The sequence below is a fragment of the Myotis daubentonii genome, chromosome 14 (genome assembly GCF_963259705.1).
Source record: "Myotis daubentonii chromosome 14, mMyoDau2.1, whole genome shotgun sequence".
NCBI lineage: Eukaryota > Metazoa > Chordata > Mammalia > Chiroptera > Vespertilionidae > Myotis > Myotis daubentonii.
In genome coordinates, this window is record NC_081853.1 from 29,022,721 (window position 1) to 29,166,899 (window position 144,179).

Consider the following 144,179-nt stretch of genomic DNA (forward strand, 5'->3'; position numbering starts at 1 on the left):
GCACAACTCCCTCCAGCAGTCAGCCACTGCTTTCTTTCCCTACAGATTAGTTTGAATTTTCTAGAGTTTTAATTAAAAAGACATCAGCAGTATGTTGGAATCATAAAGTATGTAGCCTTTTAAAACTGGCTTCTTTCACCTAATATTCACTTTTCCACGTCTTCTTGTGACATGATAGCTTATTTCTTTTTATCACTGAAAAATATTCCATCGCATGGATGTACCACTGTTTGTTCATCCATCCAGCTATTGAAAGACATCCTGGTTGCTTCTAATCGTTGGCGATTATGAATAAAGCCGCTATAGACATGCAAATCCAGATTTGTGTGTAGACATAAGTTTCAACTGACTTAAGTAAATGCTTAGAAATACAATTGCTGGATCACAGTCAGAGTATGTAAGTTTTGTAAGAAACTGCCAAACTGTCTTCCAAAGAGGCTGTGCCATTCTGCATTCCCCCCAAATTACCTTTAACATACTTTCAAAAATGTATGCTTTTCCGGGTGCGCTCCACTGGCTGTGAGATGTAGAGTTCCAGCTGGTCCTGAGGAGGTGCTTTGGGTTCCCGGCCAACACCCAACTCTGTGGGGTAGTGGGACATGCATTCTCCCTGGCCGACACTAGGTGGCACTGTGGGACCGCTGCCGGGACCCAGACCTCAGTGTCAGGTCCCACTAAGGCAGCTCAGCCCCGGAGGAGCCCTCCCGGCCTGGCCCTCCTGCCAATGGGGCAGCAGCCTCCGCTTCCAGCTTTTCTCTGTGACAGTGTGTCCTCCCTCTTACGCAGCCTCTTGGATCCTTGTTCACCCGCCTGCGTGGGTAGGGCGGATCTCCACCCTCCCTCCTTCCTGCCAGAGGCATGGCGTCTCCCGAGATACAGGAGGCAGTGGGAGCAGACAGGAGCCCGGCTGGGGAGAGGCCACCATGCTGCAGACCCTGTCTACCTCCTAAAGCCAGCGCCCACACCCAGGCACCCCAACCCCTCTTCCTCATTCTGGAAGCTTGGAGAGAGATCTCTGCCGCCCTGTCTCTGGGAAGACTTGCTTCTCTGCAAGGGTCTGCTTCATAGAGCCAGAGGGCCAGCCCTCCTCCCAGCACCTAGGAGCACCTGCCTGTGCCAGGAGGCTTTGCTGTGAGCCTGTGTGGGGTGGAGGCGAGTGAGAGCCAGGACACGCAGGCCTGCAGAGCCAGCTCAGCCTCCACAGACCGGTGCTGCAGGGCTAGAGTTCACAGGGACTTCTCTCTGCTCATTGCAGCGTGGGGAGCGAGTCCCCGCGGACAGGGCTGCAGCGAGGATGACGTGAGTACGGCTTGTGGACGTGCTTCGTTGGCTGGAAGGCCCGGGCACCTGTGAGATGTGGTTATCACAAAACGATAACAAACCCGACAGCAACATGGCCGGTGTGGGCAGCGCGCCAGAAGGCCAGGAGAGTGGAAGGGAGAGATGGGCCTTGAGCCAGTGGCGAGGATGAAGGGGCCGGGGTTCGCAGGAGGACGGGGACTGGAGAGTGGGGGTGAATGGGCTGGTCCAGAGGCTTCAAGGCAAGGACAGAGCCAGGTGGGGGCACTGAGTGCCTGGCCGCTGCCCAGACTGACATTCCGGCCACTAGGGAACTTCTACCCACGGAGGGCCGCCGTGGAAAGGCCTGGCAGAGTGAGATGAGAGCGCTGGGGAGCCGGCCGGAGGCCATGGGAAGCGTGTGCACGTCACCCGGTTCTTAGCTGTGATTTTGGAAGCATGGTTCCTCCTCTCCCTTTTCCTGACCGTTGCAATGGGCTTGAGCGCGGAGGCTCACGCTGCTGTCCCACCTCTGGAGGACAGCCTGGCCAGGCCACAGCAGGCAGCACTTGGCCAATGACCCGGGGCTGTTCACACACGCGTTTCTGTCTGCACTGACGCCATAAGCGGTGTCCCCAAGGCTTCCCCTCCTGCCCCCCGGCAAGGCAGGCAGCCCAGCTGAGGCCCAAACTGTCTCAAGGAGAAAGGCTGGTTACAGATTCCATGGCAGCGCCACCCCAACACACACACACACACACACCCTTGGGGAACGAAACGGACGGAGGACAAGGACAGGGTCATCTTCCCTCTGGGGGAAGCCATGCACCACTGGGCTTTATCTCCCCTGCCACCCACCAGAGCAGAGGTGCTGCGCCCCACCCCTCCCGCAGTGTGGTGTGACCTGCTTCCCTAGCGGCTCCCTCCACAGCGGCCTTACCACCAAGCCTGGGAACTGGCGGCCAGGAGGCCTGGGCGGGCCAGAGCCCGGGGCAGAGGCTCCTCTGTTGGGGGTGAAGGGGCAGCGGCAATAGCTCCCCTTCCCTTGCCTGCGGCTGGTCATCTGTCTGAAATACCAGCGCTTGCAGCTCCTGTCGTTGCTGGTGGCTTTGGCCGGAACGTCCCTTGAATGTTAACTCTGAACCGGGCAGCAGAACAACCACGGGAGAAGGAGAAGGCAAGACGTCAGGAAGGGGCTGGCCGGCTGGCCTGAAGAGGGACACGGGGCTACCTCCTTGGATGCAAGTTCGAATCCGTTCAATTCCCTGCGCCCTGAGCCTGCCTCCTTCGTGAAGAAGGCACAGAAGGCGGCAGAATCTGCGACGATGGGAGCCCTGGTTGCTGGGTTCTGGCTTAGTGAGATTTATGTTCCGAGATCCAGGAACGACTCCCCATGTCGCATGGTTGTCCCCTCCCCATGGGAGCCTGGCAAGACCTTTGAGCCAGAAAAGCGGCTGAGAAGCCAGCCCCCTCTGTGCCCTGACCAGCCGCCACAGTGCTGCGTGCTGTTTCCATCTGTAATGTGGGAGCAACAGCACACGAAGGCAGGGCATGGCGGTGCCGTGAGAACTAACCAATAGATGTAAAAGCACCGGGAAAAGGGCCGAACTCCACTTGGTGAAGGTGGTATTTCTCCCCAGTGGGAAAGAGGCAACGTCTTCTCACTGCACACAAGTAAAACCTCCGTCCCCAGAGCCGAGTGAGTCCAAGAAATGAAGCCAACAGCAAACCTGGGAGGCTGTGGCTGGGATTCTTGGGACGAGGCCTTTGAAGTGAGGCTCTCCCTCCCTCCAAGGGCTCCGGCAGCCCCCCCCCCCCCGCCCCCGGCCACGCTTGATGAAAGGGAAGTCGGGCTCTGTTGTGGTTTGACACATGCCCCAGATGTCAGGTTGCAACTCCATTTGGCAATTAGCTCTCCGAGGGGGCAGCGTGGGGAGTGGAAAGGGCCGGGCTTGGGGTCAGGTACACCGTGCCAGTGCCAGCCATGCCCCATACACGCCACCTGTGCTCCCACCCTTTGTGGGTAGGATGGGGATGACACCAGCACGGGCCTCTTTCGTAGAGTTGCCAAATTTAGCAAATGAAAATATAGGATACCAGATCAATCTGAATTTCAGATAAATGCAATATGTAGGACATACTTAAATTAAGATTTTTTTGATATTTATCTGAAATTCAAACTAATTATATGTCTTGTATCTTATCTGGCAACCCTACTCCCTCAAGTGACTTTACAAGGGGTCATCTGGGTGGAAGACTTCCACGGTAAATGCTTTGAAAGAACAGGCTGGCTCCGGAGCTCCAGTGGCGCAATCGGTTAGCGCGCGGTACTTATAAGAAAGAACAGGTTGGGAGGAGTTTTGGTAAGATGGTGGACAGTAACTTTAGCAACCAACATGGTCTTCCATTTTGAAATTCCTAAGGTCCCCCACTCATTCCCATCTCTGCCCCCGCTCCAGGGGGGGTCTCTGTGTCTCCAAGGGGCCCCCTTGCTCTTCCAGGCCCTGCTCCCCCTGGCTGTCACACCTGCCCCGCTCACCCCAGGGTCCTGGAGAAGCTCACTTGGGTTCTTGGAGGCTGAAGTCACTCTCTGCTCTGGGTCCTGCCCACCGTGGTCAGTGTTGTATGTTGTGGCTTTGGCCTCAAGGAGTGTGTGGTGCAGTGGGAGGCTTCAAGCCCATTCAACCCCTGGCTGGAGTGTGAGCTCTGGTGCAGAAGCAGAGGCCTTGGACAAGCTGCTTCTCTCTGAGCCTCCGAGTCCCCATCGGTACAATGGGAATGATGCTACCTTAGCTCATCTTTAAGGTGGGAACCTGAGATAAATGCCAGGAAAGCACCTAATATGGTGCCAGGCACACAGTGGGACTAGTCAGTGTACCTGCTAGTGCCTCTACCACCTGTTTACCGCCCTCCGCCATGCCGGCCGGGCCCACTGGCAGTCACCGGTGTGCTCTGTCTGAGGGAGGCTGTCCCTCACCGCTGCCCCCCGCCATACAGTTCCACACTCCCGGGGCTCCAGGCTCCTGACCTTGCTCGCTGCTGTCTCCTATGCCCGTCTGTCAGCCCCTCCCCAGGCCTCACTGGATATGCTCTCGTATGACGGGAATGTGGTCCCTGTCCCCGTTCCCCAAATGCAGCAGAGAATCAGACCAACTCAGCTTACACTGCAGTGGGCCTCAGTCCACCACCAGCCCATCCCCTTCCCTCCCCTAACAAGACCTTCCCGAAGCCCAGCCACCTCAGGGAAGCAGGCAGGTACCTGAGTGCAGCTCTCTGCTCTGGGTCCTGGGGATGTACCTGGGGCTGGGGACAGAGAACAAGGAGCAGTCGAGGCCGAGTGTCCCACTGGAAGGGCAGGGTTAACAGGAGCCCGGGCCCATCCCCTACACCCTCTGGGCTGCAGAAGGAGAGAGTAACTCCCATGAATTATTTACTCATTCATCCAACACACAGTCCTCTGGTGGGATTGGGGGACACAGAGGTAAAGGACACATCCCTGCTTGTGTGGGAACCTCTAGGCCCAAGGGAGGGAGGCAGAAGTGAGGCAGATGCAATGCCGGCAGGGAGAGCCAGGATGGAGAAGGCTCAGGGCTCTCAGGTTAGCATAGGGCAGTGATGGCGAACCTATGACACGCGTGTCAGAGGTGACACGCAAACTCATTTTTTTGGTTGATTTTTCTTTGTTAAATGGCATTTAAATATATAAAATAAATATCAAAAATATAAATCTTTGTTTTACTATGGTTTCAAATATCAAAAAATTTCTATATGTGACACGGCACCAGATTTAAGTTAGGGTTTTTCAAAATGCTGACACGCCGAGCTCCAAAGGTTCGCCATCACTGGCCTAGGGGACAGGCTCCCAGTGTTGTGCGGACAAGTGGGGTCTGGAGAATATGAAATGTAATGTATCAGTTGACAAGATGTTAAAGCTGGCCGTCTCCAAAGTTGGCAAAGATGTGGAACAACGGGAATGTGCGCACCCTGCTGGTGGGAGGCTAATTTAGTACGACTACTCCAGACACAGGGGAAATGCCCATCCCCGCTGCCCCCCAGGGGAATCTTCTCCCAGAGAACACACGCAGGGGCACATGAGGGCGCGCACTGCCCACCACAGCCCCAGACGGGCGGCCCAAGGCCTCGGCGCTGGAATGCATCCTGCTCACAGACAACACTACACGGCGATGAGTGCACGTGAGCTAACTGCACGCTGTAGTCGGGACGAATCCCCCCGACACAGACACAGAGCACATGCGTGACTCCATTTTACCGAGTTCTAGAACAAGCGAAACAAAACTGTGGCTTCAGGGATACCCACACGGTGACAATAAAACGCTGACTGTCACCAAGTGGGAATGGTGGCTTTCCCCGTGACAGGACTCCTTCACTGGGGTGCTTCTGCACACGCATCCGCCCCCAGGGGTGTCTGGCAATGTCTAGAAAGTGCCTGATTGTCAGGACTGGGGAGGAGGGGGAGTGTGCTATTGGCCAGGACACTGCGAAACATCCTACAATGAACAGGACACCCCCCACCCCATTCCACATCCCCCCAAGGAATTATCCTGCCAAATGTCATAGTGCCACTGCTGACACACCCTGATCCAGGAAACAAGGGGGCTGCTCACATGGGGTCTCTAAGACGCTGGCCACAAACAAGGGTGGTCATTTTGTGTCTATCCCGTAAACTCTGCATAGTGTCTTATACTCCAAAAATATTGACAGAGCGCACAATTTGGTGTTTGGGAGATTGTCAAGGAGGCCCATGATATGATGTGAGCCTCGGTCTCTAGCTGCATGGGGAGCCCAGGGACCAGGCTGTTGCTGGGACACCCCCAGATGGCATTTGCAAGACCTGAGCAGCCCAACACATGCACTCAACACCCCTCTAAGAAGTTGGAACATGGAGGGCTCCCCACGCCAAGGACACATGCCCTGCCCAGTGAGATGAGTTCTCTGGGCTCCATTCCATTGCACGTGCAGCAGAGAAAGGGAGGGGCCAGGTGAAGAGATGGCCTGGCCAGCTACCACCCCTTCTCTCTGCTCAGGAGGGCCTAGGGGCCCGGGGCTTCGTTGAGGCATCTAGCAGGTGCCAGGAAACACATCTTTTTCATCCTGGGGTTCCACAGGCGGAGGTACCACCCAGACAAGTTCCAAACTTTTAAGCCCCACGGTTAGTAAGGAAGTGCGGCCGCAAGGTGTGCTGGAATCAGACTGGTACCCAGCTTCGAATCTGGAATTGCCAGTTTTAAGAGGGATGACCTTGGACAAGTTACTTAATTTTGCTGAACTCAGCTTCATCATGAAAAAATGAAAATCGTGGGGTCTCAGTCATGGTATTGGCACGAGGAAAAGGTGAAATAACGTAGATAAGATGGCCAGACCAGCATGAGGACATAGTAGCAGCTGTTAAGTGGTAGCCATGACAGTGGCCACTGGAAACCCCATCACCAGCCATATTGGATCGTGTGGCAGGCAGTGGCTACCATGGGCCCTCCAGCCTGATCTGTGTCACCGGCAGTGGTTCATGCCTCTGGTGTCCTCTATGTTTCCCTCTTAATGTCCCTTGGTATTAACTAATTTTAAAACTATTAACCCCTTTGAGGAACCAAGAGAAGGAATTTGGGTCCCAGGCTAAGCCAAGGCTTTGAAGAACTAGTGCTTTCTTGACTATAGATGTAACAATTCTCAACAAAATAGTAGCAAACCAGATTCAACATTATAGTAACATGATTATATATCTTGACCAAGTGGGATTCACCCCAGGGATGCAAAAATGGTTCAACACCCATAAATCAATCAACATGACATATAACATTAACAAAATAAAGAATAAAAGCCATACAATCATCTCAATAGACACAGAAAAAGCATTTAACAAAATTCAACATCCTTTTATTTAAAAACTCACTTAATAAAGTGGGTATATAGAAAAAACATATCTCAACATAATTAAAGAGTATATATGATGAGCCCACAGTTAGCACCATACTTACTGGTAAAAGGCTGATCTTATTCTTCTAAGATCAGGAATAAGACAAGGATGGCCACTATTACCACTTCTATTCAACAAATTTTTGGAAATCCTAGCCAGAGCAATCAGATAAGACAAAAAATAAAAGGCACCCAAAACAGAAAGGAAGAAGTAAAACTCTCATTATTTGCAGATGGCATGATCCTATACATGGAAAACCCTAAAGATCCCACCAAAAACTATTAGAAGTAATAAATGAATTCAGTAAAGTTGAAGGATATAGAATCAACATACAAAAACCTGTTCATTTTTATACACCAATAATGAATGATCAAAAACAGAAACTAAGGTGGGCTAGAAGGAGTCAATAGGAAATAAAGTGGGACATACATAAAATTTTCAACTTAGAAAAATCTCATTTACAATTACATCAAAAAGCATGAAATATCCAGGAATAAATGTAGCCAAAGAGGTGAAAGACCTGTACTCTGAAAACTATAAGACATTGAAGAAAGAAAGGTGAAGAAGATACAAATAAATGAAAGGCTATACCTTACTTGTGGATTGAAAGGGTTAATATTGTTTAAATGTCCTTATTATCTAAAGCAATATACAATTCAATGCAATCCCTATTAAAATCCCAATGGCATTCTTCTCAGAAAAACAAATCTTAAAATTATATGAAATCACAATAGACCTCAAATGGCCAAAGAAATTTTGAGAAAGAACAAAGTAGAAAGTATCATGCGGAGAACCAAGATGGCGGCATAGGTTAACGCCGGAGTTTGCTGCTTTGAACAACTACTTCAAAAGTGAAACCAAAAAACGGAAGGGACATCACCCAGAACCACAGGAACGCTGGCTGAGTGGAAGTCCTACAACTAGGAGGAAAGAGAAACGCATACGGACACTCAGAGGAGGCGCAGTGCTGAAGTCAAATTCTGAGGTGCGGAGTGCGCGGAGCGGGCTGGCGGCGGAGGGCGCGGTTGTTGTTTTCAATCGGGAGGGAGTTGCAGACACTGAGCACCAGATCCGGGCGAGTCCTTAGGGACCCAGACTCAAACAGGAGAAGCGGGACTGTCTGGCTTCGGTCAGAGCGAGTGCAGCTTTCTCTCCGAGCTTTGCAGCGGGTGCTGGGACTCAGAGAGGCAGAGACCCTGGGGACAGGACTGAGAGCTGCCATAACTGCTCTCTCCGGCCCACCCTGTTGATCCAGTGCGACCCGCCCCGCCCAAGCCCTGCACAGAGGCATTTGCCGGATAGCCTCAGGCAAAGGCTAGATTAGCACCTCCCTAGAGGACAGAAGTTCTCTCACTGCTGACACAGCTGATTCTCATAGCCACTTGGCCTGGAGGTCAAACCCTCCCTGGAATTAGCTACAACAATCAAGATTTATCTATAAGACTGCGAACAAAGACCACTAGGGGGTGCACCAAGGAAGCATAACAAAATGCGGAAACAAAGAAACAGGACAAAATTGTCAATGGAAGAAATAGAGTTCAGAACCACACTTTTAAGGTCTCTCAAGAACTGTTTAGAAGCTGCTGATAAACTTAATGAGATCTACACGAAAACTAATAAGACCCTCGATCTTATATTGGGGAACCAACTAGAAATTAAGCACACACAGACTGAAATAACGAATATTATACAGACGCCCGACAGCAGACCAGAGGAGCGCAAGAATCAAGTCAATGATTTGAAATGCGAGGAAGCAAAAAACATCCAACTGGAAAAGCAGAATGAAAAAAGAATCCAAAAATGCGAGGATAGTGTAAGGAGCCTCTGGGACAGCTTCAAGCGTACCAACATCAGAATTATAGGGGTGCCAGAAGATGAGAGAGAGCAAGATATTGAAAACCTATTTGAAGAAATAATGACAGAAAACTTCCCCCACCTGGTGAAAGAAATGGACTTACAGGTCCAAGAAGCGCGGAGAACCCCAAACAAAAGGAATCCAAAGAGGACCACACCAAGATACATCATAATTAAAATGCCAAGAGCAAAAGATAAAGAGAGAATCTTAAAAACAGCAAGAGAAAGAAACTCAGTTACCTACAAGGGAATACCCATACGACTGTCAGCTGATTTCTCAACAGAAACTTTGCAGGCCAGAAGGGAGTGGCAAGAAATATTCAAAGTGATGAATAGCAAGAACCTACAACCAAGATTACTTTATCCAGCAAAGCTATCATTCAGAATTGAAGGTCAGATAAAGAGCTTCACAGATAAGGAAAAGCTAAAGGAGTTCATCACCACCAAACCAGGATTATATGAAATGCTGAAAGGTATCCTTTAAGAAGAGGAAGAGGAAGAAAAAGGTAAAGATACAAATGCATCTATCAACAAGTGAATCTAAGAATCAAGTGAATAAATAATCTGATGAACAGAATGAACTGTTGATTATAATAGAATCAGGGACATAGAAAGGGAATGGACTGACTATTCTTGGGGGGGAAAGGGGTGTGGGAGATGTGGGAAGAGACTGGACAAAAATCGTGCACCTATGGATGAGGACAGTGGGTGGGGAGTGAGGGCGGAGGGTGGGGCGGGAACTGGGAGGAGGGGAGTTATGGGGGGAAAAAAAAAGGAACAAATGTAATAATCTGAACAATAAAGATTTAATTAAAAAAAAAAAAAGAAAGTATCATGCTCTCTGATATCAAACTGTACTATAAAGCCACAATAATCAAAACAGTATAGTACTGGCATAAAAACAGACATATAGAATAATGGAATAAAATAAAGAGCCCAGGAGTAAATACTCACTTATACAGTCAATTCATCTATGACAAAGGAGGATACACAATGGGGTTAAGACAGTCTCTTCAGTAAGTGGTTTTGTGGAAACTAGACAGATACACGCAAAAAAAAAATTAAACCAGATCACTTTCTTATACTATATACAAAAATAAACTCAAAGGCTTAAATGTAGGACCTGAAACCATAAAACTCCTAAAAGAAAACATTGGTAGTAAACTCTTTGACATCACTCTTAGCAATATCTTTTTGGCTATATCTCCTTGGGCAAGAGAATCTAAAGAAAACAATAAACAAATGGGACTACATCAAACTAAAAAGGTTTTTCACAGTGAAGGAAACCATCAACAAACTGAAGACAACCTACTGTTGTCTTCTGACAACTTAATGAAAGAAGATATTCAACAATGACACCTGATAAGGAGTTGATACCCAAAATATACAAGGAACTCATACAACTTAACACCAAAAATATCCAAACAATCCAATTTAAAAATGGGCAGAGGACCTGAATAGACACATCTCCAAAGAGGATATACAGATGGTCAATATCACTAGTGATCAGGGGAATGCAAATTAAAACCACAATGAGATATCACCTCCCCCCGCCCAGAACGCCCCTCCTCAATAAATCAACAAACAACAAACAACAAGTGTCTGGTGAGGATGTCAAGAAAAGGGCAACCTTGTACACTCTTGGTGGGATTGTAAATCAGTGCAGCCACTATGGAAAGAGTAGGGGGATTCCTCAACAAATTAAAAATAGAGGGTGCCATACGATCCAGGAATTCCACTTCTGGGTATTTATCCAAAGAAAACAAAAACACTAATTCGAATAAATATGCACACACCTATGTTCACTGCAGCATTACTAGAAATAGCCAAGATAAGGAAGCAACCTAGATGTCCACAACAGATGAATGGATGAAGATGTGCTCCAGGCTTCCGGTCAAGATGGTACAGGTATAAATGCTGTACCTGCCTCCTCCCACGACCACATCAAAATTACAAAAAAGTACAGAACAATCGTCATTGAGAATCGCCTGAAGTATAGCTGATCAGCAGTCCTATAACTAAGAATACACTGAAGAAGCCACTGGTTGGAGGGAGGGAGGTGAAGACAGAGCTAGTCCCACACCCATGTGTGGTGATTAAAGATCAGAGGATATCTCGGTTGTAGAGGAGCGAGGAGTCCGAGCCCCACACCAGGCTCCCAGCCCAGAGTTCCAGTGCCAGAAAGAAAAGGCCACACAACTCTGGTTGTGAGACCCAGCAGAGGTTGTGGCTGAGTGATACAAAGGGCCTCTGGAGTCCCAGGAGATCTTCTTTAAGTGCCCGCACATGGACGTACTAGCTCAGACTCACTCACTCTGAGCTCCAGTGCTGAGCAGCAGCTCAAAAGGCTCCAGGGATCAATGGAAGGAATGAATTGTCTAGCTTCAGGGTGAGGCCTGGAGGGGCCGTTTTCTCCAAGACAGAAGTGTTGGCAGAGACCATTGTTTCTTTGTTGAGCCCTCCCCCTGCAGGTGCAGGCACAGGTGGGCACCGTATCTTAGTCTCCATCAACCTGGCTCACACTGTTTGCCCTGCCCTAGTGATTCCCTGAGACCTCCCCGCACCCAACTTGCAGGCTCACCCAAGCTTTTCCATATAAATAGCCTACCTTGGCTCATGCTGCAGACTTTCCTAAATAAGTAGTGTTTGGCCTCAGTGTGCCCCATACCTCTTCCTAAGCCCCAAACCCAGCCCTAGTGACCGCAAGCCTAAGTCTGCAGCTTAGCCTTTCCAGGCACCTGTAAGATCAGAACAAGTGGCGCCCATCTCAGATCACTTTGTAGCTCATACCAAGTGGCCCCAGGGGAGGCACAGGCATCAGCTAACCATGGTCTGCACTTCCCAAGAGGCCTCAGAACAAATACACCCGGTGGCCAGCTTTAGACCACACCAGGGCGCCACCTGAACGCCTCCACAAACAACACACTCAAAAGGCAGACTCAGCAGGCACCAGAACCCTACTAAAGCCATTCCTGCTCCAGAGGGTCAGCCCCTGCACAACAGCTCCCCCACTGTAGTCACTGCCAGTCCTCACAGCCAACCAGCCTGAGGGTCAATCCCTCCCACTGATGTGCCAACAGCAATCAAGGCTCAACTACAACATGAGGGCACACACAACCCACACAAGGGGCACACCTGGAACACCTGGCTCAGGTGACCAGGGAGACTGTGCTTGGGGCCCCACAGAACACCTGCTACATAAGGCCGCGCTACCAAGACCAGGAGACACCGTAGCTCTACATAATACATAGAAACAGGGAAGCAGCCAAAATGAGAAGATAAACATGTCCCAAACAAAAGAACAGAACAAAACTCTAAAAAAAGAACTAAACAAAATCTACCTGATGCAGAGTTCAAAACACTGGTTATAAGGATTTTCAATGATCTCAGTGAGAATTTAACAAAGAGATAGAGAACATAAAAATGGAGATAGAAAATATAAAAAAAGAACCAGTCAGAAATGACGAATACATTAGAGGGAATCAACAGTAGATTAGATGAAATACAAAATCACATCAGCAATTTGGAAGATAAGGAAGCAGAAAACACCCAATCAGAACAACAAAAAGAAAAAAGAATCCCCCTAAAATGAGCATAGTTTAAGGGACCTTTGAGACAACATCAAGCATGCCAACATTTGCATCGTAGGGGTACCAGAAGAAAAAGAGAGAGAGCAAGAAATTAAAAACCTATTTGAAGAAATAATGACTGAAAACTTTCCCAACTTGGTGAAGGAAATAGATATACAAGCCCAGGAAGTGCGGAGTCCACCCTCCCACCCCATAAACCTAAGACCTAGACTTTTGGAGGAGGGGCCCACGAGGCTGGGATGCGGGCCTCTGAGAGGACCCGATGGGGAGGGAGAGTGGAAGGAATGAACAACCAGAACTGGCAGCTGCTGCTCCAGTGCAGGGTCACACTGATGGGATCAGGGAGCACATGTGCAGGCCGCTCTGGTGCTGCTTCTTGTCAGAGCCTAGCAGGGTGCCACGGGCAAGGCATCCACCTGATTTGCAAAGTCCCACAGCACCACCGAGCAGGACGGAAGGGCGGGCTTGGAGCTGAGGCAACAGCTTAAAAAGCAGCACCACAGATCATGTCACTTGCCAAGTGATACAGCTGGTTCGTGATGGAGTTTTCATCCAGGGCCATCTGGCTCTGAAGCCAGTGCCCGGCTGGTGATTGAGAGAAAATACTTGACAAATGCCAGTCCTGGGGGCCATACCAGAACCCCAAAAGTTTGATGTGTTGGGCACTGGGACCAGAGCAGGGGACTGGAGAAGGTCCAGCCCGAGTAGTCACCAGCAGAGTCCCCTCCCAATGGCCCTCCTGTCTGTCAGTCCTCCCCTGCATGTGCAGCCGCTGAGCCTGGGTTCCCACCCGTGGACTTCCTCTGAGCCAGCCTCCCACGGCAGAGCCCCGTGCCCCGAGCTCCCAGGCCCCATCGCCACCTCTCCTCTCTGAGGACACACCCAGTCTCATCTCTGAGCAGTGGTGCAGCCAGGGATTGGGGACCAAGCTTGGGCTCACACAGCCGTGGGCTCAGGTCCTAAACCTGTGCCACAAATTGGGCAGAGCACTCAGTCTCTCTGCCCTTCATTGTGGTCTTTGTCAAACAGGGAAGCACTCGTGTCCCCACGCCCGAGGCCTGTGAGGAGGACCCTCGAGGCCGGGTGTGACAGCTCTGGCAGGGTGCCAGGGCCGTGGCTGGTGCTCCAGCAAGGTAGCTGTTGTAATGAGAGCTGGCTTCAGATTTGGGCTTCTGGGGTCTCCTTCGGTCCTCCCCCCACCTCCCAGGCATAAGCCCCATCCATGCTTCCCAACTTCCCAGCGAGCCTGGCGGGCTGCCCCTCCAGCCTATGGCTGCACCCCACCAGCCCCGCCGGTTAGGGCACCAGACTCCGATTCCCAGGCCCGGCCAGAGCTGCCGTGACCTGGTTTCAGACAAGAGGAGTCACCGACCCACCTCAGACACCTTGGGCCCAGCGCCACCCAGGCGCCTATCTGGCCAGCAGCTCATGGACAGCACCCCAAACCACTGCAGCAGGGCTGTCGGCCTGCACCCCAGCTGGCTCTCCCACGTTCTGCTCCCGCGTCCACAGCCAGTGGGATGCCTGCCTCCTCCGCTTTGATCAGGACAGGGGGGTGCTCGGCAGTGGGTCTGGGACCATCTCTATGATGCATTTTGACAGCCTTGGCCGAGCATATGCTTTAAATCCTCAGGAGAAGGGTCTCTCTGAGGGGAGGGGAGCCCACGGCAGCCTTCAAAGGGCTCCCCGGACCCAGTGGTTGGCCGAAGAAGCGCCTGGCTCTGCATCCCCCTGCTGCCCGGGGCAAGCTCACTGTGGCTCAGGGAGGAGACCCCCAGCCTGTCCTTCAATCCAAACGGTGACAGGGGAGCCGACTCGCAGCCTCGCTCAGTCTCCCCTCCACAGGGTTCGACCTCCTGACACTCTTCTCCCAGGTGGCCTGCCCCCTGCTCCCAACAGTCCCCTGCACTGCCCCCTGGGCTCTCCGTCGTGAACCGCCTGAAGCAGAACCTGCACCTTCTAGTGGCTCCAGAAGGAGCTGGAGAACTGTAACCTTCACAGCTGGGAAAACTGGATGAGATTTTAAACTCAGCGCTTCTGAAAAAGCAACGGCATCCAGCCACGAGGACTTGGAGAGCAGACGATTCCAAACAAAAATGTCCCCCTTTTAGTCTCTTGTTGTTCCTCCCCGTGTCCCAGGCGACAGGGTCATCTGGATGCAGCCGCCCCGTGGGGTCCCAGCTCCGTGGCTGACAGCAGGCTCTGTCTTTCTCCCTGGAGGTGCTCAGAGCCGGACCGGGCCTCCGGGAAGGCAGGGAAGGAACCGGCCCTGGAGCTGGTGTGTCCTTCTGTGTTTAATTTTCCCCTAAGTCAGCTCTGATTAAGGAGGATGGCCTCATGTTTCATGCATTCAGAGCCAAGTTCTGAGAGCACCTTGAGCGGGCGGGGCGGGGGAGCCCCCTGGCTGGCAGGCAGGGGCAGAGGGGTAGCTGCCCACCAGGTCACCCCCAGCGCACACGTCTGCTACCTATCAGACCTCATTGGAGGAATGATCCGCCGAAAGCTGAGGTCACCTGACAGCCTCCTCCTAATGAGGCCCAGGGCTGCTCCCAAGCTCGTGCGGGAGGCGGGTGGAGAGGGGCCCCCACCAAACTGGAGAAGCATCTCCAAGGGCAGAAGTATTTCTCCTGCAAAGATTTCTCTGTGAAAACTTCAGAAGTAGCTGCTTTCCCGCTCCAGTGTTCACCTGGGACAGCGGTGTCTCAGGCCCCTTCAGGCAGAGACAGGAACTTTCAGTATTTACCCATGACAACTGGCATCTCTGCTGCTGGCTCGCTCCAGGCAGGGGCAAGAGGGGTGAGTTCAGTTCTCACCTCCAAGAACTTGCAGTCCCCCTGGGGAGACATGATGGATGCCCACAGAACAGGGGTATCAATGTGCACAGAGGTACCCGTCTGAAAGCATAAATCAGATCCTGCATTCCCCCGCTGACGATGCTCTACGGCAGTGATGGCGAACCTTTTGAGCTCAGCGTGTCAGCATTTTGAAAAACCCTAACTTAACTCTGGTGCCGTGTCACATATAGAAATTTTTTGATATTTGCAACCATAGTAAAACAAAGATTTATATTTTTGATATTTATTTTATATATTTAAATGCCATTTAACAAAGAAAAATCAACCAAAATAATGAGTTTGCGTGTCACCTCTGACACGCGTGTCATAGATTCGACATCACTGCTCTATGGCATCTCCTATCACTTGGAAAAACATCCAGATTCTTCTCCAAGACACTCCAGCCCCTGCCCAGCCAGGCCCCAGCCAGGGTGGTTTTCTTTAGATTTTCAAACGCTACGCTACCTACATCCCCGCCGCCCCCCCTTACCCTACCCCCAGCCTGCATCCTTGCTGTTCCTTTGCCTGGAATTCTCTTCCACCAGATAGTCACACAGCTGTGCCATCTCACCAGTCAGCCCGTGTGCCACTCCTGGGACCTCTTCCCAGCCCAGCCCATGAAAACAAGGCTCTCTACCCAAGCCCTCATGGTGGCACCAACATGTCACAATGTCCTACTTAACCCTCACCATAGTATCTCCCCTATCAATGGATTGCTTTCTGGATGATCCCATACTTCCCACTAGAATGTAGCTGCAGACGAGCAGAGACCTTGTCTATTCTGTCCCCCACTGTACCCTAGAATGCGAGGCTGTTTGATGAGTCTAACAGAGGAGACTTTGTTAAATGTTGTTGACTATGGGATGGAAGAGGGAAGAAGGACTCCACACACAGCAGCTGTTTTGAATGCTCCCCACAACCCAAACCAGCAGCTAGGGTGGTGAAACAATGACCTCAGTGCCACCCCCTGCCAGCAGGTGGGACTGCGTCTCCGTTCCCTTGTAAATAAAATAATAGCATTGTTGTGAGGATTAGGGTTCACTGCTTAGTAAGGATCTGGCGTGGTGCAGAGTAAGTGCCCCATCACTTGTAGCCTCATGGCCACCACCATCACCACCATCTACACTGCAGTTCAGCATCTACCCATTTTAATTTCTTGTCTCCTCTTAGCTTTTGCCACATGAAATTTCCTACCCTGGCTCCCTCTCCTTGCCTGGTCTCACTTGAACCATTGACAAACACTGTTGGTTTCTTGGCCTAAAGTCATCCCAACCTTCCCCTTGCTCACAGAACCCTGAGCACTGGATGATGGATGTCTTGATCTTAGGAAAGGTGGGTGCAGAACCTGGTCTGGAGGGGAGACACATGAGCCCTCCCTGGTCAAGTTTCTGGGAGAAGTTCTCCTTCCAGAAAAGAGAGGCCCATGAGCTGGACCTGGACAGTTGTGTGAGAATGTGAAGTCGGGAGCTGTGGCAGCTATATTGTGACCGTGAGGCAATGTGCATGAGGACAAAAATGCTGGCCTGCTGAGGATAGGGAAACAGAGAACCAGAAGTAGCCTTGCTCCTTGATGACATCCTTGAGCCACTGAGCTGACTCTGCATACACCTTCCTTCAGTCTTCCTGTTAAGTATCTATATTTTCTTAGTCACCCTTAGTTGTGACTTATAGCCAAAAGCTAAGATGGCAAATATCATTGCAGGCTATCTACAACGCTCTACCTGGCACTCCTCGCAGCAATCTGTACTCCCATGGCCATGTACCCTCCCTATGGGACACCAACTCCGCTGGGCCCGCTGGAGAAGCCATCCCTGGCCCGTCCCCTTCCCCACAGAAGGAAGCACACTGGAGGGTACCCTGGAGCTGGAGTGGAAGAATAAGAGAACACGACAAGCATTTCCCACTGGAAGGGAGGAAGGAATGGGGTCCAATTTCTTCAAAGGTCTCTGTTCTGGGTATTTAAAAGGATAAATGATAAAATGACCTTAAATGATAAATGGCAAATTCTCCGAGAGAGTACAGAACAACTTCACAGGTGACTACCATGCTCTCAGCATAACTTTATGGCCAAGCCTCAGATGAATCTTGTTTCATGGTCAAGAACTTAACATGTCACGCACTGAACTATCCCCACAGGGGTAGGGTATAGTCTGCTCTAGCAGGACAGCGAGGGAAGCAGGGGCCACTGCATTTCACAATGACAGGAATCCCAGTCTCTTTCAGATAAATACTCAGTCTTTCTCCCTTTCTCCACTTCTTCCCAAACGGCATCTAAGGGCAAGGGGAAGCTTATGCGTCCTCTTTTGGTGGAGAAAGGGGTCTCCGGAAAGTGAGAGGTAAGCCGTGGGTGTGTTCTCTCAACCCACTCCGGACCCCCTCGGACGGGGGTCAGGGCTGAGAACTCCTGGTCTGCCCTTCAGGATGGTCAGTGCCCATGGGGCTCCCCTACCTCGACCCCTGGTCCCATCCCCGGCGACGCTGCAAGTGTCTCAGCCAGATGCACTACCTGGGCTCGCTCAGCCTCTCCCTGCCTGGCCTCTCCTCTGGGGTCACCGCAACTCCCACAGTGGCAGCCCCTGGCAGCTCTGCCCCCTGCTTCCCACATCTTCAGTGGGAGCTTGGGGACACACCGGATTCTGCTAGGGGCCAAAGGAGACGGTCCACGGCTTGTGTAGCTCCCTGTCCGGTCCCTGCCGACTCTCCCTGGGCAGTGGCGCCAGGGAGCACTTCGCTAAGGGGGACCACACGCTGCTCAGCCCACCTCCCCGGGAACGACACATCGGCCCTGAAGTCAGAGACACTGCCTGTATCTGCCTACACCACAGCTCTCCTTGGTTTCTTGGGGGGAAGGCTGGTGGGGGAAACTGGATGACGTAGTCTGACACGTCCCTGCCTTCCTCCCTTCTCCCTCCTTCTAAAGCAGGAAGAGGCCTTCTTCCCCTGCAGCTGATGGAGTCCTCTAGGCTGGGGGTGGGGGATGGCCGGCCCGCGGGCCGTGAAATCATCTGGTCTGGCCCTGCCAAGGCATTAGGGGTGAGTTTATTAAATGTTTGACCACAAATGGCAGGCTAATTTTTAAGGGGATGGTTTTGTGGGGCCCGAGAATGATGTTATAAACAGCCAAATGGCCCTTGGCAGAAAAATACGGTTCCCCACCCCCGCTCTAGGTGGTTCCTCACTCCCTGCCCCAGGGACCGCCATTGCCTGGGCTGCAGCTGCTCACTCCTCCCCTGGAGCACAGACCTCAGGCTTCAGTGGGCAGGTGGGCTTTCTGAGGAAAAACCCAGCTGACTTGTTTTAGAATATATGTGAAGAGGCACTTTAAAATAGTGTTCTGGTTATAGGCACCAACTGCACACGCTTCCAGGAACCGCTTAGTTGCAGCTCTTCAGCTAGGATTTATTTCAGTGAGAAGCCACCGGCAGCTCCTCCCGCTCAGTAAGTGACAATGGCTCCTTCTCCCTTCCCTCTCCATGTGGGCAGCCAGCCGTATGCAGGGCCTCCAGGCTGTGCTGTTCTGCCCAGTGCAGCACCCAGGGTGGGTCAGAGTCCCCCTGCACACAGCCGGGCAGGGCCACCCTGAGGGTGTGATCCACGTGGCTGGACTAGACCAGAAACGCTTCCTGGGGGGAGGGAAGGGGTGAAGTGGCTAAAGCTCAGCCCGGATAGGCCGGTAAGGATCAGCCTGGGAAGCGGACAGGGACAGCTTTCTCGGTGACACAGAGGCAGGATGCGCTTGGTGAGAACAGGCGCCTGCCTTGGAGTCTCCTTGGTGCACCCCTACTTGACCTCCAAGCCTCAGAGCCAAAGGTCTCCAACGTTCTGTCAACATTGTGACATGTGCTCTGGGCCAATCATGGGAAAACACAGGCCCTCCCTGACCAGACGCACTGCCTACACCCGGCAGCCCCAGGTCCACGCTCCAGTTACACGGATGCCCCGAGTGCAGGCCTGGTCCCTGGGTCCTGGTCAGGAAGGCCTCTCTGTGGCCCCTAAAACTCCTCCCCTGGGTTCGCATGGGCTGACCTTGCACTGCCCAGCGGAGGGCTCTCAGCTCCAGCCACTGGGAGGCACAGCTGTCCTTGCCTGGGCCCAGGTTCCCACAGTCATCAGTCTGCTGTGTGGCCTTGGGAAGTTTCCTCACTCATCATGCATCCCTGGCAAGTGTCTGAGGAGTACATATGTTCATGCATGTAACATTCTTACATGCATGAACATATGAACATGTGTGTAGCACATGACCAGCTAACGGCAGTTATTACTGTATTTCTTCACACCTCGTTAAGGCAGGTCCTTAAGAAATACTTCTTTTTCTTTTCTATGAGTCCACACACGTCTGTGCCGGGCTGCGGCAGCCATGACAAGGATGTCACAGAGGAGTGTGTCTCCCTCTCAGAGACCTCACCCGTCTGGGGGCTCCGGTCTGTCTGGACCCTGCTGGGACCCCTCCTGCTCGCTCCACTTCTGTCCCTTGTGTGGTGCAGCTCAGAGCCCTGTTCTGTCATCACCGTCCATTCCTTCCGGCTCACCTTGTGCTCGTCTCCCATCGCTGCCCCACCACACACTCACACGTATGCCTGTGCGTGCACACACATGCACACCATCATAGTCACACATGCTCTCATACACATGCACAGAGGCACATAACCACAGGCTCACTGATGCATGGTCTGACCTTCCAGAAACCACAGGCTGATTTCTGGCCACACTCAGACGCCCTAAACACAGTGAAAAACGAGCTCACATGGCACTCAGAGATAGAGGGGCCCGGGCCCTCACCTGGGAAGCCAGGATTCATCAGGGGGAACAGAAACAGTGGCAAGACAGGAGGACGGAAGCTGGCCTGGGAGGCAGCCTAGACACAGAAGAGCAGGTCCGAGCGACAGCGGTGCCCCCATCATGCAGATACAGGGGCACACGTCGCTACTCTGTCATTTTCCAGTTGTGGGGCCTCTGGTAAGGTACTCAGCCTCCCTGGGTTTCCATCGCCTCATGTGAGAAATGAAGACAACAGGACCCCCCTCAGAGCAGGGCCGGGAGGCCTCGTGCAGATAATGTATATAAAACTCTGCACGCAGAGCAGGCACATGGCAGGGACTCGATACGCAGACAGCTTTTTTATCAGCATCGGGCCCTCGGAGACTAGGACATAAATGAAGGCCAGAGGAGCCAGGGAGGGCTGCGTGGGGGGCTGGCCGCCAGGAGGGCTCAGGGAGGTGATGAACACAATGTGGGCACAGGAACGGCACTCTCCTGGCTAGCAGAGGGTTTATCCTGTGGGTTGGGGCATTCAGAGGACATTCTAAGCCTGGAGTAAGTCCTATTTTACATCCTCTCGTCCTAAACTCCTGTGGAGCTAGTTTGGGGGTCTTGGAATCAGTGAGCATCTTTGGATATGAGACAGTGAGCAGCAATCTGCACGGTGTGGTGGCTCAGGCCCAGGCCTCAGCCCCACTGTCCAATCCCAGTGGAATCCAGGACAGCAGACTTGCTGGAAACCCAACTTCGATCCCAGTTCCTCACTTACTGGCCACATGACCCTACACAAGGCAACGCGCTGCCGCCGTTGGTGGTGGGCCAACAGCAGGTACTGAGTGGTGGTTGCTGGCAACCACCATTCCAGAAACAGCCCGCCTCCCAGTTCTGTTTCCTGCCCCAGCTTTTAACCCCCGCTCTGAGGCCCTCTGTCCGCGGTGTCCCTCCCCTCCATGTGAATGCTGATGCTCCTCTCCTCTCCGGAAGAATTCAAAGGGCCTGGAAACTTGTTTATTAGGAAAAGCTGTGGGAGTCTGTCCTGCTCGGTGGAGGCGCTGACCTCTCCCATCCTTCCCTGCATATTTCTCCCCAGTGACATCTTTTCATGTTCCCTGGCTCACTTGGGTGAGTCACAGATCTGTAAATCCCGACCACAGAATGCTTGGCAAAGTGTGCTAGGTGTTTATTGGAAAGGGAAGGAGGCAAAGGATCAAAACATTGGCTGTGGCTCTCATCTCTGAAATTTGCAAGAGCAAGTTCTAAAAATCTATGTTTGAAGCATCTCAACGGATTCATGGAGCACTCTTTAAAAAAACACACATAAAACCACAATGAGAATAAGATTGTACGTACTCCTTGTACTCCTCAGATGCAATGAGATCTTTAGGCTGCCTTTGTAGGATGCCAGATATTCAAGAGAAAACCCAGGAATGCAATGTAGGTTCGGGTTTCCCTCTTGATAGAGACATTGTTTAGACACAGCCTCACTGACACAAACACAGGCTGGAGTCCTCTGCACACTCCCATGCTGATCCATGCCTGCCTCTGTAGCTTTGCACATGCTGTTCCCACTGTTTGCAACTCTTTTCCACTCACTTCAGGGAGCACTGGTTGTTACTTTATGCCAGGCCCTGGGCTGGGCACTGGGACGTACAGATGAATCAGACCAGTTTCTGACCTCAAGAATTAGTGAGGAAAAGAGGCTAACAGAGGAGGAGGCCCAAGTGGGTGTTGAAGGATGAGTAGAAGTTCTCCAACCTGACAAATAAGGGAAGGCCCTTCTCATATGAACTTCTCATGTGAGACACAAGGCCCAGCTTATGTTGCCTCCTCTGGGAAGAGGGCCCTTTTGTTGAGTTGGTGACTTCCTCTCTGTGACCACACTGTACACTCTCTCCCCTGCCCACCTCCTGGGTTATTTATCTGCCTGGCAGTCTTGGCTGGGGTTCGGAAGAGTAGACATGATTTCCTCTCTGCGTCTCTGGGGCCCGTTCTGGACTGCTGCATGGCGGGTCCCTTCCGAGTCTGGTGTGGTTTTTAGCTGAGCTTCCCCATGACGTGCAGGTGAGAACTGAAGCAGCCCCAGGCACTGAGAGCGCCGACTGCTGCTGTCAGAGAATCCGTACATGAACCCCCGTTGCTTCAAGCATCTGAGCCCTGAAGGGGTCTGGGTGGGATTAACCCCAGGATCCCAGCCTCATTCCAGCATCCCTGGTTGGGTGGTGGTAGTGGGGGGTGGGGGGGCGGCCTATTCAATCAAGGAAGAAGTATGCTTTGAAATGAAAACACTTCTCTTTCTGATCTGCCTGGCTCTGGGTTCCCCTGCCTTCTTACTATGCATGAATTCAGACCCCATCTCAAGCCTCACCCTTAGCATCTTCTCCACGCGGATGGGGCTGGAGCGGGCTCCCTCCCCCCACCTCCTCCAGTCCTCTCCAAAGACAAATTGCTTACATCTGTCAAGGCTTTTCTGATTAATAGAGGAATACGCCATGGGATGTCATCAGGGGTTCAGAGGCTTTTGATCAAAGGGGGAGGGGGGCCAGGCCACACATCCCAGTTGGTTCATTTATCAGGTCAGTTCAGCACCTTTCCTCCCGAGTGCCCCGGCGAGGGCACACCCACCAGCCCACCACCGGCTCCCATGCCCCCTGAGGGAGGGGGGCAGAGAGGAAATGTGCTCCAATGAGGGGGCAGTGGGGAGCCAGAGGCAGGGAGAGAGGAAGAGACACAGTTCGGGAGCCCAGCCTGGATACTGACCCTCAGGGCAGCAGGCCCCCAAGGTTTTTTCATTTCTGGGCAGCCACTGAGACAAGCATCTACCAGGCAATTCCCCAAAAGCATGGAAATGGAAGGAGGGGGGGAGGGACCAGTAAATGAATAAATCAGAGAGAGGATGAGGGAGTGAGGGAACCTAAGAAAAGGATGAATAGAGGAGGGAGGAATGGTTGAATTAATGAGTCACTAAATGTCTAATGGGTGAAAGAATTAATGATTCACAATAGTCCTTCAAAAAGTTGGATTTATGGTTTATCTCTTATTTCTTCCAGTCACCCATTGGTTGGTGTCAACAAGACACAGCTTGGAGGAGTAACTGTAAGGCAACTCTGGAGGAATCGCGACCTCATTTCCACCCCAGCTCCTCCCCGTCATGCCTCTAATAGGCCCTGTGAGCCAGGCCTGAGCAGATGAGGCCTGGGGCTGCAGGGTGACCTTCCCAGGGGCAGGGCAGCACAAGAGCCAGGCCTGCCTCTCAGCTCAGAGCCGGGTCCCCGAGGCGTGGCTGGTGTCCATCACAGGCCCTGCCTGTCCTTAGGCTGCGAGGTCACTGCCCACCGCGCTGCCCAGAGCTCGCCTCTGCGGGGACTTCGCCGTGGCGCTCGGGAGGGCCATGTAGGGTAAGGCCTCCGCTGGCCTTGGAAGCTGCTAAATTAGGCGCTGAGGACCCAGATTAGCCTTATTTAATGACACGGATGGATGGCTGGATTGAAGTTCCAAGTTTTTGTCTTTCAACTTGCTCAACAATTATTTCCCTCAAGTTGGTTGCAGATGCAGCCTGCCCAGGAATTATAATCCGTTCCTTACTGAGCACAGGGAGAGCAGGGAGGTGCTGGCCACATCCCCACGCATGCCACCCAGGCAGGGGAACCAGAGGGCAGGCAGGGCCAGGGGCTATGTCTGCGCCACCAGTCAGGACTTGGAGGAGACACACAGAGGGTCTCCCTGGGCTGGGCTGGCTGTCCAGAGGCTGGCAGGCAAGACACTCCATGAAGAGGTAGCCGGCTGGCTCCCGTTGGGGTGGTGACGGGCTCTACCCCCTGTTCTCGGCCCGGGGAAGCATCCCCACACAGACATAAAACACACACGCATGCAGTCAGAAAAGACACATCTGGACACATCCAGGAGACGACCCACACGGACCCTCAGTCACAGACACACGTGAGCATGCATACCTATACAGCACACACCCAAACCACCAGAGACAGACACACACATGCACAGTCATGCCCAGCCCACCTACCCTAACATCCCTGATCCTAAGCCGAGCCGGGGAGACATACAGGTGCACGGGCCAGGGCATCACCGCACCGCAGGGCTGTGCGGGAGGAGGCTGTGGAGTCCTGAGGAGCCCTGGGTATCTCTGACGTCTTCCCAGAGAGGGGATGCCTGGAGCCAGGAATTAGATGAAAATGGCAGGAAGGGTATTCCTGGCACAAGGAGGAGCCCAGGCCAAGAGCAAAGCATCCTGGGAGAAGCTATGTTCAGAGCAGGGAGGCTCAGGCAGTGCGGCCAGTTACAAGGAGAGCAGCTGAAGGGAGTCAGAGCCTGGTCTTTCTGCCCCTGCCAACCAGCCTCACCTAAACCCATTGATGCTGCTGTGATCTGTATCATTTCCCAGGCGTGAGCGGGCGAGCAAGAGATCCAAGACAGGTAGTTTCCACTCTCTACCTGGGGCCAGAGATGGGTTTTCCTTCTGAGCAAGAACATCTTACATTAGTTACACCTTTCAAAGAACGCACACCCCCAAATAATCCAATTTTTAAATGGGCAAGGGGCCTAAATAGACATTTTTCTGAAGATACACAAACAGCCAACAGGTACATGAAAAGATGCTCAACATCGCCAATCACCAGGGAAATGCAAATCAAAACCACGATAAGGTATCACCTCACACCTGTCCGAATGGCTAGCCTCAGACAGAGATAACAAGTGCTGGCGAGGATGTGGAGAAAAGGGAACCCTGTGCACTGCTGGTGGGAAGGCAGGTTGGTGCAACCACTACAGAAAACAGTATGGAGGGTCCTCCAAAAATTAAAAATAGAACTATCATGTGATCCAGCAATTCCACTTCTGGGAGTCATCTGAGGGAAATGAAAACACGATGTTAAAGAGCTTTCTGCACCCCCATGTTCACAGCAGCATTATCTACAACTGCCAAGACACAGACGCCACTTAAGTGTCCATCAGCAGATGACTAGATAAAGAAGATGTACACACACACACACACAGACACACGCACACACGCAGCACGCACACACAGAGGAATAGTATTCAGCTACAAAAAAGAAGGAAATCCCGCTATCTGTGATAACATGAGTGAACTTGAGGGCATTATGCCGAGTGAAACAAGTCAGGCAGAGGAAAGCAAGTACTGTAGGATCTCACTTGTACGTAGAATCTTTTTTAAAAGAGGGAAAAAAATACTCAAGAGAAAAAAGAGATCAGCTTTGAGGTTAGCAGAGAAAAGGGGGTGGAGGAAGGGGAAACTGGATGAAAATGGCCAAAAGGCACAAACTTCCAGTGATGACGAAGTACCAGGGATGCGAGGTACAACAGGATGACACGGTTGACATTGCTGTGGTATATTCGAAAGTTGCTAGGAGAGTAAATCTTAACAGTTCTCATCATAAGGAAAATAACATTTTCTCTCTTTTTGTATCTATATGAGATGATGGATGTTAACTAAACTTACTGTGGGAATCACCTCACAATATATATGTAAGTCAAGATATTATGCTGTACACCTTAAACGTATACACTATTGCACATCAATTATCTACACTAATAAAAGAGAAACATGGTAATTGGCGTACGACCGCTACCCTTTTCATTGGCTAATCAGAGAGATATGCAAATTAACTGTCAGCCAAGATGGCGGCCGGCAGCCAGGCAGCTTGAAGCTAACATGAGGCTTGCTTGCCTCAGTGACGGAGGAAACCAACGTTCCCTGCCTGCGGCTGCAGGCCTCTGAGCCTGCAGTTTAAGAAACATTGTAACGAATACCGCCAGACTTCAGCCAGCAGAATCGCAACATTGTAAGCAAAGGCCAGAAACCTACTTTCAGCAGCAGAGGCCTAAGAGCTGGAGCCAAGCCTCAAGCTAAAGCTGGCCCAGAATAAAATAAAAAAAAAGGAAAAAAGGAGCGGTTGGGAGCTTCAGTCACCCCCAGCCTGAAAACAGCCCTCAGCCCCTCACCCAGACTGGCCAGGCACCCCAGTGGGGACCCCCACCCTGAAGGGTGTGTGACCAGCTGCAAACAGCCATCATCCCCTCACCCAGGCTGGCCAGGCACCACAGTGGGGACCCCCACCCTGAAGGGTGTGTGACCAGCTGCAAACAGCCATCATCCCCTCACCCAGGCTGGCCAGGCACCCCAGTGGGGACCCCCACCCTGATCCAGGACACCCTTCAGGGCAAACCAGCTGGCCCTCACCCGTGCACCAGGCCTCTACCCTATATAGTAAAAGGGTAATATGCCTCCCAGCACCGGGATCAGTGGAGCCGTGAGGCCTCCCAGCACCGGGATCAGCGTGACAGGGGGCAGCGCCCAAACCCCCTGATCGCCCTGCGGCTCTGTGTGTGACGGGGGCGGTGCCCCAACACCCCCCCACCTCCCCCCATGGGCCCTGCTCTGTGTGTGACGGGGTAGAGCCATAACCTCCCCATCAGCCCTGCCCTGAGTGTGACAGTGGCGGTGCCCCAACCCCCTGATCGGCCCTGCTCTGTGGGTGATAGAGGGCGGTGCCCCAACACCCCCCCACCTCCCCCCATGGGCCCTGCTCTGTGTGTGACGGGGTAGAGCCATAACCTCCCCATCGGCCCTGCCCTGAGTGTGACATTGGCGGCACCCCAACCCCCTGATTGGCCCTGCTCTGTGGATGAGAGGGGGGAGCTCCCCAACCCCCTGATTGGCCCTGCTCTGTGTGTGACAGGGGGGAGCTCCCCAACCCCCTGATGGGTCCTGCTCTGTGCATGACAGGGTACGGAGCCCCAACCCCCTTGATGGGCCCTGCTGTGTACATGACAGGGGGTGGCGCCGCAACCTCCCCATCGACCCTGCCTTGAGTGTGACAGGGGGCAGTGCCCCAACCCCCCAATCCGCCCTACCCTGAGCGTGACTGAGGGTGGCATTGCAACCTCCCAATCCGCCCTGCTCTGTGCATGACAGGGGGCAGCGCCCCAACTCCCCAATCGGCCCTGCTCTGAGCCCGACCAAGGGCTGCACCTAGGGATTGGGCCTGCCCTCTGCCACCCTGGAGGAGGCCTAAGCCAGCAGGGCATTATCTCCCGAGGGGTCCCAGACTGCGAGAGGGCACAGGCCGGGCTGAGGGACCCCCCTTCCCCCCCGAGTGCACAAATTTTTGTGCACCGGGCCTCTAGTCTATAATAATAAAAGGGTAATATGCTAATTAGACCAGACATCATTCTGGACAAAACTGGGGCAGAGGGAAACCCAGGTCCCAGGTGCCTGCCGGTGGCTGGAGAGAAGCCAGTGCCGACAGCCGGGGGAAGGAAGGCCTACTCTTGCACAAATTTTGTGCATCGGGCCTCTAGTATCTCAATAAAACTGGGGGAGAGGAGAACCCCCACCCTCTTCCACTGCAGCCCAGCCAGGCCCCGGCCTGTAACAACCATGCTCACCACTGCCCTTCCATCCGTCATGCTGAGCCTCCCACGTGGCACAAGAGTGGTGCCCGTCCTAGGCCTGCACCCGCTTCCACCAGCCAGTCCTCCCTCACCTCCCGTCACTCTGCCTCGAGTCCTTAGGCAAGTTCCTTCACCTCTGAGTCTGTCACTGGAACTTAAATAGGAGTGACAATGTGTGGGTACAGCAACAACTCCTTCAAGAGTTGAGGAATGAATGAGTGATTCAAAAACATCTACTTCACAGGGTCGTTTGGAGGATTAGTGGGAATATGAGGAGGGGCAGAGTACCCAGGAAGCGCTCAGTAAACAGTAACTACTGTGTAAAGGAGGGGGAGGTCTGGAACATCGCAGGGACTGGCCTTGCCATCACAGCCAACATGTCTTACCTTTTTTTTTTTTTTTTTTTCGCGTAGCTACATCTCTGTCTGATCTAGGTATTGAGAAACAGTAACAAACAAAACACAAAACCAAAACAACCAGCACCAAGTAACCCCATAACTGCCCCTGTGATCACGCACAGGCCAAGCATAGCTTAGCGGGCCAGTCCAGCACCACAGAGAGGACGAGGTCCTGACAAGGACCAGCAAGAAAACCCGAGACGGCGCCAGGGGTGTGAGTCAGACCCCAGCACGGAGCCCAAGGCAGCCCATGAGCAGGGCCCGCGTGAGGCCATGCACCCCTGCAGCTCTGGCGCTGGACACACCACCTTGGTCCAGGAGTCTGCGGGCGGATGGAGAGGAGGCTCTGGGTGAGCAGCACCCAGGAATCACAGGAACAGAGAGGAGGGCCCGGGGGAGCTCAGGTTCCCCCACAGGGGAGCCTCGCTGCCCACCTTGCCACATGGAGGCGTGGCTCTCTGACTCCTTGGGGTCTTCTCAGCACCTGTGGCTCTCCTGGGGGCCACTCCTCCCCACACTGGCCACTGTTTATGGTTGGGTCCCAGGCTGCTCTGACTGTTCATCCTACTGACATCTGTCGGGCCATCTGGGTAGTTCCAGGGGCGCGGCCCACAGCAAGACAAGCACTCCACGGGTGGGAGTACCGTCACTGCTAACTCAGCCAGGGTTTGTGGAGCCCGTCTAGCGGGAGCCGCAATCTGCTGTGTGCACGCTTGGCCCACTCACTCCCTGAGCCCGTGGCCTGCCTGGGATGCAAGCCACTTGCACCCTTAGCTGCACAGGAGGTGGGCGTGCAGGGGGCGCTGTGGCCTGGATTTGGTGGACCCACAGAGGCCCGGTGCTCTGAACCCTGCAAGGCATCCTGGCCCTGGAGGAGGTTTCCCAGACCCCCCCAGCCATCCTGACGGACATCAAACCAAACCTGAACAGAGACAGCCTCCAGCCCAGAGGCGCTGCTGTTTCCTGCCACTCAAAGCACAGCGCTTTCCAGGCAACACAGGCCTTGTTTGGCTTTGCAAAGGGCATGAAGGGAAGTATCAACTCTCAGTGAGCCTGCTCCTTCCTCCAGGGGTCAACTGTGAGGCCTGGAGGGGCTGGGCCCTCCCTGAGCCATGGGCAAAGTCAGCTCAGCTGGCTGCGTGGAGAAGTGACCTAGACAGCCAAGTATCACCCCATCCCCACCCCATAGTCCTCCCTCCAGTGAGGGCGAGCACAGTGCCAACCACACTGCAGATTGGTGAGCTGTCCAGGCAAGTTCAGAGCACCAGTGCCCAGGTCAGTCCCTGAGCCTTCCCCTCCCCGCAACCTCCCATCCTGTCCCCCCCCCCCCCCCCCGGGGCCCTGGGAGCAGAGAAGGTGGTGCTCCCCCTGCCCTCCCAGTCTGGAGAGGCACCATTTATTGTTGTGGCTGGTTGGTTGGTTGTGTTTTCCAGCTATACAAGTCACCCTAAATCTGTAGAAAATTGTGCAATCAGAAAATTGTAGAGAGGCAATCAAATTTATAAAATTTTTCCTCCCCGCGCCCCCCCCCCCCACACACACACACTAATTGTTGTTCACATAATGGAGATCCTAAAGTATTCAGCGTTCTCCATTCCATGCCCAGTTCCCCCACCCCACTGCACCCTTTGGCTTAACTTTATATGAGCAGGATTTTTCTCATTACATCACACACTCTTTGTAAGCACTATATATATAATTGATTTCAGAGAGGAAGGGAGAAACATCAATGATGAGAATCATTGATCAGCTGCCTCCTGCATGCCCCCTACTGGGGATCAAGTCTGCAACCCAGGCATGTGCCCTGACTGGGAATCTAATCTAACCGCAGCCTCCTGGTTCATGGGTCGATGCTCAACCACTGAGCTGCACCGGCCGAGCTAAACATCCTTTCAGAGCAGTGGTTCTCAACCTGTGGGTCGCGACCCCTTTGGGGGTTTGAACCACCCTTTCACAGGGCTCGTCTAAGACCATCGGAAAACACATATATAATTACATATTGTTTTTGTGATTAATCGCTATGCTTTAATTATGTTCAATTTGTAACAATGAAATTGGGGGTCACCACAACATGAGGAGCTGTATTAAAGGGTCGCGGCATTAGGAAGGTTGAGAACCACTGTTTTAGAGCCTGCAGGGTCTTCCTGCACTGGCCTGAACCGGGGTTGATGGGGGCGTTCCCCTAGTGCAAGCTTCGTTTATTCATTGTGTGGTGTTGCAAAAGTCATGGCATGAAAAGCTTGGCCTGCATTCCAAATGATTTCCTTGGAATTTCTAGAAGCGGCACTATTGGGCAAAGCACAGGAACAGTGTTAGGGTTCTTGGTCTCTGTTACTCAATCAAGACTTCGACACACTGTGCTCAGAGCCAGAGATAGAGGACCCCTCAACCACAGACCTTGCTGCTTAGAGTGCAATTATCTTGCCACCACTATCAACTGTGGGGTTTCCAAGTACCAAATAGTCCCCCTGTTTCCCTACCCTCAAAGGCCACCTTCCCCACAAAATAAAAGAACGTTAAACATCTTTGGAAAGAGTGCTGGGCCCAGGAGATAAGAGAATAGGTTCCACAGCCTCTTGGCCACCAGTGAGCTGGGTGAACTCAGGCTTGAACCGAATGGTCCCCAAGGTCCCCCAGCCTGTGGCACAGGCTGGCCGTGCAAGAGTTAGTGGGCCAGACTGGGGTGTCCAGTTGCCCTGGCTTGTATCCCAACTTTGCCACTTGCCAGTGGCAGCACTCTCTAGGGCAAGTTCTTTAACCATCCTGAGCCTTAATCCTATCATCTGTGAATGGGAACGGGAGAAATTCAATTACCTATCAAGGTATCATAAGAACTGAATGTAACTGTACACTCAGAAACTATATATTAAAAAACAAAACAAAGAAACAGCTCGGCTCGAGTGGCTCAGTTGGTTGAATGTCATTCTGTGCACCAAAAGGTTGCAGGTTCAATTCCTGATCGGGGCACATGCCTGGGTTTTGGGTTCAATCACTGGTCAGGGCAGGTAAGTAAGGCATCGGATCAGCGATGTTTCTCTCTCACATTGATGTTTCTCTTTCTTCCCCCCCTCCTCTTTCCTCTCTCTAAGTATGTCCTCGGGGAAGGATTAGAAAGAGCAAAACAGTGACAGGCACAAAGTAAATACATAAAGGGTTTGATGCTATCGAGTTTGCTTGCTGTGGACTGAAACCATGACACAACGGAAGGGGGTCCTAGCCCACAGTGATATGAGTTACCTAGCAGCTGCCCTACCCACCTCTGTCCACCCAGAGACCCCCAGGCTGGCTGCTCTGCACCAGGACCTTCCGGGGAGGAGCTGAGGCCTCTGCGCCAGGTGGTTATCAAAGCCCAGCTGCCTCAAAGGCTTGGGAACATAATCTCCGGAAGGAGATTGTCTGCACTCGCTGGGCAACAAGGACACTGGACTCAGATAAGCCTGTGGGGCAGCTGCGGGGGATTGTACCTGGGGATGAGGGAGGCCCTGGGGACTCAGCCTCGGACGTTTCCTCGGGGCTTTGGTGAGACAGAACCCTCTCTAGGTGGCTCTAGGTGGTGGAGGGGGGCGGAGAAACCAGGTGAGAACAGAACCCTCTCTGGGCTGAGAATGGAGAGCCACGATCAGAAGCAGGCCTGTTGTCAGGGGCCAGCCCGAGCCTGGCATCCAGCCACCAGGCCGGGACCTCCCAGGATAAGCAGTGGTTGGCTCTGGGGCTCTCGCAAGGAAGGGGTCACAGCTCTGGTCAGTGGGTGTCCTTAGCATCCCGGTCAGTTTGCTCAGCAGCGGTAGGAACCCCTCATTCCAGGACAGGATGTCCTCCCAGGGGAGCTGGGTGGGAGTGACGATCGGCATTTCACAGATCTCAACCGCACGCCGCGGTTGAAAGCGGTCAGAGTATGTGCCTAGAATGACAAAGTGAACCAGGGGCCAGCAGCACGTGAACGCAGTCTCCCACATGTCCTTGTTCTGAGGAGGGCTCACGGTTTCCCCAGCCTGTCCAATGGGGTTAGGAGCCCCTGAACCAGTTACTGATGTTTTAAACAGTCACCGACAGAAACCAAGGGAAATGACCCTGTCATAGGAATTACAGTTCTGCAGGCAGCAAACTCTCTGTGCTTCTCAGTGGCATGAGCAAGTAGCCACTAGAAGGTATTTATTTCTCCTCTCTTAATGGCCTTGAAATGCAACATCCAGGCAACAATCATTAATGTCCGTTCCCATGGCTCCTGTTACTGATCAGGCATCCACTCCTACTCTTTCTCTTGCTGAACAGAAAACCCTTCTTTTGTCCAGGTATTTGCCTCCCTCAGGCCTGGCTCCATGGAGACACAATAATTACTCTAAGAACATAGTTCCCAAACCACGCACCAAGGCACCCCAGGGTGTTGCAGTGAATTCAATGGAGCACCAGGTGATATTTTAAAACTTCAAGGAAAATACAGTGACATCTGTCAGAATCCTGAGGACTATGAGCTCACGGTGCTTCACGGTGTTAACATTAATGACACCGTAACCGTGTAAAGCCAGGTTTTCAGTGGTCGCTGGCATGAAAAGCCAGAACCGCACAAAAATCAACGTAATTAGGAAAAGGGACGCGGCATCAGTCTAACTCCCGGGTCTGAGACGTTGTGCAGTGCCCCACAAGCACACACATCCCGTTAGAAATGACTGCGGTTAATTAGGAATGATAGGAAAAGAATTTTTTTCCATTGATGAGTGGTTTTTACAAATGGCTACTACATTGTTAGGATACAAATACTTACTAAATTGTTTGTGCCCGACTAACTCATAAGGAGAACTGTTAAATATTTCTTTTGGTCTAGAATGCCATGGAAAGTTCCCGAGGCGCTAAGGGTACCAGAACCGAGGAAGTTCGGAAACCTCCGCCTTAAGCTAATGAGAACAAGCATTTGCCCGGCACCTACCTGTCCACGGTCCAGAGTGGGCCGCTGTCCCCACCAGACTCGGGAGAAGGGCACATGTGGCATGGCTGGGAGCGGGTCCTCTCACTCTCCCGCGGGGTGAGAAGAGAGTGGCACACAGACCCAGGGCCACCTTGTGATCTCAGGGAACTACCCTTAGCATGGCACCCGTGCTGAGGACCACAGAGTGGAGGGACAGGGAGCCCTGGGTCCCTGAGCCATCACTAAACCTCTGGCGTCCTACAGTGTGAAACACGACATTCCTTATTGACTGAAATAGCGTGAGTCATGGGTTGTGTTACTTGCAGCCCAAAGCATTCCACGTATACATTTATACTGTGAGTACAAATGCACTTGCTGTGACTCAGGCTGTGCTAGGAGGAGCTGGGGAAGTGGAGAGGGGCAAGCAGGCCTCTGACCTTGAGAAGCCTTGGGGAAGAGGAGGCACCAGGACTCCCTGTGGCCAAAGTCTGCACACAGCTCTCCTGGGACATGACTAGGAGCTCTGGCTCTTCCCTGGTGAGGGTGAGGGCTGTGATGCAGGCATCTTCTAGGGGGGCACCCCCCCCCCATCACCCAGGCACCACCCACGCACTTACTGCACCGGAGTCACCGTTCCCACGTCTCCTTTACTCGCATGAGCTCCTCAAGCGCAAGATCTGAGCTCCCAGGGGGACCAGCCCAGACACACCTAGGATCCCCCACAACAATGAACCACCAAATGGAAAGGACAGTAAGGACAGGGGGGTCGGGAGGCATCGAGGGCTCCCAGGAGGGACCAGCATGGTTAGAGGCGGGAATATTACTGACATGGGTAACATGGGCCCGGCAGCTGCTGGCTCTGGGCATTAGTCCCTTCCCTGGGGAAGCTCCGAGCCCGGGAGCAAGGCAGCCTTAATAGAGGGTATACATCTAATTCCAAATCGTGGGAAAGAAGAGGATGCTCTGAGGGAGAATAGCAGGGAGCCTGCTTTAGACTGGTGGGCACCTTCTCTGAAACCTGAAGGACGAGGAGCAGCCGGCCAGGCAGCGCCGGGGGAGAACATTGCAGGTGGGGGGCAAAGAGCAGCCAAGGCCTGGGGTGGCATCCACTCAGCAGCCAGGGGACAGGGAGAGTGCAAGCGAGAGCTGCCAGGCTTAGTCACACTTTGCATATAGGCGCGCGCACACACACACATTAAATTTGAATTTCAGATAAACAAATACTTGTTTGGTATAAGTATGTCCCAAACATTGCATGGGATATACTTATACCTGCAAAGCATTCCTGCATGGCTTGTCTAAAGTCCAAATTTAACTGAGCGTCCTTATTTTATCCAGCAACCTAGTCCAGCTGACCAGGGCAGAGCAAGAGGGAAATGGCCTGCGAGAGATCAGAGGTGGGGCCCCAGGCACGACCTGCAGGGCCTGACTGGTATTCTAAGCGCAGTGGAAAGCCACAGTTGTGGCATCAAAAGAGCCCACATGGCATGGTGGCTAACCGCATGGTGGCTAACTGCATGGACTCTGGGCCAGGAGATGCTGGCTTCCGGTCCTGGCTCTGCCACTGGCACCTATTAAGCTACTAAGTGAGCTATCGAGCATTCTGTGTCTCCGTTTCCTTCTTTGTAAAGTGGGCCTGACGGAAGCGACAGTGCCACCCCAGCAGGCTGCTGTGTGCAGAGGACCTGGAAGAGCATCTCAGTCAGTCTCTGCTACTAGTGTTGCTCTTTAACTCGCTCACCCTGGCTGCTGCATGGAATGGTGTGGAGTGGGCGGGGGACAGAGAGGAGTCAGGGAGAGCCCTGAGGAGGCTGTGCCAGTCCTCCAGCAGAGATGACGGTGACCTGAGGTGGAGGGAGCGACTGGAGCGTGGTCAGAGGTGCCTGTCAGGGAGGAGTGAAACCAGGCATCCGCATTCCCCATCTTCTCGAGGCTTCTCCAGGGAGGCAGGATGAGGCTGCCCTGCTCTGAGGAAGGGGCCAGGTGGGATGGAGGTGGGCTCTCCCAGAGGCTGGGGCCCTGGCCAGCTGAAGGGTGGGCCCTGCTCTCAGAGGCCTCTATCCCTCTCCCGTTCCTGCAGTCAGGACTCGGCTCTGGGCACTGCCATCTCCGTGGACCAAAATTGACTCCAAATGCAAACCAAGAAGGAAATTACAACAACGTGAAGCCAAGACTTGCGTTCTATTTCTGGCACCTCAGTAACTTTAGAAAGTCCTGAAAGATTTAAATGGTTTGTCATTTCAGGAAAATTCCACCCCCTTTCCAGAGTGAGGCCAAGCCTTCCCAGCTCCTGCCCGAACAGTCAGACCTCGCTGATGTGCACTGTTGCCAAGAGGGTGCAGATGGGAAACCACAAGGCACCGCTTACCGCTGACACCCGGCCGGGGGTCCTGGGCAGGCCTGTCGGCAGCCCAGCCCCTCTCCCTGTGCTGGGGCTGGATTCCAGGTGCACCTGCAGCTGCCAGACTCGGAAACCAACAGGGGGCACCAGAGACTGTGTGGGACAGTGAACAGAGTGGCCTGAAGGTGGAGGGAAGGCTCCAGACCCAGAACCTGGTCTGAGGAGCAGCAAAGATGAAAATCATTGTAGACTCACAGTGAGCCCTTTCCCCCACTGGTCTTAAAATAAAAAGTAGAGAGATACATGCTCTCAAGTATGTGAGACACACAGGGTGCATCATCATCCCCACATACAGAGCATGTTATGACAGCTTCCAATCCTCTCTTGGCCACCAGGCTGAGACTGATTAGCAATGTCTGCCATGGACACAGGATAGGAGGGTGGGGGGCATGTATCTTCCACTCATGGACTGGACTAACCTTCCTGAAATACGAATGTTATTAACATTCGCTAGTTCAAAGAGCAACCACGATCTCTACTACCTCCAGAGAAAGCTAAGCTTGGTATTCAAGGCCCCTCACAATCTGTACCCCACATCCCTGGCAACCTCAACTTCCACCAGTAACCCTGTGCTTCAGCCAGGCTGGCCGCCTCACTGTGGGCCTCTGGCCTGCCTTCAGTGCTCCCAGCGTGCCTTACTCACGGGGTCTGCTTGACTAGAACAAACTTCTTCCCCTTCCCAAACTCTCCTAGCCTCAACTCGAGGCCAATGTAGCCATGATCACCCAGTCCACGTGGCCCAGCTTCCGCTCAGCCTCTACAGCATCTAAGTGTGGCCTTCGTTAGCCACTGCTTTTTTAAGGCCTGGGAGAATCCCTTGTCTTTTGTGCACATGGAGTCCGTCTCGCTGCCTACACTATCCACTCCCTGCCTATACTATCCACTCACTGCCTACACTATCCACTCCCTGCCTACGCTATCCACTCCCTGCCTACGCTATGCACTCCGTGCCTACACTATCCACTCCCTGCCTACACTATGCACTCCGTGCCTACACTATCCACTCCCTGCCTACACTATCCACTCCCTGCCTACACTATCCACTCCGTGCCTACACTATCCACTCCCCCCTGCCTACACTATCCACTCCCTGCCTACACTATCCACTCCGTGCCTACACTATCCACTCCGTGCCTACACTATCCACTCCCTGCCTACGCTATCCACTCCCTGCCTACGCTATCCACTCCCTGCCTACGCTATCCACTCCGTGCCTACACTATCCACTCCCTGCCTACACTATCCACTCCCTGCCTACACTATCCACTCCGTGCCTACACTATCCACTCCGTGCCTACACTATCCACTCCCTGCCTACACTATCCACTCCCTGCCTACACTATCCACTCCCTGCCTACACTATACACTCCCTGCCTACACTATACACTCCCTGAAACAGGGGTGCTGCCTGGTTCTTCCTTGGGAAGGGAAGTGAAACGCCTGTTCCAAGGAACAGACTTGGAATTTTCATCCATTCTCCCACCCAGGGTTGATCATCCCGTGGTGTGAGTATGACCAACCTCATTTATAACATGAGAGCGATAAAGGCTCAGAGGGGTGAAGTGACCTGTCCAAGGTCACACAACTAATACTAGTACATGCCAGGCTAGGATTCAGACTCCCATCCGAATGCAAATCCCATCATTTCCAGGATCCCTTCCCGGAGAATCGCATTTCCACAGAAGACCCCAAAGAGGGTAAAGCTCAACCCCAGAGGACGTGCCTGATGCTTAGCAGACACTCAAAAAATATTTGTGGTCTGATAAAGCTCTAATGGTGAGGCGTGACATGCGAAGGCAGGTGGTGGAGGGATCCAGCTCCCCACCAATCTCACCTCCCAGGTGACTGCTGATCCCACCTGAGGGAGGCTAGCATGGCCAGCAGCCACACAGAGCATGAATTTCCTGTCTTTTTATTTTATATCCGGCCCTTCCCTCTACCCCAAGCTGCGGTTTGCTGACCATCCTGGATGATTCGGCCTTGAGCTGCTGAGGCCGACACACCGACTGCTTGAACCGCAGGAGAAGCCAGAAACGCCTGTCACTTGTGCCCTCGGTTTATCTTTAGAAGAATGACTGAAAGGACCTCCACGGCCCAGGATGATTGTTTTGACAGGTTTTTATTGTGCATAAAATTGCGTCATTGTTTTGTTTAACATTGAAAGGAGTTAAACTGCTATGAACTTAATGCGCCACCCCCAGTAAACCATTAGGTCCCTTTATGTTCCTGACTTTATAAGTCTGTTTCCCTCAGAGGAACATCTGTTGTATACTTAAATGACCTTAGTTCAAAGGCACGATCAACAAAAAATTCTTAACTCCACTAGGAAGCATTTGAGGGTATCCGTTACTCTGCGCTGGTCGCGGTCTGAGGGGCTCCTCCATTAACAGCTGTGCACATCTGCCTGTGCGGGCAGAGGCCCTCTCTTTCTGCACATCATTAAAGATGCTCAGGCCTGCATTTCGGCCGCATTCCCGCTCTGCCCCATGCAAGGGACTCTCGCCAAAGTCTCCATTTTATGGGCACCCATAGCCAGGCTTCTGCCCAAGCAGTTTTTACCCCGCATGCGGAGGGCGTGCGATGAAAGACGAGCAAGGGGTGTGCTGCTAATCCTTGGAAAGGACATGAATGAGCATTAGGAATTCCGAGCAACTTGACCAACGCAGGGAACACAGACTGTCCTTAGCCAAACACGAAGGAATCTGCGGAGAAACACGAGCCTGCTGCAGAGAAAGCTTACAAGAGGCACCATCTTGGAGGCCATAAAAATCATATTGGAAACAGAGATAGCAAGGCAGCGGCTTTCTGGCTTTCGCACTGATGAGCTCATCCTGACGTTATTCCCATTTTCCAGATGAGTCAACAGGCACCGAGAGCCCCTGGCTCCGGCAGAGGAGGGCTCGGTGTCGGCCTCCAGCCGCTCTGTTTATAGGTGGTCCCGGCTCCGGTAACACGGCCCAGGCCAGTCTGTCCAGACGAAGACAATGATGGTGTGGACAGTCGTGCTGAGGTTCTTCAAATGCCTTCCTCCAGCTCCTGTGCTTCAGGCATGGCTCTCAGTGGGTCTTCACCGCATTAGCTGGCAGGCTTCCTTCTCCTTAGAGTTTGGTCAGATTTTCCAGGGAATGTGACTTTCCCAGGATGCTTTGCTGTCAAGTCTACCAAACATCAGGGGATGCAAAACTGAAACTCTCCAGGGGCCTGCGGAGAGGTGGGCTGTCTCAGTGCAGAAAAGCTGGGCCTGCGGACGGGGCCTCAGTGTCCACCGGGCGGGGGGTTGTCCTGGGACGGGACAACTGGGCCCCAACTCAGCTTTCAGGCACTCTGGGGGCCCCTTCCCTCCAAGGGGTCACTGGGACGTCATGCACATGTGCATCTTTATGAGTTGTTGAAACTTTTCTGGAAGTTGGTGGGTTGCTGCAAAGCTGGCTCATGGAGTTGGGCCTCTTTGCAGTTGGAGAAATCATTGCTCGAAATAAAGGAAAGCTGGGTTTTGCCTTATTTTGAGAGGCCTGGCCTGCACTGGCTCCCTCTTCCTATGCTATCTTTTAGAGAAAGCTGAAGAGTTTTGTTCATGAAAAGAAAAAAAGAGTGTTTTTAAAAAGTACAGATCCAATTCCAGTGCCTAGTTTTGGAGACTGCCAGGACTCTCTGTTGGACCACAGTGTGGCAGCACTTCCTCCATGGCGCTGGGAGCATGTGGACCCATCTGGGCCTGAGGAACCTCAAGGGTTTGGTTTGGTTTTGGTCATTAAAGTCTTAGTTGAAATGGGATGTGACCCACAACCCTGTTATTCTTTCGTTTTCCATCCAGTCCGTCAGTCGGCCCAAGATGATCAAAGCCCAGTCTGTCCAGTCCCGTGACGGCCTTTAAAGGACGCGGAGATGAGCAGAGTCAACAATCTGCCCTAAACGAGCAAAGATACGTGACTGGCAGGGGGCGGGGGAGAGACCCTAGGAGGCAAAGGGCTCCCAACCTGTCCGGGATAAGAGAGCGCTGCCAGAGCCGAGGTCTAGAGGAATGTTACAGGTCAGGTGAAGAGCAGAGACGGAAGCCGGGAGGGATTCCAGGCAGAGGGGACAGCACTGCAAGGGCCTGGGTGCTGAGGGCCTCTGTGACTTGGGCCCAAGGGGGTGTGGAGGAGGAGGTGGTTGCGTCCAGATGCAGGGCGGGTGAGGGACGCCCGAATAAAGACCGATCTGACCGTGCACTTGCCTGACTCACCTCACTCCCTGGCCTTAATCCTGGCCCTGTCAGTCCATGCCTGCATTCAAAATGTTGATATTTTGTTTGTCATGGATTCTTTGCATTACTTTTGAACCCACAAAAGACTGCATTAAAACATGATTTGTCTTGGTTGCTGAGTTTTGGGGCCTCCCCTTAAGTTTTGCCCCAGAGTTGACTACCTCACTCTCCCCAACCTAGTCCTGGCTTTCGAGAGAGGAGGCTTGGGAAGGGGGCTGGACAGGAAGCCAGGGCAGCCCTCTCAGCTCAGAACCCTGCCTCCTGCCCTGAAGGGGGCAGGGGGCCTGGGGCCTGGGGCAGGACACAGGTCCCAGGGGCAAGGCTCTCAGCTCAGCGCAGAGGCACGCAGACACACAGGCAGGCAGGTGGGAGGGTGGGAGGAGGTCTGGTCCCCATTAGGGCTATTTGCTTGTGGTATCAGGCCAGTGGGGCTGCGGGCTGGTTAACAGGCATGGCCCCGATGCCTGGGAAGGAGCTGTGCCTTGAAATCGCATTGATTGCCTCTAATTTCCCTGCCCCACGCAGGAGGCCCGAGGGCAGCCTAATGCAGGGTGGCAGCCATGGCAGCCCAAGATGGGACATCTCTCCTGACTGAGAAAACACAAGAGGTTTCTCTTCTCAGCTGGTTCTTATGGATAATGCAATAATCCACTCCCACTGAAGTCCCAGCCGATCCAATTCCACCTCCTCCAAGAAGCCTTCCGGCCCTGTCCTGAGCCCTGGGCTCTGGCATCAGGCACAGCTGGGCCCCTTCCTTCCCCGCCCTGATGCCCCTCTGAAAAGAACTCCCACCCTCTCTCAGACTCAGTTTCTCTAGTTGCAGAATGGACAGACAAGACCCCTGGGGCAGCCGTGTGGTGACGATGGGGTGACGTGAGGAGGGGCACCTTGCTCGGGATAGCACTTCCCTTCTAAGAGCGAGCATGGCTTTCCCATCCGATGGCCACTGTCCTCCACGCCCAGGCCCCCCCTCACCCCACTTCTCTGAAGCTACAGAGGCACCAGCATCTCCCCTCCCCCCCCAAAAGAATCCAGATCTCAGACCAGCCTCCTACTTCTCTCCATCCATCCTCAGGCGACCCACGGCCGAGGGGAAGCAGAGACAAGCCCGCGGGCCCGGTGGCCTTGCTGGTGCTGGCACTGGGTGGGAGTGAGAGTGGGCAATCTCCCCCTCCCTGGCTCACTGCGGGCTGCTTCCTGTACGTCTCCCTCTCTGCCTTCCAGCCTGACCTCCTGGGGGACACCTCCGAGCCAGCGAGCGCCTCCCTTCTCTCTCCAGCCTTTCTCTGGCTGCTGCTTCATCTTTTCCTCTCCAGCCCTGTCCCCAGCTCCCACTTCCTGCCCTCCTCACTCAGTAATACCTATTGCACAGTCATAAGTATTTTCTAACGGCCTGTTGTGTGTCAATGGCTGTGCTAGGCACTGGGCGTGGAAGGGTGGCCGACACGGGGATGTTCTAGTGCCGCAGTCGCCAACCTTTCGGACCTCGCGGACCACCGGTTGGCGACGGCTGTTCCAGTGGCTGTCCTCGCTCTCCGTCTTCCTGTAGCACTATTTTCTGAGCTAAGAGGGAAATGAGGCCTGCCCTGCAACCCCAGAGGAAAGCAGACGAAGCCCATTCTCCCCCCTCCCACACCTGCCCTGGGATGCAGAGGCCTCTTTGGCACTGTCCTCCTCCCCCTCCGTCCTCCAGGGCTGATCCTGCCTCCACCGTACAGACTGAATGGGGAGGACAGGACCTCCTCTCTCAGGCCACTGCATGTCAGGCTGGGATGGTGAATGGCCAGAGAGGAGCAAGAAGCCAGGTCACCACCACATCAGGCCTGGAAAGCACTACTTCCCCCCATGGCCTGGCAGGCAGCCCCCCACCATTTCAAAGGGCTGATAAACAGCTTGGCGGCCTTGTCTCCCCCACACGCTGAGCAGCAGCACAGGCGGGAGAGCAGCCTCCCGGCCGGCAGCACCAGGGTGAGGTGCTCCTCTGCTGGGTCAAGGTGTTCCAGGCTCCTCCGGGGCCCCCAGAACTGGCGCTTTCTGGCAGCCAAACAGCTGTGATCCCTACAGGGCCCTGCAAGGCACATCTGTTCACAGTTAGGGGTCAGTGCCCATCGGGAAGTATAGCGAGGCAACATGCACTCAGGCCCCACAGGTGTGCCTGGGCCTGCTGCATCCAGGCACACGCGACACCACACACGCCCGCAGAAACACAGCCACCCCCAGTGTCCACGGGTCCCTGTGCACACCCAGCTACGCATAGGTACATCCCGTCATTGAGAACAAGCTCAGTCCAGGAATTATAGCCAAATAGATTGGATGAGGCGGGAAGAGCACTTTCAACTGAAAAATAAAATATAGGCTAAGGAGGTTCAGAAACAGCTTTAAAAGGAAAAAAAAAAAATGGCAGGAGCTAAGCCAACATCTTAGCGCTGCTGATGCTATCAGACAGGCCTGAGCTAGCACGGGGGGAGCGGGGGAAGGGGGCTCGGCCCTGTTCTCCAGAGAATTGTCCCCCTGGGGCACTGGCCCTCTCTCCTGGCAGGGCCAACAGTGCAGGATGCAGGGGGCATTCTGTCAGCATCAGGGCCTGGCCTTGGGCCCACTGTGTTCACAGGTGGAGTGGACCCAGCTTCAGGAGGAGGTCCTCGGGGACCATAAACCTACCAGGCCCCAGGAGGCTGCACTCTGTGCAGCCCCATTAGGTATTAGGCCAGGACAGGCCCGCTCCAGCCCCTCGTTCACAAATGCAGAGGCTGGCCCAAGCCCAGCTGGCCAGCAGCAGTCAGGACGGTACCCCAGGCTCCTCCCTGCTCGCCCTCATCCTCGCTGTCTACCCCACAATTCAGGCCAGTTTGGCCGACCTTAGGGAGGCCCTGGCCTGGGCCGACAGCACCAGCGGGCAGAGGTAGGCCTGTTCAAGAAAAGGGTTTCTCTGGGCTCTGAACTGGTCTCGTGGTGGTGGCTATTGGCCTGCCTGTCCTGAGAAGCCAGGGAGTACTGTGCCCAGCAGATGGCCTCTGGGTTCAAATCCTTGTTCTGCTAATGGCCAGTGGGTGACTTGGGGTGACTCAACTTTGTGAGTCTCAGTTCACCCTTCTCTAACATGGGAGTGGAAGCCCCATTCTCCTTGTAAGGATTCCATAGGTAATGCAAAGTGACTGGGACCCAACAAGAGCTCAACATATATGACTACTTCCAAAGCTAGCCCTGCTAAAGTGAATTCCAGGCCCCCTAGCTCCCCTTGGTGTGCTCGCTGCCCCTCCCTGCGCCCCAGAGCATACGGAGGCAAGGACTTCAGGCCGTCATTCTACAATGTGGTCCTAGACCAGTGGTCGGCAAACTGTGGCCCCTCAAGTGTGGCTCTTCCGCAAAATACCACATGCGGGCGCATACATACAGTGCGACTGAAACTTCGTGGCCACACTCAAGGGGCCAAAGAGCCGCATGTGGCTCGCGAGCTGCAGTTTGCTAACCACTGTCCTAGACCACCACCAGCAGCCTCCCTGGGAACTGGTTAAAAAGGCAGATGCTGGGCCCCACCCGAAAACTACTGATTCAGATACTCAGGGGTGGCCCAGTGCTGTGGACTTTACCAAGCCCTCCAGGTCACTGTGGTGCAAGCTCAAGTCTGAGAATCCTGGTGAAGGTCAGTACATGCCACTGAGGTCACAGGTCTGACACTGCCTGGTGTTAGCTTCCTATGGCTGTGCCAGAAATACTCAGCACCAGGGTCTGGGGTTAGGTCTTGAGTCCAGCCTGGCTTCCACATCCTGTGGCTGTGTGACCCCTCCTGGTCACCGCACCTGCCCCGTCCTGCCTGCACCAGCCCTGCTCACCTCCACCAGCCCTGCCCTTTCCTACCCACCTCCACAGCCCACATAACGGGCCTTCCCTGCTCCTGCCTCCAGCCACGTGCACCCCAACCTCTGCCCTGCACTCAGCCCGTGTCCAGCTGGGCTGGGCCCAGCCCCAGAGGGGGAGACTCAGGGGCTTGACTTCAAAGCCTTGTCAGAGTGAGCCTGGTTTGCAGTGGAGGTCAAAGATAAACCAAGAAACAATTCGGCCAGAAAATGTGCGTGGGGGAGGCTGCCCGGAGCGCCGGGGGAGGAGGGGGACGGGGCTGGGCTTGTTTCTGCAGCTGTTTCTGGAGGAATCCGTCCAGTAGCCTGGCCTCACGCTAGGCCCCTTCAGTTAGGCCACCTGAGGGGAATCTTGTCCAGCTGACCCCACCTCCACTCCACCCCCACGTGCCTCTGAATTGCTTTTGTTCTGTCCTGATCCCTTGCATTTCCTCTCACTTGTAATATGGTTAAGACAACACTTGACCCATGAGCAGCTCAGTGGAGGTACCAAGCCAGCTGGGAGCAGAACAGAGTGCAGGTGCCCCACAGGTGCTGTTGTCTCTACTGCGCGGAGCTGCCTGTGCCACTGCTCAGCCTCCTGGCTCAGCAAGTCTGCATGTGCCCTTCCTGAGTGCTCCAGCATCGCCACGCCTGGACACCAAGCACCCCTCCCATGATGCTGCAGGGGTGCCCCTCGGGGCATGTGAGTGAAGGTCTGGGAGCTCCACTCTATGCCAGGAAAGGCATGGTGGCAGCATGGGGAACATGAACCCCACAAAACCAGCACCCATGGCACTTCGTCCTGAGCCACATGACCTGTGAGAACTTTGTCATTTCTCACCCCTCAGAACTGACCGGTGGGCAAAGCAGGGTGCTCAGAGGCTGAGGAAAGCAGAAGACCTGCCCAAAGTCCCAGACCAGCCGGGTCCAGGCACCCAGATCTGCCTGTGCCAGACCTGCCTGCGGTGGGCACCGCCCTTAGACACCCATAACCCAGGGGAGAGATGGCTTCACAGGCTCGTCTCCGGTCCTGGCCGCCGGAGGTGCTGGTGGGACAGCCATTGAGAGTGCATGCCCTGCACTCAGAGCGGCAGCATCTGCCAGCGCTGTGACCTGGCCCACATTCCCCCTGGAGTGAAGCACGGAGAAAGCGGCCCCCGTCCTCTCCCAGAGGGAAATTGCCACCTTCTGCCAGAATCTTGCCCCCTGGAGGCTCCCAGGAGAGGACCCTCCTCCAGGGGATGACTTTCTCTGGCGGAGCCTGCAGGGGAGGGTGTGCCATGCACATCAGAGGCAGAGCTGGTGCTGGCAAGGAGGGGGATGAGCAGACAGCTGCTGCCCCTCTGTTGTGGGGCCGGCGTTGAAGAGCTGTCGCACAGATAATTGGGGCGACGTCCTGGTACACTGACGAGACCCACTTCCAGATGGCACTGAGGGACCACTTAGAACGATTAGCCAGGGGAGATGACTCCACCTGCTATTTTTAGAGGGAACCACATCTGGACATGGTATCTTTGGGCTGGAGACGTTGGCACGAAAAGCCGGGAGATTTGCATCATCTTCCGTGATCGACTCATCAAGATTTCTCCACCATGTTTCCAGGCCTTCAGATGAAAAATCACTCTGGTGTTTTGTGCATGAGGCCTGGTCCTCGAGCAGCCTCCAGAAATATCCTCCAATCAGTGCTCAGAGCTGCCCTGGAAGGGGAGGGACGGGCCCAGGCAGTCTTGCTTCTTGCAGCCAGCTCTGTCCGCAGCCTGTGGTGCTGAGCAGCTGGGGAGCCAGGCCCCAGCGTGGCCAGGGGCACTTCTCTGGGTTCATGGATCTGTTTCCTGGGGATACTGCTGATACACTGCCCGCAGGCTCCCCAAGAAGCAGGCCACAGACAGTGAGACCAAAGGAATAGAGAGGGACTCTGATGCCATACAGATGTGAGCTCAAGGCCCAGCCTGACTATTTGTAGTGGCCTTGGGTGAGCAACTTCACCCCCTGCACCTCAGCTGCCCCCTGTAACAGGAGAGGAGACCTACGTCGGAGGGGAGCTAAGCACAGTGCAGGGGAGGGTGTGCACCCAGATCCCGGGGACAAAGCTATGCCTTTATTTGTCAACCCTGTGTCCACTGCTGGCAGGCAACCATCCAGCCATTGCACAGGAGGCCCAGTCTCTACAAACTTTCTCAATCAACTCCCAGTCAATACAGCACTCCCTCTCTGTCCCTTCTTTGTCCCCAGGGGAGATGGAAGTTGCAAGTATTAGAGGGAGGGACCACTGCCTCTCCCTCCAGCTGTCTCTGCCCAGGGCTGGTCCTGGACATCCCTTGTCTGATCTTGCCTATTGGCCTGTGGCCACGCTGTGACTGCTGCTGCCCAGTCTGCATACTTCCTGTTCTCTGTTCACCAAGTGCACGTCATTACCCAGGGTCCTAGCTGTTTTTTTGAAGAGCATCTCCAGATCTTCTTGCTGGCTCTCAGCCACTCCCTCACCCCTGTGGGGCCCAGAAAATTCATAAAGGTTCCCCTCCATCACCCCAAGTGGTTTCTGGTGTTCCTTGCCAGACATTTCTTCCCTTTCCCCTCACCACCCTGCCAACCCTCACCTCTCAGAGCCTCTCTCCTGGAAGCCTTCCCTGCCTACCAGTTTACTCCAACCAATGTCCCTTCCCTGCAGCACCGCCCGCAACAGAGCCCACTGGGCAGCCCATCCCAGGACTCCAGGCCATGTGTGCGTGTCTTCTTGTCTCACATGGTGCATCCCAGTCCCTACTGGGAAGTCCCCAAGGGTGACCACAGTCCTCTCCTCCAACCTGCTAGAGCTAAGCCCCCAGCTTGGCCTCCCCTATGCCAGCCGTTGCTCCCCTGTGATGAGGTGGGGATCACTTCTATGACCTTCTTCATACCTTCTGGTGTTCTCTAAGGTTTATACAATCAACACAATAACTCTTTGTTTCTCAAATTTTTAAAAATAACTTTCTAGTTTTCTTAAAGATAAGAAAGCAGTCTTTGGTGAATAGCTGTTCCCCCAGCCCCTGGCCAGAAAGGAGGGATTGAGAAGTGATTTTTACCAAAGTTAGCAGAAGAAAGGAAATAAAGATTACAGCAGAAATAAATAAAATAGAGACTAAAAAGATAATATAAATGATCAATAAAACTAAGAACTGTTGTTTCTTGAAAAGGTAAATAAAAAAGACAACCTTTAGACTTATCAAGAAAAAGAGAGAGGACTCAAATACATAAAATTAGAAATGTAAGAGGAGAAGGCATTACAACCAATGCCATAGAAGTAGAGGATCATAAGAGATTTCTGTGAGCAATTACATGCCAACAAATTGGGCAACTTAGAAAAAAATTAATAAATTCCTAGATACACAGAACTTGCCAAGACTGACTCATGAATAGAAAATCTGAACAGACCAATTACTAGTAAGGAGATTGAATCAGTAATCAACCAAGATCAGATGGCTTCACTGGTAAATTCTACCAAATATTTAAAGAGGAATTAATACCAATCCTCCTCAAACTCTTCCAAAAAATAAAAGAGGAGGGACACTTCCAAACTCATTTTTTGAGGTCAGCATTACCCTGACACCAAAACCATGCAAGGACACTACAAGAAAAGAAAATTATGGGCCAATATCCCTGATGAACAAAAATACAAAAAGCCTCCACAAAACAATGGCAAAACAAATTCAGCAGCACATTAGAAGGATCATATCCATGATCAACTGGGATTTATTCTAGGGATACAAGGATGGTTCAACATCTGTAAATCAATCAATGTGATACACCACATTAACAAAATGAAGGATAGAAATCATATAATCATTTCAATAGATGCAGAAAAAGCATCTGACAAAATTCGACATTTATTCGTGATAAAAACTCAACAAAGTGAATATCGAGGAAATGTACCTCAACATAAAAAAGGCTGTATATGACAAACCCACAGCTAACATTATACTCAACAGTAAAAAACGGAAAGCTTATCCTAAGATCAAGAATAAAACTAGCCCATTCTCACCACTTTTATTCAACCTAATATTGGAAATCCTAGCCAGAGTAATTAGGTAAGAAAAATAAATAAAAGGCATCCAAACTGGAAAGGAAGAAGTAAAACTGTCTCAATTTTATATGACATATGATATGTAGAAAACCCTAAAGACTTCACCAAAAAATTATTAGAATGAACAAATTCAGTAAAGTTGCAGGATACAAAACCAATATACAAAAGTCCGTTGCATCTCTATACACTAACAACAAACTATAAGAAAGAGAAATTAAAAATACAATCCCATTTATGATTGCATCAAAAATAATAAAATCCCTAGGAGTACACTCATCGAAGGAGGTAAAAGATTTGTACAGTGAAAATTATAAGACACTGATGAAAGAAAATGAAGAAGACACAAATAAATGGAAAGATATTCCATGTTCATGGACTGGAAGAATTAATATTGCTAAAATGTCCATACTACTCAAAGCAATCTATAGATTCAATGTAATCCATATCAAAATTCCCATGGCATTTTTCATAGAAATAAAACAAACAATCCTAAAATTTGTATGAAACCACAAAAGACCCCAAACTGCCAAAGCAATCTTGAGAAAGAACAAAGCTGGAGGCATCACACACCCGGGTTTCAAGTTATATTACAAAGTTATACTAATCAAAATACTATGGTACTGGTATAAAATACAGACACATGGAATAGAAGAGAGAGCTCAAAAATAAGCCCACACAATTATGGTCAGTTAATTTATGATAAAGGCACCAAGAATATATAATTGAGAAAGGGTAGTCTCCTTAAGAAATGGTTTTGGGAAACTGGAAAGCCACATGCCAAAGAACAAAACTGGACCCCCTATCTTATACCATATTCAAAGTCAACTAAAAACAGACTAGAGATTTGAACATAAGGACTGAAACCATAATGTTCCCAGAAGAAAAAAGTTATGGGTAAGACCCTAGACATTGGAGCTTGACAACAAAAGAAAAAATAAACAACTGGGACTACTAAAAAGCTTCTGCACAGCAAAGGAAATCAACAACAAATGAAAGGGCAACCTACACAATGGGAGAGAATATCTGCAAAGCACATAAAAGGTTAATATCTAAAATATATAAAAAAAAACTCATACAACCTATTAGCAAAAAACAATCTGATTTAAAAATGGGCAGAGGAACCAAATAGACACTTTTCCAAAGAAACATACAAATGGCCAACCAGTATATGAAAAGGTGCTCAACATCACTTAAATCATCAGGAAAATCGAAATCAAAACCACAAAATATCACCTCAAACCTGTTAGGTTGGTTGTCATAAAAAAGACAAGTGTTGGCAAGGATGTGGATGGGCACCGTTGGTAGGAATGTTAATTAGTACAGCCACAATGGAAAACGGTATGGAGGTTCACCAAAAATTAAAAATATAACTACCATATGATCCAGCAATTCCACTTCTGGGTATAACCACTATCTCAAAGAGATATTTGTACCCAAAATCCATTACAGCATTACTCATCATAATCAAGACACTGAACCAACCTAAGTGTCCATCGATGGATGGATGGATGAAGAAAGTGGTGTGTGTGTGTGTGTGTGTGTGTGTGTGTAAGTATATAATGGAATATAACCAGCCAAAATCTACCATTTTTAACAACATGGATAGACCTTGAGGGCATTATGCTAAGTAAAAAAGTCAGACAGAGAAGGACAAATACTCACTTATGATCTCACGTATATGTGGAATATAAAAGAACACCCATGATCACAGAAAAAGAGAACAGAGGCAGTTGGTTGCCAGAGACAGGATGGGGAAATGGGTGAAAGTGGTCAAAAGGTACAAACTTCTAGTTATAATATTAACTAGAGGCCCAGTGCACGAATTTGTGCATAGGTGGGGTCTGGCCGGCCCACCCCAATGGGGGCCGATTGGGCAGTGCCGGCTGCGGGGAGGGGATGTGGGAGGTTGGGGGTGCGATTGAGGTTGGGGCTGGCCAGGGGGAGGGGGCCACGGACAGTTGGCCAGCTGGCCCCACCCCTGATCTGGGTTGGGGGGCAAAGGGGGGCCGGGCCAGTGGAGGGGAGGAGCCGCAGGAGGTTGTGGGGGCCGATTGGGGCTTCCATCAGGGCCCCAATCAGGCCGGTCATTCTAGTCGCTTGGCTTTTATATACATAGATAGGTTCTGGGGATATACTGTACAGCATGGTGAACATAGTTAATAATACTGTAAATCTGAAAGTTGCTAAGAGAGCAGATCTTAAGAGTTCTCATCACACACAAAAAAGTCTGTAACTATGTGTGGTAATGGATGTTAACTAAACTTATTGCAGTGATCATTGCACAATATATACATATATCAAACTATTATGTTGTACACATTAAACTAGTGTACTAGTAATGATATATGCCAGTTACAGCTCAATAAAACTGAGAAAAAAACAGGTCATATAATATTCCCACTTTTATAAAAGAAAAAAATGTACGCACTACTTTGACTCTATGATACTGTCAATGATAAAGTGCACCATTTTATTTACCATTAATTAAAAAGGCCTCCTATTAAACCATTCATGAGCCATAGATTGTAGGATACATCACAAGTTCAGAGATGTTAAAATGAAATATGTACACTAGAATTGATAAAATACTGTGCTCTAGTCCTTTCATGGTAAAATATACTCCCCCTGACCCCAAAAAGTGTGGGCTTTTATTTCAGATCCTGACTCAGGCCCTCATGTTGACCTGGGTGGGTTATTACCCCTCAGGGTCCCCAACTCTAAATGGGAACAATAGCCATGCCTCCCACCCAGGACTGGCAGGAGGGTTACCTCCTCTCCCCTTCTCACCCTGTCAGGAGCAAGTGCTCAGTGACAGAGGAGCACCCGTCACTGTTACCATTGTCGTCTTTGTCCCGCTGACAGAGCCAAGTTGGATGAACTCATTCCCAGGAGATTGCGACTGCTCACACTGCCCCTGGTTGAGCCATCAGCAAGGCCACCCCATAGCAGGGTGAGCACCCACATTTCCTTAAATGCTCTAGGGGCTCCTGGGTCAAGTCAGATCCCTCCACAGCACTAGGACTCACCACTGCTGAGCTCTCTGCTGCCGCACACTCCCACCTTCCAACTTCCCTTCCATCCCCAAACCTCCTTCTACCCCCAAAGTTCCCTCCCACACCCCTACCTTCCTCTACACACCCAGTTTCCATCTACCCCCAGCTCCCTCTCACCTCCCAAACTCCCTTCTGTCTCTTGCAAAGACAAACCCACTGGCCTAAAGTAGTCCAGCGTAGAAAACAGCTGCAAACAAGAGAAAGGGCCATAAGAAAAGCCACAGCCTGGCAAGGGCTATGAGCGGTACAGCTCTGCGTGTGAGGACAGGGCCCAGAACAGCAGCCAGGGCTCCTGAGATTAGGGCCAGCGTCTGCAGGTGTGAGTCCAGGAGTGCCTGCTTCCCAGGCTCGAGGAGCGAGCTGTTCTGGAGGCACACTTCCAGTTGGTCAGAAACAGTTTTGTGGGCCTCAAGCCCAGAGGCTGTGGGCCTCCAGGGTGGTATATGCCAGGGGGTATATGCCAGGCAGAGAGTAGGGATGTTCACCCCACTAGGCTGATACCCATGGCGGGCACACAGCTGAGCTGTCTCTGGGTGCCGGTCCTTGCCCAACCCAGAGCCTGGCAGAACAAAAGGAAAGAAAAACCTGGATTCCCACCCAAACCAAGTGGAGCTATCTACCTTGAAAAAGAAACCCAGAAGCGGGCAGCACAGAGCGAAGGCTCAGACATCAGTCAGCAGCAGGAAGTGCCACACCAGCTCACACTTGGCAATCACACTCGATCTTACAGACATCCTGGGGGTGGGTAGGGGCTTGGGAGCCCTGTAATCAGATGGGGAAGAAATGAGAAGCTCAGAGACACTTAGTGATTTGTCCAATATAACACCACAAGCAGTGGGCGGGGACACTGGAACCCATGGGCACACTGGCCTTGGGGACCAGAATTCTCCCACTGAGAAGCCAGTTGGTAATTTGCTAAGTTGAACCATATGAAACAGCTATTTTTGCCACTCAGCAAGTTCTTATGTTTCAGCCAATATTTAAAGTGATGTGCCTATTCTGGGGCCTCCCCCAGATCTCTCCCTCCTGATAGTCTACCATGAGCAGTTCATTGCTTTGGCATCTCTTCTTTTAGAAAGTACAGGCGCCTAAGAGGCTAAACAGAATGGCAAGTGGGGTCATTCCCACCCTAGTATAAATTAGTTCATCAGGCAATTCAGAGGAACAGACCGAGGGAATGGAAGTTGCTAAGGTAAGAGCCAAAGTGGTGAATTGGAAGGGAAGCAGAAGGCGGGAGCGGCCATGAAGAGAGGGCCCAAGAAGGCTGCTGAGTTGGGTTATCTCACTATGATCCTCCCATAGCAATAAATATCTGACAAGCTACCTAGTCTCTTGGCCTCTGCATTCCTCTTCCACTGGTGAGGACTACCTACCCTGCCCATTTCGCCCACACAGGACAGTGTACAAGGGGGTCACAAAGCCTGAACCCCACGGCTCCTTCCTGCTTGAACCCTGTCCTGTGACAGTTGGGATCTTTGCTCCAAGGGAAGGTGGCGGGCAGTCCAGGCTCCGAGGTTTTCACGGGGGGTCTCTCTGCTACCACCAGGGGGCTTCCTAGCCTTCAATAATCATAACTTTCACTGACTGTGCACCTACAACGTGTGAGATCATTCTCCCCAGTTCACAGACGAGGAACCAGGGTGTGGAGAGGGAAAGCGGCCTCGTGGGTCACAGCCTGGGAGGAGTCAGAGCCAGATTCTAGGCCTCATGTAGCTAATTCCAAAGCTCCTGCTTCTGCCGCACGGGGCTGTGCTAGGGGTGAGAAGAGGGGCTGGGAAGTCCTTCCGGCCTCAGGGTGAGCCAGGCTCTGACCCCCTTGGGTGAGACTCGCCGGGCACCCGGACAGTGGAGAGGAGGCTGTGATTTCTCACAGACCACACTCGCACAGAGCGCTGGGAATGTGGCCCGGCTGGGCCCCATGAGGGCCGAGGGCCCTGGCACACTCCTTCAGGCCTACAGTTCTGGGAGAGGGCTTCCAAGAAGGGGCAGGATGGAGTCCAAATATTGGCTTATCACAGACCTGGGTACAAATTCTGACTCTGCAGCTGCATGATCTGGAGGAAGTGGCTTAACCTCTCCGGCCTCCAGCTTCTCCATTCAAAGCCTCCTGCAAGGCTCTCGTGAGAAAAAGTGACGACATGGACAGCGTTGAGCACAGTGCCTGGCTCCTAGCAGGCAGCAAGTGGATGGCAATACTTTTCGTCAGAGTTCAGAGAAGATACTATTTGGTTTGGCCAAGAAGAGAAAGACAGGCATGGAGCCTCCTGAAGGGGGGAGTGGGGGTTCACAATCCCTTTTCCACAAAAGGACTTAGACTACGTGTCGCTAAGGTCTCCCCTGCCCGAGAATTCTTTGAAATCTATGCCATCTCCCAACCACACCAAAAACTGAACAATATGAGGAAATATATTAAGAGAGGTGAACTAACTTGCTAAGTATCTCATAGTTATGAAGCAATAGAATTGGGCTTTAAAACAAGGTCTGCTTAACTTCGAATCTCAGTCTTTGCCTAGACACCACGCTGCCCTCAGTGTTCAAAACTGACTCGGAGAGACCTTCTAGCCATCTCAATTTAGCCACATCTCTTCTGTTCAGAAGCCAAAGCCAATGAAAAAACTTTTTACTGTGAAATATACATACAAAAGAGTACATTAACATAAGTCTATGACAAAAGGAATAATAAAAATGTATGTGTGTGTGTGTGTGTGTGTGTGTATGTATATATATATATATATATATATATATATATATATATCCTTGCCCTATTTGGTTTGGCTCAGTGGATAGAGCATCCTGTGGACTGAAGGATCCTGGGTTCCATTCCAGTCAAGGGCATGTACCTGGGATACAGGCTCAATCCCTAGCCCCGGTCGGAGCATGTGCTAGAGACAACCAATTAATGTTTCTCTCTCACATCAATGTCTTTCTCTCTAAAAAGATCAATGGAAAAATATCCTCAGGTGAGGATTAACAACAACAACTATACATATATACCCTCAAAAGTAATGTATCTTTTATGTTCTGCCATTTCACCAACATTTACAGAGTTGTGAATTTCTATTTATCTTGTTTGAAATGTGTTGTGCTTCTTAGATCTCAGTGTTGGTGACTTTTAACAACTCTTGGGAAATGTCAGTCATTATTTCTTGGAAGACTGTCTCTCCCCCATTAATTCTACAATCATCTTCTGGAACTACAAGTAAAATATATGTTAGACCTTCACACCCTATCTTCCATGTCTCTTAACCTTGCTTCTTGTTGTCCATATCTTCGTCTCAACTGCATACTGGATAGTTTCTTAAGAATTATCAGTTAATTTGTTTTCTCTTCAGCCGTGTCTATTCTATTTTAAATTCACCCACTGAATTTTCCATTTCAATTATTACAATTTTTTTTTGCCTAGATGTTCTTTCTTGTTCTTTTCTAAATGTGCATTTAAAAAAATTGTGCCTGTGCTCATATTTTCACACCTTTCACTTATTTCTTAAAACACACTGAGGCATAGTTGTTTTCCATGTCTGATTCTTCCAATATCCAAAGCCTCTGTAGGTAAGATTCTGTAGTCTGTTACTTCTGCTGGTTCTCATTCATGGTGCCTGTCTCCTGGTGTGGTTTAATGATTTCTGACTTGGACTGAAATGTTCCTTGGAACTTGCATCTCTGAGAAGCTTTTGAGCTTGAGCTGAACTTGGCTTCCTGCAGAGATAATTTGTTTCTGCCTGTCACCTGTGGGAAGCAACCACTCAGGCCTATTTTATTGTGCTTCACAGACTTTTTTTTTAAAACAAATTGAAGGTCTTTGGCAACTACCAAATTGGCACCATTTTGGTAATTCTCACAATATTTCAAACATTTTCATTATTATTATATTTGTTATGATAATTTGTGGTCAGAGATCTTTGAAGTTACTACTGTAATTGTTTTTGGGGCAAAACACACTACACCCATGTAAAAATGTGAACTTAATCGGCAAATGTTGGGTGTGTTCTGACTGCTCCACCGACCAGGCATCCCCCCATCCCTCCCTGTCCTTGGGCCTCCCTGTTTCCTGAAACACAACCATATTGAAATCAGGCCAATGAATAACCCTACAATGGCCTCTGAGAGTTCAAATGAAAGGAAGAGTCGCACGTCTCTCACTTAAATCAAAAGCAAGAAAAGATAACGCTCAGTGAGGAAGGCATGTTGAAAGCCGAGACAGACTACAAGTTAGGCCTCTTGCCCCGAACAGTTAGCCAAGTTGTGAATGCAAAGGAAAGTGCTTGAAGGACATTGAAAGCGCTCCTCCAGTAAACACACACATGATAAGAAATGAAGCAGCCTTATTGCTGATACAGAAGAAGTTCGAATGGTCTGGAAAGAAGATCAAACCAGCCACAACATTCCTTTAAGTGAAAGCCTAATCTGGCGCAAGGCCCTAACTCTTTTCAGTTCTACAAAGGCTGAGAGGTGAGGAAGCTGCAGAAGAAAAGTCTGAAGCCAGCAGAGGTCGGCTCGTGAGGTTTAAGGAAAGAAGCCGTCTCCAGAACATCAAAGTGCAACGCAAAGCAGCAAGTGCTGATGTAGAAGCTGCCGCCAGTCAGCCAGAAGATCTAGCTGAGACAATGAGTGAAGGTGGCTGCACTAAATAACAGATCTTTATGGCAGATGAAACAGCCTTCCATGGGCAGAAGATGTCATCCAGGACTTTCATCTGTAGAGAGGTCAGTACCTGGCTCCAAAGCCTCAAAGACAAACTGACTCTCTTGTCAGGGTTGATGCAGCTGATGGGCTTAAGTGAAAGACAATTCTCATTGACCATTCTGAAAATCCTAGGGTCCTTAAGAATGATGCTAAGTTTACTCTGCCTGTTCTCCATAAATGGAACCACGAAGCCCGGATGATAGCACATCCATGTACGACATGGTTTACTGAACATTTTCAGCCACTGCTCAGAAAAAGATTCCTTTCAAAACATCACTGCTCTTGGACAAGGCACCTGGTCAGATGGAGATGAGATTAATGTTGTTTTCATGCCTGCTAACACAAATATTCATTCTGCAGCTTATGGATCAAAAAGTAATTGACTTTCAAGCCTTATTATTTAAGATATATATATTTCATCAGGCTATAGTTGCCATTGGCAGTGATTCTTTTGATGGATCTGGGCAAAGTAAATTGAAAACATTCTGGGGGGAAATTCATCATTCTATAAGCCATTAGGAATATTTGTGATTCACGGGAAGAGGTCAAAATATCAACATTAACAGGAATTTGGAAGAAGTTGGTTCCAACCCTCATGGATGATTTGAGGGAATTCAATGGAGGATATAACTTCTGATGTGATGGAAACAGCAAGAGAACCAGCATTAGAGGTGGAGCCTGAGGATGTAACTGAACTGCTGCATCTCAGGTTAAAACTAATGGATGAGGAGCTGCTTCTTACAGACGACAAAAGAAAATGGTGCCCTAACCGGTTTGGCTCTGTGGATAGAGCGTTAGCCTACAGACTGAAAGGTCCCAGGTTCGATTCCGGTCAAAGGCATGAACCTTGGTTGCAGGCACATCACCAGTAGGAGGTGTGCAGGAGGCAGCTGATTGATGTTTCTCTCTCATCGATGTTTCTAACTCTCTATCCCTCTCCCTTCCTCTCTGTAAAAAAATCAATAAAATATATTTTTTTAAAAAGAAAATGGTGTCTTGAGCTGGAATCTACTCTTGGTGAAGATGCTATGAAGATTGTTGAAATGACAGCAAAGGATTTAGAATATTAGATAAACTTAGCTGACAAAGCAGTGGCAGGGTTTAAGAGGACTGACTCCAATTTTGAAAGAATTTCTACTGCGGGTAAAATGCTATCAAACAGCATTGCATGCCACAGAGAAATCCTTCATGAAAGGAAGAGTCAATTGCTGAGACACACATCACTGCTGTCTTATTTTGAGAAACTGCCACAGCCACCCCAACCTTCAGCAAAACCACCTTGGTCAGTCAGCAGCCATCAACATCAAGGCAAGATCGCACCATCAAAAAGAGTACAACTCACGGATGGCTCAGAGAATAGTTAGCAATTTTTAGCAAGAAAGTATTTTTTAATTAAGGTATGTACACTGCTTTTTTAGACATAAGACTATTTTTTAATTAAGGTATGTACACTGCTTTTTTAGACTTAAGACTTTTGTACTTGATAGACTACAGTACAGTGTAAACAACTTTTATATGCACCGGAAAACCAAAATATTCGTGTGATTCGCCTTATTGTGATATTTGCTTGTATTGAGAAGGTCTGGAACCACTCCTGCAATAGCTCTGAGGTACACCTGTACATGTGAACTTGGACGACATAGCCATGTGAGAGCAGCTTTTGGGTAAGTATTCTTGGGAGAGGTCATTGTCTTTCTGTTCACGTGGGGCCAAGTTGTTCTGCCCCCTCTTCTATGCAACAGAGTTCATTTCTCGATTACTCTTGTACCGGAGATGTAGCCGTTGGGGCCTCAGCGTTATGCAGGAGTTTCTTACTCAACTGTTTTCTCCCATTCCCCGTCCAGCATCAACATGGAGGCTTGAGGCCACCAGGGGTGGCAGCTCCTGGAACTGCAAGTTCCAGGTTCTAGGTACTTTCCCCGTAAGCATCTTTGTCACAAGCAGTTTTGCCACATAACTAATTGGCCGTGAGGCCATTTTGCCACACAAAAAATAAAACATGAATAACGGGTTGATGGTATGGTTTTCTGTTTGTTTGTTTCATTTATTTCTGTGATGAATACTCAGCAGACAATATATTTAAGCTAGTTGTCAGCTTAGCTTCATCTGTCTATTGACAAAGTCCTCAACAGTTACTCCCATTCTTTATATGAGTCTTAGGCAGCCCTCATAACAGTCTATACAGTGATGAGTAGACATGGTGCTGGTCTTAAAATAGTCAGCATTTCTTCCAGATGAGGATGATTTGCCTCGAGAGTTGGTTCCTTATTGTGAAACACACTACATTGGGAGGAGAGAGAGCGACCAAGGGCCCTGTTTGAGGGCACAGAGTTGAACCACATTTCCCATAGAATGAAGACAAGTGCTTAGGTACAATCCACAAAATAACACTGGTTGTCTGTGCAGTATTGCCATGAATCTACACACATTTTAAATGAAGTCTTTTTAATTTTGTGGTTTTTTTTCATGCTTCATTATGTCCTTTTTAATGTCCCTCTTTTACTTGCTGTGATTTCATCCTTTTTGTGGCAAGATTGCCTTATGGCCGATTAGTTACGCAGCGAAAATGCTTGTGGCAAAGATGTCGACGGTGAGAGCCCTGGACATGACAACAGCCAGCATCAGGCTCCATGCTCTCCGTTCAGTTTCAGCCTCTGTCAGCCCCTATTTTCTTGTCAATTCAGGAGTAGAATTTCCTAAACATTTTATCTGATATTCACTGTTTTCGTTTGGAAAGTTGTTGAGGGTATTTAAGGCATCATTGCTCCAGAAATGAGAGTCCTCCCATAGACATTTTGGGCAAAAATATAAAGCATTTCCTGTCTTAAAGCTAGTCTTAAGCAAATTTAGAATGCTGGTAAACGTGTTTCTAAAGTAGAGAAACATCCTCCCTTCTCTTTTTGGTAATTCTTCCCATTCTCATAGTTGCTCTCTCCCTCCCCTTGATAGAAATGAATAAACTAATTCATGCTAAGGTATTCATGACTAAAAACAGCTTACCTGTACCATCCCCTGGTATGTTACATTATACTTAGTATGTTACATATCAGGAAGCTTCTTAAATGTTCCTTAAAGATTTATATATTGAAAGGTTCCTGGAGAGTTTGACCCCAGGAGTAACTCTGAGTTTAAATTCCAGGATTCTCGGGCTGGCTTTAGCTCAGCGGTTCCTTCGCATACAGAGCTTTCTAAATTCCAGGATTCTCTGTCAGTCAGGGACTCCCTTCCCATTGTCCTGAGGCCAGACGGCACAGGCACCACTCCCCTGGGAGAGCCCTCTCTATACTCTAGAGACGAGATGTATAAGGTGGGACATGGAGTTAATAGGTTCAGCTGTGAGATGCCAGCCACACCCACAGCCTCCTCGTGCATCCAGACCCCTCACCCAGCAGACCCCGGTAGGAATGTGCATGTTAACACTAGATCTGGCCAAACCCCTTAGAATGGTGGGTGCTGGGCTCACATCAGACAGTCTTTACAAGCCTACACAGCTTTCCTCCCCTGGCTCTCACCAGCATTTCCCATCCTCTTGCTCCCAGCAGAGGTCAGACAGGGTCATGGATGGATGCAGGAAGAAGGGATTCTAGAGGGCTTTTCACTCTAGCCTTTGTGGGTGAGACCCTGGGAGAGTCTGGCCCAGACAGTGATAAGAGCCCCAAACACTTTCTGCCCATCATTGGAGGGTGCTGCCCTCTCTTCCATCCTGGCTGCCTATACCAGGCAAGCTCAGAGTCCTGGACAGCTGCCCTACCTGCTCCCGCCTGTAGAAGAGGGTCCAGGGATGTAATCTGGGGAGACTGCCTGCAGGCCCGGAGCGACCTTAGGTAGCACTTTCTCTCACATGTACGTGTGACTGGATGGTGTTCTAATTGCTGCATAATCACCCCGAGACAGTGGCTTACTATCACAGTCATCATTGATTTTGTTTATGAACATGCAATGTGGGTAGAGCTTGGGGGGCGGCTGATCTTTGCTCATCATCTGGGTCCACGAAACTGGGGCTGGAGGCTCCACTTCCAAGGTAACCTGACGGCTGCAAAGGTGGTGGCATCTGTGCGTTGGGGCTTACTAACGGTGTAGAGCAGCGGTTCTCAACCTGTGGGTCGTGACCCCTTTGGCTGTCGAACGACCCTTTCACAGGGGTCGCCTAAGACCATCCTGCATATCAGATATGTATATTACGATTCATAACAGTAGCAACATTACAGTTATGAAGTAGCCACGAAAATAATGTTATGGTTGGGTCACCACATGAGGAGCTGTATTTAAAGGGCCAGAAGGCTGAGAACCGCTGGTGTAGAGGCTGAATGCCAAGAAGTCCAGGCAGAGGCTGCAAGGCTTCCAGGACCTGGGCTCAGGAGCCAGGGCATCGTTGTTGCTGCGCTGGAAGTCACGAATGCCAGGCCGGAGTAAAGGCAAAGGTACCGGGACATCACGCTCGATTGGATCAGTAAGAAAGATGTGGCCGTCTCTGATTTACTACACATGCACCTGGGTGAACAGGAATGTTCCAGAATCTGTTTCTGTGTGTGTGTGTGTGTGTGTGTGTGCGCGCGCGCACATGTGTACTGGGGATGTAATAATTTAGCACATACTCTTCTGTGTCTGGATTCTTTCACTCAGCATAATGCTTTGGAGAAACATCCACGTTGTTGTATGTCTCAGTGGTTTGTTTCTTTTTATTGCGGAGTAATATTTCATAGTATGGCCATGGTTTATCTCCTTACATGTTGGTAGACATTCACTTATTCCCTCTCCCCCTCCTTTATGAGACTTTCTAGAAGTTCCATGTAACATTTCCTTTGGATGTTAATGGCCCTAAATAGTCCTATGGCCACGCCTTTCTACAAGAAACCTGAGAGATGGGTGGCCATTGGGCTCTTTTCCCAGGAGAAAGGTGAGAATGGATGTTGGGGACAATTGGCGTTCTCATTTGACTGAGAAACCAAGATCCAAAAAGGCAGTGATTTCCCTAAAGTCACAAAGAGATGGGTGCAGGCTCCAGATTTACGGCCTTTTCATCTGTGCCCAGCACCACCAGTGTCCACGGGGCCTGTGGTACCAGGAGAGAGCACTGCGAAGGAGCTGGCTGGCCCCGGGAAGGAGGGATAGTGTCTCCATGAAGCGTTTGACTGAGCATTCATGAAGCACCAGGCCCTTTCCCAACAAGCCAGCTAATCCATAAAGCCATCCAGCATGCCAGTTACTCCCGATAGCCCCGTTTCTTAGATGAGAAAACCAACATTTAAAGAGGTTAAGTAACTTATCTGAGGTCACACAGCGAGCAAATGGTGTCTGTGGGGTTCCAGACCTTCAGTTCTGCTGAAGGCAAGTTCTGACCGCAGAGAGAAACATACTTGATAGAGTGTCTCAACGTCCCTTCCAGCAGGGAGAGAGGGTTCTATGCTGAAACTCATAAATAAACAGTCCCCTCAGAGCCCCTGCCTGCTGACCTCGGGGGCTGCCGCATACCCGCACCCTCCTAATTCATTCAGGACTTTTCCTCATAACTCTCCTTCCTCCATTTCATGCCTATAACATATTAACATAAACAACGGTGCTGACAGCAGCTCAGCTCTCACTGCCTCATGCTGGAATCTGACTGATGATTTTCATCAGGGAAAAAGACTAAACAGGTTAAGATGATTAAATTTTCTTAAACCTACAGCTAAGCCTAATCAAAGCCATTTGTGCAGAGGTGTGTGCGCATGCTTTTCTTTGCTGGAAGGTTGATTGGCAGTTTCGAATAGATGAGTATGGCTTCTGGAGGAACAGAGTTAAAACGCAGCGTTTTCCATAACCTCCAGGCATTCGCGTAGGCCGCTTCCCTGTGTAGGCTGCAACTATTGTTTTACCTGAGGAACGTCTGATGATGAAAATGAAGTTCAGAGCGTCTACATTGCATCCCCTCCCAGTCTGTCCCTCAAGCCGAGTTCTTTTATAATCAGAGCTGTCTGTGCTGAATAAACAGAGACGTGCCCTAGCCTCCCAACTTCCGGGGCTTGAGGGGGTCAGGAGCCTCTGACACAGCCTGACCACATCATCCTGGACACAGCCTTTCCCCGCTCCGGGCCCGTCTGCCCCGACTGTACAGTAGGGAGGCTGGCCCTGAGGATCTCCTGTTCATCTCCCAGTCAGTGGAGCAGAGGCACAAAAATAGGGGAATGGCGGGCGTCAACCCACAGGTGTGATGTTGTCTCAGAGCTCTAAGAGGACTTGCTGGTTATCCCCTACGTGGATACTGAAGGGGCTGAATGTGCTGGGGGCACACATAGGTGACTGGGAGAAGGGAGAGGAAAACTCCCACTTGTAGTTCTAAGACATTACTGGCTGGCTATGTCACCCTCTGTAACAGCAGCCATCAAAATGCTGAAGAGCCTACCACCCACTGGGAATACATGTGTAGGCTCTTACAGACACCTGCCTTCTGCACAGTACAGCTCCCTAATGATGGCTCTTCAACCCCTTTCTAGCAACCGCCTTAAATGGTCCTCCTCAAAGCCTCTTACTGCTCAGTTCCCTCTCCCCAGGAGGCAGGTCCTCTCCAGCACCTCCCATCCTGTCCACACAACCTACAGAAATCTCTCGTGTGAGGCTGCTCTACTGCCATTGCCCTTGCCCCTCCCTCTACCACCATGGGCCACTCCAGGCACCCCTTTGAGTCCCTGGAAAGAAGCAGGCAGCAGTGTCCATGTTCACAATCAGCCCCAAATTGCAGGTGTGTGTGCAACGTCCTCTCCTGCCCTTAGCTCTATTTCATGCAGCAAAATACCCCATAGGTTTCTGCAGCTCAGGAAGTATCCTGTCAGGGGCCCACTCCCAACTTCTGTAAGTACTTTAGAAGCCCTATTAACCTGCGAGCACCACCCTCTTCCCCATGGAGTAGCAGATATGGGATGACACAAAACCTCCTTAATTCCTTTCAAGTCTCTATTTTCTTTCACACAGGCTGTAGATAGATGATGAGGGTAGTAGTCACTGAACCATCTCTGCTACCTTTTGGTTACCTGGATAGGTGTGGCTGGCATCTTATTTTACAGTGTATTTTTTCAGCTTTGGGGTTTCAGCCAATATTCTAAAATATCAATACTGTGTTACATAGTTTTTAGGGTCTTTCCCAGTACTTTCTCCTAGAAAAAGAAGAGCAAACTAAATCAAAATAAAGTGGAAGAAAAACATACAGACTACAGTGAAAATAAATAAGATAGAAAATAGAAAAACAATAGAGAATCGACAAAATAAAAAGAACAGAATTGACAAACTTTTAGCTAGACTGCCCAAGACAAAAAGAGAAGGCTCAAGTAACTAAATTCAGAAATGAGAAAGGAGACATCACTACCAATCTTACAGAAACAAACAAACAAAAAAGGATTACAAGGGAATGCTACAAATTACCATATACCAACAAATTATATATCTTGGTTGAAATGGACAAATTCCTAGAAAGACACAAACTATCCAAACTTACCCAAGAAAAAATAGAAAATCTGAACAGACCTATAACAAGAAAAGAGAATATTAACTTAAAGACTTCCCACAAAGAAAAGTTCAGCCTCAAATGGCTTCACTGCTGAATTCTACCAAATGTTTAAAGAAAAATTGATACCAACCCTTCACAAACTCTTCCAAAGAAAATAGAAGAGGGAACACTTCCCAACTCATTATGTGAAACCAGAATTCCTTGATATGAAAACCAGACAAAGGAATCATGAGAAAAACTACCAATCAATTTCTCTTAGAAATATAGATGCAAAAAATTCCTCAACATAATACTAGCAAACTGAATCCAGCAACATATAAAAATGATTATAAATTATGACCAAGTGGGTTTTATCCACAAATGCAAGGTTGGCTTAACATCTGAAAATCAATTAATGTGATACACAGTATTAATATAACAAAGAACAAAAACCCACATGGTCACCTCAAAGCATTTGGCAAAGTCCAAAAGGGGAGGAAACAGAAAAGGTGCTCCAGGCAGGAGAAATAATCTAAACAAATTTTCAAGGAAAGAAGTTTTATTTGGGGGGATGAAGTGGGGAGTAAAGAAGATACTTTATGAAAGGGTATGGGGTGGTCAATCTGCAGAGAGCCTTAAAGGCCAGTTTAAGAGATCAAGGGGGAGCTATGAAGGCTTTGAGCAGAGAGGTATGATATAATGAAAGTGGCATTCTAGGAAGCTAGTCTGGACCAAATTATCCAGGGAATTTCCATATGCCAATGTGATTCCAAGATAAAGTTACAAACACAAAAATTTTCGGATGAGTTGTAATATAATTTACTCCAAGAGTAGATCAATGCTTTGCACCTGGAGGTATATATACTAGTAGGTTTTGAGGTTCTCTTTAAGAAAAAATAAAATTACAAATCAAAATTAAGTACAAAAATGAATATATATTTAGAATGAAAAAGGAAATCACAACAAATTACACCATGCCCATGGCTACTCCAAGCCATTCAATACAAGATGGAGTAGAAAGAGGCAAAAATATTAACCAAGCAGTTATTACATCTGACTTTTGCAAACCATATGAAAACATATGACCATGTGAATACATTGCATGGGCCTTGGAAGGATCCCTACATATGAGCAGCCCTGAAGCTCAAGCGTCCTCTGCCTTGTGGTCAATCTACCCGCAAGTGTGCTGGAGCCAGTGTATAGGCTCAAGAAAAACAACTTGTAACACCTCTTCCCAACTTAACACTCAGTGATGTCATTCTGCTACTTGAGATCAGCCATGGGAGGAGCATTTATACCACAGAAATTGGCGAATGCTGCACATTAGGGCTTCTCCCCACTTCCAGAAAACCGGTTTTTAAACATTTGCCAGCACAATGCTGAATCCACCTCTATTGATAGCAAAAAGGTAAATCCGGTTCTAGTCCTTGGCACAAAGTTCCCATTATTGGCCACGACAGCTGGACTACTCAGAGGTCAAGGTCATTAGATTCAGCATCAGATCAGGTGAGATCTCTCTAGGGCAGTGATCTCAGAGCCTTCCGTCTGTGCACTGACCACTCTTTGCACTGTACCCCCTTCACTCTCTCATCTCCTCTGCCCCTCACCCACCAAAAACTAAAAACTCAGAGTCAGCATCCATGAGTAGGTGAGATGAAAACATTTCAGATCTGGACTGAATGTGAGCCTTCTTCTAGGCCTAGCAGGTGCAAGGAGGGGGATTACAGGGGAGGGAGACTCTCTAAGCCACTAGGCCTTGGAGCCCACCAGGGTAATGGCCGTAAAAATGAAGCCATGCCCTGACCCATCTCAACAAACCATTGGCCCTATGCGGGAGGTGACCTGAGGTAACATTTCCAGCCTTCACCACTTTCAGAGCAGTGAGGCTCTAAGTCTCCTCCCCAGTGGCCACATCTCTTATTTTCCCTAAATATTCTGACCTCCAGTTTGAAAGAGCCCCTTATTCCAGTACAACGGGCTGGGAGAAGTCGCCCATGCTCCTCGCCCTGTGCTCTCTGGATTTCACAGGCTTTGACCCTCTCCCCGCTCTCCCTCCCCTCTCCAGAGGGAGGGTGCCTCTGGTTTTAGTGGGCCTCCACAGAGCCAGCCTTCTCCACCCTTTCCCTGGACTTGCAGGACCATTTCACAGATAGGGAAACTGAGGTTCAGAAATCAGGAGTCACCCTGAGGCCTATCTGACTACAATGGCCAACCCTCTTCATCCCACTATGTTGCCTCCTATACAGGTGTAGATTCTGTCTCCTGCCAGCAGAATGCATCCCAGTCCTCCACACAGGGTCCAGAATACGTGGAATTCCCTGAGTAACCGGCTCCAGCTTAAGGCTGTGGGATGAACAGGTGGAAGAGCAGGCAGATAAAAACAAGAGAGGGGTTGGGGGAGTCTAGGGCAATGCCCTGGGATTAGAGCCGAGGATTTAAGTCAGGGGTGGGGAACATTTTTTCTGCCAAGGGCCATTTAAATATTTATATCATTCACCGACTACAATTCACGTAAAATAAATGTATGTCGCCATGAAAAAAGCTCCTAGATTCATTGAATTTCAAGTCCCGCCTGCAGTTGCCTTGGCAGGGCCAGACCAGATGATTTTGCGGGTTTTATATGGCCCATGGGCCAGACGTCCCCACCCCTGACTTACTGGTAAGTGAATGGTATTCAGTGGGCTATTCCCGCTTCCCACCCATCTCTGGGGGTGCTCACATGTGTCTGGGTGTGTCCAGCATCCATCAGCCAGTGTCATAACTGCCTGTGAGTACACCCGCCCAGGCTCTACCTGAGGACCCTTTGAGAATAAGCACTGGATATCAGCAGTGGTTTAGGGACTGCACTTTGAGCCAAAAGATGCAGGTCCGAATCCTGGTTCTGTTACTAACTAGCCATGGGATCAAGGGGAAGTCACCTAGCTTCTCTCAGGTTCCGTTTTCCTCCCTGTAAAGTGGAGACAGTAAAGGCACCTACCTACCTACCTCATGGGTTATCAGGGGGATTCCTGGCATATAGGAACCATACACACTGGTTATTACCATTATGCTAAGATTGGACTATATATCACAAATGTGTACTACTGAATGGATTTTGGTCCTTGCCCTAAGTTATCCAGCAAGCCAGAGATGAAAGGCCAGGTCACTCAAAGGATGTAGTGTTGTCTAGTGGTTAGGCACATATACTTACATAGTTTCAAAATCCCACTCAGCCTGGACAAATTAGTTAACCCCTCTGTGCATCAGTTTCCTTATCTGTAAAATGGGGACAATAACAATAGCTACCTAATTAGGTAAATAGTAGATAATAGAGATACATAGGTAAATAGAGGTATAAAGGATATTATAGAGGCCCGGTGCACGAATTTGTGCACGGGTGGGGTCCCTCGGCCTGGCCAGTGATCAGGGCCAATCAGGTTCCCTGCCTCCTCCTTCCCTCGCTCCCTCAGCACCCTGCCACCACTGCTGGTCACCGGCCATGTTCTGCGCCACCCCCTGGTGGTCAGTGCATGTCATAGCGAGCAATCAAACTCCCGTTCTCCTGGTCAAACTCCCGAGGGGACACTTTGCATATTAGCCTTTTATATATATAGACTAGAGGCCCAATGCACAAAATTAGTGTAAGAGTAGATGTTCTCCTGGCTGCTGGCACTGGCTTCCCTCTGGCACCCAGGACCTGAGCTTCCCTCACAGCCCTGGCTTCGTCCTGAAGTACATCCAGTCTAATTAGCATATTATGCTTTTATTATTATAGATATGCACACACATTGTAAGGATTAACCTAATACTTGTAAAGAACTGAGGACAGTGCCTGGTACATTTCGAGTGCTATTCAGTGTGAGCTATTGCCACTGTCCAGGTGTCAGCCTGTGGCTGTCGGCAGAGAGCAGGACACCAGACCCCAGGACTGAATTACTCCCTCCAGGAGCTTTTGTCCCAGCCACATCACCCCATACAGAAGGTCTCCCACAGCTGCCAGACCTCTGTCATCCGTACCACTGGCCCCACCACTCACCCTGCTCAGATTTCCAATTATTTGTCCTGTTTTGAATTCAAGTGGGATATTAGCAGCAAGTCTGGCTTTATTAATGGCGGTGTCTTTAGTGTTATCGACTTTCTCACTCACTCCTCGCTCTCACTCCAAGAAGCTCTGTTTCCTTCAATTAAGCCCCATGCTAAGTGCTGAGCAGGTGACGCGAGTCTGGAAAGGCCTTTGTTCTGGGACTTGGGCGCTTTCTCATGGGCCGGAGATGGAGAGACAGTGCGCCGCTGCCTTTGAAGTCTGACATCCATCCCCACAAACAGAGCCGTGGGACGGAGTAGAGAGCCAGGCCCGAGAGAGAGCAGCCCGGCTCTCTCCCAGTCTGACCCGTCTACCTGTAGAGTGGGGGCAGGGGGCATGGGAGTATCTCCGTCACCACCAGCGTGTGACGCTCAGCAGCTACTGAGGACTGGAAGGTGTCAGCCTAGCAGAGAACAGATTCCATTCTGCGGGCTCAGCAACAGTGACAAAAGCCACGGCTACTCAGAAGGAAGCGAGACACAGAGACAGCATTCCCCGGCCTGGGTTGGAATCCCAGCCCTGCTGTGCCTTGACAAGCACCTTAAGCACAGTGAGCCTCAGCTGCCGCCTCTGTGAAATGGGGTGATGAAAAATCTCCCTCTCGGAGATGACAGATGGGAGCCATCCTCACTGCCAGCCCCGATACTGTGAGATCTTACTGTGCAACAGGCGTGTTCCCAGCCTCCAAGTCCTGCGTGGCCGGCACCTGTGCCTGCTTCTCCCGATCGCCAAAACAGGGTTAGTCCTACTCTTCTGCACGTGTTTCTATGCCGTGTCTCGGAGGGATGCGTGTGCACATCACTGCGTGCATCCCACACTCTGAAATGAGGGTGGGCATATCCGCATTGCCAGCAATGGCCTGCCTGCTTCCTATTCCATCTCTGGCAGCTGAGTGGGGAGGGAGGCAGGCTCAGTAAACAGTAGGTATTGGTGACGGAACCCGTTGGCTTCAGCTGGACTTACTTTACGGTAAGATGCCAAGCAGACCCTCTCACCTGGGCTCTGAGCTTTACACCTTCCTAAGCAACATCAGAAAAGTGGGGGCCAAGGCAGGTGATTCACTGTGAGGTTGGACACAGGGTTGAGTGTAAAGCCCGCAGCACGGTGGCTGCCACATGGAAAAACCCAGCAAATGCCATAAAATTGCAGGTGACGCCACAAAGGCCTTGGATAATGACCTCGTGGTGAACGGGACTGGTTCACACAGTCAAGTGTCAGCACCTGCTCCCCGCCTCATGGTGTGGTTGGAAAGCCCATGACCTTCAGCTGGCCCTGAATGCCCACACGTGCCCTGCTTCAGCCCCCAGCTGAGGGCTGCGAGGACGGGCTGGGAGAGAGACAGCCAGACCCCCATCAGGCACCGAACAGCAGCTTCGGGGCCGCTCTGCCAGAGGTCTGGGGCAAGCGGCCTCAGTGCTTCTCACCCAACAGTCCTGGAAATGCCGCCAACTTCACCATTCACCCTGCACGCTCCCCTGGAGGCCTTTCTCATCTCCCCACGGAGCCCTGCTCGCCCTCCTGATCTTGTGCCCGCCCCTCCATCAAGGACGCCCAGAGCCCTGTGGTGGGAGCGCTTCTCCACAGCACACAGCAGTCTCCCTTAGCCCCTGGCCGAGGTCAGGCCGCGCTCTCTTACCTGCCCTCCAAGGCGTGGGCTCCTCGGGCTGGGTCGGTGCTGATGCTTCTCTGTGTCCCAGCACCTAGGGGAGGAGCCAACACAGACAGCAGTCAGGAAAAAGCTGGCACGCTGGCCTCGGTCACAGAATTACGTCCAGGAATCTGTGATTGTGATGGTCTCCACATTGCACTCAGTTCTAGAAGAACCTACTCATCCCTGCTGCACACCAGTCCTGTGCTTACTGAGTCAGACCCACCGGCCTCTGTGCAAAAGGCTGACACCTGACTCAAACAGGCTGACAGAACTGAAAGGGGGGAAGCACTGGAGTAAAGTGGAGGGATCGCCCCCGGCTGGATTCAGGTGTTTGACCACGGACCTTGGGATCTCTCCACGCTCCTCAGCTCCGTTTCCCACGTGTTGGCTTCGCTATCTGGGGAGCTGCCCCGGGAAGTGAGGAGATGGCCACCAGAGGCTCCAACTCTGCTTCTCCGAGTTGAGCAATCCCAGAGGCAGAAGGTGCCCCCTTCCTGGTCACTCCAGCAGCCCTCCTGAGAAGGCCCAGGGTGGGTCACAGGCCCATCCCTAAATAAATGCTGCGGCCCTGGGGGGAGGGTGTTACTCTGATTGGCCAGGTCTGGGTCATGTGCCCCACACTGGCGCCCAAGGCTGGGAGGAGTCTGCTCAGCCCTGCGCAGACCACTGGGACTGCGCCTAGGTGGTGGGTAAGTCCCCCACGGGAAATCAGGGGCTCTTTCCAGAAGGAGAATGGACACTGGGCTGATGACAGCCATGGATACTCACCAGAGTGCCCGTTAAATAAGACCAAAAAGAAAAGAAAAGTAACAAGCCAGATTACAAAGGAACATCTAACACCCTGCACGAGGTGGCGCACCAAACAATGACAATCCAAGTTCATGATGTCTGAATAAGAGCCAGCTCTGCCCCTGGAAGCCCAGCTGTGTGCCCAGACTCCCAGCTATCGGAGATATAAAGAGAGCAGACTGGCCCGGCCGGTGTGGCTCAGCCAGTTGGAGCATAGTCCCACATACAGAAAGGTTGTGGGTTCGATCCCTGGTTGGGGTGTGTGCAGAAAGCAACCAATTGGTGTTCTCTCTCCCATTAATGTTTCTTTTTTTTTTTCTCAATATATTTTTATTGATTTCAGAGAGGAAGGGAGAGGGAGAGAGAGCTAGAAACATCAATAATGAGAATCATTGATCGGCTGCCTCCTGCATGCCCCCTACTGGGGATCAAGCCCACAACCCAGGCAAGAGCCCTTGGCTGGAATTGAACCCGGAACCCTTTAGTCCTCAGGCCAATGCTTTATCCACTGAGCCAAACCAGCTAGGGCCCATCACTGTTTCTTTCTCTCCCCGCCCCCTTCCTTCCTTCCCCTCTCTCTAAAATCAGTAAGCATATCCTTGGGTTAGGATTAAGGAGAGAGTAGACTGGAGCAGTCAGGAAGGCTTCCTGGAGGGGGAGGAGGACGAGGGGCTTAAAGGGCTAGCTGACCCAAGAAAATAGGGGGATACGGGGCTGCTATGACAAGGCATCAGGGGAGTGGTGCTGGTCTCAGATGTCATACCACAGCAGAGCAGTCACAGGACCATGCCAGCTGAGGGAGGGGTGGGGAGGAAAGTGGAGGACTAGGCTCCACCCCAGGGCCCGAGCCAGCAAGATCACAATCTAATTTACTCATTAGGCATGTTTCTTCTGTACAAATCAAATCACGGGCTATTTTTCCACATCGTAAATATTGTTTTAAACTCTTGCTCATAGGCAATTAGATTACAAGCATCGCCTCGTGAGCTATACACCCTCGCGTTTGGCGGGCTGCTGGCTGCTTTTCCTTTTGAAATGTTTCCCAATGATTTTTAAGGGTCTTTGAAATCCTCTCCCTAGTGATGCGTGAGGGCCCTTGTCTGCGACCATTAATCTCCATAGCAGCCCAAGAGAGACAGTCTCCTCTGTGTTCATTTCCAAACCGCCTAGCTGAGCTCCAGGTCCCCTCCTTATTTCTCCCTTTTGTTTTTGTTTTTGAGAGCGGGGAAGGAGTCCATGGACTCCTGTAAGCGCCCCAACCGGGATCAAACCCGCAACCTAGGTATGTGCCCTAACTGAGAACAGAACCAGCAGCCTCTCGGTGTATGGAGTAACCGGCCAGGCTACTTCTCCCTTTTGCTCAGTCTCTTCACCAGTCATCTGCATGGCTCCACCCACTGCCCCTGCCTTTGTGTTAGTTAAAGACCTCACCCTGGACCTGACCGGTGTGGCTCAGTGGATAGAGCATCGGCCTGCGGACTGAAGGGTCCCAGGTTTGATTCCGGTCAAGGGCATGTACCTTGGTTGTGGGCATATCCCCAGTAGGGGATGTGCAGGAGGCAGCTGATTGATGTTTCTCTCTCATCGATGTTTCTAACTCTCTATCCCTCTCCCTTCCTCTCTGTTAAAAAAAAAAAAAAAGACCTCACCCTGAGCACCAGCATTCAGGAGACCTGCATTGCAGTGCCAAGATCTTCACACATTCTGAGCAAGTTATTCCCTGTGCCCTACCTGGGCCTCAGTTTTGATATCCGTAGAATGGGGTTAATTTTTGCCTCACCCGAGTGGTCCCCTATTCTCCTCTGCTGGAGCCTCCACATGTGGCTTTTGTTCTTTCTTTTCTCCCTAGATGCTCCCTTCCCTTTCAGGTCAGGCCCTAGTCCCTTTACATGGCCTCTGCCTTGGGATGATAGCTCGCTCCTTGAGACCCACGTAACCCGAACCCAAGCTGGCTTAGCACCAGAGCTGCCTCCTCCAAAAGTGTTCCATGATTGCCTTGGCCCTCACTTACCTGTCTCTTCTGTGGACATCCACCCATGAGACACATTTTGGTCCTTGGTAATCATAATGACTATAACCACCTTTTATTGAGCACCTACTATGTGCCAGGCACCATGGTAGAGGCGATAGATGCTATTTCTTCCAGTCCTTTCAATGGTCCTGCACTGTGTTGTTATTCCTATTTTACGGATGAGGAAACTGAGGCCCCAGGAGGTAAAGTGACATCTCAAGGTCATACAACTTGTAATGGATGAGCGGAATCCCCTAAAGAAGAATGAACTTGTACTGACCCTCTACTGTGACAGGCAGGGGCTGAACCTCATTCAATCCCCACAACACCCCCCATGACGTAGGTAGTGCTAGCCCCATTTTATGGAAAACAAAGGCCCAGAGAAGTGGCATCTCTCACTCACAGCTTCTCAGCAGACACATGGAGCAAAATTCAAAGTCAGATCTGCTGACTCTACAAACCTCCTCCCCCTGCCCTTCACTCTGCCCACACACAGGCCTGGCAGACTAGAGGATGGCCCCCCTTCCCAAGGAAGACAGTGTACCTGCTCTTAGCTGTGAGCAGCAAAGAGGAAGGTTAGAAGCCTGTGCCCTCAGAGAAGGGTCCAGAGAGCGTGACAAAATGTGAAATCTTTTCCACTGGTCTTATCCTCCCTCCCTCCCTCCCTCCCTCTCTCCCTTCCTTCCACAACTACCTATGAGCAGCACTCTGTGAAAGGGGCTGCCTGGCTCTATGTCCCTCCATGCTTTAAAGCCACAAAGTCACTGCCTGAGTCCCACCAAGAACTTGCTGGAGAAGTGCTCCCAGGCCTGCGGGTTCCTGGGGAAGGTGTGTCTGGAGGCCGCAGTGGGCACTGATGTACTGGGGGCTGCACACCAGTCAGCACGGCTAGGAACAGAGGCCTGACCTGGGCCCCCCAGCCCCTGCACTGGATGAGGGGACGTGGACCAGGGTTCCCACACTAATATCTGTCCTGCCCTGAAGGGGAGGGTGGACTGGAAAGCAGTAAAGGGCCTCCCCCTATTCCAGCAGGACTTGGGACTCTGGCATCCCAGGCAGGGCCCTGGAGAGCCCGAGGGTATGAGACGGCCCCCTTGCAGCACAGGCAGCCTCTTCCCAAGGGTCTGCCTCTCATCACCTGTGCACTCCTCCCTGCGTTCGCTTTCACTGAGCTGAGCTTTGACCTCCACCCAAGGGCGCTGTGAGAAGCCTCCTCATGCCATTTCCTTTGGTCACTGTGAGGGCTGTTGTCACGGAGGGCATCATCCATCACATCACATCTCATCCGCACGACCCTGACTTCCCAGCAGTCCTCTCAGTCCCAACACCAGGAACACTCGGGTTTTTATGTTGCGGATATTATGACTCCTCTGTCTGATCGCACAGGGCAGGGCCAAAGTAGGTTTATAGTTGTGTGTTCGCAAAACAGTTTGTTCTTGTATTATTATTTATTAATTATTGTATTATTTTCCATACAAACAACTACAAACCTGCTTTGGCCCCACCCTGCATGTCCCTCTTTGCCTTGGAGACCTCTCTCCTGAACCCCAGACCCATCTACAACTTCCCACCTGACAACTCCAGCTGGAGGTAGGATGGGTGCCTCAAACTTACCACATCCAAAGCTGAAGTCCTGATCTTTCCCCCAAACCTGTGCCTGCCAGTCTTTCTCCTTCCCTGTGGTTAATGTCACCTCCACTTTTACAATGACTAAAATTGATATTTTTGACGTCACCCTTATCTATCTCCTCCTCATTCTCCCCCCCCCACCCCACCTCCCCCTCCCCCATCACTCATTTGGTCTGTCATCAAGCCCCACCACCCAGATTTTCACTCATTGCCACCCCCGGCCCGGCCACCAGCTTCTCTTGCCTGGTGGTCTCCTCACCGGTTCTCCAGCTTTTGCCCCAGGCCCCTAAGTCCACTCTCATTATGGGAGCCAGAGTGGAAACATAAGTAGCCCTCCAATGGCTTCCAGTTTGCTCAGTGTGAAGCAAAGTCCTCTCTGTGACACGCAGGCCCTCCATAATTTGCCCCCCTTGCCCCCTACCTCTCTGGCCTCCTCTCATGCCCTTTACCCCCTCGCCCACTCCACTCCCTCAGGGCCTTTGCACTCACTGCTCCCCACTGGAGATACTCACTCTCCCCACAACATCCACAGGCTAGTTTCCTCACTTCCTCTTCTGGGTCTTTACTAAAAATTTACTTTCTCCCTCATACGATCATATGATTTTTTTAAATTTATCTTTATTGTTGAAAGTATTTTTTCCCCATTAACCCCCCTCCATCCCATTCCCACCTCCTATGATCATATGATTTTCTACAAGGGTCCCAAGACCATACAATGGGGAAAGAACAGTCTTTTCAACAAATGGTGCTGGGAAAAGTGGACATCCACGTGCAAAAAAATGAAATTGGACCCTTACACCTAACATCATATACAAAAATTAACCCAAAACGGATCAAAGACCTAAACATAAGGGCTAAAACTATAAAACTCTTTTAAGAAAATACAGGGGGAAAGCTTCATGACATTGGATTTGGCAGTGATCTCTTGGACATAACACTAAAGGCACAGGCAACAACAACAACAAAAATATAGATCAATTGAACTTGATTAAAATTAAAGACTTTTTTGCATCAAAGAACACTATCAACAGAGTGAAAAAGAACCAAAATATTGGGAGAAAATATTTGCAAATCATATATTTGATAAGGGATTAACATTGAGAATATATAAAGAAATCCAAAAACTCAGCAACAGAAAGGCAAACAACGCAACTCAAAAATGGGCAAAGGACCTGAACAGACATTCTCCAAAGAAGATATACAAATGACCAATAAGCACATGAAAAGATGGCCAATATCACTAATCATTAGGAAAATACAAACCAAAACCTTAAAACCTACTTCACACTCATTAGGATGCTATTAGATATATTTAAAAAATAAAAACAGAAAACAAGTGTTGATGAGGATATGAAGAAATTGGAACTTTTGTGCATTGCAGGTGGGAATATAAAATGGTGCAGCTGCTATGAAAAACAGTATGGCAGTTCCTAAAAAAATTAAATATAGAATTACAATATGATCCAGCCATTCCAATTATGGTATTTACACAAAAGAATTAAAAGCAGGGACTCAAAGAGATATTTGTACGTCCATGTTCATATTAGCATTATTCTCAACAGCCCAAAGTAGAAACAATCCGAATGTTCATCGTCAGAGGAATGGACAAAGAAAATGAGGTGTATGCATGGAATGGAATATGGATACAGAGTTTCAGTACGAGGTGATAAAAAATTCTACAGATTGATAGGGCTGATGATTGCACAACAATATGAATGTACTGGATATCACTGAACTGTACACTTAAATATGGTTAAAATGGCATTTTTACCTCAATAAAAATTTTTTTTAAATGACCGTCTCACTGAGGCCCTCCCTGGCCACTCTCTAAAATTCCTACTCTCCCCCATGAGATATTTCATATCTCCTTGCTTTATCTTTTCTTCTTAGTGCTTATGACTAACCGATTATTATTATATTTTACTTTTTTCAACATTTATTGCTGCTCTCCCCCTATAAAAAAGATAGAATACAAACTTAGTGTGGGTAGAGATTTTTATCTGGGTACCAATGCATGCCCAGCAGCTATGTTGGTATTTGGCACATACAGGGGGTGGCAAAAGTAGGTTTACAGTTGTTCATATGGAAACTAATTCCATTATTAATAAATAATTACAAGGATAAACTTTGTTTTGCATACTCGCAGCTGTAAATCTACCTTTGCACAGACATGCACACACACATATACACACATATATAATATTCCATTATGTGGATATGCCACATTTTGTTTATCTGTTTCTCAGTTGATAGACATTTGGGTTGTTCCCACCTTTAGGCTATTATAAATAATGTTGCCATGGACATTTGCGTACAAGTTTTGGCGTGGATGTAGGATTTCATTTCTCTTGGGTATATACCTAGGAGTGGTATTGCTGGGTTATATGGTAACTCATTAGGGGTGGGCAAAAGTAGGTTAACAGTCGTAAACATGCAAAATACAGAGTCTATGCTTGTAAAACCATATTATCATAACCTGCACGTATTTTCCACATGAACAACTGGAAACTACCTTTGCCCACCCCTGTATATAAACATTTGTTAAACTGAATGTAAGGCACCAAGGGATGATGGGAGCCAAGAAGATGCCTCAGGACCTATCTCTGGCAAATTCACAGTTCCCAAGAGAGGCCGGGACCCTACAAAGGGCCCGGGAGCCTGTGGGCTCTGGGCCCACTCCCCTAAGCTCTTCTTCCCTGCCGCCGAGGGAGCTGCTCCAGATAATCCCGGTGGCTGCCGGAAGGGCAGGGTTCGTGGGAAAGGAGAATCATCAGAGGCAAAGAAGAAACCAGGAAGGCTCCCCCTCCTGCTGCAAACCCTACCCAGTCCTCCGGGGGAGGTGGCTGATTGGGGGCCCCCAGCAGGAGCCGCTGACAGGTCAAGCTCTGAGCCAACAAACAAGCTACGGGCATTTATTGGGCACCCGCTATGTGTCCAGCTCCTTGATGAGGCTATGGGACCACCGAGTGAACTGTCCAGCTCCTAAGAGTTGTGATGGCGAACCTTTTGAGCTCGGCGTGTCAGCATTTTGAAAAACCCTAACTTAACTCTGGTGCCGTGTCACATATAGAAATTTTTTGATATTTGCAACCATAGTAAAACAAAAATTTATATTTTTAATATTTACTTTATATATTTAAATGCCATTTAACAAAGAAAAATCAACCAAAAAAATGAGTTCGCGTGTCACCTCTGACACGCGTGTCATAGGTTCACCATCACTGTACTAGAGGAAGGACACCCACACATACCCTGGAAGGAGATGCGGGTGAGAACTCATGCTCCACTGTGTGGTGAAGGCCAGGCAGCCTGCAGGCCCCTTTCCGTTCTCATGGGTCCTTACCCACGTTTATGCAGCCAGAGAATTCCTGCTTCTGGCCTTGTCCCACCGGCCCACACCTACTCCCAGGTAAATATACTGTACTGGCCACTTACACTTACTGTGAACTGAACCTAAATGTTTTTGTGTTGTTTTTCTCCAAGAGATTTCACTTCTATTATTTAACTTTCCAGTGAAATTTTTTTATGTCCTAAGAAATGAATTTGAGGCCTCAGGTATAGTTGGGGGAAGAACTACATGGAGCGTTTTCCCAGGGCTTTGAAATGGGACGCTGGGGACCCTCTGATTGAAGGTCTGAGGGAAGAACTGATCACCATGAACTGGGGGGAATGTGCCCAAGGAGAAGATTCCTGTCCCGGAACAAGTTTGATATAACAGGGTACAGGGGCGGGGAGTGGCAGGGTGGGTAAAATCATGAACCCAGCTGCCTACAGCCAAGAGGTTAAGGGAAGAGGCCATGTTTTCCTTGCAATGATCCAGGACGTGTGCCTGATTGATGGACATTCATGGGGCCTGTCTGGGCCAGGCCCTGGGCTAAGCGTTGGAGCCACCACCAAGGCATCAGATATTGTCCTCAGGCTTGCAGAGCCCACAGTCCAGGCATACAGCCAAAAACAAAAAGCGGGGGCGGGGGGGCCTTGGGACAGCTAGGGGAGCCACAAGAAGGGGCCCCTTACTCTGTCTTCAGGATCAGGAATGACTTCTAGGCGGGGTCCTGAAGGCTTAATGACAAGTCAGCAGGGGCAGAGGTAAAGGAAGATAATCCCATTCTGGGGTGGCATGCCTAACTAAAGGCCTTATCGCCTCCTCGGGAGCTGTGACTGCTTGGTGACTAGGCATTCAGCATGCTGGGGGCTGGGGGGGCGGGGCGGAGAATTTTGAGATTATAAAGGTCTGAGGGGCTAGGTCCTGGGGGACCTTGGGTACCATGTTGAGGATCTGGCTCTCCCTGAGTCCAGAGTTCTAGGCATGGGTGTGCTATGGTCAGATATGTGGCTCAGAAGGCTTTTCCTACTGCTCTGTGGAGACTGGATGAGGGAGGTGGGGGACTGAGCTTATGGAACCAGTTGGAAGATACTGAGTCATCCAGAGGGATGAAATGGCACCAGGACTTGGTGATTAGCCAAGGAGCATGAGGTGTGGGAAAGTGAGGGTGAGGGGCTGTCAAGGATGAGCCTGAGTTTGAGGCTTGGCAGCTAGATGAGCGATGGCACCAGACCGTGTGTCTGAGACGGGGAGGAAATAACATCAACACTTTCGAAATGTTGAGGTGAGATGCCTGTCAGACATTCAGGTAGAAACATGAAGTTCTGGAGCTCAGAGGGGAAGTCTGGGCTGGAAATACAGGCTTGGGAACGACTATAGAGGGTAACTGAATCCGGGACTAGAAATGTGATCACCCAGAAAAGGTGTAGCAAGGAAAGGGAGCTCAGGGAGCACCCAAGAGATCCCAGCACTTGTGTTTGGGTGGAAAGAAATAGGCTCCAAAACTGATGCAGAAAGAACAGCCAGAAAGACCAGTCCTGGGAGTGAAGAGGCTGCACAGGCATCTGCAGGGCTGGTCATTCATTCAACAAACATGTCTGTGAGCTTGTGATCGGAGGGAGTGTGGAGAGGGAGCTGGGTCCCACACTGCAGCGGCCCTTGGTCGGAAAGCACCCCAACAAGCAGGAAGGGAGGCCCCACAGTCCTTCTACCCAGTGTCCTTCCTCCCCAGACCTTTCATCTCATTTGTGCAAGGAGGTGGCATGGGTTCCCGGGTGAGACCACCTGGGCCTCAATCTCATCTCAATCACTTACAAGCCCTGTGACCTTTGGCAATTTACTTAACTTCTCTGAGCCCCAATGGTCCCATCTATGAAATGGGGACAACTGCTACCTCTCAGAGTTGTTTGGAAGATCAAGGATCATGTGTATAAAAAGCCTGGCTTAACGTCCACTATTCATTCATTGAACAAATGTCAGTCACTGAGTGTCTTTTATGTTTCCCTATACTGGCTCACGCCTGGGAATACAGAGATGAATACTGCGGGATTCCTTCTCCAAGGAACTAACAGTTCAGAGAATGAAACTGCCAATAACAGACAGTGGCTGTCCAGTGAGATCAGCACCTGGAGATGAAGCTCAGAGTAGAGGAAGGAGGGCCCTGGGCTGTACTCCAACTCTGCTCCTACTTGCTGTGTGACTGTGAACAGTAGCTCAGCCTCTCTGAGCTCCAGGTTCGTCTGTAAACTGGAGGTGCTCACACCTCCCAGCTACTGTCCACTGTGTGAGAAGACTCACAGGAAGGAGAGGGGTTGAAGTGTCCAAAATTCAGGACATTTATTTCCAGTTTCTGGGAAGTTCAAGGAGAAGTTAAAATGGAGGGAGGAGGTAACGGAGAGAATTGGAAAGAGAGGAATTAAGCCAAGGAGAGAACAAGCCAGGGATCATTGTCCTCTGGCTCCCACGGCCTCCGTCTATCGACATGAAGGGGAGCTGCTGAGGACTTCCCAAACCAAAGGGGAAAACAAGTGCATTCTTGAGATTAGCTGAGGCAAACAAGTGCTGGGAGAGCCTCGCGTTCCCATGGACACCCCCCTGGGCTGTCCCCAGGAGAGGCTGGGCAGCAGCGGGATGGAGGGAGGCCAGGGGTGCTGAGCGACCACACCTGTGAGAGGGTGCCCTTTGGCACCTCTTCTGGCCCCAGGGCCCACACTTTGGGCTTCTGCTCTGTTTCCCACGGCCTGGGGCTCTGAGCTCAGCTGGGCTCAGCAAACACTTGCTGATAGCTGGACTCCCTCGGCTCCCAAACACCTGCCAGGGCCCACCTGGCCCAGAGCCCACTGATAGCAGGCTTGAGAGGCACAAAAATGGTCATCTGATGCCCCGGCCTCTGAGTCCCCCGCGGAGTCGCAGTGGGCCTGTGAAGTGGGGTGGGGGTGACCAACAGGGTGGCCTGCACTGAGAGGGGTTCAAGGACCTGAGGTCGGAAGAAGCCCTGAGGCCGGCTTCCCAGCAGGGCCGGCCACGGAATCCTCCCTAGAGCCCACAGAACCAGATGACTGTGGAGAGAGAGAGTCAGGGCTCACTGCTGACCCAGAGGTCCAGCACCTCAGGCCTTGGAAGACTCAGGCCATGAAGTCCTAGTAAGTGTCATCTCTGGCCATTTCTGGGCAGAGCACCTGCCCGGGATGGTGGGAAGGGAACTGAAATGGGGAGGTTTGTCCCTGGCTCCTCTCTCCTCTCCAGACCCATCAGTGCCCTGACTCAGTGGAAAGTCAGACTGTCATCTTTCTTCCCTGAGAGAAAGGGTTCAAGACTTCCTCAGCTCCCCTCTCGGGATGCTCTGAGGAGAGGGCAAGCCCTTCTCTAAGGGCTGTCCTGCAAGACAAGGCCAGAAGGTCCCAAATTGGCCCTGTTCCCTCAGGCTGGTCCCTCTTGATCCTTCTTCTCTTCCCTTTCCCCCACACCAGGCCACTGACCATTCTCTTGAGCCAGAATGGAGCCCTCAGAATCCCAGGAGAGAGATGAAGGGGAGACCCCATCCTTGAGTGACTAAACAGAGGACAGACATCAACAGGTCGAGGAGCAGACCAGGACCCGTCTGGGCTGCCCTGCTGCCTCTGGGACTTGCCTTGTGCCCTCAGGGAGTGTGGGTTGGGCAGCCTGAAGTCCACACCCAAGGCATCAACAGCAGTAACAGTCATGTGGCAGGGGAGTCACAGAGAAAGTGGGGGCATGTGTCTCCACTTCAATTGTGGTGAAGCCACCAGCAAATGAATGGCAGGCATTCTACCTTTCTCTCTCATGGGCAGGGAGGCAGGCTTTGGGCTTTTGAGTACTGGACTTCCTCTCCCATGGGGATTTTAGGGTTGTATGGTAGGAAAAATAGAGAGGGAGAAATTGCCTGGAGTCAGCATCAAATGAGCTTTGTTTTTCAAGATCTATATTTATGAAGACAGTCAAGGGATAAGGAAGAGGAGGGGGAAGTAGAGGAGGAAGGGGCAGGGAAGGTAGGAAAGAGGAAGGCAGAAGGAGGAAGAGGAGAAGAGAGGAAGATGGAGAAGAGCAACAGGAGGGGGAGAGGAAGGAAGGAAAACAGAAGGAGAAGAAAGAGAAAGAGGGGGGGAGAGAGGAGAAATCCTGAGTCTGGGAGGTCAGAGTTCTGTGGGTGGGAGGACTCATGTCCACAGTGCACAAAGCCCTGAAAGTAACAGGCCATGGGGTGGCCACAGCGCTGTCTAGACGTAGAGTCCTAAGTCCTATGTCCTTGCCAGCCACAGAGAAGACCCCTGTGGCCAAGCTTGCTGTGCGGGATGGGAGGCAGCTGATAGTCAGCAGAGCTGCTCTGGTGGGTCTTCCCCGCGGTGTCTGGGCAGATACTATAGGAACTACAAACAAGAGGCCTTGCCACCATGAACTTCAGGGGCTGCCAGAGCCCTGGGGTCCTGCTCCTCCCAGGGGAGGGAGAAGGAGCCTCAACTTGGTCTTCAAGTTTTGTAGATCGATTCACAGCTGTCCAATACCTAGTGGTTACTAGGTTGCTGATCTTGATATTTAATTAAAATATTTTAATAAATTAATTTTTGAGATAAAATAGTCTATGGAGTTTGTATCAAGATGGCACATGGAGCACATGTGTCTGCCTGTTTCTCCACAAATCCTTAAAATGATCAACACACACACACACACACACACACACACACACGTTCAGTGGAGCATAAGTGGTTCTGTGATAACCAGAAATTAAGAAGAATTCTTGAAAGGCAAAATGCAGATGGGATTGGACCAATGGAAGTAACACCAGTCAAAGACACTCAACTGGGACGACTGTGAAATATAGCACAGTCCTGGGGGTGTTCCAGGCTTACTAGTAATGGTAGGAGACAGGGAGCAGAAAGAAGTGACCCGCAGAATAACTGCTTGGGCTGTGACATTTGGGACAGCCAAGAAGGTGACCACTTACCCAAGCCCTTGGCCAAGCTTCAGGCAGCAGAAACGTCAGCCTCCAAGCTGAAGCCTGGAGCTCTGACAACGTAAGAAGATGAGTCTTGATATTCCTTCTTGTAGTGCATCCCATCTTTACACACCTCTCTCCCCACTTCTCACCCTTATTCCTCCCTCCATAAAGAAATTACTAGAAGCAAGCTGGCAGGCATAGGTTAAGCACAAATAGCTTCTCCAGATCAGTAGATAGGGAATATCAAAAACAAAGAAAAGTGCACATCGCAGAATAACCAACATGTGAAAGAAAGGTACCAGACTCAACAAACATCTAAGTACAATATCCAAGGAAAGAGAGTTAGCAGACAAGCTGAAAGCAGCTTTAAAAGTACATTTATGTCCTCAGAGGGACAAGAGAGGATACCACATCCATGAAACAAACACACACACACAAGCTGCCATTGGGAGGGGTGGGTGTGGGGGGTGGGGAAGGGCAATGGAAGGTTTGGGGAATAAAAAATAGGAATGCCAAAATGAGAAATTTATAAGCATAACATAAGATGGAAAAGAAAAAAACAATTGTAATAGAGATTAAAATCATTTTTAATCTATATGGCAATAATAGGTAGTTTGGAAAGAATTTATAGTGCCATATGCGGTAAAAGACACACTGGAAATAAAATAGCCATTAAAGAAATAGAAATTATACAATGAAAGACTACTCTGTCACTACCAAGAAAAAGCCGAGGCTTAGATGGCTTTAAGGAGAGGCCAACACAATTAAGAAATTGTTAAAGTCTGTATTATACAAGCTGTTCTAAAAAACAGAAAGAGGGAAGGCTGACAACTCCTTTTATGAGGCTGGAATCGTTTACCCATGATTCCAAAGCCAGATAAGGACCTTATAAGGAAAGAAAGTAAGACCTTTAATAATAGCTGGTTATCTGAACCCCAAAGTGTATTTAAAAGAATACATTATATTGAAATTTTAAAATTAATGTATCTACACATTAATGTACCATTAGGTGCAAAAAAACACACCACAGCCTAATTATTTATGCTAAAAGTCTAAGTTCAAGATGAAAGTTCTCAGAAAACTAGGTAGAGCGGGACCTTCCTTATCTTGACAATGACTACAGATAAAAACATGGAGTAAAAACATCATACTTCATGGAAAACCTTAGACACATCCTCTCTGACATTGCAGCCAATTAAAGATATCCACGATCACTGCTTTAACTAGGTTCAATCTAGTACTAGCACCCCAAGCCTGCAGAGTAAAACAAGGAAAAAAATAAGAGATAAAAAAAATAGAAAGGAAAAAAAGAAAACTTTCATATTTGCATATAATTTGATTATCCACATAGAAAATGCAGCAAAATTAGATAAACAATACAATGAAAAGAGCTTAGCAAAGTTGCCAGATACAAGATCAAATTTCCACAAATCAATACTATTCTCTACAGCAGCAACAACCAAGCTATATCTGAACACAAGATGGCATTCATAACAGCAGCAGAAAGAACAAATTATCCTGGCAAAACAATATGCAACAAAAGATGCCCTGGACAAAGCAAATGGCCCAGTGGCAGGCTGGGAGGAGATGTTTGCAAAAATTTATATGCAAATTTATTTGCAAAATTTTATATGCCTGCAAATCAAGGATGGCAGTTTAAACCTGGATGACTAATAATTTTTTAAAAAGATAACTGACCTCATTAGTACTTAGAAAAAGATCAACCAAACAAGATACAAGAGAACCACTAGAGTAGTAAAAATTACAAAATTAAATAATAACTAATGACAGTGATGGTGTATACAAGGGAAGAAACCCTGTTGAACACCTGTGGGTATGTAGAGCGGTACAGTAATGCTAGACAACAATCTGGAAGCAATTAGTGAAATTCTGTATGCATATTCCCTACGACCTATCAACTCCATTCCTGATACTGCTCTGGATAAATCAGTGCACAGCTCCATAAAGAAACATATAGAGAGATGCTTATCACAGCACAGTTTCTTATAGCAGGGAGGGGGCAACCTCGGATCTCACCACTAAAAAATGGGTAAAGAAAGCATAGTGGCACACTAGGCAGAAGGCAAAAGGAAATGTGTTCAGATGTACATAGGAACATGGATAATGTTTAGAAACATTGTGCTGAGTGACAAAAATAGAAAGAAACAGAAAGAGGTCTGCACCATATCATTTATGTAAATTTAAAACATACACACACAAACACACAAATCGTTCAAAGGCCTGTCCTTTCAAATGCCCCAGGCAAGAAGAACCCACAGAATCAATAGACAAATATTAAAACTAAAGGAGAGTTTAGCAAATTGTTGGATATAATATCAAGTTACAAAACTCAATAGCAGTCTCTAAAACGGAAAGAACTAGAAAATGTAACAAAAAATACGTCATCAGGATTTCAACAAAAACTATCATCTAAGAATTATCTTAACAAAGACTTTCCAATACTGAAGTGCATAAAAGAAGATTTGAATAAATAGAAATAGACTTCACACACTCTTGGATGAGAACATCGAGCATTGTAAAGAGGTTGATATTGCTCCAAATAATTTCAAATGTTATATAATCACAATTAAAATTCCAAGAGAGTTTTTAAAAGCTTAATAAATTAATTTTGAAATATAAAGGGTATAATAAAGGACCAGAAATAGTTAAACTATCTTGAAATTGCCTGACTGGCTGTTAAGACATATTACAAAGCCATAACAATAACAATGGTCTATGCTGGTACAAGGACAGACAGAGGGACAAAGGGACAGATGAAAGCAGAGAATTTCATACAGATAAAGATGGCACCACAAATTAATGCAGAAACGATGGTGTCTAGAAGATGGTCTTGGGGGAAATGGCTCCCTTAACAGAAAATTTTAAACCGGATCTTTACCTAATGCAATGCATGGCGCAGGAATTCAGATGGATTAAAGGCTGAACAGCAAAATGTAAAACCATAAAGTTCACAGTAGGTAATAAACCTCTGTTTATTATGATGGGTAAGGACTTCTTAAATAAAATCTCAAAAATGACAAACATAAGCGATAAATAGGTAATTAAATAAAAATTTATTTGACTAAATAAAACCTAAGGATTTTTCCTCACAGACATCACAGACAATACTATCAGCTGAAGTCTGGAAAAATATATTCGCAATATACTGAACCGACAAGGACCTAATTTCTAGACTATATAAGAAACAACAACTAAAAAAAAAATCACCAACAGCAAAAACATATACCAGGAAACCCAACAGAAAAATGATTTGAACAGGCAATCAAAAAAAGAAAACTGATATCACTAACATGCTGACTGGTTAGAGAAATGCAAATTAAAACAAGACAGGTTCCCACATTCTTACAAGACTGACAAATATTAGAAAACTAGATAATGTCAATGTTAACAAAATGTTGGTGTACAGCAACGTCCATCCACTGGTGATGAGACTGTGCAGTGGAACACATTTGAGGCATAAATCTGGAAGCAGTTAATTAAACTAAGATAGTCTACACCCCATGATTCAAAAATTGGACTCCTGGATATATGTTTCAAGAAAATCCCACACGAGTCCACTAGGGGGCATTGTGAGGATGCTCATCATGTTGGAGGTAGCAGGGGACGGATGCAAACTAGGTGTCCTTGGCTGGGATGGGACGCCACCCAGCAGGTGAAGCAATGACGCTGGCACCACGCCCAAGGGCTGCGTGCTCACACAGCAACATGAACGGGTCTTTAAAAGCCAGCGCTCAGTGAAAAGTGTACAATATATAAGCTCTGTGGTGAAGTGCCATTTGTGTAAATTGAAAACATCTTCACAGATAAGCAACCCTACACATTTTAAAAGACCACATAGAAATGGCCAAGGATGAGGAGAAATGGGATTGGGGTAGTTGAAAGAACAAAATGGAATTTTTTTTTTTAAATGAAAGGGGCACAAAATAGAAAAAAAAAAAAAGATCTGAGAAGTTTGATAAACTCAACCCTCTGCACCTGAGGTCTAGAGAAAAATATGTACATAAACAAAAACACTATATAGGGAAAGGATATATACCACAAGCATTAGAAAGGATACTATTGGAGAGAACAGGGAATGGAAAAGCAGATTAGTGATGAGAGAGAAAAAAAATGGTAAAATAATACCAGAGAAGTTCTGCACAGGCAAATGGGTCAATGGGCTGTGATTGAAAGTGATAAACTCATCTCTCTGCACCAGAAGTTCAAAGAAAAATAAAAACAAAGAAATAGTAGAAGACAATTTCCCACAATTGAAAACTCCAAAATTAAAAAGATAAACCAAATACTAAGCTGGCTGAAAATGAATATCAATGAACTTAATGACAAATACTAAATGGTAAATAATTCATACCTAATAGTCTTAAGAAGAATTCTTTTTATTCCTAAATACCCCCAGAGAAGAAAAAAAATAGGTAATATAGAGAGGAAGAAAAATCACATTAATAAGAGATTGTTCTGTAAACAGAAAAGAAAGAAGAGAGCAAGGGGGGATGGAAGATAAGGAAGGAAGGAAGGAAGGAAGGAAGGAAGGAAGGAAGGAAGGAAGGAAGGAAGGAAAAGAAAAGTAGGTACTTGTAAATGTTTGTTAATAGAACAAGTGAAGGAAAGCATGAAGCACAGATTCCAGAAGCAAGAGTCTCAGACATGGCCTCATGACTTGGCTACAGCCTAGATTGTCTTTGTTCCCAGGAAGTCTGTGACACTAAGATCTTTGCCCCCTCTGACTTGAGCCCCACATCAGAGACAGTCCTAACACTGGAAGGACCAAGGAGCCCGGTTGATCTTGGGACAGGAGATGGCATTAGCCTACTAGGGTCAGACGTCTCTGGGAGGACTTCCCTTGGGGACAGACTCAGGCTCTAAATCTTGGTAAAGAATTATCTTGGTCACTGACATCCCAGAAAAAAGCAATGGGTGAAACGGGAGGAGATTTGAATGGGGTCGTGGGTCTTTAGGTGTTTCTCCTTGGCCACTTTTTCTGATGTGGAATCACATGCTTTGATAAGCAACAGCCCCATGAGGCACTGGGGCAATGAACTCACCTTGTTCTCCAGTTGCCTTTTCAGAAGAACCTTTATTTTCTTCCACCAAAGCAACGTTATATACATTCAGCTAAAATATCTCTCTGCTGATGGAGCTAAATGCCTGATCATAGACAAGATCCACCCGTCTGATTCGAGGGAAGGTCAGCAAGTAGAGAAGAGCTTAAATGGCAATAAAGCTATGGGAAAAACTGATTAAAGTCATACACATGTGCAGTTACAGACCCAAGTTTAAAAAGAAGAAAAAAAACACTCTCCTTGGAGTGAAACCAAATGATCGCCTGGATCCTAAAGTGAAGCGATACTGTTCCAATTTTTTCCTTTATCAGACAAAAGGAAAGGTCTTACCACGTAGCGTTTTGACATAGAGCTAATTTAAAGAAGATTTGGGAGTATGATGCAGGATCAGATGCCTGTGCAGAATTCCTTGCTGTTTTCATTTGAAACCTCTCATTTATGCTCAAATTTCCTATTGGAAATTTAATGACTTTTTCTTTATGGGAAGTTGGCAGGCTGAAGTGGTTTAAATACAAATCTCCCAAAAGTAAAAGATCAGATATGATTATAAAAATAGAAAATATTTCCATTGTCCTTTCGAGATGTTTCTCCTAAAAGACATGAGGATGTTTCTGAACAGCAGATGCGTTTTGGTAAAACAAAGTTGAAAACTATGTGAAACTCTTGACATTGGAATTACTTCCTGATCTGTGTTAAGTTCTGTGGCTGCCTGGGTAACTGAGACCATTCTATTTGTGGCAATAAACTCGCTGGAAAATGCCCAGTAATAGAAACGCTCATAAACTGCTGCCTGATGATTCACGCTCCCACTCTGGACACAGCCTTTACCCTCCAGGCCTCAGTATCCCCATCTGTCGCCTGGGGAGGCTGACCCATACCTGTAGGAGCTCTTCAAGCATGGACATGCTCTGAGTTTGTGGCATATTAACATATCAAATGAATTTTGCATTTGACTGTTATGTAACCTTTTTTAAGCTAGCAAAATATCAAGTTGCTCGGTAATTTCTTAAATCAGACATGGGTCATCCAGTGCAACCAAGTAACAACCAGTTTTCCAGGAACAGCCCAAACTGCCCTGAAATGAACTGCTTTTCTGCCTCTGTCCCACCCAGCCTTGGATGAGCCCAATTCAAAGACCTGATCATGTAGAAGAATAAATCAAGATGCCTTCCTGTCATGGCAGCTCAGCACGCGCAGGTCTTTGCTGCAAATACAAATGTAAGAAGCACCTTACCCCCCGCTTCACCCCGAGGGCAGGCCCGAGCATTTAACCTCCCTTGAGAGCCTGTGGGGCCTAGGATACGTCTTGTTCACCTCGGAGTGCCCAGTTCCTAAGTCACGGCCTGACCAAATAGAGCGACTGTACTGAATAAATGAGAGATGTTGAAATGGCCCCTCTAGACACTTGTTAACAGAGGCTGCCTCAATGCTTATACAGAAAAGAATCAGGCAAAAATTTGCTAAAAAGGCAGGCTGGGCCCGGCCAGCGTGGTTCAGTGGTTGAGCATCGACCTATGAACCAGCAGGTCACGGTTCAGTTCCCAGTCAGGGCACATGCCCGGGTTGTGGGCTCAATCCCAGATGTGAGGTTTCCCCCTCTCTCTCCCTCTCCCTTCCTCTCTGAAATCAATAAAAATATATTTTAAAATAAATTTTTTTAAAAAGAGGCAGGCTGGGAAATTTGTCTTAGAGCTAAAGTTGCTAGACAAGGACACCCAGTTAACTTAGATTGTAATTTATTTCTTTATTATGTAATTAATTTATTTATTGACTTAGTCTGTATTTCTGAGGTTAGGAGGGAGGTACTGATGGGAATTCAGAAAGCCCTATTCCCCGGCCACCCTCTGACCACCGAGGACAGCTGATGCCGTGATGGTCATCACTAAGGGCAAATGTGTTTCAGGTTATCTTCGCTGTGTTTTCTTCCCTTTTGTGAGCAGGTTAAGCTAGCTTTGGCCTGAGAAGTTGTCATATCCATGTGCAGACATGTAAGTGTGTCTGCTTGCACACACACATACTCGCAGACACACCAGCGATACCTTGCTGGGACTTGTGGTTTGAATGAGAAAAGGCCCCGGTCAGGCTGGGACAAGCAGGTCAGGAAATTTAACCTGACGCCGTGATGCCTGAGGGTTTCCTCCCAAGTTGTCCCATCCGGAGGCACCCGGGACAGAGAGGAATGTCCTTCTCCACTGTCTGCTCAGCTCCAGACCACGCAGCCACTGTCACACGGAGCACCGTGCCCTTGAGTGTCCGTGTGTGCATGCATTTCCCTGCGGGCGCAGTGCACAGCATTCCCTGAGGAGGCGGGTGGAGCAGTGGGCAGCACAGGGCTCTGGAGGTGGGCAGGGCTCGGTTCTATCCTGGGGCCTGGCGGGGGCCGTTTTGGGGAATTGCTAAAGAACCTATGACATTGATGAACCCCTTAATCTCCCATCTGTAAAGGAGGGAGACCCCTCCTTCCCCCACAGGCTTGTGCCTAGACCTCCCCAAATGGCCGCAACCTGTACCCTGTATTCATCTCCTTGTCATATGGGCCTGTTTAATACTGGCCTCTCCGGGCCCTCGTAGCAGGCTCTGTTCTCCACAAACACAAGGAACACATTTTCTTTGTCCTCCCGAAGCAGAGCAAGTCCATGCAGGTGACCCCTGACCTTACCCCAGAGTGAAGTCAGGGGTAATCACACTCACCCTGTACCCCGTCAGGGAAACCTGGGGCACTGCACCGAAGCGGGGAGAGTCAGTGCCGGGCAGAGGAGTCCAGGGCAAATGTTAGAACGGAACAGACAGGACCTCAAATCGGTTTTGCCACTCAAGACACCAAGATTCCTTGAGCCCTGACAAATCTGGCCTTTGCAGACCCGGCCGATGATGACTGGGGTTGGGGGCGTCAGGTTAAATTTCCTGACCTACTTGTCCCAGCCTGACCGGGGCCTTTTCTCATTCAAACCACAAGTCCCAGCAAGGCATCGCTGGTGTGCCTGTGCGAGCATGTGTGTGTGCAAGCAGACACACTTACATGTCTGCGCATGGATATGACAACATGACAACTTCCCAGGCCAAAGCTAGCTTCAACCTGCTCACGAAAGGGAAGAAAACACAGCGAAGATAACCTGAAACACATTTGCCCTTAGTGATGATTTGAAATGGAATCAGAAAATCTGCTTCAAATATGAGAAACACCTTTGTGGAAAGCACGCTTTAAAAAAAAAAAAGAAATCTCAATTTTCAAGAAAATAATCCCCCGATGAACTGACCAACAAGAATATTAAAAGTCATGAAAAGTCGGCAATATGCTGAAATGTTAGGCATATGACCTGTTTAGAATATATTCAGATAATATACCAATCACATCAGGTCTTCAATTTCCTTTATTAAATGTAAGAGCTAACATTACAATCAGCGGTCACATCATCCCTTTCTGGGGCTGTGCTTTCGCTTTGTGAGGCACCGTCTCGGCAGGCTTCGGGCGAACCTCTGCTGCAGCCACGCCAAAACGTTAGCTGAGCGGAGTCGTGTGGCTGCAAACATGGGTGCAATGTCCTGGTAAATAATCATGTGGAAAGTCTGAGCTTGGAGGCCTGAATAAAGTTACATCAACTCTGAAAAAGCACTGGGCTTGGATCTTCACAGGCTAAGCCAGTCTTCTAAGCGTTGTGTGGGAGCAACGTGTTTTCAAAAAAAAAAAAAACCCACACACATACACACACAAAAAAAACCCCAACTACTTTTAGAGAAAACTCGTCTTCTTTACCTGGCCCGTACAAGATATCAGCACACCTAGGTTTCAGCATTAGCTGTGAGGAACATTAAGAACAAGACCCTAATTTCTGGTGCGCTCTTGATGTCGGGAAAAATCTCAGCTAGTGCGCGTTATTAGCGATCGTCGAGTTGACAAGAATGTGGGATTAAGTTTCTTTCAGGCAATTACACTTTTGATGACCCCTCTGCATATAAAACATGTTAGCTAATGGGGGTGCAGAGGGGCAGGTGACGTGTTTGATCAGGAAATCCTGCGCGAGCATATTGGATGGAAATTTGATTAGTAGCCTTAGTGACGGGCGATCAGATCCTCCGGGTCCGCACAATCAGATCTGGCAGCACTTGCCTTCTTGCCTCTTTGAAGGAGGCGAACATTTGTACAGAATCAAGACAGTGCTGGGTCCTTGAGGGTTTTTTTTCTGGGTCCTTTTCTTTAAGTTATTGCAGACTAAAGCCCAAAAAGTACCTCTTCATTTCTCTCAACAATATGTTTGCAGTTACCTTAATGTTGAAGAATAAAATAAAAAGTCAGCCTTCCTCTGAAAATTGGAGGGCAGGGCAGGAGAAATCAAAAATCAGCAGAGCCAGAGGGAGCCCAAGGAACATCCTCATTAGAATCACGGCAGAGCTGACGCCTGCACACACATCACATGCAAGGACTTCACACGTTCTCAGGAGGAGGAAATTCACACAGTGCAGTGAAGGGACCCGAGGGCATGTGGCCAGCGGCTGAACCCGGCTGCCGGGCTCCTGACCCAGGCTCTTGCCCACTCCACATGGTCCACACCTCTGCCTCCCCAACATCACAAGTTGGAAAAGAGAGTTCCAGAGAGAAGACTGCCCAAGGAGTAAAGAGAAGACTCCACTCCTCATCCAAAGCTCTTCTCTTACACCACAAGGTCTCCGCATCACCCTGGGTGCTGTGCACCCACTGTGTCATGCAATTCTTAAAAGACCCTCAGACATGGATGTTATTTCCATTTTACAGATGAGAGAAGCTGTGGTCTCAGAGAGGTTAGGCGACCTGCCCGTGGTCACACAGCAAGAAACAGAAAGGGGATTTGTTCTCATGTCTGTCTCGTTTCAGAGTCCATTCTGCCTTCCACTTTCTCTCCGAGAAAAATAAGGCTGAGAGGAGAGAAGGAAAGAATAACCCCAGAAATACGTTGGGCCAAACAGGAGTTAAAGCAGTGAGTTTACATTTGCAAATTTAATGCATTTATTTAGCACTAGAAACAATGTCCTATTTTTCTACTAGGTGTATTTAGTTAAACCAACAGATATTCTCCATATGCCTGATCCTCAATCCGTGAGGTGAGGCCCAGCATTAGCAAGTCATGGCCGGATTCAGCCTTCTAAAAATGCGTTAAAAAAAAAAATTGTCACACACACACACACACACACACACACATCATATAGTCTAGTTTTGCTCTTCTCTTTTATTTTTTACATGGACTCTAAGGTCCCCAGATCCCCCTTCCAGTGTGAACCAAAAACTATGGATACGTTTATGAAGGAAATGGAACAAACAATCCTGAAATCTCTCACTAGAAAAAGTGATCAAGGTAAGTTCTGGCATCAGATTGACCCTGAGTCACAGAAAAGTCAATTAATTGTGATGGCCATAATGGATCGATTATTCTGGAAAATCTACGACGTGACATCAGCCTGACTTCAGCCTGTCAGGCTGACACGGAGACACACATCAAATGCTCCAGCCTTTTCTGAGGGGGCAAAAACAGGGGCGAGGGACCCACCAGCCCAACCACTCACCTTGGACAGCGTGGTCCCCCACACGCAGGGAGTCAGCATATATCCCTTCCTCAGCTAGGACGCTGGATTCTGCCATGTAAAAGTATCTTGCTTCTTGTAAGTTCACAATCGTGCGAGTGCAATGTATTTTTAAATACAATAAAATTCTAAAACAGCAACATGTATTTTTTTTTTTTTACAGAAGGAAGAGGGACGCATATATATTTTAATCTGTGTCCAAATGAAATGAATTCATTTTCTTCAGGTTTCAGGGCTTTACTTTCCCTTGGAAGTTTTTGTCGACTATAAAAATAATTCCCAGCAGAGTAGCAGAAGAAAGGCTCTCCCTGTCCTCCCACCCAGAGAGAACCACCATCAACATTCATAGTGCCTTTTATTTTCAGGCTAATATATAATTATAATCACTGGACATAATCAAAATAGCTATACTACTTTTTGAAAAAGCCTCGATGATTTTTTTCCTGATTTTAAAATCCATGTAAGCCCTTAGAGGAAGTTTAGGGCAAGTAAACAGAATAGCAGAGGAAAGAAAATGAAAATTCCCTATAGCCTACCCCTGAGCAAGAAGCCCTCCTAAGGAGAATCCTGGGCTCTGACCTGCTCCCCTCTCCAGCCTTTGGAATCTTGGCTGGAGGACCCAGCCATCCGGTCTCTATGTCCAGGGACCGGGGAGGAGGGGGCTGGCCTTACATTAACCCTCCAAGCACCTCCACCGGCGTCCGGGCTGCGAGCCCCTCAGCCCTGGGGCTGCACACACGCCCTACGGTCGTTCATCTTCTTGGCTACTTTATGTCAAAATATTCATATTTGTTTTTTACTTATTAGCTAATGTTCTTTGCCAGCCCCCCACACACACACACCCGCCACACCCCATTTTAAATATTATGGTCCTAATTAGAGTGGATGATTGTTGAATGACCAAGCAGGCGGACAGACCGTGATCACACTCCAGAGGCCCAGCCTCTCTCTTACAAAATGGGACTCTTTTTTTTTTTTTTTTAACACCATCCAATGATGTCACCCGTTTGCGGTTTCTCTGGGACTTTATTAAAATGTTTGTGACGGAGCCAATGTAAACCATCCTAAATCCAACACAGAGCTGAAAGGACTGATTTTAGGGAATGCGAAGATATGGATCATTGGGCCTGTCGAAGCCCCATCTTGAGCCAATTATTGGTGTCATCTTGAGCCAATTTAATCAATCCAAGAGGGATTGGGGGGTAGAGGGGGGAGCGGGCAAGGGTTGTGAGCGTTGGTCAGACACGCTGGCTCGATGCGTGTCGTGAAGCAGCTAAGCCCAGCTTTGTGGGTTTCGGCTGCTGCTCTAACCTGCATTTTTATCCCAGGGTTCCCTCTTTGTGTCCACTTTCAGCTCATTACTGGGCTTGTTTGAAACTGCTGAGTAGTGCTGGCCCAGGTTTGAGAGAGAAAGCCCCAGAAAGTCTTCAAGGCCATTGGGGAGACAATGTCAGGGATGCAGAACCCCCCAGACACTACTGACATCTGAGCCCCTTAAGGGACCCAGGGAAAGACAGGCTGGACCCCGAAAGGGCCAGGAACAGTCAGAGTGGGGATGCTCAGGGGCATGTAGCCAGTAAGAAGTCCCGAGTATTTATCTATTTTTGAGTTGTTCTTTCTTTTTCTTTTTTTTAACTTGGGCATCCAGCAGTACAAATCACAAACTGGATGTTTTTCTCACTTGAAAGACACTGACTGGAAGAAGAGACCCAAAGTCACCAGCACTGGACATATGTGGCCATGTCAAGAGCTGAAGTACCATCAGCTTCAAGTTTCACATCTGTGCCTTGAATGGGTGACACAAATACAGGTAAGACACACATAGAAAATTATATATTTCTTTACAAACCCACAGAAAATGGTGTGGCACATGATTACCATGCCTCTTATGTTATTACTAGAGACCCGGTGCACGAAATTCATACACTGGAGGGTGGGTCCCTCAGCCCGGCCTGTGCCCTCTCACAGTCTGGGAGCCTCGTCCAGAGGAAGCAGGCCTAACCTGTCAGTTGGGCATCCCTAGCACTGCCGCAGAGGCAGGAGAGGCTCCCGCCACCACCTCTGCACTCGTCAGCCGTGAGCCCAGCTTCTGGCTGAGAGGTGCTCCCCGTGGGAGTGCACTGACCACCAGGGGGCAGCTCCTATGTTGAGCGGGATCAGGCCAAAAACAGCTCTCCGACAGCCCCCAACGGGTCCCGGATTGCAAGAGGGCACAGGCCAGGCTGAGGGACCCCACAGGTGCACGATTGGGGTTGGGGAGGGACGTGGGAGGTTGGCCAGTAGGAGAGGGACTGCAGGAGGGCTCCAGGGCATGTCTGGCCCGTCTTGCTCAGTCTCGATTGGCGAGACCCCAGCAGCAAGCTAACTACCAGAGCATCAGCCCCCTGGTGGTCAGTGCACATCATACTGAGCAGTTGAGCGGCCTTAGCATATCATTAGCATAGTATGTTTTGATTGGTTGAATGGACAACCGGACACTTAGCATATTAGGCTTTCATTATATAGGATTTATCTACATCTTTATGTATATTTTCCATGCTCCAAAAAGGACGTTAGGGGTGGTACCCCCAGACCTGAAATATTTAATTAGCTGCCCATCCTCTCTCCTGGGCTATCCTCCCAATCCAGGTTCAAAGGGCTGCATCCCCTCCCCTAAGACAGACCCTTCACATGTTTTATGCTATAGAAGGAGGCTAGGCTGTCTAGTGTGTGCACTTTGTGTGTTTTGATGGATAATATCCATGAGCATGCTCGCTCACGTCTCCAGAACTGCTGTTTGTCTTGGACATGGCACTCTGCAGGCCAGCAAGTTTGGAACGGTTGCCCCGGCAGGGAGCCTGGTCACAGTACATCTTTGTGCGAACTCCAGGCCAAGGGATGGAATGTGGGCCCAGAGCACAGTTGTTTTCAACCCCACAGAATGGACGATAAAGGCCCTCTTGAGTTCTGGAATGCACGCTCGCTGTCAGTTCACAAAGGAGGTATCCAAAATATATGCGTCAGACAACCTGACGTTCCCAAATGTAATCACTTTCAAGAACCCTGTCTCCCTGCCCAGCTGGTGTGGCTCAGTGGTTGAGCATCAACTTATGAACCAGGAGATCACAGTTCGATTCCCAGTCAGCGCACATGCCCAGGTTGCAGGCTCGATCACCAGTGTGGGGCGTGGAGGAGGCAGCAGATCAGTCATTCTCATCTTTGATGTTTCTATCTCTCTCTCCCTCTCCCTTCCTCTCTGAAATCAATAAAATATATATTTTTATAAAAAGATTTTAAAAAAAGAACCCTACCTCCCCATCATTGAATTATTTTCAGAAAACAATGCGTGTTGAATTTATCTCTTCCCATAATGTGCTAACTGGACGCTGTTTTGATGATAACTAACTTTCCTTCTATTCTAATTTGATTCCAGAGACTTCAATTGCTACACTTGCAATTTCTATAAACCTGGCGGGCTTGTGTTCAAAGAAAGCCCAGAATGAACTTCAATCATTGCAACCTCCAAGGAAAGAGCAGGACTTGCCACTGTGTGGGCTGGGCTGGCTTGGTCTCCAAGTCAGTATCTCCACTTGAAAATGTGTTAGTCTGTTTAGAGCCCGACTAATCCTACCTTTCAATCACGGGAGGAAATGGATTTTAGATTCAAGACTCAAGGTGGGTCCCTCCGAGTGCGAGGATCAAACGCTCTGGTGCTTTCAACAAGCAAATGCTACTGCCTGTCTTGAGGCGGAGGCCAGCGGGACTGCAGGGTTTATAAACAACACTCCGCTATTTATTGGAGCTGCCCACCCGAATCCAAATCTTCCTCTCCTCAATAGCGGCCTACTTACCACAGTTTAAATGGGGCTCTGCGGGCTGCCCGGGTCTGCAATTTATTACTTGCTGCGAGAGCTCAGACCCAGACTTTCAATGTCCCCAGTTGAAAGTTTATCCCAGTCAGGACAGAAAATTATTCTCTCTGCCTAGGTTGAAGCACATTACTTCTTTATTGAATTAATTATGATAAGGATCATAACTTTAAACGAGGGGTGAGGTGCTGGCTTTCCGCTGGGATTGCTTGGAGCAATTTTCATCCAAGCATTTTTGTGGAGTTATTGAGTCTGGCAGGTCTGAACTTTGGAGAGGAGTAACTTTCTCCAGAACTTGAAAGGGGTTGGACATTGATCCAGGCAAAGCTGTACCAGATTCCATGTCTTGAGACAGGGAAATTTGCACTGCATGCTGAACAAATCACTGCGGGACCGGATGAAAGACAGCTTGGGAACTCCTCATGTGGCCTCGAGCTTGGCCGTTCCCTGGCAGAGCTGGCCCGAGGAGGGCAAGGGACAGGCAGGGACAGAGAGGTCCCCAGCCAGCCCGTCTTCCCCTGCCTCCTAATCTTCCAAGCCTAGGCTGTGAGGTTGTGCAAATAACATGCCTGATTCTGATGCCCAGGGGGTAGTGGGTGGGATCGGCAAAGGACACTGGCTGAGGTCAAATGGCCCTGGGTCTGAACCCTGCTTCTGCCCCTTCCCAGGGGTGGAATATGAAGACTGGACCACCCCTTCTGGGTCTCACGCTGCACCACTGAACTATTTAAAGCGTGTTTCTGTATAACATACAGTTTAAACTAAGAAGGCCGGCCCAAGTATATGTGGATTTTTTTCAATATATTGTAAGTGCATTTTCTTTTCCTATGATTTTCTTAATAACATTTTCTTTTCTCTATCCTACTTTATTATAATACAGTATATAATGAATAAGACATACAAAATATGTGTTCATCAACTGTTCATGTTATCAGTAAGGCTTCCAGTCAATAGTAAACTATTGAGAGGCAAAAGTTATATGCGGATTTTCCACTATGCCGTGGGTCAGCACCCCAAAATCCCATGTTATTCAACTGCATATTACATATAATATATAAATATTTTACACACATGTGCATGCGCATACACACACACACACACACACACACACACACCTACTACTTAGGTGGGGCTTATTTAAAAGTAATCATGATTACTAATATCATTATTATCAGGAAAATAGAAAAGTTAAGCCAGACCAATATCTCGTATCTGTTTCAGCTAAAATCTCCCAACACCTACCCAGGTGACAACAGTGTGGGTCTCGGGCATGGGCCCATGTGGTCTCCATGCAGCCAGCTGGCCTGTCCCTCCCCGCTCCCACCCCCCTCCAGGCTCAGAGGGTGCCCTGCCCCGCTCCCAGTGCTGCGACCTGGCATGGAAGTCCCCCAATCTGCCTCACCCAGCCTAGGTGCTGGTGGACCCTCAGGAACAGGCCTCGCCAATGAAGAGGGAGCCTGTGGCTCAAAGTTGGGTGACTGTCTAATTTACTGTCCAAATGAGGCCACTTTTAACAGTGAAAGGGGCACTGATAACAGTTACCCCAGAACAACATGCATAACCAGGACTGTGTGGCCCTGGGATGCATGGGTACCCACTCTCAGACACCCCAGGTCTGAGGCCCTGCTCCCCTCTACAGAAATCTAAGTCCACCTTTTCAGAATGACCTCCTCTGATGACTCCGGACCTCTCAAGGCCAGGTAGTCTGCAGGCCCCTGAACAGCCGCACCCAACTTCCAGCCATGCGCCAACTACTCAGTGTTTTCAATGCCCCTTCACTGTTCCTGCCAGCTGAGTGACTCTGGGAAAGTGGCTAATCAAGCCCAGTGTCTAAGTTATCTCTTAGGATTTAAAGAGGGGACCCCTGGGAGGCCCAAGAGCCCAGGCTCATTGCACTCCCTCCCCAGTCTAAAGCCCTAGGTGCCCAGACCACACCTACCCCCAACATGCTCTTCCACATCCCGGCTGATCTCAGGAATTCTTCTGACAGCCTGGGCAGCCACCACTCAGGCAATGGTTACAGTCACATGGTCTCACTCGGGGTCTCCGTGTGACCTTGTTGGAGCCTCACTGGGATCCTATAGGTACGTGCTGTCATTAACACTGATGGGCGAGGAAACTGAGACACAAATAAGTAATTTGCCCAGGTTCTGCATGAAAGTGGCCTAGCCTGGCTTTGATCCCCAGCACCTGCAGAGGCCTTAGAAGCAAAGATTCACAATGTATGGGGTGAGATGCACTTAGGTTAGGCCTAGATTCCAAGCCTGACTTCACCAGTTCCCAGCTGTGTCCCTGAACAAGTTCCCTTTGGTAATGAGTTAATTTGACTGAGGCTTGTTCTAGGATCAAAAGGGACAATGAATGCATAGGTACCTTATAAAGTGTGGGGCCAAAGCAGTTTATTAATGTGTCTGTGGCAACAGTCCCACCTGCCAGTGAACCCTCCACTGTGTCCCCAGAAAGATGCCATATGCCTGGCCTGACCATGCTGTCCACAGTCCTTACCCTCAGGGCCCTGCCCTCAGGGGCTCGGGGCCTGGCCTTGAGCCCCGGTCCCCTCAGAAGGCCCCCTCTGCTCTGAGAGTGGAGCTCGCCATCCCAGGAGCTCCAACCATCAGGTCCTGGCAGAGGCAGCCCCATTTGGTGAGGCTGTAGGTCGGCTTCCTCCAAGTCTTCCTCCCAGAGATGTGCCTGCCGTGGGGCCACCAGTGTTGCCAGAGCTACATCTACCAGGCAGCCGGCCAGTTAGCCAACGGAGTGGCCAGTGGGCTCCATTGCTCAGCTGGCCAGTGCACTGAATGTCCACCGGAGGCCCTCTGTGGGCAGGACACACGCCTCTGAGATATGGCTCATCCTTCTACCTTCCTCTCTCCCCCCCAAAAATGTACTTTTCCTCCTACTCACCGCTCCCCCCCCATGGAGCCCACATGGTGTGGGCTATTGGAGCCCCAGCTAAATGCGGCGAGCTACCGTTTTAATCCGTCAAAGAAAGTGTACCAGAGCTGGGAGCAGGCAAGGTCTGGCACAGGGACAAGGAGCAGGGGCTGGGCTCATGTGGTCTGCGGGCAGCCTGTCCAGCCTCATCCCTCAGAGCCAGTCCTCAACCCTTGTGCCAGCCCGGCCACATCTCTGCGTGAGAAGGGCCCCTTCCTCCCGAGGGTCAGCCAGAGGTGAGCGTAGGACAGATAGCAGGCTTCTCAGCTTCCTGCAGTGTGAGGTGGGCACTAGATTACACCTGAGGGATACAGGCCGAAAATATCAGGTTCCAGGGGGGTTTTGAGTGACATGGAATGTGACAGAACATGGCTGTCAGCAGGGTGGCCTGCCCTGCCTTTCAGCACCCATTCTCATTCAAGGGTCCAAGCTTCTCGGAGAAAGATATAAACTTGTTCACACTAAAATGTGATTGATCAAATTTTCTTCATGCATTACACTTCAGAAGAGTTTTCACAGAAAATACGTAAACAGAAATTTCCAATATAACTCTTCAGACATTACCTTCCATACAAATGTATACACACACACACACACACACACACACACACACACATGCACAAACACACACGACTCTCCATACAAACCAAACTACTTAGTATTTCCTGAACCCCCCAGGCCCTCTCTCCCTACCAGGTACTTATATTATCTACAATCCATTAAAGCATTTCCCCACTTTGTTTCCCTAATTATCTTCGATGAATCCTTCAAATGAATCCCACTTGCCACCTCCTCCAGGAAGCTTTCCCTAAGCTCCCTCTCTCCAGGCTGCATGAGGAGTTGCTCCATGGTGTGTCCTCTGTGCATCCCTCCAGCAGAGCCCCCCCACCCCCCCCGGCCCACCCTGAGCTGTCCTCACCTGTTTCCTGACCTGACTCTCCCACTAAACTGCCAGCTCCTGCGGGCAGGATCGGGGCTCATTTTCCACTTCATCCCTGAGGCCCAGCACACGGCTTGGCACAGACTAGGTTCTTGGAGGATGTTGGCTGGATGAAAAAGTGACAATCTGCATCAAGGAACTGTCTTTCTTCCTGAGTAATGAAGGCAGAGCCCCTGCCAGGAGCATATACAGCCAAGCACACGTGGAGGAGCAAAGTGTGACAGGGTTGTGCACCCACACACACGGGAATCCACAAAGACACAGGCTCCTCCTCTGACCTAAAGGCACTCATCATTTCCTGAGAATCACTTTGACTATAGCTGGGAAAAAAGAAACAAACAAAATCAAAGGCTGGAAGAACTGGTGGAAGACACTGTGCCTCTCAGCATGCCACTGGGGTCCCCAGAGGTTTATCAGCTGAAAATTGTTCGAATTAGCCTGTAAACAAATATGCCATGCCAAGCTGTGACCTCTCAGACCCAAAGCAGTCCCCACCCTCCAGGCTTGAGGGCTCCCAGCCCACCTCACGAGGTCCCCATGAGGCAGGCTGATGGCTTCTCACCCACACCCATTACTATGACAGCCCGTGCGTCCAGCCCACCCATTTCTGTCACTTGAGCCTAAAGCAACAGCTCCTCCTTTCTGCCACCCTCAGCAACAAGCCTGCTGGGAGCCAGGGCACACCCAGGATGGCAGGAGCTGCCCAGGGTGCACTTGCCCCAGACCACACATGGGTGTGCCCACCTGCCCACCCAGCCACATACCACACCTCTAGGAGACTGTGCAGTGAAGGGCCGAGAGCATTGCCCTGGAGGTGCTCCACTTGGGTTCGAATCCTGACTCCACTCACATTGACGAGCTGGGTGATCTTGGGCAAGATACCTCACCACTCTGGGCCTCCGTTTCCTCAGCTACATAATGGGAAAAATACTATATCTTATCTCATAAAATAGGATGAAGATCAGATCTACCTTCTAGTAAAGAGCTCCTCACAGTATCCAGCTATGGTGAGCACTCAATAAATGTCAGCGGTCACTGTCACACCCCCACCTACAGAAATCTGCACTGCTGACCTGTGACTTCCCTGCAAGGAAGTCTCAGTCATGGGCTAAGAAGTTCCCTTCTCTGGCTCTAAGGGGCAACCACAGTGCCTGAAAGGCAGGGGCATGGTAAGGACTCACAGTCATTCATTCATTCATTCAACAAACATGAGTAGCCATCTACAATATGCCAGGTTCTGGGGAACCAGAGATGGGACAAGGTCCAGCCCTGCCTTCAGGAGCACATGTCCAGTTAGCAGCACGGAGGGGGGAGCGGATAGTAACAAGTATGTTTTTTACCATAACTGGGGGCAGGGGGAGAAAGATACAAACAAAATCCAAGGCTTGAAGAATGGGTGGAAGACACTGCCTCTCAGCATGTCATTGTTGTCCCCAGAGACGCATTACCTGAAAGTGCCATAAGGAAGCGTGGGAAGGGGGGAGGGGTCATTGAAGCGGGGAGGGGGATAATGCAGCCTCGGGAAATCACAGCAGGCTTCTTGTAGGAGGGAACATCTAAGTACTGAAGGCTGAGCATGAGTAGCCTATGAAGGGGTGAGGAGGGTGGGAGATGAACCAGGCTGCATTGGCTCAAATTAACTAACTCATGTTAACAACCATCACAACCAATAGTTCCATCTTCTGGCCATTTTCTCCGTGCCAGGGCCGCTGGCAAGCATTTTGGCCACATTATCTCATGGAAACCTCACCCTCCGCACAGAGGAGAGGGGACCTACAGTCCCTGCTCTGTGCTCTGTTCCTCAGGGGTGTCTGGAACTTGGGTACCCAACGAATATTTGTAGAATGAATAAAGATCAGGCACCCCTAGGAAATTGGTTCTAATAGGGTCCCCATTTTACAGATGGGGGAACTGAGGATGTCCCACAGCTAGCTGTGAGACGGAGCTCGGATTGGAGGGAGCTCTGTCTGGTGCCGGGCCAGGACTCTCCCCACTCAGTCTCACTGAGGGCGCCCTTGGCCTGTAGAGACTCCGCAGCCAAAGCAGCCACTCCCTCACATGCCCCTGAAAGACCCTGTCATGGAAAATCACCCCAGCTCTCCTCACAGTGGGCTCTGTGAGGAAGGCTAGCCAGCAGGGTGCCCACTGCCCACCCGCCCCACCCCCACGCTGCGGGCTCTGCAGCCTGTGTTTACATTTCTCCCTCAATCTGGAGGCTGCAGATTGAAATTATCTCCTCTCCTGTGTCAGCCCGTCCTGAGCCTCGCTCCCAGCCCCAGCACCTCCCAGCAAGCCTGAGGCAGCCACAGCTGGACTCTGATAAAGAAGGCTCTGTCCCATGGGTTTTTGATGGGGGGAGAGGAAGGGCTCACTCAGCCAGCGGCCCTCCCTGCCTGGGGACTGAGGGGAAGTGGAGGGATCCCCATCCCAGCCGCCTCTTGGGGAGCAGAGTCTGTGGCTGGCCCCAGGCCTCCACACTGACTTCCAGGGAAGTGGAGAGATGCAAGGCCTCCCTCACTTCAGACTCTGTTTCCTCATGGCCGTCCTCACTATCTCTGTGATTAAAGTACTTGCTGTGCAACCCTGAGCCAGTTCCCGCCCCTCTCTGGGCCTCATTTCGTTCATCTGTACAGTGAGGGAGTAGGGTAGATGCTCTTGGGTGATGTGCAGGGATCTGCCTTGTGCCAGGCTCTTCTAAGCTCCCTGAGGCCAGTCCTCATTCTTATCTGCACCCCCGGCACCCAGCACAGTGCCTGACAGTCAGTAGGTGCTCAGGAGTGTTTGCTGACTGAATAAATTATGAATGTCTATCTGTCTCCCTGCCTTGCCAGTGATGTCTTCCCTTTCCCCGCCCTCAGGGCTCTCATGAGCCCTAGCACACCTTGGAACCCATCTCCATACCCCTTGGCCAGCAACAGACGCCAGGCCATATCTCCATCCCTGCTCTTCCCCATCCCTGCTCTCCGTGTGGAGCCTCAACAAAAATCGCTTAGTGAGCTGAAGGGTCTCAATGAACACTAGCTATTACCATTATTATAGTGTCAGGTAAGTTCATTCACACTAACATCTTAATAGTCAATATTAAATGAACAGTTCTCTTTTCTAGAAGGGACAACCCCAGAGAACAAATCTCTAAGCATGATATCCCAAGTGCTCCTTGACATCTGAAGAGACTAGCCTGGCTCCCAGTGTGAGAAGGAGGCAGGGCAGGCCTTCCAGCAGGGATGCAGGGTCCTGAGGCTAAGGTCCATGTCTCCAGACAGACAGAGAAGGGAGAGTCAGGGCAGGAGCTTGTCAGCCGGGCAGGCTCTAAGGACACGTTCCTGTGCTGATGGGCCATGCACTTAGCATCACCTGGAATAGTGATGGCAATAGTGCCAAAGGTGTAAATGCAGGCAGAGAAGCCTGGGATGGGATCAGCATGGGCTGAGCCATGTGTATGCTCTTTTGCAGGAAGCCAAGCTTGGCTTAGAACCAGATGCCAAGTCCAAGGAATTTGCAAAGAGCTAAAACAGGCTGAGCAACATGTCCACAATATAAAACAATCACAGGCGCAGTGAGTGAGTGCTAGACTGTGGCATAGCTAGTACTGAACTCCTACTCATACTTCAAAATCCTGGTAAGGATTTCTACTCCTGGTAATGTTGTGGATTTGATATTCTAAAACAAACAAACTTCAGGTTTTAAAAAAAGTACTGTGTAAAATTGTACACCAAACAATCTTTTTATATATTTTTTAAATTTGTTTCAGAGAGAGAGGGAGAGAGAGAAGAAACATTAGTGATGCGCAAGAATCATTGATCGGCTGCCTCCTGCACACCCCCTTCTGGGGATTGAGCCCACAATCTGGGCAGGTACCCTGACTGGGACTCGAACCGCGACCTCCTGGTTCATAGGTCAATGTTCAACCACTGAGCCATGCTGACCAGGCTCAGACAATCATTTTAAATGCAGAGCTGAACTTGCAGTAAGTAAAACAAGGACTCTCCAAAGGTCAGAGGTGAAGAGGAGATGGGCCTCCAGCCTGGAGGGTCGGTGCTGCCCCAGGGCGGCTCCAGGGCATTTGCTGACACCAGGTCACTGGAGTCTCAGGGTTTATTGGCAACGGGGGAGACAAGTCCATGGCATATGTGTGATTGGATCCCCTATCCCACTCATCTCCCAAACACAGAAGTTACGGGAGAGGGCTACAGTGAAAAGATGGGCCAAAAAAAAAAAAAAAAATCTGCCCACCATCAAAGGAAGAAAAGATAACTCAACCATTTTAGATCTGTAATTTAATCTTAGGCTCGTATCTAAGTGGGGAAAAGGAAAATAAGAGAATGAAGAGTCTGCTGAACTCATAACCATAGCCTTGCACTCTGAAAATATGAGTTCAAATTTATATTATCTCCTCAGTCCAGAAAACCCCAAGAAGTTAAAGCTGTCTCAGGCCAGCAGTGCCCTGTAACACCTGGCAGAGGCCAAAGCTAATTGTCTCTGGAGGAGCACACCATCAATCCAGGCCCCGAGGTCCCTAGAGATCTCGGGGAGTCAAATCAAGCTTGCAAAGAGGTGTAAGACACATGAGGAACCGCAGTGGGAATCCTCAGAAACAACCAATAGTAGAATTATATCTGACGGACTTTAGACACTGGAATAATTAGGTATAGTATATTAAATAAGTACGTTTAAAATGTTGAACAAAGTAAAATAGAGAGCTGAAAATTCAAGCAAGAAACAGACTACTAAAAATGGCCAGGCCAATTGGATGGATAGATAAATAAATGGATAGATAGATAGATAGATAGATAGATAGATAAAACTCCTTGAAACAAATTCAAATCATTGAAATTGAAAGCCCAGTGGAATTGGTTAAATGGTTAAATAGAGAATTCATGCACTGCAAGATAGATCTAAAGAAACTACTTATAGGGCAACACAGAGATAAAGAGATAAAAACATTAGCGACATGAACGATAGAATGAGAAGATCTAAATTATGTCTAATTGGAAATCCTGAATATGAGATTTAGGGACAAGCACTCTTTGAGAAATAATGAGTAAGAATTTTTCAAAATTGACAAAGGACATGAATCATCAGATTCAGGAATCACAAGAAATCCCAGCAGGATAAGTAAAAATGAAATCACATGTAGACACATCATAGTGAAACTGCAGAAAAACCTTTAAGAATGCCCCAGGGGAAAGACAGATTGCTTATAAAAGAACAAGCAGACCAATAACCACAAGAGCAGCCAGAGGCAGTGGGCTAACATCTCCAGCATGGTGAGGGAAAATAACTACCTAAATTCTAAATTCAGCGAAACTCTCACTCAGATATAAGAGGACAGTTCTCAGGCTCCTGGCGCCCCAGCACACCCAAGTGCCCCGAGCCTGGCCCCAGTCCAGGGTCCTGGCAGTGCTCAGGGCAAGGTGCTGAGGCACAGCCTGGAAAACCAGATGCTCAAGCCAAACAACTGCAAGATGCTGTCACCAACGCGGAGAAGCATCTAGAAGAGCTGTGCCAAAGCTTTGCTGCGTATGTGCAGGGAACTGCTGGACTGCGAGACAACGCAGACCTGCTGGTGAACCTCTGCATGCCTGCCAGGGGTGGGGACGTCCGGCCCGAGGGCCATGGAAGGCCCGTGAAATCATTTGGTCTGACCCTGCCAAGGCATTAGGGGTGAGTTAATTAAATGTTTGACAAAATATAGCAGCCTAGTTTTTAAGTTGATAATTTTGTATGGGCCGAGAATGATGTTGATATTATAAACATCCAAATGGCCCTTGGCAGAAAAAAGGTCCCCCACCCCAGAGAGACCCCCCACATTTAAAGCAAGGCCTGAAAAACTGTGCTGGTGAGTTTGCCAAGCTTCAGGATTACCAACAGGCAGAGGTTGAAATACTTAAAGCTAAAGTAGCTGAACCATTGAAAGCTTATGGAACCATTGTAAAAACGAAAGGAGCTGACATAAAAGCAACATTAACAGCAAGGAATTGAGAAGCTAAACAACTAACTCAGCAAAACCCATCTGACTGACATGTTATTTCACAGGCAGAAATGAACTTACGGAGAGTGACAATGGATGCTACTCGAACAACTCATCATCTGGAGGAAACGATTGACAATTTTGAAAAGCAGAAAATAAAGTATAGAAAGACTGTATTTTCAGAATGTATCACTACTCAAATGTTATTTCACAGCATCGCTTCAGAGGTCCACACTGCTGCCTACCACAATCTACAAAAGATTGTTGAAGAAGATGATGATTTTGAGGTTTTTCTGAAACTCTCTATATCCACCAGGTTGTTCATCTCAACTAGGTATTGCAAGAGCAAATTCAAAGTCACCTCTTCAGAGATCACTGTCAGCTAAGTGTGTACCTGGAACAGGAAAGGTATCTACCTGTCAACTAAGAGAATCAGCAAGCAGAAGATGATGGTGAAGAGGATGAAGCCTTAGATATAAAGACGAGGAAAATTAACTTTCTTAACTAAATTTCACATTTCCATTTTTATCTTAGATGACTGGAAATCCAGAATTACTGAATTGTAAAACTTTATACTGGCTTGGTACATTAAACCTCAAAATGAAATCCTACAGGAAATGGAAAATAATTAAAGGAAATTTACGCTGACAAAAATGAAGGCCTTAAAAACATTACACACCAGTCATTTCAACATCCTGTCTAGCAGCCTGTGATCTTTTTATACAGGCTCAGTGGTCGACCTAAGAACCAGGAGGTCATGGTTGAATTCCCAGTCAGGGTACATGTCCAGGTTGTGGGCTCGATCCCCAGTAGGGAGCATGCAGGAGGCAGCCAATCAATGATTCTCTCTCATCATTGATGTTTCTATTTCTCTCCCTCTCCCTTCCTTTCTGAAATCAATAAAAAATATATATATTTTAAAGTATTTCACATTAATTAATGCACTATACCTAGTTGATGACAAAAAATGAAATATTTAACAATTCCACTTGCTTCTTTAGGTGAAGACACCATGCGTTCATGATCAGAAAAGAGTCCTAGAGAGTCATTTTGATTAAATACAAATCCTATTCCTGCAAAGCCTTCATCAGAGAAGACATTTCTTTTCCTTTCCTTCTTTTCACTTTTATTACAACTTGAAGTTTCATCATTTAATACATAATTTTACTTTTCAACAAGAGTGTAATCACTCTTTAATTAAAGGCAATGAAAACCCAGTACATAAGTGTTTTACAGCTCTACTTAAAACATAAATTTTAGCTTTAGAAAGAAAGCCACATTCAGCCTGATTCTAATTTTAAAACAAAACTGATGTCAGGCTAAAGCTGTACATGGTGCTATGACTTTTGAAAAGCTAATTTGGTGGAATGTTGTCTAAGAAAACATCACAAAAAACCATAAATCATTAAAAACCTATGAAAATTTCACCAAATTACCATCTAATAAAGAAAAGAGTATACAGTCACTCTTATTCCTGAAAATGTAAAACAATTAAAAGAGCCTTGCATTATGTCTGATGCTCTTGTTTCCTTGCAGGGGGAACTGTACTTTGTTATTTCATGAATCCCAGTCAGGCATATAAACATTTTGAAATTTATAAAATTATGTGGGAAAGCTACAAAAAGCAATGACTCATAACAGAAAAATACTTTCTGGGGGCAGGGGAAGAGTCAGAGGACAATACTGTGGATGGGTGAGTGGATAAAAAAGATGTGGGATATATACACACAATGAAATACTCAGCCTTAAAAAGGAAGGAAATCCTGCCATTTGCAACAACGTGGATAAACCTAGAGGACATTATGCTAAGTGGAATAAGCCATAGGCAGAGACAAATGCTGCATGATCTCACTTACATGTGGAATCTAAAATACTCAAACTCAGAGAAACATAGAGTAGAATTGTGGTTACCCAGGGGCTGAGAGGAGGAGAGAAATGGGGAAATGTTGGTCAAGGAGTACAAAGTTCCAGTTATGCAAGTTCTGAAAATTTAATGTACAACAATGTGACCAAAGTTAACAACACTGTCTTGTATACTTGTTTGCTAAGAGTTATCATCATGCAAAGAATACACACACAAATAGTAATTATTGAGGTCATGGATATGTTAATTGGTTTGATCATGGTGAACATCTCACAATGTATACATATATCAAATCGTCAAGTTGTGCATCTTAAATATATATAATTTTAATTGTCAATTAGACCTCAATAAAACTAGAAATAAGAGGACAATAGCCTTTCAGACAAAGAACTGAGTTTATTACCACACATTTTCACTAAAGGACCAAAAGAAGAAAAATGGTTTCAGAAAGATCTTGAACAAGATGGAATTGAGATAAAAGAAAATAGTAAATATGTACACAAAGCTAAACAAGCATCAGTTCTATTAAATGAAAATAATGGCTCAGATTGGGACAAAAGATCATTTGAAACTGAATTAGTGGACAATGATAATAGTAAGACATGGGAGATGAGGGAAGGGTGATTATCTTTTTTTTTAATATATTTTTTTGTATTTTTACAGAGAGGAAGGGAGAGAGACAGAGAGCTAGAAACATCGATGAGAGAGAAACATCAATCAGCTGCCTCCTGCACATCTCCTACTGGGGAAGTGCCCGCAACCCAGGTACATGCCCTTGACCGGAATCGAACCTGGGACCCTTCAGTCCACAGGCCGACGCTCTATCCACTGAGCCAAACCGGTTTCAGCAGGGTGATTATCTTTAAGCATTAAAGGTATCTGCTGAAGTTTTTAAGAGTAACCACTAAAATGAAAGCTAAACTTTCCAACTCAAGAGAAGAAGAAATGGAATTTTTTTCAAAAGTCTTAAAGTTAAACAAGACATGGATAGTTCCTGACTTTGAGGAGCTCAGAGTCTCCTCAAGGGGACTCTGAATGCAGGGAACAAGCAAATAAAGACATAATTCTACTGACGTGGTTTTTTGTGTTGTTTTTTTTTATTGATTTCAGAGAGGAAGGGAGAGGGAGAGAAAGACAGAAACATTAATGATAAGAGAGAATCACTGATCGGCTACTGGGGATCCAGCCTGCAATCCGGGCATGTGCCCTTGATCAGAATCGAACCTGGGACCCTTCCGTCTGCAAGCTGATGCTCTATCCACTGAGCCAAACTGGCTAGGGCTACTGACAATGTTTTAAATGCACGATTAGGTCAAGTACTGATGAGAACACAGGGATATGGGTTGCAATAGTCACAGCTCATATGAGTGTAAATTGGTTCAATTGCTCTTAAGGGCCACTTGCCATTGGCTCCCCTGGTATGCCCCTCTCACTGCCAGGCCCTTAGAGCCGTTCACCCATGTGCAGGTGTGTGCAAAGAACGTACATATGGGCATACTGCTGCAGCACTGTGAATACCAAGCCCCAGAAACTACCTACATACCTATTAATAAAAGAATGGGCGAAAGTGCCATTTAGCCATGACAGAGAATATTTCTCCTCAGTAAAAGGAAGACAAGGTAGATGTACTATGTTCTATTATCAAATATCTAATATCAAATACTCACCCTACACACACACACACACACACACACACACACACACACACACCAGCACCAGCACCACCTCCTCCCAGGCAGGGCTCGTCCAAGCCCAGGAGAGGGCCGTGGCACCTCACAGATGCATAGTAAGTGTGAGCTGCAGAGCTGAGCGAGGCCAAGCACACAGAGAGGGGTCAGGAGAAAGAGAGAGATGAGGAGCCAGGAGAAGCTTCCAGCAGAAAGAGAACAAGAGGGGAAGGAAGTCCCTGGCTGACACTATGGGGATGCACTGTCCACAGGAAAAGGGCAGACGCAGAGGAGAAACCCACAGACCCAAGCACAGCAGCTGCAAAGGTGCTCACACTCTGCCCACCCCACATCCAAGGGGATCTGGGCGCTGGGAACCAGACCTGCCTGAGGGTAGGAAGAGAGACTAGAAAAGGCCCAGGCAGCAAGCCCCCCCTTGCCTCCTTCCCACACTATCAGCTCTCGTCTTCCTGTTTGACCAAACTTGTCAAGTGTGTTTTTGAAAGCTCCTATCTTTGGGAAGAGTTATGGGGGAGGGAGGAGTCCAGATCTCAGGGGCCACAGTGACCAGCCGGCCCACAGTTCTGCCTTGAACTCCCAAAGCGGGAAGGTCTGCAGTACTTGGGCCACAGGGCTCACTTCCTACCAGGCTTCTCTCCCATGGGAGGCCTAAGGGTTACATAAATCTTAGGGGGTGGGGGTGTCTGTATGCGTGTGTCTGTCTGCCTGTCTGTGTGTGTGTGTTTATGTGCCTGTGTATATGCATGTTCCACTTCGACTCCTACCGGGCCACATATGAAATTGTCTCCCACTATGTGCTGGGAACTTTTCTGGACACTGGAGATCAATCAGCTTCTTTCCATGTCTGAGTCCTGCCTACCTCTCATGCCTCTTCACTCACCACTCTGTGCTTTATATGGAAGGTTACTACATCCTACACACGACAGGCTGCTTCTCATGGCCATGCCTCCACTCAGTGCTGTTCCTGCGGCCTGGGACTCCTTTCCTCTCCTACCTGGTTAACATTTTTCTCATTCAGATTTGGCTGGGGTGGTACTGTCTCCAAGGAGTCGTCCCTGTCACCCCTCCATCCCTAGCTGGGCTAGGTGTCTCTCTTCGGGACTTCATCACGTTCCAGGCTTATGTCTATTGTGAAACATACAGCAATACTAAAACCAACATCAAAGGAGTGCTTCCTGTGTTCCAGGAGTTGTCCTGAGCAGTTAACATGTATTAATGTATTTAATCTTCATAATACGCCTATGAAATGGGATAGTTTCTAGCTCCTGAAAGCCATTCTCTCTCTCTCTCTCTCTCTCTCTCTCTCTCTCTCTCTCTCTCTTTTTTTTTTTTTTTTTTTTTTTTTACTAACTTAGCTCTAATTCTGTTGGGAATAGCAACGTGTCCAGCTTACTAATCACATCTCATTCCTAATCTTGCAATTAAATTCTGACCAATAGGATGTAGGTAGAAGTTGTTAGGAAAGAGTTATGGGGAAACTCTTCAAAGGGTGACTGGTGAACCGGAAAGCACGTGTTGCCCTTCCCCTTTAATCCTTCTTCCAGCCTGGAATGTTAACATGATGGCTTGAGCCACAGCAGTCATCTCGTAACCACGAGGCAATCTTGAAAAAGAAGGCCAAAAATGACGGAATAGAAAAACAGAAGTAAGTTCTACATTTGATATGGCCAAGTAAACTCCTATCGGACCAAACCTCCCAGGGATAGTAACTATTAACTGGACAAAATTAAAAATACAATTATCTAAAGTCACTGGAGAATAAACAAAGGCAGATTCTGGATGGGAGTTGATATTTGGAATAAGGGATTGGGAACAGGCTCCCATTTTTATGGCTTTTACTTGAACACAGTTCCCAGTCAGCTTAAGCGGCCACTGAACGGAAAGCACCGTGTGGGGGACTAAAGCTCTTATAAAAACCCTCAGTTTTCTGGGTTAAGCAACCCAAGGAGAAAGCTTGGGGACACCTTAGCTGCCGGAAAGTGAAAGGGTAATTCTAGAAAGGAGAGAGCCCAAGAAATGAGCCCTGAATTCTATGCATAAGCTGTCAACCCCCTAGTGAGTGCTGACCCAGCCTTCATGGACCAGGCTCAGAGCCGCCTGGGGGTGAGAGAACTCGGAGATTTGCATTGCTGCCTCAGAAACAGAGTTTGCCCTTTGAGTCCAATCAAGTTCATTACCAGCTACAACAAAAAATCAACACTCTCTGTAAGAATATAACAAAGACCAGTGCCTCCACAATATTACACTCACAATGTCCAGGCTGCAATAAAAAAGATTAGTCAACATATATGAAGAACAGGAATACATGTCCAATTTGCATGAGATAAGACACAGATGTTGGAATTAGCGGACAAAGATTTTAAGGGCATTATTATATTTATGATCAAGGATGTGAAGAAAGCTCAGTAGTAATGAGTAAAGATGGGAACCGATGTTTGTGCTGCTGCCTTTGGGTGACTGTACCTGGAGAAGATGGGATACCGTGCAGAGTTGGGATTCAGGAGAGAGAGAGAAAGACAGGAGAAAGGAGGGAGATAAAGAGAAGAGAAAGGAAAAAAGAGGGCGAGGCAGAGGGAGAAAAGTACCAAACAGCAGGGGTTCCAATGGCTACAGAACAGCATCCCGAGAGGGGGCAGCTGCCCCTGCGTCCTCACCACCGTGACCCGACAGTCGCCCTTTTCCAGGTCCTCATGCTGCCACTTCAGGGGCACTGTTCACCCTGCGACCCTCCAACTCCAGCTTCCTCGGAACCTGCTGCATCCAGGCACGGACATTCCAATACTCATGCAACGTGCAGGGAGAGTGAACGGAAACAAACACAGGCCCTACTATGAAGTAGGAGAGTTACAGGATAGGACTCGTCCTGTACAGCTGCAAAGCCCCTCCCATCCCCGCTCCCAGCTTCCATCCACGTGGTGGGCCCCACCATCAAGCCTGAACCCATGTGGACTTGCACCCAGCGGCCCCCGGGAGGGCTCCATCTAGACAGCCAGGCTACCAGCATTGCCCAACCACACCTTCATGTTGAGGTGCAACAGGACTGTGTGTGTGTTGCGAGTGGTCTTGGGAGGACTCTGGGTGTTCTCAGACTAACAAAGAAGTTCAAGGTTTGGTTTCTGCAAGCACAACACCCAGGTCGTAGCCCTTTGTTCACTGGCAGCAGCAAACAGAACAAACATAAACATCAGCACCTGAGCCACATTCACCCCCTGCCCCAGGAACCTTCACAGCTGATTCCTGCCCCTCATACTGGTTCTATAGGATTTCAGCACAGTCTTCTCTCACTTTACATAGGCGAAAACAGGCCATCAGAACATACAAGATGGATTTCATACAAAAAATGTGCCCCAGCCAGAGCTCTGTCACATCCCATTGTGTCATCCCACCCTATTGCTGCTTGTGATATAAGCATGCTCATCTCCTCTCAGCCATGAGTTCTTAGCGGGTAAGAACTGTGTCCCTTCACTGCTGTCTCCAGCAGCCAGCACAGAGCAGACAGAGACTTGGAAGTATGATGTAAGGCTTATACCAGCCTTGGGAAGCGAAGACTGAGCTGCAGGGCCCAGCAGACATTCTCCAGCAGTCACCCCTTCTCTCCCAACAAGCCTTTGACCGCAGCCACCCCAGCATTAGAGACCACCAGCGTAAACACAACACATGTCATCTTTAGGCAAAGGAAATTGAAACCAATGAACTCACTTGGCCACCTTTTTTTTTTTTTTTTTTTTTTTAACATCCCTCTAAAAACAGTTAGGCAAAGCAACTGGTTCAGAACCTGGGGAGCTGGAATGCATTTAGGGGGCTGAGGTTGTCCAACCGGAACCTGCATATCCACAGACCCCACCTCATGTCCCGGGCCCTGACACGCTGATTGAGCCCGGACAGGAAGAGTAACTGGCGGGTGATTGCAGACTATCCAGTGTCAGCTCATTGTTCCGGGAGGAAGCTGTCAGGACCAGACCTCCCGGGAGTGCCTGGGGCTTCTGGTTCTTATTTTTCCCTGTGTAGGTGGGAGGCTGTTGGGGAGGTAGGGGAGGGAGCCATCATCCTTTCCCCCACCCAATCGGACACTCCAGCCCAGGGTCACATTCCCAACTCCCAAGGCCTCATATAAGGGGAACAGCGGCCACCTAATGCTGTTTTTCCCTGGGGTTCCCTTAAAAACAAAAGTTGTGTGCTTTTTAATTTTCGTAAGAACAATGAACATCAGATCTACCTTCCTAACAATATTCTAAGTGCACAATATGGTCTTATTGGCTGCAGATACACTGTAGTACAGCAATCCTCTAGAACAGGGGTGGGCAAACTTTTTGACTCGAGGGCCACAATGGGTTCTTAAACTGGACCAGAGGGCCGGAACAAAAGCATGGATGGAGTGTTTGTGTGAACTAATATAAATTCAAAGTAAACATCATTACATAAAAGGGTACAGTCTTTTTTTTTTTTTAGTTTTATTCATTTCAAATGGGCCGGATCCGGCCCGCGGGCCGTAGTTTGCCCACGGCTGCTCTAGAACTTACCCATCTTGCTTCACTGAGACTTTATGCCCAATGAATAGTAACTCCTTGCTTCCCCTCTGCCCAGCCTCTAGAAACCACCATTCCACCCTTTGATTCTATGAATTTGGCTATTTTAGATATCTCAGATAAGTGGAATCCTGCAGTATTTGTCTCTCTGTGGTTGGCTTATTTCACTTAGGAGAATGTCCTCAAAGTTCATCCATGTTGTCGCATAGTGTAGAATTTTCTGAAGGCTGACTAGTATTCCATTATATGTATGCATCACGTGTTCTTTATCCATTTACCTGTGGATGGACATGTATACTGTTTCCACATCTGGGCTATTGTGAATAGTGCTGCAGCAAACATGGGAGTGCTAATAGCTCCTTGACATCTTCACTTCAATTCTTTTGAATAAATACCCAGAAGTGGGTGCAGTGGTTTCATTTTTTTAATGTTGAGGAACCTTCACACTGTTTTCCATAATGGCTGCACCATTTTGCATTTCCAACAACAGTCAGCATGGGTTCCAGTTTCCCCACATTCTCGCCAATACTTGTGTCTTTCATTTTTTGACAACTGTCATCCTGACAAATGTGAAATATTATCTCATTGTGGTTTTGATGTGTATTTCTCTGATGATTAGTGGTGTAGAGCATCTTTTCATATACCTGTTTGCCATTTGTGTGCCCTCTTTGGAGAAATGTCTATTCAAGTCCTAAACCCATTTTTTTAACCAGGTTATTCTTTTTGTTGCTATTGAGTTATAGTACTTTACATATTTTGAGGTTAACCCCATATCAAATATATAATTTGCAAATATTTTCTCCAAGCTTTCAGTTTGATGTAATCACACTTGTTTATTTTATTTTTGTTGCCTTAGAGTTTTAATTTTAGGCCTTATTGTCTTTAATCCATTTTGAGTTAATTTTTGTGTATGCGTAATATAAGGGTCAATTTCATTCTTTTACATGTGGATAACAGTTTCCCAATACCATCTATTGAAGAAACTATCACTTCCCTACTATGTATTCTTTGTACCCTTGTCAAAGATCACCTTACTGTAAATGTATGGATTTATTTCTGGGCTCTGTATTCTGTTTCATTGGTCTATATTTTTGTTTTTATGCTGGTACCATGCTGTTTTGATTACTGTATCTTTATCATATATTTTTAAACTAGAGGCCTGGTGCACGGATTTGTGCACTGGTAGGGTCCTTTGGCACCCTCTTGCAATCCAGGACCCCACAAGGGATGTCAGACTGTCAGTTTCGGCCCAATCCCCACAGGCCAGGCCGAGGGACCCCCACCAGTACACGAATCCATGCACTGAGCCTCTAGTATGCATATGAGATCTTTGGTTAATCTCTTCCTGCCTTTCCCCCAACTCCCTTCCCTCTGAGATTCATCAGTCTGTTCCATGTTTCCATGACTGTGCACTGAGCACCTGCCTCCTGGTGGTCAGTGCGTTCATAGTTACCGGTCAAACAGTCGCTTAGGCTTTTATATATATAGACTAGAGGCCTGGTGCACAAAAATTTGTGCACTCGGGGGGTCCCTCAGCCCGGCCTGTGCCCTCTCACAGTCTGGTAACCCTCAGAGGATGTCCACCTGTTGGCTTAGGCCCACTCCCTGGGGGATCGGGCCCAAGCTGGCAGTCAGACATCCCTCTGGCAGCCCGGCAGCCCTCGGGGGATGTCCACTTACCAGCAAGGAGCAGACCTAAGCTGCAGTCGGACATCCTTAGTACTGCTGAGGAGGCGGGAGAGGCTCCTGCCACTACTTCTGTGCTGGCAGCCATCAGCCTGGCTTGTGGCTGAACAGAGCTCCCCCTGTGGGAGTGCACTGACCACCAGGGGACAGCTCCTGCATTGAGCATCTGCCCCCTGGTGAACAGTGTGTGTCATAGTGACCAGTCATTCTGCTGTTAGGGTCAATTTGCATATTACCCTTTTTATTATATAGGATAGAGGCCTGGTGCACAGGAGGGGGCCAGCTGGTTTGACCTGGAGAGTGTCCCGGATCAGGGTAGGGGTCCCGCTGGGGTGCCTGGCCAGCCTGGGTGAGGGGCTGATGGTTGTTTGCAGGCTGGTCACACCCCCTTCAGGGTAGGAGTCCCCACTGGGGTGCCTGGCCAGCCTGGGTGAGGGGCTGATGGCTGTTTGCAGCTGGTCACACCCCCTCAGGGTGGGGGTCCCCAGTCGGGTGCCTGGCCAGCCTGAGTGAGGGGCTGATGGCTGTTTGCAGGCTGATCAAACCCCCCCCCCCCACCGTGGGGACCCTTATCCCATGGAGGTTTGGCCAGCCTGGGTGAGGGGCTAATGGCTGTTTTCAGGCTGGCCACACCCCCTTTAGGGTGGGGGGTCCCCACTGGGGTGCCTGGCCAGTCTGAGTGAGGGCCGTTTTCAGGCTGGCCAAGCCCCCCAGTGACAGAAGCTCCCAGCCTCTCCTTTTTTTCTTTTTATTCTGGGATTAATTTACCTTCTATAATTGAAACTTTGTTGCCTTAAGTGGAGCTCACAGCCGGCCGCGGCAGGCAGGAAGCTTGGCTTCCTCCATCACTGGAGCAACCAAGCCTTCTGCTGGCTCCAGCTCCGTGGCTTCCGGCCACCATCTTGGTTGGGTTAATTTGCATATAGTCGCTCTGATTGACTGGTGGGCATGGCTTAAAGTGTAGCAAAGGTACGGTCAATTTGCATGTTTGTCTTTTATTAGATACCTCAACATAACAAAGGCTACATCTGGAAAGCCCAAAGCTAACATCATACTCAACAGTAAAATACTTAAAGCTTTTCCTCTAAGATCAGAAACAAGGCAAGTATGCTGACTCTCACCACTTCTATTCAACATAGCACTGGAAGCCCTAACCAAAGAAATTAGTCAAGAAAATAAAATAAAAGGCATGCAAATAGGATAGGAAGACACAAAATTGTCCCTGTTTGCAGATGACATGGTCTTATACAGAAAACTCTAAAGACCCCATGAAAATACTATTAGAATACACAAATTGAGTAAAGTTGTAGGATGCAAAATCAACATATACTAACAGTTCTATATACTAACAACAAACTATCTGAAAAGGAAATTTTAAAGACAATTTCATTAACAATAGCACGAAAAGGAATAAAATACTGAAGAATAAACTTAGCTAGGAGGTGAAAGACTTATATACTGAAAACTTGTTTTGTTGCAACAAAATACTGTGGAAAGAAATTTTAAAAACCACAAACAAATGGAAAAACATTTACATTCATGGATTGGAAGACTTAATACGGTTGGGTTGTTTTGTTTACCAATATCCAATTGCTTTACCATCATTTTTGGCAAACACAATGCTTCCCCTACCACATTGCAGTCGCACCTTTGTTGTAAATCAAGAAACTACATATTGGGTTTTTCTCTCCTATTCCATTAGTTTATTTGTCCATCCTTATGCCAATACTCCACTGACCTAATAACTGCAGCTTCATAGTAAGTCTTAAATCCTAGAAGTGAAAATTCTCCTTTGTTGTTATTCTTCAAGATTGCTTGACCACTCTAGGTCTTTTGCTTTGTTATATAAAATTAAAAATTAATTTGTCAATATTTAGCCCCAAAACATTCTTTTGGAAAGTTGACGGGGGTTTAATTAAATATAGATCAATTTGGAAAGAACTGACATTTTAACAATATTGAATTTCCTAAAACATAAAGAAGAAGCATCTCTCCATTTATTTAGGTCTTCTTTAAGTTTTCTCAACACTTTTATAGTTTTCAATGTGGAGGTTTTATACATTGTTAATCAGACCAATTTTAGATATTTACTTGTTGATGCAATCATAAATAGTATCACTTTTAACATTTCGTTTTCCAATTTCTGGTTACTAGTTATAGAAATATAAATAACCAAACTTGGTACCATTTCCTTAAAGAAACTGCTATTTTCTTTGCTGAGAAGAAGAAGAAAAAGGAGGAAGAGGAGGAGGAGGAGGAGAAGGAGGAGGAGGAGGAGGAGGAGGAGGAGGAGGAGGAGGAGGAGAAATAATACAATAATTTTAGTATATTGCCTTTATATCCAGGAGTCTTACTAAATGTACTTATTAATTACATTACTTACTTGTAAGTTCTTTTAGATTTTCCAATATGTAATCATTTCACCTGCAAACAGAGATTTGTCTACTTCTTGCTTGCAAATCCTCTCCTCTCCTGGCACTGTCGAGGCTCCTGAGTGCAAAAGTGAAAGACGTGGTGATAGTGGACACCCCTGTCTGGCTTTCAGCCTCACAAGGAAAGTGCCTAATATTTCAACATAAGTATGTTACAGGGGGTTTTATGTTGGCTGTATAGGTTTTTATCTAGATACCCTTTATCAGATTGAGGACCTTCCTTTATAGTCCTAGTTTGATTAGAGTTTTTATTACAAATTGAGGCTGAATTTTATCAAATACTTTTTCTACATCCACTGAACACAAGTAGTACCACAATTCCCATCATGATGAACTCTTTGGAGTGGAGACTTAAAATAACAGATGCTGGGGATTGTTATCACCCCTGTGGAACGTCTATATGGAAATGGAAACATTGCATGATGGGGTTGGTGGAGAGTCAGAGAAAGTCTGTTACTAAGAGAACTTTGCCTCCCAGAGATTGAGGAAAGGTGTCCTTTTTTCATTCCAAATTTTTGAAATATTACTGTTTTGGTGTCTGTTTTTATTTAACCATTTGTTGCTAATGTTGATGTTACCCAGGCAGTAAGTCCAGAGTTGTGTTTCTTGGGCCTCCCCACCCTAGGGGGAAAGAGCTGCTGAGTCTCTAGAGGTCCAGATTCCCCCATCCAGCCTCCCCAGGGGTAAGTGGCTGAACTGTGCCTGTAGAAGAACCAAGAAAGGGCCTCCCCTTCCTCTCCCTTCATTCCCTGCAGGTCCCCAGGATCCTCTGGTGCCGCCTCAGCATTCAGAGTCAACTCTTCAGGCCCAGTCCACCTACTTCCTCCCTCCCTCCCACCCAAAGTAGGACACAGGCGATGTGGGGAGTAAGAGTGGGGTGGGGTGGGGAGTACTGCTGAGTGATCTGGAGGTCCCGGAAAGCCCACCATGGAGGGTGCCTTCCCAGCCCAGACCCAGGAACCTGGACACTTTCTTCCCTGGGATCACGTCATACTTGAGGGAAACTTCAAACAACTTCATTAGCAGGGCTGGAGAATGATCTGCAGAAATTAATAAACATCCTAACACCTCCAGATGCTACAATCTGAGCACAAACTGTCACAGGACAGACTAAAGAGGGTCAGCGAACATTGGAGGTTCGCTGCCCAGCCCAGCCCAGAGCTCCTTTCTAGGCCTTGCTAGTTCAAGGCCACCAGTTCCTGCTGAGGAAGGTCTGGGTGTTGACATAAACTCACTTTGAGCCACTGGGAGCCAACCCATGGCACATTGTGATATGTTCAGTAACTCCCAACCACACCACTTGTGGTCTTTGTAAAGTCTCGACCTAAAGAGCCTGACTCTCCTGACACTATTAAGAATGCCTGGTCCAGATGCTCCTACCTGGATGCTACAGGAAAGAGCCTGGTGTCCAAACAACCAAACCAGACAAGTAGAACCTCTGGGAGCTGACAGTCTTGCCGGATGTGTTCTCTATTTCCATCCTCAGAGATTTAGGCTTGGAATTTCCCCCTTATTATCACCATCCCTTCCCCCAGGTTTTACACTTGCCATGGATCCCAACTGGTTGGTACCCATCCTCAGCAACTGAGCCCCACGCCTCCACCTCAGTGTGGGAAGTGGCCCATCCTTCAAATGTCCCTCCCTCCACAAAGTTCCTTTGATCACCTCAGTGATCAACCCACTCCTTGAATTTGGGGACCATGCCATTCTCTTCCCATACCACACATTGTCCTATAACTGTGTCCTCGATTAGTTCAGTCCTTCTTTTCCCAACTGGCTTGAGTGCTCCTTGAGACCAAGGACCAGGTTTTACTGGTTTTGGTAGCAACTTCTGCTCCCTGAGCATTTCTGGGTACATTCTAGGAAGACTGACAACCAAGTGCTGCCTCCTGGACCATCCCTGGCCCCTCACCATGCCTGGGATAGTCTGTGGGCCAGCACCTGGGATCCCCACCATCACTGGGCAGCAGGGTCCTTTGACCATCAACCCATCAGTCAAGCAGTAGGAAGCTGTTAGTCAACTCTGGGTAAGGAACTTTACCCTGGGAGCAAACTCCAAGAATGGCTATTTGGATAAGCTTTGGCCACAGTGTGGAAACTCAGAAGAGCTGGGACAGAGCCTCAGGAAACCCCACAGGGGCGTGGGGCATGGACATCGCATTTGGCACACCGTGTGCTGGAGGAATGCAGCCAGCAAGACTGCCAGCCCGCCTGCTCACTGGCCGCTCTGCCCGAAGTCCAGCACGTTTGCAAAGCTTTGGCATAAGGCCGCTCCCATCCTCGCCGGCAAGGGTTTATGGATATTAAAAATGTGCTGATGTGAATCACCATGCAAACACGCTTCACTAGAAGTGCTGCGTGCAGGAACACTGCTCTTTTTATGGTCTCCTCCACCTCTGCTGGAAACGTTCGCCCACAGATGATGCGGAGATTAGTGGGGCGTCGGGCTGCTGCGTGTTTTTAGGCAGCCTGTCAGCTTCCATCAGCTACGGCTGGGACTGTAGAGGAGGCTGGGATGCACCTCAGTGCCCCAACCGGGGGCCCATGGGCAGAGTCTGGGGCAGGAAAGTGGCTTGGAAGTGGAAGAAAACGTTCCCTAGTCAGGCATGTTCTCTGGTATCCAGGCTGTAGCCATTGCCCTGTGGGAATATGGTGGCCAACACCTCTAGAGTACACCCTCCAGGCTGGCAAACAGCACCAGTGAAAGTCCAAACCCTCCTGCTCTGGGACAGCTGCTCTCACCCTCTTTCCCTGTAGGGTGGCCAGGTTACGTGCAGCCCCACGGGAGGGGGGAAGTGCGCTAGAGAGCCCATGCGCTCAGTGCGGGAAGGGATCAGAGCTGGATCAGACATTCTGAGAATGTCCAGGGTATGGGGCCGGGGGAAGATGCTCTAGGAGCCCCGTGGTCCTTCTGCGAGGAGATCAGTGAGTGCCAGAACTGAGCCTTGAACCACAGCGAGGCTTTAAACAAACTGAGCCTAGGAGACAGCATTCCAGGTGGCAGGAAAGGCTGTGCAAATGTGGGAAAGTGGGAAGGCACATTGAAAGCCAGGTGCTTTCCCACTCTGCTCGCCCATTCTCTACATCACCTTGTCCCCAACCTGCCTCCAGAAATGACTGTCATCATCCCGGGCATCATATCCAAACGCTACCATGTCCAGAAACAGAAGAGATCTTCTCTGCCTGTGTGTCCAGGAGCCAGTGCTGGGAAAGGAAGCCAATCTGAAGGAGGAGGCACTGGCAGGGGACGGAGCCTGTCTTGGCCTATCTCTGACCACAGCACCCCGGTGCCAGCAGTGACCATCTGGCCCACTGTGCCATGCACTATCTAACACCTTCATTGTTCTCAGTGTGGTCTGGACTCCCCAGGCACACTGCAGAGGGCAAAGGCTCTGTCCCATGCAGCTCTGCCCACAATCTAGCATGCTGTTTGGTTCACAATACACCCTAAGGACCGCACCTGGAAAACAGGGAACCACAACACCCATCCTTACCATGTCATACTCTAGCTAAATTATTTTAATCCTCACAGTGAGGTGGGGCACTATTTTATCCCCAGGTGGGGAAACTGAGGCACAGCGTGTTAACCTCCTCAATGTCGCACTTGTAGCAAGGGGCAGAGTGGCACCATTTCTGTCGGCCGCAGAGCCCATGCCCCTCTAACCCTGAGAAGGCCCCGTACTTTCCATCTACAAGAAGTACCTTCAGAATCCAAACACTTAGAGCCCAGCTTGTGAGCGTACAGCACAGCAGAGCTGAGGAAGGCAGCACCCCCGCCCCGCCCCACGCTCCCGCCAAGTCCTCCTTGCCTGCCCTCCCTGCCATTCTGTTTCTGAGAAAGGCATAGGCCTCCACAGGGGTGAATGCCCCTTGCCAGTGCTGCCGGATCCTGCCCTCCCGCCCAAGTCTCCTGGGAACCCAGTGATGGCATCAACACTAATCAGCACGGGTGACTAGGAGGGACTAACCCTGGTACCACAAGGAGTTGGTAAAATTTCAGCCAAAGGCCAAACTGCCTTAGATAACCTGGTAATCTTCCTTTGGGTTAAATAGTGGCTTTCTGATCAGCTTCCCAAAATGCTAAAAACACTTTCATGCCACATTTATTTCCATTTGTCCACCCAAAAGCATCTTGGGCCTGGTCTAACCAACCTCAGCAACTGCTCAACAAACCTAGAACAGGTGAAGAATGTGTATGGCAGCCCTGAAACCACATGCCATGGGGCCATGTGGCCCACAAGAGGAGCTGGTCCTGTGGCTGCCAGCCCTGGGTGGGGAGGGGGGCCGGGGCCCGGGCTAAGTCAGACCCAGGCTTCCTCAGAGCTTCTCCCTCGCCATCCGTTTGGTGTTGTTGATGCCGACAGCTGCTGAATTTCACTCTCCATCTGGCCCCCAGGCCAGGCCACTGAGACAGGCCAGGTGGTGGGGCTCTAGGACTGTCATCAAAATGAAGCCCCTAAGCCCAAGAGAACAGGATGTGAACAAAGTCAGCACCTACTCAGGGACCCGAGTGCAGCAAGAAGCATTCCTCTAGTTCCAGGAGAGACCGGGTCTGGAATGGCTCAGGGACACCTGTCTATCCCCAGGGAAGGGCCACCTGAGGCTAAGGAGGAACTGGGGGGGGGGGGGGGGCCTCATGAAAGGAAGGATCCACGTAGTGGCATTTCCTACCCCAGGGGTGGTATGAGGCCTCTGCCGCCAGACGCTTTGCCCAGTCCCCCTTGTACCTTCTTTGAGTTTTCTAGGATGGTTTGCTGTGTGTATTCCGAGTTTTCGCTAGAAGCCGGGAGACCTGCATTCAGGTCCTAGATTTGCCCCACTCTCGCTGTGTGACCGCTGGAAATTCCCTTTTCACTCTCCAGGCCTCTGTTTCCTCATGTGTCAAATACAGGAGTGAGGAAAGCAGGTATTACCCATATCCAAGGAGACATATTTATTGGATGCATTCAATGTTCCTGCTGTCTTATGTACATTATTTCTTTTAAGCTCTGCAAAACTTTATATTAATAGAGCTTGACATTTTATTGAGGGTTTGCTACTGGCCAGACCTTGTGCAGGGCTCTTTACATGTATTAATCAAATCCAGTTAATCCTCACAATAATCCTATGATGTAGATCCTGTTATTATCTCCATGTTCTAGAGGGGAAACTGAGGCACCAGGCACTTCACTTTCCAAGTCATACTGCTAATGGGTGGGGAACTTGAACCCAGGCTGCACAGCTCCAGAACACACAGGCCACTGTTCTGCTGCCTCGTGCAGTTTCTGCATGACACGGAAAAAGAAACAGCATCCTCCTCAGGGAGTTGTGAGCCTGAGGCGAGTGGTAGAGAACTGCATGCAACATGTGTTCAATGAGACTGACCTCTCTGTCGCACTGTTATTAGTATTAAGTATTATTATCCCCTTTCTACTAGGACTCGGAGAGGTGAGGTGCAGACCCAGGTCTCCAACCCTGACAGCACTGTCTACCCACCTCTCCTGCCTGCTCCTCCCTCCATTCATTCAGCTCAAGGTAGCCCCAGCCAAGGCCTGTTTTCCTCATTCCCAGTCTTCTTCCCTCTGGTGCAGTGCCTGATCACAGCTTAGTGCGAGGCCTTTCTGCAGGGCACCGCAGTCTGTGGACAGGACACAGGAGGGGAGTTCTAAGAGAGGACTCCCGGAGCAGCCAGGGGCAGAGGTCAGAGGTCATGGAAGGTCTTCTGGAATCCCCCAGACCAGCCCATTTCCTGGGAATGGTGATGCCCACGGCCACCCCCTCAAAGCCCAGCAGTCCATGAGTCTGGGAGGATGTCTAACCTCAGGTATTTTGGTAGATAAATATTTGCTGAATTAAAAAAATATATATAACTCCTTTTGTTTTAAAAGGTAGTTTAAATATATATAAGTGCCCATAGTATCCCTTAATATTTTCATGTATGTTCTCCCGGATTTTTTCCATGATAAAACAAACCTCTAAAAATAAAAAACAGAACTACCATATGATCTACCAATTCTACCCCTGGGTATATATCCAACAGAAATCAAATAACTATCCCAGAAAGATATCTGCACCGCATGTCCATGTGGCATCATTCACAATAGTCAAGACATGGAAACAACTGAAATTTCCACCAGCAGGCGAATGGAGAAAGAAATGTACAATTCTACATGATGTACTACAATGTCCTACATCATGCAACAACATGTATGGACCTTTATGCTTAGTGAAGTAAGTCAGACAGAGAAAGACAAACATTGTATAATCTCACTTGTATATGGAATCTAAAAAAATGAACTCATAGAAACAGAGAACAGGTTGCTGGGTTACCAGAAGTGGGGGTTGGAGGTGGATGAAATGGGTGAAGGAGTTCAAAAGGTACACACTTCCAGTTATAAAATAAATGGGCCCTGGGGATGTAATGTACAGCATGGTGAGTATAGTTAACAATGCTGTATTTTTTATTTGAAAGTTGCTAAGATAGGAGGAGATCTTAAAAGTCCTCATCAAAAGAAGAAAAAATTGTAACTATGTGAGATGACGGATATTAACTAAACTTATTGTGGCAATCAAATCATTATGTTGTACACCTTAAGCTAATACAATGCTATATGTTAATTATATCTCAATGAAACTGGGGGGAATAAAAATATAATTTGTTTTAGAACTTAAAATAATATAACTACTGTTTTGTATCCATTTTCCCCCACTAACTTTTACAAGGCCTGAAGTTTTTCATATTTCCTAAAAATTTCTAAAGTCAGCTTTGTTGTGGCAGACACAGCACATTAGCTACTCAACAGCCATTTTGTCTGGTGACCCACCCCTACTCTCTTAACTTGCTTATTTAAAAAACTGGAAAGTCACCCTGGTTTGGCTCAGTAGATAAGAGTGTCGACCAAAGGGTCCCGGGTTCGATTCTGGTCAAGGGCCTGCAACTCAGTTGCAGGCTCCTCCTCGGACTGGGCCCTGGTCGGGGTTCGTGCAGGAGACAACCAATCAATGTTTCTCTCACATCAATGTTTCTTTCTGTCTTTCCCTCTCTCTTCTACTCTCCCTAAAAATAAATGGGAAAATATCCTCATGTGAGGATTAACAAAACAAAAAAAACCTGGAAAGTCAAAAAGTCTTACCTTCCCAGAGTCCTTTGCAGATGGGGTGGCCATGTGACACAGTTGTGGCTAATAGATGAAAGCAGAACTCATTGGGTGGGTCTTCTGGTAAAGCCGAAGTCATAGCTGGAGGAGCAGCAACCATTCTGTGACCTAAGGACGAAAGCAGGAAACTAGGTGAAATTTGGGTTCTTAATAATATCCTGGGGCTGCTGCACCAGCTTGGAACTGCCTATTTCCGGACTTGTTATTGGGCGACAAACTCATGTGTTAAATCTACATGGTCACATTTTCAGTTCCTTACAGCTGAATGCAACCCTGAATGCAAAACATTCTATCATATGGATGTATCGCAATGTAATGTTAAAATTCCCTACTGGTTTACTGCTACTATGAATAGCAACGCAATGAATATCCCTCAATACATTTTTCTGTGTTTCTCCAATTGTTCACTTTGGCTTTATTCCTAGGAAAGAAATTATTGGTCCAAAGAGCAGGTAGTTTCTGGAGGATTTTTTGTTTGTTTTGTTTTGTTGTTTCCCTCTGGATACAGCTTTCAAATGGCCATGCAGGCAATGTCATGCCATTGATACTTCTGCCAGCTACAGGTAGGTCAGGTTGACTTACAGGCCACTTCCTGAAGCAGAAGCTAAGTCGGTCACTGCCCACTGAGGGTGAGTGTCCCCAGGGTTGCCCTGACCAGGAGGCCTATGTGTGATCGGAGCCTGGGAGGGGCTGGTTCTGACCACAGGAGGGCTGCTGCTTTCCCTGCTAGCTGCAGCTTCTGCTGAGGCTCCCATCCCCAAAGGCTGAACATTCTAGCTCACGGTCTCTCGACCTCTGCATATTGTCATTAGGGGATGAATTATTCTTTGTTGTAGGATCTGTCCTGTACATTGTAGAATGTTTGGCAGCGCCTCTGGCCTCTACTTACTACCCGCCAATAGCATCGCCCCCCAGGTGTGAAAAGCAAAAATGCCTCTACCTTGTCAAATGTCCTCAGGGGGCAAAATCAGCCCCCATTGAGAACCACTGGTCTCCCTTAAAACCTGCTTAAGGAATAGCTCAATTCCCAGAAGACTGGGTAGGTGTATGGCCAGAGGTAGAAAAGACTGTAATCGGTAAGGGGGTGGATGTCAGGCTGGCATCGAAGAAAGACAGAGCATCCGCTGACCCCCACAGTAAGTGTCCCTGTGACTAAGAGGCTCTAAAAAGCAAACCCATAAAGCAACACATCACGAAAGGCATCAAGAGCAGTCTGCTCTGGGGGCCTCACAGTCATGCAAGGACACCCCATAGTGACTCATGTGGTTACTGCTGGCTTATTTAGATTTTTTTGAACTTCTTAACACCTCCAATGTGCTGCCAACAATTCTTGCATTTGAAAGTGTACCAGGTTGCAAACCACAATTCCAGCTTGAGCTCTGCAAATCCCCCTCCCACACCTCGTAATGAGGGATTATTTTATTCGCTACAATAGCAAACACACACAGACGTGATCCTTGCTTTCCCAAAGCCCAGTCAGTTAAGGAAGTTGGACTATTAAGCAAGAGATTGCAAGAGCAAGATGGATGATCTGGGCTTTAGTTTGCTCATCTGCCAAGTGGCTAGGATCCACTGTCATCCACCCTCTCAGGGTTGCTGGGTGACCATGGGCAGTGTTTGTGGAGCTGCCCTGAGGAAAAGGTGGCCTAGAGACGGGCAAGGCAGAAAGTAAGGAAAGAGATACCAACTGAGTTCTATTAGCACAAAGAAAAGAAAGCAGATGCTGCTTAAAGGCAACCCCTCTTTCTGTCTTTATGGGTTCCTGGGTGGATTAAATTTCATCATTCTAGTCGTGTGGGGTGGAGACCCTGAAATCAAAATGATTAAACAAGATAGATGTTTATTCTGCTCTCATGTAAACATCTGAACCAGAATGGCCTCTCTGCCCCAAAAGTCACTGGGGCCCAAGTTCTTTTTCCCTTGTTGGGCTCCCATCCCTAGAGTGTTGCCCTCATCTGCTTGGCACAAGACAGCACTCCAGCCAGCACGGAGGAAGAAGGGGGAAGGAGGGCACGCCTATGTCCTTCAAGGGCATAAGTCAAAGTTGCTCCAATGATGTGCCAGAGCTGGATCCCACCGGTTCCAAGAGATGGTCATGCACATGTGCTCGTAACTCATAATTGTAGCTTAAAATCGGCTGCGGCAGGAGTGTTTACATCATAGACATTGGCAAACACGACAATCTGCTTTATTTTCCCTTAAGATACATTTTTTTAAACAATTACCAGCAAGCCCTCACACACTTTTCTGCTCACAATCCACTGGTGAGAGAACATAGTAACAAGATCACTGCTTAGCTGCAAGGGAAGCTAAGAAATATAGTCTCCAGTTGTACAGTCATGTGCTCAACTACAAATCTTATTGCTGGGGAATAAGGGTAGAGCAGATACTGGTACAACTAGCAGATTCTGCCCCCAGACTAGTTGAGGGGATTGTGCCCAGGAGGTGAGGCCTGGAGTCCACAGGTGGTGGGCTGGTTTCAGGGACCTCTTCCAGGCAGACCACTTGGGCAACAGTCCAAATGGCTCCAGGCAGGGTCCCATGTACACAGGCCAATCTGGTCGATGGGAAGCACTAACAAATACTGACCTGACACTTGCCAAATACAACACCTCACCTCCTACTCACTGCCACAACTCACATGATTCTTCTGGGTTCTCTGAGCCCTGAAGCCCTTCCCAGCAGCCCAAAGTGAGGGTAGACATCCCCCACCACCCTGCTCAGGGCTCACCCACTGCAGCAACTTTCTACAAAATCCTCCCGCCAAATCTCCCTTTCTTCTCCCACTCCCTCAAGAATGAGGGTTTTTTTTTTTTTTTATTGCTTAAAGTATTACAAAGGGTATTACATATGTATCCATTTTATCCCCCCGCCCTAGACAGTCCCCTAGCCTCCCCTATCACCCAGTGTCTTATGTCCATTGGTTATGCTTATATGCATGCATACAAGTCCTTTAGTTGATCTCTTACCCCCCTACCTCCTGCCCCCCAACCCTCCCCGGCCTTCCCGCTGCAGCTCGACAATCTGTTTGAGGCAGCTCTGCCTCTGTATCTATTATTGTTCAAAAGTTTATAATGGTCTCTATTGTCCACGAATGAGTGAGATCATGTGGTATTTTTCCTTTATTGACTGGCTTATTTCACTTAGCATAATGCTCTCCAGTTCCATCCATGACGTTGCAAATGGTAAGAGTTCCTTCCTTTTTACAGCAGCATAGTATTCCATCGTGTAGATGTACCACAGTTTTCTAATCCAAGAATGAGGGGTTTTTAAAGTCATGAAACCAGTTCTCCAGATTCCCTTTGAAAAATACTTACATATCCTGAACTGCTACATCACTCATTTTACTATTTGATCTCTAATTGATCTTGGCAATTCAGCTGAAGCCACCAGTCCACCATCCTGCTCCTCTGCTCTTGTTAGCAGCTCCGAGACCCCGCTACTGTGGGCGATTGTAAATACACAATCCAAGCCGTGGACATTAACTAGTAAGTAACATTGATGGCCAATTCAGGAGTCAATCTCCCCAAATTGACAGCTCTCATAGTTCCTGGGTCTCCATCTCAGGCTCTGCTTTCTAAAGGGCTAGGCTCTGTCACCCCAAGTCTGTCCACCCACCCGAGCAGATTGCTCTTAGACCCAGGCAAGCAGGGCTCCTGCCCTGAACCCCCATGCGCCCTACTCTACATGGCACTGCTCTGGCTTCTCTGACTATACCCTGATCCCAGAATAAGGAGTCCACAGATCCAACAGGGCATGGCCGCCTGCACATGATCCCCCTCTAGAGCGCAGTTCAGGTCCCCAGGACTCGGGAATTCCTGAGCCTCCTTGCAGGGCCGGAGTGCGCGTCCTCCTTGCTCCGTCCTCCAATGGCAAGATGAGGCTGGTGTATGTGCCTCTTGACCTGTGAGATGACCAAGGGTGACTGGTGACTAAGCTTGGACAACAACTGTGTGTCCACACAACTGTATGCAAAACCCCTCCTAGAGCAAGGCCGAGCCAGGGTGGGGAGAGGATAGGGGTGGGCCATGGTTTGGGGGCTGGCTCACCCTAGGCTGCTGCGTTCCAGTGCAGAATTCCTAGGCGTCTGAGAATTCCAAATTTAAATCCAGCCTTCTAGATCGTTACAAAGGGGCGCTTGTCAAGGTAGAGGAGAAAAACATATTTTAGTTAACTTTGTTAGCTAGTTTTATAAATTACACAGACATGTGGTCTGAGGACCTCCATTTGTACTCTTGCAGTAGGTCTCCATGTGTTAGCAGTGGCCCAGCCAAGAGCTCCTTTCCTTTGGCTCCATGTTATTCAGGCCAGAAAATGGCATTTATGAAGCACCTCCGTCTCCAAATAACTCAGCAGTTAGACTGATAAGGCAAGAACCAGCACCTGCTGTGTGCTTCACTAAAGGTGCTTACCTGTTGCATCTGCAAAATATTTGCAAAGTATGAAGCAGGTGGGTCCTTGGGGAGAGGGAGGGCAGGCTTGGCTCTACCTTGACGGAGATGTTACTAAAGCCGGCAGGATCACTTGGGAGGAGGTGGGACAAGACAGAGTCAAGACACTGGGCAAAGAAGGATTGAAGATACACTCTTTAAATGTGCCCCTCATTGAAGAAAAGTATTCCCTTTGGTATATAACCCACTAGAATGTTTGTGGTTTCAGGCTTTTTTTTTTTTTTTTGTCAGCAAAATTAAAAAGTTATATCAAAGTGAAAACTTAAGTAAAATCTCAATATGAAAGCAGCCAAAAGTGATAAACAGGTTCTGCCAATCACTGAAATCCCTATTGACTTTGGAAAATACTTTACTATTTATAGGTATTTTCCCTAAAGCACCTTCTCGAAGGTCTAGGCTCCCAGAGCAGAGATGGACCGCTAACCTACCAGTGGTTGGGGCCTGACCAGCATCCTCGCTCTCTTTTCTAATCGCCCTCCCGCGCCCTTAGACTAGTTTGGGTGGAACAGACCTCCACATCCCCCGCCAGCAGAGGGCACGGGGCCTGGGCCTGGCGATCAGCATGCTACAGCTCCACCACAGTGGTTGGTTCAGAGATGGAAGGTGACCAAATAGGGTCCATTTTAGACCTACTCCCAAGACCTCCTACACACCGCCCATGGCCACCAGGGCCCCGGTCGGGAGCCAGCTCTCCACATAAATGACTACATGTGCATTTTTGTAACCTCTCCATGCATTTTTGTTTGTTAAGACTGACTCTGACTTCTGTGTGCGAGTGAGAATTGTAGGTGGGGAAGAAACAGTGGGAAGAAGTTTCCTGGAACTCAGCTAAAGGAAGCCAGCCCACACTCAGGAATGGACTAGCTTGCCAGAAGGTGGAGGTGAGAGCCTAGGGAGGTCACATTGTCTGAATCCATTTCTTCCACCTATTCTGCTGCCTGAAATTCCACCAATACAGTATCTTTCTCCTAGATTAAGCATTGCCTTCTTCTTCGGACTTTTCTTTTAAAACCCTGGGCAGGAGTGACATCCTGTACCCCTCATTCCATATGAGAAGAGGTTGACCAATCCCTCCCCCAGGCCACAGGACCCGAGGGAAGCCTGGGAGCTAATGTGTTGGGGAGAAGAGGTGCTGTAATGGGTGCTCACACAGCCCTGAAGAGGAGAAGGCAAAGGCACGTGGGCGCAGGGAGAAGTGCTCTCTCTCTTCTCAAGCAACAGTTTATTGGGTATCAGAGTCCCAAAGAAGCGACGAGGGACAAAGTGGGACAGCCCTGGGTTTGAATCTTATTCCAGCCGATTCCATCTTGGATAACGGCAGGCAAATTATTTAACCTCTGAGCCTCCATTTCCTCACCTGTGATTTGAAAACACAAATACCTGTTTGGCAATGAGGACACATGAGCACGTACAGCATCTAGTGGATAGCAAGTGTTTAATAACACTTTGCTCAAAAGCAGAAAGCCACCACTCTGTTGCAGTGAGTCACCTCCACAATTCCAGCCCTTTGCTTATACAACAGGATGAGTTTTCAGGGAAAGAGCTGCTCACAACCAGCCTCAACTCTGCACATCCCATGGACGCAGGAGCAGCCAGTCTGGTCTGGGGCTCATGGCTGGGAGTATAATTGCCATCCTTCTCTTATCAGCGCATTTGCACACTCATCAGGCTGCTCGCCTTTCCTACAGCCCTGCAGGCCACAGGGTTCCCAGCCACAGGCAGGGGTGCCCTGTACCCAGGAGTGGAGACAGATGGCAAACAACAGCCCCAAGGCACAGGCAGGAAGGGGCTTGGTAACTGTGACGTGGTAGCTTGAGTTTGTGGGGCTCAGAAAGATTAAGGAGCTTGTTGATTGTCCCCCAGCAAATAATAGCCAGGCAGGGCTCAAAATAGACGTACCTGTCCTTATCCAGGATGCTTTTCTCTGGCCACCCTGTCTGCGGCGCCACTTTCAACACTTCACAATAACCATCTGCTAAGAACTTCTTAGAGATAGGGCTGCTGGAATCACAAGTAGAGATAGGGCTGGGTCAAGGAAAAATAAAATTAAAAACCACAGAGCAGGCCAGGGCTACCCTCTGCCTTCCCAGGGCTCCCTCATCTTCCCCCTGTTGGAGGAAACATAGAAAATGCCCCCCATGCTCAGGTATTAAGAGTCTCGTGTTACTTGCCCCGGGAACTTGCGTTTGAAAAGCAAAGCAAAGGGCAGTGCTTTGGCCAAATGACAGCGCTGGGCGGCGTCCAGGCACAGTTCCTTGCATCAGTACCTCCTGTTTCTGCCTCGGAACTAGCCTGGGGCTGAACACTCCTCCAACACTCCTCTCGATCTAGACAGTTCTGCGGCTGGGACTGGGGCCTGAGCTGGGGTGCAGGAACTGCAGCATGTTCAAAGATATGTCACCGGAATAATGGAATGCCCCAGCCGCAGGCCAGGCTGACCTCCCAAAGTATGTGTTTGGGAGTTTGCAGCTGGAGCCCAACTGCTTGAAGAGAGCCAGGCCCACCCGGATGCAGGCGGGGCAGCAGCCCGTCCCACCCCCACCTCTGGGCCTGGAGCAGAGCCCGGTGTGCAGCCTCCCGGGAGGGGCCTGACCTGGGCTGGGGACAGTGGTGGACACCCCATGCCAATAGGAGCAGACCAGACCCCGAGTCGGTAATGCCGGCTCAGAGCAGGATGCGGGCAGGACAGACGGGGGAAGAAAGAACAAGACGCCTACAGGCCCTCGATGGAGAGAAGGCAGGCCTTCCCCGGATCACAAGGAGGAGCCCCTGAGGCCTGTTCTCCACACCTCTCCTTCCCCCCTTTCTTTCTCTCCACAAGATGAGTTCTCCTGCAGCTTTCAAGCACGCTGCTGAATAAAGGGGACTGCTGCCCTAGGAAGTGTGTGGATGGCTGGGCATTATGGACAGCGGTGTTCTGAAGAAAGCAGGATTGAGCTACGCGGGTCTTGGCCCAGCTGACCTCTGTATGGGACAGAGATCTGCTGATCGAGTGACCTCAGCAGCCAAGGACCTCTCCCAGCCCAGGTGGACTGAGGTGGCTGAGAAGGGCAACACCCAACACACAGGTCCAGGCCTGCCCTTCCGCCCAGGGCCTGGCACCAGCACCCCACAGGTCTCACGTCACACCAACACCCTAAGCTGCCCTTTGCCCAAAGGCTATGTGATCACTCACCCCCACCAAGGAAGCAGGAAAGGGGCACCGCAGAGCCATCAAAGGCCAACAGGGAGGGAGCGGTGACTAGTTTGGATCAGAGCCCAAAGATGGTGGCTCTGAGCACCTGAGCTGGCTTCTCTCCTTTCCCTGAAGTCCCCAGGTTGCCCACCAGTCACTTAAAAGGCCACGGCTGCACAGGCTCCCCATTCCTGGGCCAACTAGGGGGCTCACCTGAAGGTCCTCCCTGTCTGAGTGGCCCTCCTGTCTCTAGGTCCAGTACCTCGGCTAAGAGCCAGAATGGGCAGGGCTCGCAGCCCCTCTCCCCAGGGTCCTGCAGAGCCCTCTCACTTTCTTCTCTGCCACCCACAGCTCCACATGCCCCTCCTGCCGCACCAGACAAGAACTCATGCAGCCCAAAGCCCAGAGCACATCCACAAACACGCCTTCACATGTTAACATTGGATCACATAAGTATCTGTTGCTGGCTTCACTAGAGTCAGACCGGGTTGTAGAAGGCAGGGGCCACCAGCTCCTAGGCCCCAACTTGGTAATGGTCCCTCCTCCCATCCTACCCTGGCTGCCTCCTCCAGGACTCTTCCCACCCCCAATGCAGTTAGTCTGGGCTCCTCTTTGCTACCTGGCTCAATAAGCGTGGTCATTTCTGCCCCTTCTCATCTTTGTCAAGCAGTTGCCCTTGCCTGAATGTCCTGCCCTCCCCATAGTATCCTGTCTATCCAATTCCATTCCACTTGCAAGACCCTCAACACAGTTCTATCCTCTGGAGGGACTACCGCCAGCAACCTTGCACCCTGGAAAGAGTGGTCCCCCATGCAGGTGTCCCTGCCTGCTTCCTGGGTATGAATCTTGTCTCACTCATGAGATAGCAAAGACTAGAGGCCCGAGGAGAAAACTTCTTGTGGCCCCAGAACACTTACTGTAGAGCTGGCCCCCCAGTTCAGCTATGCCTGGGGGTACTGCCTCAGACTCATCCTATTCTCACTTAGGCCTTCCCAGTTGAAAGGCACCCATTCAAGGTACAGACATCCCCAGACTCAAATCTGAGCTCCACCATTTGTGACCATATAACTTGGGCAACCTCCCTTATATCTCTTATCCTCAGTTTCCTCATCTAAGCAATGAGAACAATAATTCCTCCATTGCAGGTCTGGACAATGGCACACCTATCCACATAGTAGGTGCTCAACTCAACATGGCGCCCCTCCTCCCTTGCCCCTCTCAGCTTTTCTGGCCTACAATCCCAGGGGGCTTAACCCCCAAGATGGAGTAGTCCAGACAGGATCAAGGGGACCTGGCTCCAGCCCACACCCCTCCCCAAGGCTGCGTCTAGGTCTGCTCCCCTCATGTGGAGCCCCAGAGCTCTTGGACATCTTTGATTAATAAGAAGCGGAAAGATAAGACTCATGATAATTAATAAATCATTAGCAGCATTACTTTTCATCAGATAAGCCCATTAATTGTTCCCATTTCCTTACAAAAAGCCCAGGCCCGGGGGTCCTTGCACCGAGTTGATTTTACGAGAAATCCAAGCTCATAAAGAAAAGCAGGTCCCTGGCAAGATGAGCGGCATCCACCTGCAGGGGCGCCTGGGACAGTGTGTGCTAGCCCACACCTGTGCCTTTTGGGGGAGCAGGGAGAAAACCATACAAAATAACCCCCCACCTCCCAGGCAGGGCCCCAAGGGAACTTGGAGACTCCTAACCAAAGCTGGCACACAGGTTTCCTGCCAATTAATTATCAGGATTTGTTGTAGTCCTACTTAAAAACAAACAAACAAACAAAACCCACATCTGAATTGAAAGGGAGGAAAAGGTCCTAATTCATAAGATTCATTAGCAATGTCTGGCAGGGGCAGGGGACAGGGCATGAAAGCACAAAGGGCACACCCATCCATTCAATCATCCATCCATTCAGTTATTCATTCTGCAAATGATTAGTGATTGTCAAGTACTGAGGAAGGGACTGGGAGACTAAGTGGAAAGAGGCCTAGCTTCTGCTCTCATGAAGTTCATATCTGCCATCTCTAAAGTCCTATTCCTTTCTCTCCTGAAGTTCATATCTGCCATCTTTAAAGTCCTATGCCTTTTCAGAGGAGGAAACTGAAAGAGGGAAGGCGCTGCCCACGGCCATATTGAGGGTTAGGGGCGAAACCAGCTGGAGCTCCTTCACTGTCCCCTTTCCAGCCGCTCCTTCCCTCAAGGGAGCAGCAAAAATATCCTAGTTTCCCCCCCCCCTTCCCTCACCCCCCAACACACACAGATGTTCTGCCTATTTCTCAGGCACCTGCTCTCAGACTGAGAATGGCAGCATATTCTCATTCTCTTGAAGAAATAAATGTATTTGAATACCTATCGTGTAGTGCTGAAGGGGGACACACAGGAACTGCCCAGAAGCTGGCTGTATAGTTAAATAGCGAAGACTCCTTAAGAAAGAATAATAACAAAGCAAAATGACTAGGCAGAACAGAAAGCATTCCTTAATGACATGCTCTGAGAGATTGAAGGCAAAAAGCATCTTTGCAAGCTGGGGAATCCCGGAAGGCTTTCTGAAGGAGGCAGCAGGTTAGGAAGGAATGTTTTTATAACGGTTTGGAGATGGGTCTTGGAGGGTTTCCAAAGCACTTCTTGGGAGTTCAGATGTGTCCCTTGGCTCTTCACTTGTCCCTCTGAAGGCACAGTCAGAGGGTAACATTGGATAAACCTGGTTTAACTTCCTATAGCATTAATCTTACAGATTTGAAAGAGAAAGATTTTTAATTAGGATTCTTGAAAGTTTTGTCCTATCTATACAAAAACAAATTTTGGGTAGATTAGAGAACTGAACACTGAAATGAATAAAACTATTAAAATACTAGAATAAAAATAAAGGATTATATTCATATATGCTTGGGATAAGAAAACTTCCCAAGCATGGTACAAAATTAAGATGCCCTAAAGGGAAAAACAAGTAGATATGCCTACATAAATATTTTAAATTCTCTGGTGCAAAAGACATCAAAAACAGAATTACATATAAATATCAGATGGGGAAAATGTTTGTAATATATATAATAAACAAAGGATTAAGATCTCCAAAATACAAAGAGTTCCCAACATATTTATCCAAAAAATATGAACACACTTATTTGTCAAGATATACGCACCCTCACTGAAACCGGTTTGGCTCAGTGGATAGAGCGTCGGCCTGCGGACTGAAAGGTCCCGGGTTCGATTCCGGTCAAGGGCATGTACCTGGGTTGCGGGCACATCCCCAGTAGGAGATGTGCAGGAGGCAGCTGATCAATGTTTCTCTCTCATTGATGTTTCTAACTCTCTATCTCTCTCCCTTCCTCTATGTAGAAAAATCAATAAAATATATTTTTTTTAAAAAAAGATATACGCACCCATATATTCATTGCAGCCTTATTCACAATAGCTAAGACATGGGAACAACCGGAATGTCCATCAATGGATGAGTGCATAAAGATGTGGTACATATATTCGACAGAATACTACTCAGCCATAAAAATGATAAAATATTGCCATTTGTGACAACATAGATGGATCTTGAGAGTATTATGCTAAGTAAAATAAGTAAAGCAGAAAAGGATAAAAAAATATGATTTCACTCATATGTAGACTATAAAACAAAAAGTAACAAAGTAGCAAAACAAACAAAAACAAACTCAGAGATACAGACAACAGAATGGTGGTTACCAGAAGGGACGGGGGTGGGGGGGAGGACAAAGTGGGTAAAGTGGGTCAAAGATAGTAAAGGAAGGAAAGTAGATGGTGGTGAGTACATAACAGACTACACAGATGTCAGGTTATAATGTTGGACACTTGAAATTACATAATGTTATTAACCAATGTTACCTTAAAATATTCAATGAAAAAAGAGCCCTCCCCCCCCCCAAAAAAATAATCAATAGACAATTCAAAACACAAATGGCTAATAAACCATGATTTCTAAACTTTAGCACTGCTAACACTTGAGGCCAGTAATTCTTTCCACATACTAGATGTCAATAGTAACTGTCCCCCCCACCTCAGATTGTAACAATCAAAAAAGTCTCCAGATATTGCCAAATGCCCTGTGGGGGGCATAATCATCTCCAGTTGAGGACCACTGCTAATCTATACTAATAAAAGCATAATATGCTAATTAGACTGATGTCCTTCGGGATGAAGCTGGGGCTGCAAGGGATGCCTGGGTCCCGGGTGCCAGAGGGAAGCCAGTGCCAGCAGCCGGGAGAAGGAAGGCCTACTCTTGCATGTATTTCATGCATCGGGCCTCTAGTAAACATATAAAAATAGGCTCAGTCTTCTGAATGAACAGATAATTGCAAACTAAAATAATAATATAGTAAAATGCATTTTTCTCTTATCAGATTCTAATCATAGATAATAGCCACAGATGGTGAGGGTTTGGGAAGAATGGTGTTCTCATGCTGTTTTGTATATGTGTGTGGCTAGACAATCATGTATCTTACAGAATGATCCCCCTGATATTTCAAGTACCCCCCTGGCCCGTACATAGCTATTACAATGTTATTTTTTTTTCTCCATTGACTTCTCCCCAGCCACTCCCACCCCCCAGCACATGCCCTCACCTCCCTAGTGTCTGTGTCCATTGGTAATGCTTACATGCATGCATACAAGTCCTTTGGTTGATCTCTTACCCCACCCCCCTTCCCTGCCTTCCCTCTGAGGTTTGACAGTCAGTTCGATGCTTCTCTGTTTCTGGATCTATTTTTGTTCATCAGTTTATGCTGTTCATTATATTCCATAAATGAGTGAGATTATGTGATATTTATCTTTCTCCACCTGGCTTATTTCATTTACAATATGGTCTCCAAGTCCATCCATGCTGTTGCAAATGGTAAGAGTTCCAGAACTTCTTTTTTACAGCAGTGTAGTATTCCATTGTGTAGATGTACCACAGTTTTCTAATCCATTCATCTGCTGATGGGCATTTAGGCTGTTTCCAAATCTTAGCTATGGTGAATTGTGCTGCTATGAACATAGGGGTGGATATATCCTTTTTGGGTCAAATGGGAGTTCCATTTTTAATTTTTTGAGGAAACTCCATACTGCTTCCCATAGTGGCTGCACCAGTCTGCATTCCCACCAGCAGTGCACGAGAGTTCCTTTTTCTCCACATCCTCGCCAGCACTTGTCATTTGTTGATTTGTTGATGATAGCCATCCTGACAGGTGAGAGACGGTACTTCATTGTCATTTTGATTTTCACCTCTCAGATGATTAGTGACTTTGAGCATGTTTTCATAAGTCTCTTGGCCTTCTGTATGTCCTCTTTTGGAAAGTGTCTATTTAGGTCCTTTACTCATCTTTTCATTGGGTTGTTTATCTTCCTTTTGTTAAGTTGTATGAATTCCCTGTAAATGTTGGAGATTAAACCCTTTATCAGAGATAACATTGGCAAATATGTTCTCCCACGCAGTGGGTTTTCTTGTTGTTTGGTTGATGGTTTCTTTTGCTGTGCAGAAGTTTTTTATTTTGATGTAGTCCCATTTGTTTATTTTCTCCTTAGTTTTCATTGCCCTAGGAGCTGTATTGGTAAAGATATTGCTACGACATATGTCTGATATTTTGCTGCCTGTGGTTTCCTCTAAGATTTTTATGGTTTCCCGTCTTATGTTTAAGTCCTTTATTCATTTTGAGTTTATTTTTGTGTATGGCGTAAGTTGGTGGTCAGGTTTCATTTTTTTGCATGTATTTGATCCATTTTCCCAGGTCGTCTCATACTTTTAGAAGACAATCTGACAGCATCTATCATTTTTTTCAATCTGTAAGCCCACTGACCCAGCAATTCATTTTTGGACTCTACCCCACAGAACTATTCACAAAAGTGCACAAGGACATGTGTACAAAGAATGTTCACTGGGGGATTTTTTGTAATAATAAAAATTTGAAAGCAAGTGTAAATGAGTAAAGAAATGGTTAAATTATGATACACTGATATAAATCAGACAATAAAAAGAGTTGCCAAGACATACAGCTGAGTCAAAAAAAAGCCAGTTACAAAATAATATGATCCTCTATCCATTTTTAATTTACAATGACATACTTGCATATGTTTTTGTGTGCCATTAAATAAAGATATAGAGTGGAAAAATAAATAGCTAATTATTTGTAGTGGTTAATTCTATTGAGTGGGAGGGGTGAGAGTAGTAAGTGCAGAGAGAGAGAAAAAATTCCATTTTTTTTTTTTACTTTATAGAGTTCTGTAATGCTTGAGTTTTAACAGTGAGCATGTATTCATTTTTAAATTTTTAAAATGTGTTTTAAGCAAATTCCAAAATCAAAAGGATTTCTGTCATATATGCACAAGTAAAATCAGCCGAACCCCCTTATCCCGGTTAATATGTGTCATTTTCACAAAATAACACAAAAGCTGTCTGTGCAGTGAGAGCTAAAATAGTTCGTTTGTCTTGTGATGAAGAAAGCTGATACCTTCTAGTTAGCATAGAACTGAGTGCACCATTGCAGCAAAAACAGACTTGGCCAATGTCTCAGCCACAGGCTAGGGCTGGGCAGGACATGTGTTTTCTCAGCAATTCTTTGAAATGTTCCGGAAAAAGGAGTCTGCCAGTTTTATTTTCACTTTGAATCCAGGGGAAAAAAGAACAAGACCACGGACCTCCCAAATCTGTTCAGCTGCCTGCTATTGCTCGTCTTGATCACACATTCTGCTTACAAACATCGCTGGGCATCTTTCCACTTCCCACCACAGCGAATTTTCCCCCAACACAAAGAAGCCAGAAGTTTGGGTTATTTTTTTTACTTCTTTTTTTTTTAAGTATAGCAATTTTAAATTTTTGTTTTCAACTTAGGACATGAATCAGTGGTTAAAAATAGGCGATCTGAAGCACACGCTTGTAACCAGTGAAAATATGAAGCGATTGAGGCAAATCCAGAAGAGCAATGAGTCACAGGGTCATGGCAGATGTGCTATTGACCTTGAAGCCCACCATGTGACCATGACAGCCAGCAGGGCCAGGGCTCCTCCCTAACCACATCTCGTGAACTGGCAGTGAGCAACTCCCTAAAATACTGAGCGGTGAGCTCAAGCGGGTTTTATTGTAGTGAAGTCTGATTTTAGTGGAGTTACAGATGAGCACATGAAATAATGGTATCAAGCCATCTCTGCTGCAATGACATTGAAAAAGTCAAGCCTACAATTTTAAAAAAAGAAAAATCACCAAATAACCCGAAAGCATAAAATAGAGAAGACTTGACATTATACTACTTCACTATGAGCAATAGAATGAAAAACACAATCAAAAAAGCAAATTGAAGAGTCTCCAAAAGATTTCTTTACTCTGTTTCAGAAATGGCTCAGAAACTGTGGCTTGAGTCCTAGGAACAAAGTAGGTGAAGTGCTTCACTGCAGGTAGCACCACACCTCTATTGGCATCAAAAAGAGGCAGCTGATTTGGGAAAAGGTGTCCTTACAGAGCCACACAGTCTACCAAGGTGTGTTAGTGGTTCCAGAAGACGTACTTGAATGACGCAGGGGAAACTGGGAAACTATGGTTACGAAAACACAGATATTGATGATTGGGCGCTTTTATCAGTCTTGGTTTGCTGTCACTCTAATGAGTGTCTGTGAAGATGAGTTAATTTCTAAAGTGGTTGGTGGTAAAATAACAGGAAAGATATTTTCAACAAGATGTGTGGGTCTGAAAGGATCCGAATCCACTGGAAAGGAGCTCAGACTCCTGAACAGGTGAGCCAAGTCTCTGATGGGCAAAATGGCAGAAAATGGTGGCCCCGTGGACCCCTGCACACAAGGGGTGTTCCTGAAACATGTTCTAAGTGATAAACTTTTCATCGAAACTTAGCAGTTTGAATACTTGTCTCTTAGGGTCATTTTTTAAAAATATACTTTTATTGATTTCAGAGAGGAGAGGAGAGGGAGAGACAAAAACATCAATGATGAGAGAGAATCATTGATCCGCTGCCTCCTGCACACCCCACACTGGGGATTGAGCCCGAAACCCAGGCATGTGCCCTGACCTCCTGGTTCACAGGTTGATGCTCAACCACTGAGCCATGCCGGCTGGGCTCTGAGGGCCATTTTATGATAAAATGAAAAGTTGTTTTGAGAGCTTGCTTTACCGCACAGATGTGTGCTGGCTTAATAGGAAGAATATGCTGGTCTAGGTTTTTAAACTTGAGGTTGATGTTTTTCAGAGAGAAAATGTCAACTCTGCCATGACTAAGGGCAAAAAATTCATTAAGGTGAATAAAGTCTTTGTTCACTGAAGTGTCAACGAGTGGTTCTCAGAGATGTTATATTTAGAATACTTTTTCAAGGTTTAATACTTTTAATCAACAACTGCAAGGCAAAGCTGAGAAATGATTTTACTGCCATGATTGCTGCCATAAAAATGCAGTTACAGAGTTGGATGAAGAGGTTTGATCGGGGAACTATGCGTAATTGAACCTCTTGGTTCATTTGCATGTGTCAGTTCTCTGCAATTCAGTTGACGTTTTCAAAACTATTAAATTTATTGCGACAGCATCCTATCCATGAATCAACAGAGCATATAAACATTGTTTTTTCTTTCCTGATAACAATAATTTAAACTATTAATTTATACTTCTGACGCAACCCCATTCATCTTTGATGCCTTCCTTCTTTCCTATACTGTAAGCTGATCTGGGATCATCTGGTGTACTTCCAGCACCGGTACTCCAAGAGGACATGGCCCCTCTCTAGGGGATTCTTTAAGAGATCTTACACCCCAGGCCCTTCTTTTGTCCATGGGGCACTCCTGAAAACTGTGTGCAAAATAGACTATTGCCATGGAAATGGCACTTCCCCTGGGAACAACAGTAGAATTAGGGTGGGTTGCTGAGCTAGAACCAGTAACGAAAAACATGAAATCCAAGACCAGCCCTGACTGGTTTGGCTCAGTGGATAGAGTGTTGGCCTGCGGACTAAAGGGTCCCAGGTTTAATTCCGGTCAAGGGCATGTACCTTGGTTGCGGACATATCCCCAATGAGGGGTGTGCAGGAGGCAGCTGATCAATGTTTCTAACTCTCTATCCCTCTCCCTTCCTCTCTGTACAAAATCAATAAAATATATATTTTTTAAAAAGAAATCCAAGACCAATAATGAGTTAGAAAAAGCTAGATAGAACCACCATAGACACATATAGTAGTAGAAACAATACTTACCCTTTGGTCTCAAACTCAGTTACCAGTCAACATGTGGGTAAGGCAAGTAATGTCTGCAAGAATGGGCTATGATGGCTGGGTGAACCAATCTTGCTAGCACTCAGAGGAGGGATCACTTCACTCTGCTCGGAGAGGTCAGCAGGGACTCCTCAGGGACAGGATAGGGGCCTTGAAAGATGAACCCATTTGCTTCTCACTCCCTTCTGAGAGAGGAGCGTGGATGAAGACAGGGCAATGCAGAACCATGAGCAGAGAGGCAAAGGCTGAGGTGAGGAGGAGCAAAGTGAGGCCAAGATTCTAGGCTCAGTAAGGTCATGGAGAGTTTGGCAGAGGAGGCTAAGGAATTTGCGCATCAGTCTGAAGCTGTTGGGGAACTCCGGGGAGGTTAAAGCAGGGGTGGTTAGCAAGGAATTGGTAGTGCTGCACAACAATTATGACCACAGAATCTGGGTAGGACAGATTTGGGTTCAAATCTTAACTCTTGCCACCTACAAGCTGTGTGACATGGGAAATTTATTCTGTGCCTTCCTTATCTCATCTGTAAAATGAACATAATGGTAATACAGTAGGTCCTCAGGTTACATCGGAGATCCATTCCTATGGCGAGACATAACGTGATTTTCGCCATAAGTCGGAACCCACCTACATAAGCACCTATGTTACTCTCATGGAGCACATACACAGCTGTAATGAAGTGAAACAGTAAAAAAATTTTAAAAGAAAAATAACAATTCCTGACCTTCACTTGTGGTAAATAAATAATAAAAAACATAAAGCACATACGTCAAAATGACAGAACTTTTTTTTTTTAATAAGTAAACTAGAGGCCTGGTGCATGAAATTCGTGCACTGGTGGGGGAGGGGGGGCTCAGCCTGGCCTCTGCCCTCTAGCAGTCTGGGACCCCTTGGGGATATCTGCCTGCCGGGGGATCAGGCCTAAGCCAGCAGACAGACATTGCTCTCCCAGTCTGGGGCTCTCGCAATCCGGAACCCGTCGCTCTTACCACCCGCCTGCAGTAGAGGCAGGAGAGGCTCCCACCACTGCCACTGCACTCGCCAGCCGTGAGCCTGGCTTCTGGCTGAGTGGCGCTCCCCCTGTGGGAGCGCACTGACCACCAGGAGGCAGCTCCTGCGTTGAGCATCTGCCCCCTAGTTCTCAGTATGCATCATAGCAAACCAGTTGTTCTGTCGTTTGGTCTATTTGCATATTACACTTTTATTATATAGGATGGGAGATGGCGTCGTAACCACAAAATAACGTACGTCAAGTCTGACGTAACCCGAGGACTGTCTGTACTTACCTCAAAGGATTATTTTAAGAATTAGAGTTAATTTTTATAAAGTATTTAGAACCTTGCCTGGCACATAATAAGCACTTAATAAACTTCCGTATTAGCATTAACATTATCACTTCTTTAATTATCTGTATTTCCTACTAAACTGCCAGTCCTTAAGATCAGGAAACTTCATCTTTCGTATCTCTGGGCCCAATGTCTAGCAAAGGGCCTGGCACATAGTAGGTGTTCAATTAATGCTTGCTGAATAAAACAACCGACAGGCTGAATGGCCTGGTTCTCCTGAGGCATGGGGCTTCTCAAGGTCCCAAAGGCATGACCTGCTGTCCTGCCTGGAGGCTGGGAAGCAGGCCCAGCTGAGTTTATCTCAAGGGTCCAAGGTCACCCACTCCTCCACAGACGTTCTCAGGTGCAGGCAGACTTATGCTCACCTGGGCCTGCCTCGTCCAGGCCTTCATCCAGGCCTCAGAAGTCTGCCCCTCAGACTTCATAGACCATCCTGTTGCCATCCTATCTCATTACCCAGGTGTCTGCAAACATGTCATTCCTGCCCTGGCCAGTGTGGTCCAGTTGGCTGGGTGTTGTCCCATGCCCTGAGAGGTCGCTCGTTGATTCCCAGTCAGGGCACAGGCCCAGGTTGTGGGCTCGAACCCTGGTGGGGGGGGGGGGTGTGATTGATGTTTCTCTCTCATTGATGTTTCTCTCTCTCTCCGTCTCCCTTCCTCTCTCTCTAAAAGTCAATAAAAATATATATTTTTAAATTTCATTCCCTGGGGCACTTCTACTTTTCAACAAATTCTCATTCCCCCTGTAGTCAGGCCCCCTCCAGTCCATTCTCCCCACCTCTGCCCAAGTGAGCCTGCCGCATTCAAATTTAGTCAGGTCGCCTCTCTGCTGAACGCCAGCCCTACTTTTACTCATCCTCCAGAAAAAGCCAAACTCTTAAGCACAGCTACTTTCTAAAGTCTGCACGGTCAGCTCTAAGCCCACGCTCCTAACCTCCCTCTCACTGCATAACCTCTCCCGGTTCCCTCCCCACCTTAACCACAGCCAGTAGCTCCCCCAAATGCGCCTGTCTGTATACCTCTGCCTGCAGCTCCCTTCTTCCCTGCGCCCCCTGGAAAGCTCTTCATCCTGTGAGACCTGCTTCAATTTGGGTCTGTCTATGGCACCCCTTTCCAAACACCCTGTTATTGTTGAGATACCTGCGTTACAGCCACTTACAATTGTCTATTTATAGTTCTGTCTCTACCATAGGACTGAGAGAACTTGAGAA

At 48.7% G+C, this 144,179-nt stretch overlaps 1 pseudogene; it reads left to right on the forward strand.

Moving 5' to 3' along the window:
• Positions 1-42,357: 42,357 nt before the first annotated feature.
• Positions 42,358-105,970, forward strand: LOC132215413 (CBY1-interacting BAR domain-containing protein 1-like; annotated as a pseudogene).
• The last annotated feature ends 38,209 nt before the right edge of the window (positions 105,971-144,179 follow it).